The 144,179-nt window shown below is 42.5% G+C and overlaps 4 protein-coding genes across 8 annotated transcripts in view; 1 reads left to right on the forward strand and 3 right to left on the reverse strand.

Moving 5' to 3' along the window:
• The first annotated feature begins 3,028 nt into the window (after positions 1-3,028).
• On the forward strand, positions 3,029-54,330 carry MMP24 (matrix metallopeptidase 24). Of its 2 annotated transcripts, none has more exons than XM_080558813.1 (9): positions 3,029-3,200; positions 5,393-5,541; positions 11,030-11,146; positions 13,185-13,489; positions 30,838-30,999; positions 44,421-44,635; positions 47,165-47,303; positions 49,218-49,484; positions 51,712-54,330. In XM_080558813.1, the coding sequence occupies exons 1-9, from the start codon at positions 3,102-3,104 to the stop codon at positions 52,047-52,049; spliced, it is 1,791 nt and encodes a 596-aa protein (XP_080414939.1). In that variant the 5' UTR covers positions 3,029-3,101; the 3' UTR covers positions 52,050-54,330. The 2 variants fall into 2 exon arrangements, with proteins under 2 accessions (XP_080414939.1, XP_080414940.1); XM_080558814.1 differs by lacking the exon at positions 3,029-3,200 and adding an exon at positions 3,454-4,705.
• A 3,400-nt stretch (positions 54,331-57,730) lies between these two features.
• On the reverse strand, positions 57,731-63,053 carry EIF6 (eukaryotic translation initiation factor 6). The gene is made up of 6 exons (XM_080558819.1): positions 62,870-63,053; positions 62,703-62,788; positions 61,347-61,522; positions 59,868-60,044; positions 59,064-59,245; positions 57,731-57,945 (listed from the first exon to the last, which is right to left on the reverse strand). Exons 1-6 carry the CDS (start codon positions 62,974-62,976, stop codon positions 57,936-57,938), a joined length of 738 nt encoding a protein of 245 aa, XP_080414945.1. The 5' UTR covers positions 62,977-63,053; the 3' UTR covers positions 57,731-57,935.
• A 1,096-nt stretch (positions 63,054-64,149) lies between these two features.
• On the reverse strand, positions 64,150-89,490 carry FAM83C (family with sequence similarity 83 member C). The gene is made up of 4 exons (XM_080558812.1): positions 88,588-89,490; positions 79,583-79,750; positions 75,135-75,259; positions 64,150-65,544 (listed from the first exon to the last, which is right to left on the reverse strand). The coding sequence occupies exons 1-4, from the start codon at positions 89,176-89,178 to the stop codon at positions 64,626-64,628; spliced, it is 1,803 nt and encodes a 600-aa protein (XP_080414938.1). The 5' UTR covers positions 89,179-89,490; the 3' UTR covers positions 64,150-64,625.
• Positions 89,491-96,726: 7,236 nt separating this feature from the next.
• Positions 96,727-144,179, reverse strand: part of UQCC1 (ubiquinol-cytochrome c reductase complex assembly factor 1) — a 55,031-nt gene continuing 7,578 nt past the window's right edge. For all 4 annotated transcript variants that reach the window (XM_080558815.1, XM_080558817.1, XM_080558818.1 and 1 more), the window contains 7 exons: positions 142,383-142,487; positions 139,388-139,460; positions 133,333-133,390; positions 124,530-124,638; positions 103,403-103,480; positions 101,877-101,990; positions 96,727-97,913 (listed from right to left, as the gene is read on the reverse strand). In XM_080558815.1, the coding sequence (XP_080414941.1) occupies positions 97,779-97,913; positions 101,877-101,990; positions 103,403-103,480; positions 124,530-124,638; positions 133,333-133,390; positions 139,388-139,460; positions 142,383-142,487 (672 nt within the window). In that variant the 3' untranslated portion in view covers positions 96,727-97,778. The remainder of the gene's footprint in view (positions 97,914-101,876; positions 101,991-103,402; positions 103,481-124,529; positions 124,639-133,332; positions 133,391-139,387; positions 139,461-142,382; positions 142,488-144,179) is intronic.

Raw genomic sequence — 144,179 nt, forward strand, 5'->3', positions numbered from 1 at the left:
CCTCACTGTGAAGAAGTTCTTTTGCATGTTGGTGCGGAACTTCCTGTGCTCTATCTTGTGGCCATTACCCCTTGTCCTGTCCCCACAAACCACTGAAAAGAGGTTGGCCAAATCCCTCTGTCTCCCACACCTCAGGTATTTATACACTTTGATGAGATCCCCTCTCAGTCTTCTCTTCTCCAGGCTGAACAGACCCAGGTCTCTCAGCCTTTCCTCGTAGGGAAGATGCTCCAGGCCCCGTATCATCTTTGTGGCCCTCCACTGGACTCTTTCCAGGAGATCCCTGTCTTTTTTGTAGCGGGGAGCCCAGAACTGGACACAGTACTCCAGGTGAGGCCTGACCAGGGCAGAGTAGAGGGGGAGGATCACCTCCCATGACCTGCTGGCCACGCTCCTTTTAATGCATGCCAGGATCCCATCGGCCCTCTTGGCCACGAGGGCACACTGCTGGCCCATGGTCAACCTGTCGTCCACTAGGACCCCCAGGTCCTTCTCAGAGCTCCTCTCCAGGAGGTCGTCCCCCAGCCTGTACTGATATGTCTGGTTGTTCCTTCCCAGGTGCAGGACTCTACACTTGCTCTTATTAAACCTCATTTGGTCTCTCCCTGCCCATCTTTGTAGCTTGTCCAGGTCTCGCTGAATGGCAGCACAGCCTTCTGGCGTGTCGGCCACTCCTCCCAGCTTTGTGTCATCGGTGTACTTGCTGAAGGCAGACACTATTCCCTCATCAAAGTCGTCGATGAAGATGTTGAACAAGACTGGACCCAGCACTGACCCCTGGGGAACACCGCTAGTCACAGGTCTCCAGCCGGACTCTGTGCCGCCGATCACCACCCTCTGAGCTCAGCCAGTCAGCCAGTTCTCAACCCACTCCTTACTGTCCACTCCTCTATCCCACACTTTCTCAGCTTTGCTATCAGGATGCCATGAGAGACAGTATTGAAAGCCTTGCTAAAGTCAAGGTAGATGACATCCACTGCTCTCCCCCCATCTACCAGCTGGTGATGCCATCATAGAAGGCAACGAGGTTGGTCGAGCATGACTTCCCCTTGGTGAATCCATGCTGACTACTCCTCATAACATTCTTCTCTTCCAATTGCTTGGAGATGGCATCCAGAACAAACTGTTCCAACACCTTTCCAGGGACAGAGGTGAGACTGACTGGCCTGTAGTTTCCCGGATCCTCCTTCTTGCCCTTCTTGAAGACTGGAGTGACAGTGGCTATCCTCCAGTCTTCAGGCACCTCTCCTGTTCTCCAGGACCTTTCAAAGATGATAGAGAGCAGTTCGGCAATCACCTCTGCCAACTCCCTTAGCACACGTGGATGCATCCCATCGGGACCCATGGATTTGTGTGCGTTGTGCCCACTCAGACGCTCCCGAAGCACTCTCTCGTCAACCAGGGGGGAGCCCTCCATTTCCCAGACCCTTTATCCTCCCGCCAGGGTCGAGGAGTCCTGGGGGGGAGTCCTTGAAGCAAAGACTGAAGCAAAGAAAGCATTCAGTATCTCCACCTTCTCGGCGTCTCCCGTTACCAGGACACCCACCTCGTTCAGCAAAGGACCCACATTATCCCTACTCTTCCTTTTACTGTTTACATACTTAAAAAAAACCTTCTTATTATCTTTTATCTCTTTTGCAAACCTCATCTCTAGGTGGGCTTTAGCCTTCCTTGTCGCGTCAAGTGTTGCAGCTGGGCTAAGGAAGGGGCCGGACCAGGTCTAGGAAGCCTGGTGTTTACCAGGTGTCGAGGACAATGTTGAGACCCTTCTTGCAGGGCTCCTTCTCCTTAGACCAAGCTCCCCCAGAAGGTCTGCCCGTGCCAGTGCTCACACAAAGGCAAGCGGTGGGAGCAGTCCCCCCCTCTCATGGGAATTCTCCACGCAGCCATGGCACGGGCTTGGCCTTTGACACTCTCCCATGGGGGGAGAGTGGGGAGGGACCTGGGAATGTTGATCGATGCTCGGCTGAACATGAGCCGGCAGTGTGCTCAGGTGGCCAAGAAGGCCAACAGCATCCTAGCCTGTAGTAGAAATAGCGTAGCCAGCAGGAGCAGGGAGGTGATCATCCCCCCATACTCAGCTTTGGTGAGGCCGCACCTCGAGTACTGTGTTCAGTTTTGGGCCCCTCAGTACAAGAAGGACATTGAGGCCCTGGATCATGTCCAGAGAAACGCAACAAAACTGGTGAGGTGTCTGTAGCACGAGTCTTATGCGGAGTGGCTGAGGAAGCTTGGATTGTTTGGTCTGGAGAAGAGGAGGCTCAGGGGAGACCTCATTGCACTCTACAACTTCCTGAATTGAGGTTGTGATGAGGAGGGGGTCAGCCTCTTCTTGCAGATGACTAGGGATAGGACTAGAGGGAATGGCCACAAGTTGTGCCTGGGGAGATTTAGTGTAGGTATCAGGAAAATCTTTTTCTCTCAAAGAACAGTCAGGCACTGGAACGGCCTGCCCAGGGAGATGGTTGAGTCACCATCCCATGTGGTGTTCAAGAAGCGCCTGGACAGTTGCTACGAGATACGATTTAGTAGCTTAGTGGGTAGTATTGGTGATAGGAGGACAGTTGCACTAGATGATCTTGTAGGTCCTTTCCAACATTGTGTTTCTATGATTCCTTAGCCTCAGGCTCGCTCTAACTGATGCATGCAGCTGGCCTCCTGCACCTGGGTCTTCTACACCCATCTGCTGAAGGTCTTCAGACTGTGGCCAAAGAAAGGACACAGCAGGCAGCCTTGCCTACCCCACATGTCCCTGGGGAGTCCACCCGCTAGTAGGATCTCTAACAACGGGAAACAAGCCCGTTCGGTGAGAAGTCGGCAGAGAAAGACCTGACTCCTCCTGCAGCAGCTTTGGTGCTGCAGAGGAACACACAGCGGCCCCCGGCTCCTCTGCACCCTCCCCTGTCTGCCGGCAGCGGGACGGGTGCCGAAACCAGGGCGATCGCAGTCGGCCGGTGGCCCAGCGGCAGCCCCGCCGCCTGCCCCGTCCCAGCGGAGGAAGAGGCGTAGCCCCGGCCGCCGCCTTTCAGTTCCGGCCTCCCCGCGCAGCCGCAGCCCGAGCCGCCGGGCCGGAGCGCTGGCCGGAGGCCCGCCGCGCTGCCATGGCGCCGAGGCGGTGCCGGGGCCTGGCTGCGGCGGGCTCCCTGCTGCCGCTGCTCTGCGCCCTGCTCCGCGCCGCCGCCGACACCAGCACGGGCCGAGTGGGTGTCGGGGCGCGGGGGCCGGGGCCGGGCCGGGCCGGGCCGGGCCGGGGTGGGGTGCTGAGGGGAGCGGGGCGGGGCGGAGCGGAACGGGGCGAGGCGGCTCTGGGGCCGGTCGTGCCGCGGCTGGGAGCGGAGCGGCCGGGGGGCGGGCTGGGGAGCGGGGCGGCGGCTGCCCGGCCCCGCTGCGCCCGGCTTCAGCCACGTCGCTGCGCCTGGGCGCTGCTGGCCCGCCCGGAGCATCCCGGTATCTTTTCTAGGCCCTTGTCCGGCTGCTCTCCCAAGTAGCCGCTTTCGGTTGCTGCTGCCGAACCGCACTGAGGCGCGCAGCGTCGGTCCCTGGCAGCTTCTCTGCCTGCGCCCGAGCTCTTCTGCGCGCATTCGGTTCTTTGGGGAGAGCCGGCCCGCGAAGATAGCTGTGCCTCTTTTTCGTGCTCTCGAGCATCGGTCTCCCGGGAGGACCTTCCTGGTGTCCGCGCAGGGGTCGTGTTGTGGCCCTTTCCCTCACCGCCCGCCGTGTTGGAGCCTGGCTGGGAAGGAGAGGGGTCCGCGGGGGTAGCACTGCTCGGGGCTGCTTTGGTTAGCATGGTCCACCCGTGCTGCTCAAGGACAGCTTGCTTTGGTCAGGCTGATGGTCTGTGTGTGCCAGTATGCTGTGTTGGTTAGAGGCCGGCTTTAGAGCTTTAGTTGCCAAGACAGACGTAGTCTGTGCTCCCAGCCGTTTTGCAACTTGGGCTGTTGGTGATGCCTCTGTTGGCTAGTGCTGCCTGTCCGTTTACTTTGCGAGATTTGGCATGGCTAGCCCTGTGCCGTTACTCTTCTTTTCAAGCTTTGGAAGCAAAGCCTTTCTCTCTCCCATGTGGAGTTTGATATCTTCATGCTGCTTCAAAGAAATAGGAATTGTCCTCTCTCTTGTGCTCCTCCTTGCTTTAGCCCCTTTTTCCCACTGCTGCGTTAGGCTAAGGGACAGTGTGCAAGCCTGGTCTGAGCGAGCAGGGTTTTTAGCACTTGCGTGTTGATGGCAGCATCCTGTGGGTGGGATGGATTGTTCTGGTGGCTGGTAAAAGCTTATGGATTATCTGTAGATCTTGTAGTAATCATGGTCTAAGTAGTAAGCATTGAATTGGACAAATGGGTTTTTATAAAGATTTTATAAATTTGTCTTTGGAATATGGAGCACATTGTGCCTGTAGTAGAACACCAAAGCAGTTGGATGTTTTTCTGTTTGATGATAAGTACCCCAGGTTTCTTTACAGTGCTTGGGGAGCTTGTCAGCCGTATTATGTTAATTCCTGTTGGGTACTGGCCAGGAAAAAAAAAAAAAAAAGGCTCAGGGGTAGGTGAATTAAAAGTTACCATGAAAGCAAGTCTACATTCAGGGGTTGGTATTTTTTGGTCTTTGCGCTTAACAGTGAATTAATGTTCCTTTTTTCTCATGGTATTAAAATGACTCAAAAGAGAGTCTTGAATTACTTGGCTGTTTTTGAAAATGCAGTCCTTGGCCTGTAAGTTTGATGGTTTTATCTAAAGCTGTGTTTTGGGGAGGGTGTGGGGAAACAAAGCTCTTTGAGGAGAGCTAGCTGCTTTTCTCATCTGAAAACTTGCTAGATATCTGGTATTAAAGGAAAAGTCCACCTAGCAAGGTTCTATGTAAACTTTGAGTTTGTTTTTGAAAGAAATATTTCTGTGTCTAGTGCAAACGTAAACCTGAACTTTTGTTTCTGGGGAATTACCCAGGCCTGTTAAGCTGTCTGCTTGGAGCGATGGTCCAGAAGCAGCAGTAGGTGGGCAGTGGGTTATTTGGAGTGTATTGCTGTGGGGGCTGAGAAACCTTGTGATGGCCTGGGGATAGGGTGCACAGGAGGAACAAGAGAGGAGCTCAGCCTGCGCAAAGAATGGAGGTTCTTTGGCATTTCTGTTGTACCAAAGACCTATGTCTGCCCCAGTTATATTCAGTGGGGATGCTGGCCATTTTTGATCAGCAGGCCTGTATCATCCAGTTAGGACAGTGGATATTACGCTGGGTCTTCCTGGAGTTCAGCCAGTGTTACCAAACCTAACTGATAAAGAGGTTAATAGGTGGTTAAATTTCATGGGCTAGTTTGTCACCTTTCTTTTGAAGAAATGTTGTGATCTGTGAAGTTGAAAGCTTAATATGGCAGAAACTTACGATCTGTTTCTTTCTTTTTCAGGGTTGGTTAAAAACTTATGGCTACTTGCTTCCATCTGACAGCCAAATGTCCGCCTTGCAGGCGGGAAAAGCTGTGCAGTCTGCAGTGGCCACTATGCAACAATTCTATGGGATCCCAGTAACAGGAGTTTTGGACCAGACAACTCTTGAGTAAGATTATCCTAGACTAATTTTGTCTTTCCATTCTCAAAGCCTTGTCTATTACCTGGGTAGTTATTCTAGGAGCCAGAAGTCCTCAAAAGGGATAGATTTCACTGTCTCAGCCCAGTCAGAGAAGTCTTGATGTTTGTGAAAAGGCATCCCTAATGAACACGTGGACAACTCCATCTCGATCTTATTGTCGACAGTACACTGTTTGCAAGTGTGAGAAGCTCTTGTTAAATGTCATTCCTGTTGCTAGTGCAAAGGTGAAACACGAATACTATGAGTTTCTGAAGGCAGTGAACATCAAGGGTTTTATTTATTGCTGTCTCTGTCTGGACTTAGGTAAAAATCTGACTCCAGAAATGATTTCTGATGTAGTATTTCTTAATTGGAGTTGTGGATCTGCATAGATGCTGCCTGTGGAGAGCTGCAGTTCTGAGTTGAAGGGAGTTGCAGCAGTCTAATGAGGACAGTCAAGACTACTCAGCTGTTGAATAGTTGATATTTGCTGGACATCAGATGTTATCTGCTGTATGTTATTTGTTGCTCATGATCAGTTTCTTAATAGCACAGAAGCATAGGCCTAAAGTGCCTAAGCTGGAGGGAGTCAGTTCCTTGAAGGCTGTTGCCTTTAGCCTGCTGTTCAGTGCACACTGCTAGATGTAGTGCAGAAGTGGTGTTTGTTGCTGTTACCTGAATATCCTGTATTGGCTGAATGTCTGCTGTTAGTCTAGACTAGAAGAGCATCTGTTGACTGTAGCAGACTGCAGATAAGGTCTTAGTAATGTTTTCTGGGGAGGAGAGGCATCTCATGGTGAGCAAAAAAGAATAGAACTTAGGCTCTGTTGGGGGCTTTAGTAAGTAAGAGTATTTTTCTGGTGGGAAAAAAAGGTGGTGCCTCTGTTTTACCATGTGTATGTCCAGGCAGGTTTTGCTCAGTGGATGGAAATCTGATGGTGAAAACGCTAAATGTTCCACCTTCTGAAGCTGAGGTCTACAAATGCTTGAAACCAAATGTGTGTGTGCTTTGCAGGATTTTGCTGTTACTGTACCTCCACCTGTCCTGAATCAATAAGTCCATATGTTGTATGGCCAGGATGAGCAGGAGTACCTGCTTAGGAGTCAGATTAAAAGAAAACAAAGTTGTAATTGCTGCTAGCATTGAGCCTGTATTTTGGGTGGAGGGGAGCATCTACATGGGCCTTGTTGGGCTCTGTCACTTTCTCAGATACTGTGGTGAAAACTCTCCCTCTGTCCTGGAAGCTGAGGAAAGGGAGAAGAAATGGCAAGGCAGACTGGCTCTAAGAGCTCCAAGTTACTCAGGCATTTGCTAAGTTGTTATTTCAGTTCATGTTATGGGTTTGGAGATTCCAACTATGAATTTTCTTGTCACTTCTGTCAGTGTCGTGAACTCCCTGCCTTTAAAGCTTCAATGTGCAATCGGTCTGTGCAAAGTTATTAGTTTCTGTGGCTTCCTTATTAGGCAACAAATTCTACATCTCCTGTTTACACTTAATATAGAAGCTTAGTTTTCTTTATCTCCTTCCCCACACATACCCAAACCATGAGCTCGGGCTTTCCTACAAGTGGTATCCAAGTGTGTGGAAGCTACCATGCAAGCACTGACAGTGGGAGTGTGAAATGGGAAGGAACACCACCATTGCTGTTGTTGCTTACTGGTACCTGTAGGGAAGGTTGGGGTCAGCAGAGGGACAAAGGGGTCTGTCTTGAGAAAACAGGTTGAGGATATGTGATTTCCTGTAAAGAGTAGTAGAGAATACTTAGAACAGCCTCCTCCTACTCCACATTCAACATCACCTCAGCAAACTTTGTGTCTGCCTGCAGTTAGTGGGTTGAATAGTAATTTGACTTAACAGCTAAGCAAAAATATAATCCTGGGAGTGTGAAGGGAGAGAAGGCATGCTAGTGCCTAACAGAAGTGCTCACCGTTATGTTTGTCATAATCGCATAGACCTGAGGAGAACCAGGAAGTAGTCTTGTGTTGGAGGTGTGTGGAGTGATTGCCTAAAGTAACTAGGAAAATTAAACTACTATTCACATTTTAAAGAAAGGTACAGCATTGAAGAGGTTTTCAGGGCAGGGTGCAGCTGCATGCCCTGAGTGTTCCCTAGGCTTTTAACCTTAGATGTTACCACACCAGGGCAACGTGGTGTGCTAACTCTAACAAACAATACGGAGTGTAGAGTGGAGCGGAGACACTGTGGCTAGGCTCTGTGAGAAGAGGGGGACTCAATTGTTCTTGTGCACACCGAAACTGATAAACTGCACGTTTGCCTCTCTTAGCCAACAGCCCGTCATGTTTTTGACAAAATGCTGTACTCTAGTGCACTTTTGCTCATTATAATATCATTATAATACCAAAACACACCTCCATCCCAAAAGCTACCCGCCTCCAAGGTGCGACCACCCCTCACTGAGCATGCGCTCTGAATTTCTCGTAGCCTATACCTTTAAACAAAGGCAAGAAAACTTTTCACCAATCACAATAAAGGTATGCTTGACTACAGTCACTCAAGCTCCACCTTAAGGATAGAAAATAATATAAATTGGCTTAAGAGAGAGGGGACGTTAGGGAAGATACCATCACGAAGGAAGATACCGTCCTGACTTCTGGAGCAGTTGATGGGCTGAGCCTCTCTCCCCCTCCCCCCATTGGGATGCCTTTGGGTGAGACTCGGACACTTGAATAATCTGTAGAGTCTTTGTGCCTTTTAATGCCTTCATAGCCAGGCTGTGTACCTGTGTATTTCATGCATGCTAGCTTGCTTTTGCAGACAATAAATTATCACCAGCAATCCAAAGAACCTGTGTACCTGTTGCTGTAATAAATTGCACTTAATTACATTATTCCTAGCCGTAATAGTTCTCATTGAATGCAACTAGCGTAAGGGCGTGTTAAGTTGTTGGAGAATCCATGACCGTGATAGTTCAGTACCCTGAATCCGACCAGACCCATAACGGTTAATCGGCTACACCCCTTAACACGACAAGGCGCCTTGTGTGTCTTTGCAAAGTCTTGAGCCTGTTGCCCACCTCAGGTTGCAAGACACAGTCTAATTTTGTTTCTTAACTTAGGGATTTTAAAGATACCACTCCTACCAGCTCAATGGTAGGCAACTGAGAGTGATAGCTTCCTCTGTTTAGCAGTCTTGTGGAGGACTTGGAGCCTGACTGGGGGAAGCAGCTGTGTCTGGTCAAGAACTGGATGTCACTGCTGTTGGAAATTACCTATTTTTCTGCGTGCCGAGTGGCTGGAGGAATGCAATAGTCTAATAGCACTAAACAATGCCACACAAACTTTTGAGGGTCCAATGCTATTGGCGCCCCTACTGAAAATAAAACTTTTTTCAGTGGTGATTTATTTATTTGAATCCTGCCTCAAGTAATTGCCTTTTGTTGTTATTTCTGATGTGTTTTTATAAATCCCCTGGAACAAAGAAGGAGCTATCCAAAGTGCTCAGTAGAGTGCAGCTGGCAAAAAGCTGCATGTAAGAAGATCAGTGGTTGCAAGTTACAGCTCTGTGATTATTTTGACATAAATCTGCCCTGCTGAGAAAAGGAGAAGAGATAGCTGGAATTGTACCATAGTTCTTGTGATTAGACTAGGGCCCATGTGTCTGGAAAGGAAGTTGAGCTAGGAAACCAGTCCAGATAAACCTTCTCAGCTTGACATTAGTACAGGCTATTGACGGCCTGGGTATTGCCTAGCTGTAAGCGGGTGTTGTGGTGTAACGTGGTAGGCAGGTAAGCACCACAGAGCCACTCGTATCCCCGTGGGATGGGGAAGAGAGTCAAAAGGGTGAACGTGTTAGACCTGGTGGGCTGAAATAAAGACAGTTTACTAGTTAAAGCAGAAGCTGCACACAAGGAAAGCAAAACAAGGAATTCAGCCACTGCTGGGAAAGCAGGGTTTCTTGGGAATATAAACACCACTCAGAATGTTCCCCTCTCTTCCCCCATTTTCTCCTTAGCTTTTCTTGCTGACTGTGACATTATATGGCACAGAATGTCCTTCGGCTAGTTTGGGTCAGCTGTCCTGGCTATGTCTCCCCCTGCTTCTTGTGCACCCCCAATGTCCTCGCTGGCAGGGCAGCACAAGAAGATGAACTAAAACATTGGTGTGTTATCACCACTATTTTCATTAAAAAAAATCAAAATAAAGCATTATACAGGCCTCTGCGAAGAAAATTAACTCTATCCCAGCCAAAACCAAGATACCAGGTAATCAGGCTTTTTGTACTAGACCTATTTCAGACATTCTGTAGTTGAGGTCTGGAACAAGTATAATGGGTTTGAAAGAGGAATTAGGCAGCTGTGCATATGGAAAGTAGGGACAGCTCAAAAAATGCTGATGCCATGGAAGCTTTGGCTCAAGAAGTCCTTAAAGCCCAGAGTACTGATATTGCAGCCTGTCTCTGTCTTCTAGGTGATACTCGTAAAGATAAAATGGAAGATAATTCATGAGTTCTCATGAAGCTCAGGAGACGCAAACTGCAGTGTGAATTAGGTTTTTCTAAGGTTATGCTAAAAACTCTGTACAATTATCGTATGACTGGAATTAAAAAAACTCAGAAGATACCTAGGAAACTGGAAATATCTAGGTAGAAACAACACAAAAGAGCACAAGTAAAGGATGTTTGGAAAAACAGTGTTTTGAGATTGAGTTAATATGGCTTTTGTAAATGCAAATCTCAAATGTACCACTCTTCTTTGAAGGTGGCAGCAGATGTGTGGGTATACTGTACCAATAAATGTAAGGTAAAGGAAGTGGGGAAGATGAGCGCTAGCTTCATAATACAAAGCTTGGGTTCTTGTCAAGTCCAGTACAATCTGTCCCTGCAGACCTGACTTCCCCAATAACACTGCATGGATCCCTCTGCAAGGGACAGCATCCTTTGCTCTCCCAGTTTACATGGCCATAGAAGCAAGAATGTCCTACATCATGAGTGAGATCAAAAGAGTCAAGGGGTATGGGGAGAATCTGACAGAATTTGGTGACTGTGACTCACAGATTGCAGTTACCTGTTCTGGTGGTTATAGGAAGTCATATCCATTTAGGTTGGAGGGTTGTGTTGCTTTCATTCAATCTTATCTAGTGAATTCTGGCTTGGAAGGTTTTGTTTTGTTTTATTTTGTTTTTACCAGCATAGGAACACTTCAACAAGAGAAAGTGATCAGAAGATTTGATCCCAGAGCATATGTATGTGCAGTTTGGGTCTGTGTCTCTTTTGGCATTATCATCATTAAGCTTTCGTCAAGAATAAGGGCTACCTGGCCCAGTATCTGTGTTTCCAAATGGAAAAAATGAAGCCTTTTTTGTGTGCAGAGGTGCATGGAATGTCAACAGAGGTGGAGCCCTTCTTGGTGTCTGTGTTGGTCATCTCTCATCCCTAGGAGGTCTTCTGATCACTGAGTTATTTTTAATTTCTTTTCTAAACTCATTAGCTTTCTTTTCCACTCTTTTCCTCCCTAGGTGGATGAAGAAGCCTCGATGTGGAGTTCCAGATCATCCGCACCTAGGCCATAGCCGGAGGAAAAAGCGTTATGCGCTAACTGGACAAAAATGGAGGCAGAAGCATATAACCTACAGGTATAGTATACTCCCTAACACTTTTAGTTTTGGGGGGGGGAAATGTTCTGTATTTGTTCAGTATGCAAATTTTTTAGTTAGCTTAAAAAAGTGGGTTTTCCTTATGAAGCCCAGTTAAGGCTTTCAGACTTTAGGATATGGTGGAGCGGTATATTTTCAGTTCCCTGGAGTAACTGAAGAGTATTCATTGGGAAATAACTGGTCAATAAAGAGACCTAAATCCCAACCATCAGTTGTGTAACTTTGGCAGGAAAATCCTACTAAGCCCCTTTCTGTTCCCTGGGAAATCTAAATGCTAATCAAATCTAACCCTTGCAACTAGAACTACAGATGGAGACAGCAGGACTCTAACCCTTAAATCTTGTGTCCTCTTTAACAAATAGTACCCTTAAAGCAGAAGGGACATCATTGTCTAATGGAGTGTTGCTTTGTTCCTCCACTGATTTGCAACACTTTACTGTTTATTTTTGCACAGTTTTTCCTTATAGTGCTGTAGTAAGACACTTGCTTTTATCCTGGCTTAGACCTGCCAAGGCAATACGCTGAAGTGACCTACTAGTGTAAAATGAGTGTTGCATACTGACGATTGTTTTCCCAAGAGGCCTTTGTGTTAGAATCATTTAGGTCCTTAGGTTTTGAAAAGTAACGATGCCAATGAAAGTTTGACACTAAGGGTGTTAATTGAAAATAAATTTAAAAACCCCTCTTGGTGATAGTCTCTGAAGAATAGCCTTCTAAATTTTGGAGAGGAGAAGGGGGCATTGCAGAGGAGTGAAGCTTAGGAATGTAGACAGTAAGGAGAAGATACCGGTAAGTAAGGCTTAGATGGAAAGAAAGAAGTCTGTTATGAAGAGAGAGAAATCTGAGTGACCAACATGGGGAATATGCCCAAGTGTGTGGGGAGAGGTATGGCGTAAAGGGAAGGAGAATTAGGGTGTGGGACACTCCATTACTTCTGCTGAGAGCTCTGAGGGAGCAGTAAGGTAGTACTGAGACTGGTAGGAGGGACTCGTTCTGGGGACTAGTTCAAAGCTTCCACCAATTTACTCCTTTAACTGAGATTACAAAGGCTTACCCTCCATATGTGAAAATGTAAGAGTCAGATCTTGCTTCTGACCTTTTCTGGACCTTAGGGAAAGCTAGTGTATAATCATATGTGTAAAACATAACTTAACGTGTGTACAAAACCACAGCTTATTGGCTTCACTCTTGCCATTGTCAAGCTGTTAGCTGTTTAACTTTCCAATTTCAATATTTGTAGAGTGACTTTCCAGTGATGGATATATCATTTTACCACTAAATATAATACAGGATATTTCATCTCTCATCATTTTATTACATTGAGCTAAGTTTCATTAAAGGCTGAAAGCTGTTTCTATAACATAGATGTTTCATATTCCTCGAGCTAAGTTTAGTAGGTCTTGAGTCTATTATATATCCACCAAAAAAAAAAATCAGTATTCTTTTAACCTAAAGTTTACCATTATGGGAAATTTATGTGTAGTTAAGCTATTTCTCAAAATCCGTCATGGACTGACATGCACGATATTGGCCTATCAATCTGATGAGCTCTTAAATATTCAAGGTCTTCTGAGAATGAAGCTGCTCACCTATGTAAAGTTGTATAATTCACTGAAAAGTTTATTTCTCAAAAATAATTTTAGTAGCCAGGTGTTTTCATACGCTGGATTCCATTTTAGTGTGATATTTTCACACAAAATCTGGAATAATTTACATTCTTTAAACTAACTCTATACATGAGGATTTGGAAGGTCACCAGGCTTTCAGAAAGCGATATGAGATGAACCAAAGTATTGGGATTATTTTACTAATAAATGTACTCTCTGGATCAAGGCTGTTGTTTGTTGGTAGCTTTATTTGTAACAGCAAAACTTTGCATGCACAAAGTAGAGTCTGCAAAAAATAAATACATTTCAGAAATGGAAACTTTGTAGAGGTGGCTATGTATTGGAGTTATAATAAGAAGTCTTGAATGGAATCTGCACCTTTAAACAACCCTTCTCTCTCATTCACACAGTGTACACAACTATACCCCCAAGGTCGGAGAGCTTGATACAAGGAGAGCCATTCGTCAGGCATTTGATGTTTGGCAGAGAGTGACACCGCTTACCTTTGAAGAGGTCCCTTACCATGAAATTAAAAATGACAGGAAGGAGGCAGATATTATGATATTTTTTGCTTCTGGTTTCCATGGAGACAGTTCTCCATTTGATGGAGAAGGTGGATTCCTAGCTCATGCATACTTTCCTGGACCAGGAATAGGAGGAGATACTCACTTCGATTCAGATGAGCCATGGACCCTGGGAAATTCTAATCACGATGGTAAGGGTGCGAATCATTTTTTTAGAATAAGAGTAAGTTGAGTGTAGACACGTTGACAGGCTGTTAACTGGAAAGTGGTTAACAGAGCCTTCCCCTCCCATACAATGGTTCAAATGCTTTCTAAAACATGTATTTTATCTTAAATGGATAAAACATTTCGTTACTAGGTTTGTGACTCTGCATGCCTCTGTGCACATGTGTGAATGCTGGGGAATAAACAGAAGTGTGTATCTAGTGGCCTTATACATATTTTGAGATTTGGACCACTGTTGCTGCAGAAAGCAATGTCTCTAGAGGGTCAAGATGAACAAGAGGGTGTTGAAGCTTAAACTCTGTCTTGTGGAATTATTAGCATGAGTAAATAGAGCCATTTGTAGTGGTGAATAGAAAATTGAACGAGTGAAGGCATTTGTATTTCAAATAGTTTAAATCTGTATTTATTTCCCCGTGAACTGAGTGTGGTCATAATTCTTCCCATCAGAGGATGGGGCTGGCTGATTTCTGAAGGAGGACTGATGATTAGGAGAACTGCTTTTGTGATACTAAGCAATGTAGAGCTTCTATGTCTTTCTGGCTTTGTCTTACTCTCAAATGACAATGAGCACTTTCAGATTTATTTTAAAATCTTTGAGGATAGTGGTGACTTGTAAAAGTTTTAAACTGGAATTCCAAATGTTGGAAAACCAAATTGAATTCCAAATATTGGAAAACCAAATTGAATATTTGGCTGATGAGAGCTCTTATTTAGTCCATATAATTTTGTTAAAAACCAGTATGACTTGAAGGTTTGCTTTTGTTGGTCTACATCTGTCTTTATGTGTTGTGGCATCTGAAGAGTTTCAGTAAATCCATAATTGGATGCAACTGTCTCCCCACAGAAGAACTATTTTGGAGTCTTTGCTAGCAGTGCCAATTGTGTGGATAAAAGTGAAATATTTCATGTGAAGTCTCATCCAGTCAGAAAAAAATGAAGAATGGTTTGAACAGATCCTTTTGGGAAAACAGCCCTCTCTGATTTGTACATGGAGAATGCGATCTATCCTATGGAAGTTTCTGGTTTTGTAAAAACACCCTGTTGGTTGTGACTGTGGTAATAGGGGCACATGCACCAGCACATCTTTTATCTTCTACTGTGAAGAATGATCCTGTATAGGTTTTAAAAGTGAATGCAAAGTTTCCTTTTTAATGAACTTTAATTATAGTTCCACTCATGCATACCGTTCTATTAGCCAGTACTTAGCTTAGTACTTTCAATTAATGATTGCTGGTTTATCTTGTTAATACTACTATGTTCTCTGACAATCCCATAGGCAAGCTATGGAAGTTAATTGTTTAATATCATGATGAGAATTTGTAAAACTAGGTAGGAAATTGAACTCATGGAGCAGTCCTTATTATCTTGGATCAAGGGGTGCAGAATTCGTTTGTTATGTTTTCAGATGAGAGTGTCAATGGGAGCAGCTACAAGCATGAGGGAGAATATTGGAATTCAGAAGGACCAAGGCAAACCAGGGAGGTGATGGGCAGGTGTCCCTCTCCGTGGCAGGGGCGTTGGAACTAGGTGATCTTCAAGGTCCCTTCCAATTCAAACCATTCTGGTGATTCTGCGTTATAGCAAACAGGATGCAACTGAGAGAGAAGGTGTGGTTTTACGTTTGGAGATAAATCAGCTACACAACAACATGATGAGGAGCAATTGGTGTGGTCAAAGTAGGAGGCAATATCTCAGTTTTTTTCCCAGAAAGTGCTTCTGAATAGAAATGAAAGCAGCACTCAGCCCTTAGTCTGTCCCAGACTTGTAGCAGCAAGGGCTGCAGTTTATTAGACTTCAGTCTATGGGCACTTGGAGGCAGTTGAAGCCTTTTGGGATTCACTGTCGTTTAACAGTACATTGTGTATGTTGCTCATGGGCCAGGTGACCCCTGGTGGCTGCTTAGAGCATTTGGTCACTGAGTTACCTGTTCATGAAGGCAGCCTTGGAGTCCCAGTTGCTTGTATTTCCAGAAGGCACATAAAAGGTGACTTTGCTATGCTTCCTGCAAGTCCTGGACCATTTTTTACTTGTAATAAGCTGTAGAAACAGATGAGTATACTTCAAACTACCTGTCTCAAGACTCACAGCTGCTGCCATATGTTGTCCACTGTAGGCAGCAAAGCCTGTGCCCAAAAGAGGGTAAGCAGATTTGGCTATGCTGTCATCTCTCCCTTGGCTGTCTCAGTATCTTACCTAACTTGGATCAAGCGTGCATGGTCCATTAACTGGACTAAATCAAGTATTTCCTAGCCTTTATATTAAACTATTAATAATATGTATGTATGTATATATTTCCAAGAATAGCTTGAAAATATATCCTATCAAGTGTCTGAAAGTAAGTTCTGTCAGTTTAAATATCCACACTAACCATGACTGCTCTTATATCTCTCTAAGAACTCAAACATTTGTTTAATCGAGGTTGATTACAGGAAGTCACTTTTAATCCCCAGATTAACATTATAAATAGCACCATAAATAATCCCTAGCAAATCTTCTTCATGGTCTTTTAAAAGATCATTGCTGTTTGTGCATGTGTCAACACCATACCGCTAAATGTGAGGCATCCGCCAACCTGTTGCAGCTGTTAGCTCTATAGCTATACAGATAAAGCTGTATAGCTGTATACAGCGATTAGATCCTCTGTTTGTAGTGACAAAACTTGCTTTTGTCACCATCACTGTAAATGGCAGTGCCTGTGTTTTGTCAGCTCTGCTAATGGCACCATCTCTGCTGTTGCCACCCGTGAGCAGAGTGAGCATTACTGGGGTCGTCCCATCTGCAGTGGTGATACCGCTGGCAGTTTTTCTGTGCAGTCTGGATTTCATTCCAAAGCTTATATGTACCAAGCACTGTCCTGGTCAGGAAATACTCCGAAGCAGTGGTTGAAGGCTTGAAGTGGAGCAGGGTTGATTTAGGCAAGAAGTTTAGAGAAGCTTTTTAATGCTTAAGCAAGGTAAGTACTGAGTTAATGATGCCCTGCCAGGGATCACCAGAAGTTTTTTCTTTCAGCAAGCCTGGAGTTGAATTATAAGATCCTTCCTATCATCTGCTTGTTGTGTGGCATGCAGGTGGGAATGTGCCCAAGTTCACTCACTTCGGCTTCCTCAGTAAACAACCCCAGCTGACAAGTTATTCCTGGAGCCACTGTGGTGTAACTCAACTTCACATCGCATTTGATCATTTTGCGGTTCACAGGATGCACTTTCAGCATCCTTTCTTCCAGGTATTCTCCCATGCTGTACAGCTTCGCATCTGAATCAAGTTCTCTTTGAAAGGGTAGGATGACCACTGTTTTATATTCAGCGAGACTGGATGTGACCGCTCTCTTAACTATTGGCAGGAAATGCTGGTCTTTGGTAACAGGAAGTAAACAGATTTTGTAATCATTACAATAAACGTGTTCCTATGGATCCCAGTGGGTTCCTCCAGAGGCTTCTTTGGAAAGCTTCCTGTTAAAGCCTTCTGAAGAAAAGCCAGACGAGTGTCAGCGTTTACAAGCCACTGCCAGCACTGATACAAGAGATGAGATTTCCTGGGTCTCATTTGGTGACAAATCAATGTAGGAGCTATTGCAAAAATTCTGGAGGAGAAGGACCTGATCCAGCTCCCAGAAAGGCTTCAGTTAGCAACAGAGGAGAAGTGGACAGACTTTTCCTTGTGTGATTCCACACAAGAACTAGCACTGTTTCAGTAAACAGCTCTTTGGACAGCAGAGCAAAGCACTCCTAAAGCCGCTATCTAGACATCACATTTGTTCAGCAGATTTTTCAGGGTAGCCAAAAGCCATCAAAGCTGGTGGATGTAAATGTTCAGCAAGGATCTCAAGGAACAAGTTCTGGTCAGAGTAGCTAATTTTGGAGGAGAATCTTGCTGATGGATAAGTGAGTATTACAACCTGTAAGGGAGAATTTTGCCTGTTGTTGGGGAGGGGCTGCATAGCTTTGAGTTGGCATTTAATCTGCAATGCCAGTGTGTTCAGAGTACGCTGGCACAGACTGGGAGGCGCATAGCAGGAGGGCAGCTCAGCAGGGGGAGCAGCACCTGGGGGTGCTGGTGACGGCAGCTCACCACGAGCCAGCAGTGAGCCCTGGCAGCCAAGGGGGCAAACTGTATTTTGGGATGCATTAAGCACACTGTAGCTAGCCAGCTGAAAGATGTGATTCTCCCTTTAGCATTGGTGCAGCCTCACCTGGAATATTGTGTGGAGCTCTCGACTCCACAGAATAAAAAGAACATTAAGGTCCTTGAAAGCATCCAGAGGAGGGCAACAAAGCTGGAAAAAGGGCTGGAAGGCCTGTCCTGTGAGGAGAGGCTGAGGGCACCTGGGTTGTCCAGACTGGAGGAAAGGAGGCCAAGAGGCGACCTCGCTGCTCTCTGCGGCTTCCCGAGGAGGTGCCGGTCTCTGCCCCCTGGGACCGATGGCAGGATGTGTGGGAAGGGCACAAAGCTGTGCCAGGGGAGGGTCAGACCGGGCATCGGGAAAATATTCTGGACTGTGTGAGTGGTCAAAGACTGGAAGAGGCTTCCTAGCAAAGTGGTTGAACCCCATGCCTGTCAGTGCTCAAGAGACATTTGGACAATGCCCTCATTACTATGCTTTAACTTCTGGTTAGCCGTGAAGAGGTCAGGCAGTTGAACTCTGATCTTTGCAGGTTCCTTCCAACTGAACTGTTCTTCTCTCCTCTTCTCAAGTGGTGTCTTCCACTGGAATTTTACAGTTTTCTATCTTGGCAATAGGAATATCCCAAACCTTCCAGATTTTTGTGACAATTGTATCCCCTTTCTTAAAGAAGGGATCCTGCCTCTTATCTCCACTTCTCCTGTGGAATTCAGTTGCTCAGAGAAAGACATACAGCCACTCTTTGAGAGACCCAGATTACTCATGGATTCTGTGCTTTGTTTCTTCGTCTTTCTCTGTTGTCACCATTTTCTTCTAGAAAGCTTTTCTTGTTCCTTAGCTAAATATTTTGCAAAGCCAGCTTCCCTTTTGTCAGTACTACATGGTTGAAACCAGTCAAATTTTGAGTTTAACAAAAATGAAGTATGATGTTTGGGGACCCCACTACAAGAAAAGCGTCAGCAAACTGGGAAGAGTCCGGTGCAGGAGCACTGAGGTGAAAAGGGGTTGGAGCACTTGGCACACAAGGAGAAACAAGGGAAACTGGGCTTGTTCAGCCTAGTGAGGAGGAGGACTGGGGAAGGGGGGGGTCTAATAGCAGCCTTCTGCCACCTGTGGAGAGATTATAGAGAAGAAGAACTGCACTTTTCTTGGAGGTGCACAGAAAAATGAACAAGAAGTGATGAGCACAACGTGCAACAAGGAAGATCTGACCTGGGCATAACGGGGACAACTCTTCACCAAGAGAGTGGTGCAACTTTGAGATAGTCCGGAGAGGTTGCGGACGCTCCATCCTGGGAGATTTTCAAAATTTGACTGCATGATACCTTGAGCAGCCTAATACAGTTTTGAGATTAGCCTTGCTTGAAACAGAAAGTTAGGCCTAATGACCTTCAGATGTGCCTTTCAATCTAATTTTTTCCATAATTCTCTATAATTGCTAAGAAGACAGCATTTCAGTACCTGGAAGTTCAGTAAATTGCAGTTACTTCTCACGTCAACTCTGAGCTTCTAACAAGATATTCAGCTCATAAAATTCTGTCAGCAAATCTCTTCTTAAAAACAGGTATTTTTTAATATCAAGATTATCCACAAAGGAGGATTGATGGATATAGGTGCATAAAGGTGGTTGGCAAGTTTTTTTTCCAGGTACTTTAAAAGTACCATGTCTTATTGTTACTTTTTTGAAATGCGAGAATGTAAAAGGTTGCTGTAAGCATTCACCGGATTAATGGTATAAATATATTGGATGTAAGTTAGGATATAAGTTTGCCTAGTATTAAGTGATATGTACAAATAGGTTTGGCTATTTTTTTTCCTAACCTGGTCAGGTAGTTCTTTATTATAAAAGGCATCACTTTGGAAACATCGCCTACTAAACAATCCTTATTGTATTTGATGTCTTCAGTTAAAATAGTAATGTTTTAGGTGGAGAAAGGGGACTAGGAGGAATGAAGAGTATCCAGTTCTTGGTTTTTGTTTTGATTTGCATTGTTATTCACTTTTCTAGGACGACTGTACTGTCTGCTTGCAGCCCAGTTACCTGAATTGTACAGGTACAGTGCATGCTTGCTGAAAAAGAAAATATAGCTTCTGTTAACCCCTGCCCCTTCACCCAGCATAATGCCACAACTTGGTACAATCATTTATCCTTAATTTATTCTGAAATTTAATCCTGTTTCCTCTATGTTTTGCCTTGCTTTCTGTCTATTTCTTTTTCATTTTACTACTATTTTAATATCTGTTTTCTGGGGCAATGCTGAGGACAGCAAAGAAAATCTACAGAGTATCAATGAGCTACGTGACAGCATATGTACTCACAATACAGTACACCCATAATGTTGCTTTTTGGCTGTTAAATACTTTTAAATTTTTCTTTCTCTGATTTCTCAGGTAAAGAACATCTCCACATCTAGAGAATTTTGTTCTAATAAATGGCATTTTGAATCCATCATTATTTTTAGGCTTCTGACGTTGTTGAAAGTAAGCATCAGAATTTTTCAGAGCAAAATTAAGAGCTTTGATACTACTCACCTATCCTCTGTTGCAGAAGACCTGTTATCTGAAAGACTTGAAAATAGATGTTGGAAATTTTGGGGTGTAAAATTGCATTAAAATTTAAACTTACTCTATCAGACTTTTCTGTAGTAGTTCACTGCACCAGATCATGCTGTTGGTCAGTACTTTTCTTCATTGAAGAAAATCAGTTCAGTATTTAGTCTCTAAAACATACCTACTTAATGTTGGTTTCATCCTGTAACTTCTCAGAGAGATCTGTTCCCGTAAGTCAGAGTTCTCTAAAATCATATTTTAATGTTGAACTGAATTTGAGCAAGCATGTAGATGCATGGTTTCAAAACAGCCATCCATGGTAAAAAGACATTAAATTGGCTTGCTTAAGTAAGCAAGAGTTTGAGATTACATCCCTGTCGTGTCAAACCACCAAAACATAGAAGGCCTTAAATAAAGGACCTGAAAAGTATATTTTTTTAAAGTTAATTCCACCAGAGAAGCTGGTCAGTCATCGCAGCCACTCATATGGAACAAATGTTCCATTTAGTGTGTGAATTACAAACGTAAAGTGAAGAGAGAAAGCCCACCAACACACATGGAAGACTTCTGTCTACAGATTCTTCTTCGTACTGGACAGCATCTCTGTAAGTAGTGCTTTCTTTTGTGTTATATGCTGTCATTTATACAAATATAGAAGTGGCGTTATGGTAGTGCTGTGCTAGTGCGGTCTGGATTTTGAAGCTTTGCTATGTTGACAGTGATAGTTGTTGATCACAGCTAAAATTCTTGAATACGGATCACCTGCAAATTCTACTTTCAAAGCAAAGTACTTTTAAATATACCTTATGTTCACAGTGTTCTGTGAAAAGAAAATTAGTATCCGTTGCTTTTGTCAATAGTTGTTGGATAATAGAGTATAAATATAGCTCTGTAGGTATTTGGAATCCTATTGATTTCTTTATAACAAAAGTAAAATATTTTACTTCATTCCACAGAGAATCAGATACTCTGAGATTTGTAGGAAGGAGCCAGTAGGGATCAGAATGATGTCATTCCCATAAAAAGAACAAAAAAAATAAAAGAGGCAGAACATGAGAATCAAGGTGAGATAAAATCTTTGTGTCTTCTGACCCAGTGAAAACAGATGATGTGAAGAAAGCCAAAACACAGCAGTATCTCTAATAAACTTCCTGCATTCCACTGAATGAGGAGATAAATAAAATAATATGCCAGATGTTAACTGGTAATATCAGACAGCTGACACAAGCAGGTCCAGGAGGTTCTTAAAGCACTTTGATGATAACTTCTTGGTGCAGGTTCTAAAGGAGACAACTAGGGAAGGTGCCCTCATAGATCTGTCTCTTGAGAACAGAGAGGGGGTTGTGGCAATTGGTGGCTGTCTTAGTCATTGTAACCATGAAGCGGATGAGTTTAAAATTTTTGGTGACAGAAGGAAAACTGCCACCAAAACTTCAACCCTGGATATGGGGAGAGCAGACTTCAGGCTGCTCAGGAAACTAGTTAGTAAGGTCCCTTGGGAAACTGCGTTTGAAGGCATTGGTGTCCATCAGTGCTGGTCAGTCTTAAAGCAGTGCCTCCTAAAAGCACAGGATCAGGCAATTCCGAAATACCAGAAGTCAAGCAGGCGGGGCAGAAGGCCAGTTTGTCTGACCAGGGATCTTCTTCTGGAGCGTAGGCACATAAAGAAAGTGTATGGCTGTTAGAAGCAGGGTCAGGCAACATGGAAGGACTACAGGGACATTGTTCACCTTTGTAGGGAGAAAATTTGTGTGGCCAAAGCCCAATTAGAGTTGAAGCTGGCCAGGTCTGTGGGAGACAGTAAAAAGGGCTTTTTTTTAAATATGTGAACAAAAAAAGGAAGAACAGAGAAAACATAGGTCCACTACTTGATGGGGATGGTCACCTTACAAATAAGGACATAGGCAAAGCAGAGACATTTAATGCCTTCTTTGCTTCTGTCTTCAGTGCCAATGATGGGCTTCGGGACTCAGGGTGTCCTGAGCTGGAGGACTGTGATGGTGGGAATGATAAACTCCCAGCCAACCCTGAACATGTGCGGGATTTGCTGCTCCACCTGGATCCATACAAGTCCATGGGTCCAGATGAGATTCATCGCAGGGTGCTCAAAGAGATGGCTGACATCATCGTGGGACCTCTCTCAATTATTTTTCAACAGTCTTGGGAATCTGGAGTGGTCCCAGTTGACAGGAAGCTGGCAAATGTTGTGCCAATTTTCAAGAAGGGCAAGAAAGAAGACCCTGGTAACTACAGGCCTGTCAGTCTCACGTCAGTGCCTGGTAAAATTATGGAGAAGATTATCCTGAGTGTTACTGAAATGCACCTGGGGGACAGTGCAGTCATTGGTCCCAGCCAACATGGGTTCATGAGGGGTAGGTCCTGCCTAACAAATTTGATTTCCTTTTATGATAAGATCACCCATCTTGTTGATCAAGGGAAGCCAGTTGATGTGATCTTTTTGGATTTCAGTAAAGCTTTTGATACAGTTTCCCATAGGATCCTACTGGACAAAATGTCCAGCATACAGCTAGGTAAAAACATCATGTGATGGGTGAGCAATTGGCTGACGGATAGGGCTCAAAGGGTTATGGTAAATGGGGTTACATCAGCCTGGCAGCCAGTCACCAGTGGGGTTCCCCAGGGCTCCATTTTACGGCCAGTTCTTTTCAGTGTTTTCATAAACAATTTGGATGTAGGACTGGAGTAAATGGATGTAGGACTTTGAGGAAATTTGATGGGAGGACTAAACTGGGAGGAGTTGTTGACTCTGAGGATGGAAAGGCCTTGTAGAGAGATCTGGACAGACTGGAGAGCTGGGTGATCACCAACCGTATAAAGTTTAACAAGAGCAAGTGACGGGTTCTGCACTTGGGAAGGGGCAACCCTGGCTGTACGTACAGACTGGGCGACGAGACGCTGGAGAGCAGCCCCGCAGAGAGGGATCTGGGGGTTGTGGTTGACAGCAAGTTGAATATGAGCCAGCAGTGTGCCCTGGCAGCCAGGAGGGCCAACCGTGTCCTGGGGTGCATCAAGCACAGCATTGCTGGGTGGTCGAGGGAAGTGATTGTCCTGCTCTACTCTGCGCTGGTGCGGCCTCACCTCAAGTACTGTGTGGATATTTGGGCACCACAGTACAAAAAGGATGTGAAACTGTTGGAGAGTGTCCAGAGAAGGGCTATAAAGATGGTGAAGGGCCTAGAGGGGAAGACATACGAGGACCAGCTGAGGTTACTTGGCGTGTTCGGCCTGGAAAAGAGGAGGCTGAGGGGAGACCTCATCGCAGGCTACAGCTTCCTCATGGGGGGGAGTGGAGGGGCATGTGCTGATCTGTTTTCTGTGGTGACCTGTGATAGGACCTGAGGGAATGGAGTCAAGCTGTGACAGGGGAGGTTCAGCTTGGATATCAGGAAAAGGTTCTTCGCCAAGAGGGTGGTTGTGCACTGGGACAGGCTCCCCAGGGACATAGTCATGGCACCAAGGGTGTCAGAGTTTAAGAAGTGTTTGGACTATGCTCTTAGTCATATGGTCTGAATTTTTGGCTAGACATGTGTCTACCCTTTTGGGTCCCTTCCAACTCAGGATATTCTATGAATAGGCATTCAGGGAGACAATAAAGGAAAAAGAGGCGACTTGAAAAAAAATCTAGTTGCAGTCAGAGGTGGATTTCATCAGCATTGAAGTGACACCTGATACTCCAGATCTTGACATCACAACCAAGCAGCAAAGTTGGCAGTTGTTCTTTTTTTTTTTAAACATTTCTCTTCCTCCTGTTTCTGAAGAAGAGCACAAGATTTCAAAGACAGTTGAACCAGTATAGCCTTCTCCACCAAAATCTACCGAAAATACCACTTTGAGGGGGAATGTCTCTTGCAACCCAGTTGTTTTATTTCTCAGTCCCACTCAGTCTTTACAGCTCCATCATGAACCTTCTGTGCCAGGGGAGGACAAAGACAATAAGAGGTTTCATGTCCTAAGTAGAGAAACATCTTCTTTGTGGCAAAGAGCTCCTTTCATAACTCCCAGAACAGCATCGGCAGCAGGAGTTAAAATCATTTCAGGATGGGCTGGTTGGCAATAAGAATCCCAAGTAGTGTAGGCTGGTTTGTATCTATACTGCCTATGCCAGGTCTGTTTGGAGCACACTGGGCCAGCCTTCTGACTATTTCAGAGTTCTCGTTGTTCCCAGCTGCGTTAACTGTCTCTAGATCTTACCGTTTGCAGTAAGGTAGACTTCGCATCCCTTGGACTTCCACTTTCTATCTTCATCAGCCACAACTGTGTAAACAATATAGCTTGACTCTTTTGTTTTATTATTTTACACATACTTAGCTTTTAGTATTTCCTTTTTCCTTGAAAAATGGAAAAATAAATAAAGTTCTGTTACTCATTACAATTTTTTCATTTTTTTTAAATAAAAGCAGCATAGCATCTTCTCAGTACTGATGGAGTGAAAGTTCTATGTACATTTTCTGTGTTCTTATGAGTAATGAGTATTTTCCTTTTCTTTACCATATGTTCTACCAGATTAGCCAATGCTATGCTAATAAAATTTCTATAAAATGGAATAGGTCTTTTTTAAAAAAAAAAAAAAAAAGGTAAAAACCTGAAAGTTTTGTGTTCCATACCATTTACAAATTCTGAGTGAAAAAGATAAAATGTCTACTGCTGACTGACTTCTAATGAGTAACAGAGGTCATTTGTGTTCAGAGTAGACAAAAAATCCTTTCTCATGAGTTACAAAGATGTGGGGGCCGGGAAAGAATTAATTTACAGATCTGTATGATACAAAAGGCAAATATGGGCTTTCACTTTGGGGTCAATCATTTTTCAGTAACAGTTTATTTAATTATAAGCTATGCATAAATCTGCACTTGTGGAAGATATGGGAAGAATTTTTTTAAGCAGAACATTCTTTCTTCTTCCCATGTCTGTCTACTGAGCCAGCTGAAAGCAGTTACTGCTTCCCCTCTCCCTGGGTGTCCACTCTTGCCTTCATATCCTTTGGTCAGTTACGGTGTTACCACTCCAGAAAAATATTTTATATTTTTCCTGTGAATTTCTACAGGAGAGTGTTCTCATCTGTACTAAGTCAGATAAAGCACAGCTTGCAGCATTAATTAGGTCTGTAACACCACTAACAAACATAGTTTGCACACTCCCTTTTGGAGCCAATAAGGCAAACTGCCTCTCTTTTGTGCTGATTTTTGTGCTGAGAGCATCTCAGATCTTGTATGAGTTAATACTGCAGTTGCTCAATGCGTTTACACTGCAGACAAGAAAAGTTAAGAGTCAAATTGTCCTTATTATAGGGGACATCTCTTTTAGCAATCTGAATTAGTTAAGTTTGTTAGATAACTGTTGTGCAATTTCTTTCAAGATTGTATATCACTCTCTATTCTTTCTCCAATGAAGCTGTCTTAAAAGTTTTCATTAAATCCCTAAGATGTATCATATTCATTGCTAAATTTACAACTGTAACAGTTTATTAATAAAATGAAGCTTATTTTTCTTTTTAAAGTGTATTTTTTCCTTTCCAGATTGAAGAGCTGTTTTTCACATCCCTCGCCTGATACAATCAAATGGTAGAGCAATATCATCACTTCTTCAGGGTCTTTATGTGCAAGACTGAAAGCTTTTCTCGAGCAGAGCATGTTGTGGAGGTGAATGGAGGAGCACAAGACAAATTGCATGTTCTTCTGTTTGACAGTTCAGACCTAACAGCTCAGGTCTGTAGATGAAAGTACCAAAGCATAGCTTAGAGTAGCCCTAAAGCTTCTTTAAGTTGTGCTTGGAAAACAGTTGTTGGACTTGATATGTGTTTTAAAAGCATGTTAAGTTAATGCCATCTTTTCTGTAATTATGGTATGCATGGTATTGTCACAACCAATGGTTTGACTTCTTCAGTATTGTTTCTACTTTAATAAAATCCCAAAATATAACCTTCGTATGTCTATTAATTGTCTGAGTAAACTGCAAAAAGTAGATCAGGGTTAGCATGATGATGCAGTTGATAAAATATAAAACTGACAAGATAAAGATCAGAGATACACAGTTGCTCTGGTATTCTTAACCAGATGTACAGTATTATTAAATAGTACTGCTGCTGTCTTACAAGCTCTGGATTTACACTTCATTGTGCTAGGTGCTCTACAGAGTCTACCTATGCTCATTACAGCTATATGTACAGCTATCATGTTCAGTGGTAAATACTGATAGTAATATAACTATTTGCATAATAGTAGCCCTGGGAACTGTTATTGTAAACTGATAGGCATTTAAATAAATGGTTTTTGCTGACCTACAGAACTTGAACACCCTAATATGCAATGCATTTCGTAGGCAAATGTTTTTATATGAATGTTGGTAGTTAAAATGAATAAAACTATAAAAGAAGGCACGTGCTAGCAGTTTAATGAAGACCTTTCCCAGGATGTCTCTTACCTGATTTAATAGCCATTTCTCCAGCTGAAGATGCAAATAAAAGAAGCATGAGTGGTGGAGTACACGTCTAGAAGGAAGATCATTCATAAATCATTCACAAATCTGTTTGTGTCTGTAGTGTTTTTTGTGTTGTTGCAATAAAACCATGGGTTTCTTATCTCTTTAGGAAAGGGCGGTATCTTATAAACAACTGGAGATTGCTTAACCAGAGAACTGGTTTTGATATGTGTCTATATTGCAATTTATCTTAAATCAGTCAGTTAAGAGGGGGTTATTCTGAACATATATTTAGATATCTTCTAGTTATGAAAATTCAACTTAAATTTACTTCTAAAGTTGTGTGTATTCTTTTTCTGGTGTATGCATGGAGAGTAATAGAATTGTTAAACCAAATGTATAATACTCAATTTCTTAACCTCTTTTGGCATGATGATAATGAGCAATGCTTTTATATTGTTGCAGGTGGGCGGTGAGATATAACTTTATCTGGTGATAGCATGGTTTTTGTAAGGAACACGCACCAACTTTAAAGCTACTTTAACTGTGTTTATTTATGTTTTAGCCTAGCAAATCAAACTATTTCACTCAGTGAGCCAACTTACAAAACTGCCCCCAGTCTTGGGGGTTTATCCTCTATCTGGTAATTTTTAGTGAACTTTGGGATGCCTCCTGAGAATCAGGAAGGAGACACTTCAGGCAGGTCTCTGACCAAGCAGATTTTATGGTACAAATTAGCAAAAAAAGTTTTATTTCTCTGGAAAGCTCTCACTGCAAATACAAATTAAGGGTAGCCAGTTCCTTCTTCACCCTGCTTTATGACACAGGTGGCTGGTGTATACTGAATACAAGTTTAGTTTGTTCTTGTTGGTTTGGGGAGACAGGGACTGAACAGGAAATTAAGGAGCTTTATCTGATTGCCTGATCTTTCTGTATGACCAGAAGAGTATCAAGCTAGACTAATGGTCCTCCGTCCTGAGTTTTGCTCCAAAAAGATGGACATTAATAAAAGAGTACTATTCAGACAAAAGCTGTGCAGAACATAGCCAGAGACCTTACTGTGTATTCAAGAACTGACAGAAACAATCTGAGAGGTCCAGGCTTCTTTGAAGGCTGCTGCAGATCAGCTAAATTTCCACACAGTAATGGGTAACAGTGCACAACGAGACATTGCAAGTCCAACCTAAGGGTGGAGATAGGACCACCATCAGGCAACAATTTCAAAACTTGATGCTTTCTTTTTAAAGTAGATCATAGCCCACCTTTTGAAAAGGAAAATGAGCAATATGTTCTCTTTCATGTTGTGAAATTCCCTACCTTTTACAATGATAAAGAGGACTTCTGCAAGTTTGCAGATGATGTACAGTTTTGAGGGGTGGTTGATACACCAAATGGTGATGCTGTCATTCAGAAGAACCTCAACAGGCTGGAGAAATAGGCTGGCCAGAGCTTCATGAAATTTTCCTCAAAGAGGAAAGCAAAGTTCTGCACCCAGGGAGGAATAACCCCAGGTACCCCATACATGTATGAGAAAGTAGCTTTGCAGAGAAGGGTGTGGGGGTCGTGGTGGACACCAAGTTGAACATGAGTCAGCACTGTGCCCCTGCAGCACAGGCCAACAGCATCCAGGGCTCCATTAGGAAAAACATTGCCAGCAAGTCAAGGAAGGTGATCCTCTCTTCTCAACAGTGGTGGAGGCGTTGTGATGCATTGTGTCCATCTGGTGTGTTGTGTCCAGTTCTGGGCTTCGCAGTACGAGAAACTCAAAATTCAAAACCCAACTGGATACAGTCCTGGACAACCTTCTTTACTTGACCCTGCTTGAGTTGGGGGGTTTGGACTAGACAATCTTCAGGGGTTCCTTCCAACCTTGACCATTCTATGAGTCTGTGCAATTCTGTTTTCCAATTGTAGAGCGGGCTGGTATTTGTTTTGGGCAGAAACGAGTAATTGAAGGCTATTAAAACTGAATTTAAATGAAGATAGTATCAGATATTATGCTCCTGATAATGCTTAGTGCAGTCTATGTAGAGGCAAGGGACTTACACAGATTTGTATGCAGACTTACAGAGAGGTAAGTTCTAGACATGCTGTCACTACAAAGACTCTTTAGATACTTCAACAAGGGATAGAATGCCACCAGTTTGGTGAGGAGAGTGTCCAAGCACGTAGCATGGGCACAGCCCTCTTCTCATTAAAGTCAGCTCTCTGCTGAGTGGCCTTTAGTTGGAATCCCATGTGTGAATAGTTGTGGCAATGAAAATTATGTTTTCACAAGCATTTAAGTGATACAGGTAACTAAGTCCTTTTAATTGTCAATAGGACCTTGAGTCTTTTAATCACTTTTGAACATTGGGCGCATTTTCTAAGCTTGAATATTTTTGAAAACTCATGAAGAATGATCGGTCCTCCAAACTTTACTATGAAACTACTTAATGAATTTTATAACTAAGATGTTGAACATTTTATTGACTTGTTCTGCACACATCAAATTTTCCAGCTATGGATGAAAAAATACAAAAAGTAAGTCCCCATTTGGATTTCTAGAATACAGAAAGTCTGCTATTTTAAATACATATATGGCTAGATTTTAGCCCACCTATTTCTTTGGATGTTTGTATTTGAACAAATGTATTTGAACATTTATTTGAAATGTGTATTTTAACATGGCAAGTGCATATTCCTTCCAACTCAAATGTTCTGATGATTTAACCATTTTGGTGTGGTATGTATAACCAGATAAACATTATTTGCTATTTACTTTTGGTAAGATGTCTTGAGATGCTGGCAAAGTACCCTGCTCTGAAGATTTGCAGGCCCCTGATTCTATGTTATCACATTTTCTTGGATTACATGAAGCAAAAAGCATTTAAAAAGTGGAGATAGTTCTACACTAATCACTGTTCTACACTCTTTTCTGGGGAAACTGGGAAAGCTCCTGTCTCAGGGACACCTCAGCCATGAACACAAATCTGAAGATTGTTGCCTCTCTAAGATAGGTGTGGTTTGAAGATGCATGAAATGGAGATGTGCAGTTTGGAGATGCTGCAAAGCATCCACTGAGCTGCCACCACCAACCGTGTTTTCCTGTGTCTGATTGCCAATGCTCTTGGTCTGTGCCTTGCAAAAACAAACAAACAAAAAAAAAAAACAGAGAAGGCCAATTCAACAATTCAAGCAGGGGGAAGGGCTCAAGCATTTTATTGACAGGGAAGCTCTTCATTGTCGGCTGTGTCTTCACCACCTCACACAGACATTGCTTGTGTCACATCCCATGTCAAGATGCCCTCAGGACATCCAGGGACCACTCTAGATCAAGGAGATGGGGGGCCCAGATCCATGGGGCTGAAGAGGAGTATATGTCTGTAACAGAGAGCTTAAGGTACCCCAAATTCACCCTTCTAGCAGATAGGGCTCCTCAACCCTTTCTTTTCCTGTCAGGAACATGTTCCTTCTCTTCTCCATCCTTCTCTCTCCTGCCTTTGAGATTCAGCCGAGTGTCACCAGCCTTTTCCTGTGTGGCTCTGCCAGTGCTCACCTTCTCCTGCTGACATGGCAGTGCCAGGAGTCTAGCAAAGCAAAGCACACTGAGAGAAGCCTGTGCTAGAGGAGATGGGGCTGTCCCTTGTACCACAAGTATGTGGTGGTGAGTGTTAGCTCTAGTCTTCTGTGTCCCGCCTCCTCCCTTCATCAGCCTGGCTGGTGCATTACAGATGTCCCTTAGGATTTGGTGGTCCAGATCAGATCAGAGGACAGCACGGGAGCAGCCAGAAGGGGTACCAGGTTCCCTTCCTGCCATATGCCTTTGCTGATTAGCAGACTGGCAGCGCTCTCACCTTTCCTGGCAGCACTGGGATAAGGAAGCCATAGTATCTGAGCTGCCTATTTTATTGGCCATTTTCTGTAAACTCTACAGAAGCGTCTACAGCCAGTACCCATACACTCCAGGCAGCTGCCTGTTTTAACTGCTCTGAAGGTGCTCCATGTGGCCATTGGTTAGGAGTCTCCCGCCCATTCTGTGATGATGACTGTTAAAGCCACACAGACTTCCAGGACGAAAGCCATCTCCAGGAGTTGACACTGACACTGTGACTTGCTGTGCAGTAGGATAGAAAAGCAGTTGCTTCTTACGTGATGAGCAAGCAGGGCTTGGGATTGTGTTGAGCTATGGCTGCATACTAAACCAGCTGTGCCTTCCTTCCACAGGGAACGATCTCTTCCTGGTCGCAGTCCATGAGCTGGGACATGCACTGGGTCTGGAACACTCCAATGATCCCAGCGCTATCATGGCTCCTTTCTACCAGTACATGGAAACACACAACTTCAAACTGCCCCAGGATGACCTCCAAGGAATTCAGAAAATCTATGGTGAGCAACACTATCCACTCATCTATTTACACTGAGCCTGAGTGTAGCAAGTAGTTTACAGATGCAAACAGGCAGCACTCAAAATTTTTCCAGTCAGGATGGATTTCCTGCTGTGGCTTAATGAGACCTGTTTAAAACCCTTAATCCACAGACAAATATCAGATGATTGTTCCAGTGGCAATATCTTTGCACAGGTCAGGATAACCAATGATCTCACTGCTGCTTCATCCCTCACTCTGTCTGTAGTATCAAGGACCAGTAAAAAGGGAAATAATGCCAATTGCTGTACCCAAGGGTTGTCTGTTAGGAACAGCCAGCACAAATAGAGGGGAAGAATGTGAAGAGCCTGGAATATCAAGGAAAGTAAAAAGTATTTATGCCACCTTTTTTTTTCTCCATATACAGAAGGTAGGGAAAAGTAGTTTGGATCCACTCAGGGAACACTTCTTTTAGTCTCCTGCTGAAATAAAAGAACATCGTTGTACAACATGCCACAAAGTTGTGGGTCAAGGAAATGAGAGAGAAAAGAGATGGAGGGATTATGGGAAAAAGCCAAGGGGTTGGGGATGATATGGCACCATGTGATAGGATCATGGATATCAAGGTATGAGGACAGGGATTTCAGAGCGGGTTGGCTGGAGGAAACTGGGAACAGGGGGAGATGCAGGTTTGAGGAGCCTCTGTTGAGGGCAGGCTGAGCTAGAAGATGCTCGCTGTGAGGCTGTGAGGCGCTGAATCTTATGTAGTCCATGGTAGTTTGTGGACAATGCTTTGTCAAACATGCCTGATTTCTTTCCTTGAGGAAAGTACAAGTTTATCCTTACATTTACCCTATGTAGCTATGCAATATTCACAGCTGTATAACAGCTGAGTAAAATACTAGCTCCCAGTACCATTAGAGCAGATATTATATGAATTAGACATAGGAAAAAGAAAAAAAAAAAAAAGAAAACTTGTTAGATGGTTGTCAGTGGGAAATCATCACAGAAAGCTGGTGTTTCTAAGGGATTGCTGCTGGGGTCAGCAGCAGACCCAATACTAGTCAGCCTTTACATGAATAATCTGCTGATGAATTTTAAATTGCTGCTAATAGAATTTGTGCCAAGACCTGTAAGACTCTAAAGAAGTACAGAGAGACTTCAGAGATCTAAACTGTATGTCAATTGTTTTAGTTTGTTTTTTTGTTTGTTTTGTTGTGTTTTTTTTTTTGGTGACTGGAATGAGATTCATTTATCCAAACGTAGACATATGGCCATGTCTCTGTCTGGACTAGTTTCCCTGACTCCTGTCTAGGCAGTGGGAAAAAACAAGCATTTGTATGAGTGCAGTTCATCCTCTCTGTAAGGCAGATATTCAAGTAAAATCCAACATTTAAAATAAGATGGCTTGAAGTACACCCAGGGGGAGCTGGCTCTTTCCATTGGTGCAACTGAAGATTTCTCTTCAATGTTCATTAACAGGATGAGGTTGTATGGCAATTGTCGAGTGGTGTCATTTAATTATGCATACTTAACACACACTAGGTACACAGATATTCTGGATGACAGAGACTCTGCATGGGTTTGAAATAAAGTGCTGGGGTAGCAGGCATTAAAGCTTCATTAAATATTATACCTAAGCTTTCATTTCTGAAAGCTGCTATAATGTCACTACACTGTTTCTATTTTGAAATACTGATTTACTTCCTGTGAATTAGAAAGGGGGAAAAAAACTTAATATCTGACAATGAAAGTGCAATCAAGAAAATATGACTGGTTTCTCTATTTTCAGATACCTTTTTGGAAAGGAAACAGATGAGGAATTGACAGCCGTATTTCTTCCACATTTGTGGTTCAAGCCAATATCAGTACAGCTCAGGCAGGGCCCCAGTGCCCAGGGCTGGGCTGCAATGGGGGTCCTGAACCCATGGATGGGGTGGGCCTGGAGATCATGGATGAGGCTGGTCAAGGCCAGTAAGGCCTATTAGTGTCCTTTGGGGGCCGACAGTTTGTGAGAGCACTGCATGGCCTCTTGTGCATAGCTGTAATGGAGCAAAGAGCTCAGCACTGTACTCCCTATGGCTTAACGCCACCACTAGACTTCAAATTAGTTTTCACTTACCTAGTGACTTTAAACCTTAGCCAACAACTAAGTTTAAGATTCTCCTTATGCAATATAATATGCTTAAAATTCAAACTCATGTTGAAAAAAACACTATGAATGAATTACTATCTGGTGCAAGTAGTAATCAGGAATGAGTTTGTTGACTATCATGAAATCATGAAAGGCTTATCTCTGAGGTCTGTGAACTGAAGTGCATTGGGGTTGGTGTTGCTAGTTGTAGAGATACCCAGCCCTGCAGGGAGAAGAAGGAGCAGCTTCTGCTTTAGGATCTTTGCTTCTCCAGCAAGAGATTTCATCCCTTAGCACAGAGTTCTGGTCTGGAAACTACAGATTAGTTTAAGTCTAGGTCTTACTCTTATGGGTCACAAAGAAAAGATGGAAGATGCAGGTTTATGTTTCTCCCTGGAACAGGAGATATGAGAACAAATCCTTTCATCGGAGTGCCTTAGAACTGAGAAGGGCCTGCTGAAATATCTTTCTTTGTAGCTTTAGCAGGAACATTCAACTAATGTGCTTTATTTCCACAATGCCAATCTGCCTCATCTTGCCTTGAGGATGCCAAAAACTTGCCTATCAAGCACCTATCCAAAAAACAAAATGTCCTGCTTTGACACTTGACAATGTGATGCTTTGACATTTTCTACAGAGCAGCAGCATGTGCTCAATACATATTATGTAGGAGCATGCTATGCAAAAGTCATAAGTCATAAGTCAAAATTCAATATCATAGAGCTAATGCATTGCATGTAGCATCCTTTTTTTAAAACATAAATTCAACTAAAATCTCCCAATTTGTCATTCTACTGAATTTGCTAGAACAAAGACCAAGGCTCTACTGAAATTTAAGTTCACTTTGTCTTCTTTTGACAATGATGCACTTCAAATGTGTTTTTATGTTGTATCTCTATTTTCTATCCATTAGAAAAGTATTATGTCTAAGTCTCTCATACAATGATCTGTTGCATGATTAAGTTATTTTCTGATGGATTTATTTCAAAACTCACCTGGAGAGACAGCAGGTGATAGGAAATCTGATTTGTGCTTTGCTCTGGTTGGTATAAGGTCAATGTTTAAAATGTTATTTCCATTTATGAGCTAATGATGAAAGGGGCAGCAGCTCACCATGCGTGACAGAGTGGGCTGTAAAACAAGTCAGCAGGATTTCCATCTTCTAACAGGTGCTTTTTGAAGCTTGTGCCTTGACAAAAAAAGGGAAATGCCATGACTGTTGTTTGTATGTCTTTTTCAGAAAGATATCTCCCACTGTACTTTTGTGCCTGTGTTATGAGTGGCATGGCCAGGAAGGAATTAAACTGGAAATAATACTAGTATGTAGGTCCTTTGGATATTCAGTTAAGTTGACTGCCTCTTTTACTTGTTCTAGTGTTGAAGTCAGGGCTGCATGCAGATACCACGCGGATGGAGAGAGGAGGCATACTCAGCCATAGCATTGTCACATAACCTGAACTGATCATCTTTCAACACTGTTTCTTCTGTTCTTCATGTCCTGCTTTAAGCACCGTTTTGCAGTGGGCTGTGAAGCAGCCTCTCATATTAGGAGTGACCCTCCTAACACCATGCCTGGGGTACAGAGAGGTCAACTTGAGGTGCAGAAAAAACTCGTATCTATATGGATACTTGAAGCTGGTAAACCAGGCCATTACCTTCAAGGGCTTTTTGAAGCCTAAGGTCACAAAGGAAAGGTCTGCTGTCCACTCAAAGACAGACCGAATCATTAAGCCTGGAGACAGCCTCAAGGATCTCAATGCTCCCAAGTCCTGCTGAGGACGTTAGCCTCACACATTTTTTCCACAGCCCAAGAGAAGATCTCCTAGTCAGTGCATGTGCTGCATCCCATGAGGGCTGAAGTCTAGGGTGGTAGTGAAAACCCTGCCAGTGGCTGTCCAAGGAACAGATTAATCACCACTGGACAGTGCCACCTCTGACATCCAGGTATAGATGATCAGCAGATCCTGAGCAAGTAGCACCTTCTTCTGGTCCCTTTACTCCTGTGCAGCAAGCATAGGTTTCACAACTTAACTCACCTTTTTCCCAATGGCTTCCCATAGAGCAATCCTAGATCCATATAACCTACATTTATGTGTGAGATGGCTTGTGATGAAACAGCAGAAAGACCTGTTGCAAAAGGCTCTAAGCTCCATGCGGCCATACTGCATTGTGAGCAGGACCATCAGAGCAAGCTTTGCTGTCATGCAGGATCTAGAAACATTCGTATTAGGACCATTTTCTGATAATGGCCTCTGCAGGTGGTAAGAGTATGGAGTAACACCGAAGACCCCTATGTATAGAAGATGATTTTAGTGATTGTGAGACAGAGAAGCATGTTGTGCGTGATGGATTTGCATGCCTATAGTGTATCTCCCCATGCCAAATGATCAGTAATGACAGTCCTCTGCAGCACTGTGATGGATGTTCATCTCCTGAAGGACAAGTACCAGAAGACAGAATTTGAAAGGGTAATTTTCACATGCAGAAATGAAGTACCTACTCTGAGAGATCCCAGCTCTTGAGGACAGAGTGATTCTCCCTGTGACTGCTCATTCCATCTAGAGCTTCTGCTTTGCAGGGGCAAAGAAGGTGAGTTTCTGTGCTTGGTGAGCAGGTGGATGAGCAGTGGCAGGGACAAAGGTGGTAAGGTCCAGGTGAGTTGGAAGCAGACTGCATGCTACCTTACAGGTGAGCCCAAGGTCACACAGTTCTCAAAATCCAAATGCACTGCGAGCCCTAGAGTCCCAGCAGTGTGGGCTTCAGAAACATCAAAGGCCACACAGATGCTGCCACTGAGATCAACTGTTGTGAGATGTTCTGCTTATACTAAGGTATTAGTCCTCAAGACAGTAGTACAGAGGTTTCCAAAAATGTTCATCTCAGTATTCCTTTGAAAACCTGTTACCATCTCTCCACTTCATTGGCAAACTGACAATACTATTTTCTTTCAAAGCAAAGAAGATGAACAGTTTTTTTTCACTGTGTCATAAAAGAACTAAGGCATGCAGCTGATCAGCTGGTAGTATTATCTCTCCCTGTGTTATCTGTGCTGGAAGACTGACTGGTAATGGTAGAAATAATAGTGCTGCTTTTATTTTCTCTCTCTTTTTTTTTTTTTGATGGTATGATTAATCCTGTCTCCTTGCACTCTTGCACTCTGTTGAGTGCAGAGAATAGAAACAAACTGTATCCTCATTCCCAGTGACCCTCTATCCCGTGTACTTATGCAGCAGCAGCACCCAGAAAAGCAATTGAAATGAGCATCTCTTTGAGGACTTAGGGGTTTCCTATACTATCATCAGCCTTTCTACAGCCCCACTTGTGTTCTTCTAGCATCCCTGAAACAACACAAAGTGCTAGAGGATGCTCCCAGATCTGGGACTTTTAGATCCGTGCTCCACAGAGGGCAGGAGAAGGACAGCATTTGTCAATAAGAGAACTGAAAAGATCTGCCATGGTTACACATCTCTGGCATGCTACAGAAATACCAAATTCTTTCTCTCTTTTGCTTCCCTTTATGTTCACCTTTCCTTCTTTCTAGCGACTCTGTTGGATCCGGAACAAAACATCGGATTCCACCTCTGGTGCATCCACTGAGTCTCACCTGCTATACACCAGCTCTCCATTCCCATTCTTCCAAAATGCAGGCAGGGAGTAACCGCCTGGTCCCCTGTGGTATCCCTGAGGCCCACATGACCCATGGAGGTCTCAGCCATGATGCAGGGACTCACCCGCAATCACGCTGGCCCTGGAGCTGCACACCTTGGGCTTGAGAGGAGGGAGCTGGCCCACACTGACTAGCTGTCCCCTGGCAAAGCGGGGAGCACCCTTCTTAGGAGCTTTCTCAGCTAAAGGAGGAGCACTGCTTTATGGTATGGCTGGGCAGGAAAAACTTCTTTCATCCTACAGATTTTTCTGAGTACAAAAAAATGCTTTGTTTTGAAGTGGAGTGAATGTCAGGCTTCTTAATGTTTGTTTTTTTTCCAGAGGGAAACTGGGCTGCAGGCACCACATCTGGAGCATCTTGCAGAGCCCTAAACTCTCATCCTTCTTCTGCCTAAGGTCAGCCCAGGAATTTTGGACCCACTTTTATTGACCCCAAAGCAGAGAACTCGAATGCAAGGTGAATCACCTTGTTACACAGACCAGGAAAGCATTTCTTTTTGTTTAGAGCAAGGATTTCAGCCATGGACTCCTGTCTTCCAGGCAAGTGCTCTGTCACCTACCTGGGTATCAGTCGGTCATTCAAAGGACGTCTGTAGAAAGGGCGTGAGGAACCCTTCCTGCCACCTAGTGATGCTCACAAGGACCCAGCTGCCCAGCTGCTGGGTACACTGTGAGTGCTGGGGCTTGTTCTGCAGACTGTAGTGCACTTTACCAAAGACATCCAAACTAGCTGAAATTATCCAGTTCCCTTTAACTGCTGAAATTTAACTTCAGAAGAGCAAAGTGCTCTATGGACAGGATTACTAGGAGAGCAAGGGAAGTGAGTCCTTCCTGAGTGCTGAGCTGTTGTGGGTGGACCATCTCTCCTCCCTGAGATAGCTCGTCGGCAACTAGCTCATTTAATATGACCAGGGACCTCTCTCCACTGCTGTGGGGTCTGCAGAGCATCCCAGTGTGTTTCTCTCACTCTCCCAGGCTCCTTTGGATCATACATTTTGATTTTCACCTGAAGAGCCTTTCCTTTGTACCTGCATAGATGGCTAAGTCCTGAAAAAACATGTACCTCACTGTTTTACAACCCTAACTTCCCTGTATTTTATTCAAAAGCCTAACTTCCTGGCTGTAGTCCTGTTGGTAGTCTTATTCCTGGAGTGAATATTAAGAGAATAAAGAAATACCTTTGTTTGCAGGTGGATTGTTCTCTCCCCTGACCTGAAATAAAGGATGTCCTCTGCACTGGCAGGCTTGGAGAGCCGCTTGGCTCACGCAGAGCTGGCCCTGATGGATGCCAAGCCGTGCAGGATGCCTCCAGGCGGGTGTTGTGCAGTTGAGGGAACACTCTGTCAATAGCCGGGAGGACAGTACGATTATATTTTGTCCTCAACTATCGACACAGTGGCTCCTAAATGCCTCCTCTCTCTGTGTTATCTTCACAGGTCACCTTGGTATTCAGATGGTCTGCGACAGAGGAAGCATGAAGGGAGGAGGCTAAGTGCCAGTGGCGGAAGTCACACTCCGAAGGTGATCTGCTGTGACCCAAAAGCTTTCTGACTTTTTTTTTGCCTTGGTTGTGATAGAGAGGAAGAAAGTCTTCTTCTCCACACAGTGTCTGTAAACTCCCAGCAAGGTGCCTCCCTGCAGAGCAGAGTTTCTGGCTCCAGGGGGTTTCTTGCCTGCTTCTTGTGTGGGAGTGGCCGTAGGGTCAGCCCCAGGGGAGGGTTTGGCCCTGGTGCTGGAATCACACACAATAACTAGGTGCAGACCCGATGACCGGGTTCAGGCTCAATTGCAGACCCAAGCAACAGCCTCTCACTTAATTTTCTCTCAATGAGATTTGCTCTGACTGATTCTCTGAAGTTGCTTGGAAATGTAGTGATAGAGGCTGTGATTTGTGTGCAATACTGCCTAGTTAGTCATATCAAGGGTGGGCATAATCAGTTTCCACAATAAATACCAACGTGCCAGCATCTGTTAAGTAACTCTTTGTTCACGGTCATCTCTGCTGCTCATAAAGCTGTTATATCCTGCCCTTAGCCATCTATTTTGAAGGCAGGTTACAGTCATGACACTAATGTAATAGCAATGATTGGCAAACTATATAGGGTCTATTCATTCTGCTTTTGTGCCAGGTTGGGCTCCAAAAGTGGCTCATATCTTACAAGAGAGCATCTTTCTTCAGCAGTGCGCAGGCTGTGCTGCTGCTTTCCATCCCTCTAACTGTAGACCAAATTTCAGTCACATCTTAGAATTTAATTAAAGCCTTTAAGAGTTGCAGGTGCTATTTTAACTTTCTTCTTCACTACAGAAGACTGTGACTTTCGGCACATAAGCGTTAGAGAGTTGAATGTGACTGCTGTCCTGCAGCACGGGTAGGGTAGGCTGTAGCCTGGTGTACGAGTGGTCCTTGCTTGTGAATCTGAGCCCTTGGTGTAAAAGAAAAAGCACCCCATGTAAACCTTCATCCCCATGGGAAGGCCCTCAAGCCATCCTTTTGCCCAGCCACATTCTGTACTCCAGAGACCTGCCTTTAAAGCATCTAAGTGGGGCATCTCACTCATCTTGTCCCTTGTTTAGGGAGAAGAAAACCGAAGCCCAGGGATGCCACCCCTGGGCCCGGCACCTTGAAGTTAGGTGTGGCAGCAGTCAGTGCTGACATCTGTGTATTTGATTGTGGATCAAGGCCAAGCACCTGCTCAGAAAACCAAACTACAAGAATGGCCTCTCGCGTTGGGAAAGTGGGAAAGATGAACCAATTCAAGTTCTCCAAACCCCAGCTGTAAATGAAAGGCAGTACTTTTAATTCCTGGGGTACCTTTTGGGTGGAACAGTTTTACTAAAAATTGCAGTGAGCTTTTCATTTCTGTCTTTCTCTCTTTTTAATATTAAATATGCTTAAAAACTAGCATAGTTTGAACAGGAATGAAGTATGGATACATGCTACACAGTAGATGACACAAGATGGTTTCTTAGTCCTTCCTGATGCTGTAAATCTGTGAAACAAGAAAGAGATTGTTTTTACTAGCTGCAGTCACAAATATAGCTACCGGGTGTCCAGCAGCAGGTATACCCTGCAAATCTTTGAAACTGCTGAAGCTGGAGTCCACAGCTTCTCTCTGCACTGCACATCCCCTTGTCCCCTCTCATTGTGCACATTGCTATTTCGTTCTTACATAGCTCTCTTTACTCTAGGAAATGAAGCAGTTTTATTTCCTCTGTTACACTTCTGGTCTTTTTCATAGTGGTATAGAAAGCATTTGGGCTGGAAGGGTTCTCCTGTGTCTCTAGTTGGAGCTCCCACCTGTAGCAGACTTTTGCCAACACTACTTGACTCCATTCATGGCTTTCTCTAGTGAACCCTGAAAGCCTTCAGGCTGGAGAGTCCACCAACATCTTTGGGCAATTTTTCCCAGTGCTGCTCCACCATCCTGTCTTGCTGCCTTTCTGCCTGTCACAGTACCTATCGCTAGTCTGAATGCTGAACCAGAATATCCCATTCCCAAATTGTCTGATTTTGCAGTGTTGCCTGTACTCCTATAGTTCTAATCCATTTCATTAATGCTCTGTTTTGTTATGGTTTTGATTCATTCCATGACAATTCAACTGTTCTGACAATTTAGAGATACTCATCTAAAAACAGACTGTTTTGTTGTGTTTTTTTTTAATTATCTCTGTAAACAGGATTTACATGCCGTAAAAAAACCAAACAACTGTATCTTTAATTCATTGAATCTTGAATACCTCCAATGATTGATGAGACATTAAATTTATAGTATATGATTACAACACTGTAGTCCCTATTCCGCACCATATATCAGCTTATGTGTCTTTTTGACCTGTCAGACACATTTAACATTAGTGTTTTTAGATACTATTCCTGTCTCAGCCTTTTTTGCTTTGAAAGAGAGTTTTAAAATATTTTCATCTCTTCATCTTATTACAGTCATCTCTATAAAACTGTATTCTTGCTCTCTTCTCTCAAAGTGTGGATTTTTTGGCTTATTATTTCTGGAAATCCAGAATGGCTGTTGATTTCAGCATTTCTGTCCATTTGCTGTGTCTGAGAAGCAGAACAGCCCAGACTTGGCATTCGCTCCCTTTCTCGCTATGGGTCTTTCCATCAAGCAGTTTGAATACAGCACACACATACATAACACAGTGATTTCTTGGGTCCCTCCCAGACAATTCCCTCTGGCAGCAGGTGTTCCTCTCTGCATTGCAGACTGCTGCCCATCTCACCCTGTTTAAAGGCAACAGTACTCCTTGGAGCCCTCCCTACAGTCATGCTGTGGATTTACTTCTAGCTGCTCCTTAAAATACAGGGATCTTTCCAGGTGTAGACTTTGTGCTGAAACAGTCGGTGGTCCTCCACAAACTACCGAATAGGTGTCTTAAGAAAATACTCCACCATATCAATTAAACTGGCAACCAGAGAAACTTTTGTGATCCATCCATGGCAATAGAAATGCATCTTTGATTTGGTCAGCACGTTAGCCTCTTGCAGAGTGAGGAACAAATAACTACACCTCTGTTGCGCTATTGTAGCAACATGCTGCAATCTCGTTTAGAAAGGTGAACTTTGCAGCAGTCTGCTGGCACAGGAATCCAAACAAGATTTTGCAACATATTTGGGCAGACAAAACAGGCCTCCAGTTTCCTGGCCCATTTAATTTGTCAAAGCAAGAGCTGAAGACCGTGTTCCCATGTCACAGCTGAACAGACCAGAACTCTGGCCTTCAGTGTATGAGATCAGCCTGGGACCTTTCCGCATTCCCATCCCTTCCTCTGGCAGCATGTCCCACTGTACCAACTCAGTCCTACTTCCATGAGCTTTCCAGCCTAAATCAGAAGTGCCACCTAGTGTGTAGCTCATTGCCGGAGTTGCTTTTGCACATACTTCACATGACAATACGTTGCCTATGGCTGTATTAGCAAACAACATCTATGGCTGTTAGCAAGAAAAGTACTATCACATCTGTAGATGCAGCAGTTATTTAGGGATGGTGTTATAGAGTGCTGAGGACTTGACACTTACACTGTAAGCACTGGGGGGAATGGGGTTACTGCGGATTATCTCTAGCCTTTCCCTGTGATGCCCATTTGCAGCTGCAGTATCCTAGATGTGCTCCTGAAATGCATTTTTCAAATTTAGCTTCATCCAAAAATAATTTATTTAATGTGTTTTGATGTGAACCAAGGCACAGATATTGAAAATGATTGAGAAATTCTCTTCAAAAGTACACACCTGAGCTCATTGGAAACACTAGTGTAGATGCACCCATACTGACCCATCCAACAAGAGGGGGGGCACTAATCCTGTTGGCTCCTATGACAGGCAGTACCTGGAAATCTTTGCTGCATACCAGTTGGGGAAAAATTCACAGATCATCAGCAATAGCAGTATCACAGTTTGGGAACTTGATTTAAGAGAAATTTATGGCCTGCTAAGATACTGGGCACTGACCAGCTAAGAATGGAGGAGAATGAGAAATATAAGGTAACAGTGTAATATTTTTATTCATTTAATGTAGGCAAATTATCTCATAGCTTTCCAAGAATAATTTTACACAGAGAATCCTCATCTAAAGAGTTTCCATGAGCAATATTCAATGTCTTTTATCACAGTTCTGGAGTGAAAGTAAATAAAAACAATTGTTATTAAAAATTAGATATGGCACAAAATACCACATGGTAAGGACAAGTCATCTTACAGAAATACAGTTATCCATTTGCAACACTTTATAAAACAGCTGTAAGACTTAAGTTTCAAGATCTCAAAACCAAAAGACATTGTAGCAACAGATGGAATCGGTCCATTCAGCTCATTAAGGGAACTTTAAAGTTCATCCTTATCAAGATCTATAAACACTTAAATGTTGAGAGACTAGAGATAGAAAAGGAAAAAAAATACCGAATCTAAACCTGCACAAATTCAGACAGTAGGTCAGACAGATTTCAGAAGTGACAGGGCTTAATGACTGGAACAATTTGTGCGTTACATATTTTATGTAATGTCTTGAAGTTTGTAAAGTTTGAAGACTTGAAGCCCAAATGAGATGTCTCTTCCTGGAAAATATGCTGTATCTGCACCAAAAACACTAGACTTGTCACGGGATTCACAGCTGGAGGTTTCTGGCCTAATTCTGCAGGAAGTTGGGCTATAGTATCTGAGTGGCACTTTCCGAACACAACATCCATGAAACCTATGGACATAATTCTTGTTAGAACCTTAATAACAATTAAATGTGATGACTTTCTCTGATGACTTCTTTGTCACTATCTGTGATGATTTTCACTGACCCAGTCACCCTTCTAGGACATGTTAAGCACTCGTTCATTATAGGAACCCTTTGAAAACGTAACATTTAAGATCTAAGTTGATATGTGAGCTTGGAGACCCAACTATGATTTTAGGCACCATAGTTCAGAATGTTCATCTGCAAAACTGTTCTGATCCCACAGGTGCGTAGCCTCCATGAGTATCTAAATCCTTACTAGTAGATTCCTTCTCTGGGTTTGGGCAAGATGCTCATACACAACAGGATAGCTCCTCTTGCAGTGGCCTGTGAGGACAAGCCTCACCCAGTACAATAATATGGCTGATGTGAAGCACATCAGTGCTTGAACCCCCTAAGACAGTGAGACTGATAGCAGTCAGACCCAGTTCTGCCTGGTGATGGAAGTTTTTTTCCTGCAATCTCTTTACATAGCTGCTTAAAAATCACTTTTCAGAAAGAGATGGAAACCATAATCCATGTCAATAAACAATCAAATCAAATCCTATTTGATTACATCAAATGTAAAACTTGCCAAATCTCTTGCTTCTTGTAGCCTTTTGTTTATTGTCATGCTAACTTGGTGCTATCTCTGAGAAGCAACATGAAATCTTACCATGATTTTCTTAATTAGGTATGGACCAGATTCTATCACTGTTAATGAAATTTTCCTGTGGGACAATCATTTCAAAAGCAGACCTTAGCTCCAAGTCTCAGCTGCTTATATTTATTATAGTTCTTTACATTCTTGCAGCCCTCTAAGATCCCCAGAATAATCTGGGTAAGGATCAAAGGGAAGAGCTGTGCTTGTAGGTGGGGCGGGCATCATCTGAATGACAGAATGAGAGGAAAGGCCCTTATCACAGTTGTTCGTTGGAGTTCCTATGGTGTTCTGAAGAGGAAGATTAGTGACTAATCTGCAATAAAGTAATTGCCTTCTAATTTCTAAATTCTTCTGCAGTTTCCCTTAGTTTGCAGCAGTATCTTCAGTATAACTTTGTTCTGGTTGTTGTTGTTGTTATGGACTAATAAACATTTCTGTTCAACGGCTATTACCTTTAATTTCATTTGGGAATGTGATTGGTGTGCATCCTCCTTTTATCTACAGCCTCCTTGGAAAGACCTACAAAAACATACTGTCTCTTCTTCAGTTCTTATCCCTTGTTTGTTTTGAGACCTCTTTCATGTGTATATACATCTTGTTCTGCTTCCCATTTCTAGGGAATGATCTCTTATGTGTATATAGTTCATAAAGAATATATACGTTCCTCACAACACACTTCATCCAGCCTGTTGCCTTTTAAAACCTGAGGAAAGCACAGAAAATCCAAAACTGCCCACTTCACTAAACATTTTTCTTTTCAATTCTAGGTCCTCCTGTTGAGCCCTTGGAGCCAACCAGGCCTTTACCAACTCTTCCTGTTCGCAGAATTCACTCCACTTCGGAAAGAAAACATGAGAGACAGCCACGACCTCCTAGTCCTCCTCTAGGTGACAGGCCATCTCCTCCTGGCATGAAACCGAACATCTGTGATGGCAACTTTAACACTGTGGCTCTCTTTAGAGGAGAAATGTTTGTTTTCAAGGTACTAAAAATTCTTGCTTATCTCATGGATGGCTTTCTTTAGTTTCATTACTGGAAAAGATGAATAAAAGTATAAGGTAGTTACCATTACATTTGAAATGTCTCTAAAGGTAGCTCTGTTCCTCTGAGGCTGATAAATGAGAAACATTAGAGGGAACTGTAAGCAGACTGGCTTTGTAATATTTTGAAACGATGCCTAATGGGATTTACAGACTAAACAGAATTTTGGTGTCTGTGCACCAAAAAGTGAACTCATCAGTCCCATGTCAGTGCCTGGTAAAATTATGGAGAAGTTGATCCTTGAAGTTCCTGAAGCGCACCTGGGGGACAATGCAGTCATTGGTCCCAGCCAACATGGGTTCACGAGGGGTAGGTCCTCAAACAAAAAAACAAATTTGATTTCCTTTTATGATAAGATCACCCATCTAGTTGATCAAGGGAAACCAGTCGATCAAGGGAAACCAGCTGATGTGATCCTTTTGGATTTCAGTAAAGCTTGTGACACAGTTTCCCATAGGATCCTACTGGACAAAATGTCCAGCATACAGCTAAACAAAAACATCATGTGATGGGTGAGCAATTGCCTGACGGATAGGGCTCAAAGGGTTGTGGTAAATGGGGCCACATCTGGCTGGTGGATGGTCACCAGTGGGGTCCCCCAAGGCTCCATTTTAAGGCCAGTCCTCTTCAATGTTTTTATAAACGATTCAGATGTAGGACTAGAAGGTGTTCTGAGCAAATTTGCCAATGACACTGAACAGAGTTGTGGACTCTGTTCAGGGTGGAAAGGCCTTGCAGAGAGATCTGGACAGATTGGAGAGCTGAGCGATCACCAACAGTGTAAAGTTTAATAAGAGCAAGTGCCAGGTCCTGCACCTGGGACGGGGCAACCCTGGCTGTATGTACAGACTGGGCGACGAGACACTGGAGAGCAGCCCCGCAGAGAGGGATCTGGGGGTTGTGGTTGACACCAAGTTGAATATGAGCCAGCAGTGTGCCCTGGCAGCCAGGAGGGCCAACCGTATCCTGGGGTGCATCAAGCACAGCATTGCTAGGTGGTCAAGGGAAGTGGTTGTCCCGCTCTGCTCTGTGCTGGTGCGGCCTCACCTCGAGTACTGTGTGGATATTTGGGCACCACAGTACAAAAAGGGCGTGAAACTGTTGGAGAGTGTCCAGAGAAGGGCTATAAAGATGGTGAAGAGCCTAGAGGGGAAGACATACGAGGACCAGCTGAGGTCACTTGGCCTGTTCAGCCTGGAAAAGAGGAGGCTGAGGGGAGACCTCATCATGGTCTACAGCTTCCTCATGAGGGCGATTGGAGGGGAAGGCACTGATCTATTCTCTTTAGTGACTAGTGATAGGACCCGCGGGAATGGTGTCAAGCTGAGGCAGGGGAGGTTTACGCTAGACATCAGGAAGAGGTTCTTCACTGAGAGGGTTGTCGCACACTGGAACATGCTCCCCAGGGAAGGAGTCACTGCACCAAGCCTGTTGGAGTTTAAGAAGCGTTTGGACTGTGCACTTATTCACATGGTCTGAATTTTTGGGTAGACCTGTGCGGTGCCGGGGTTGGACTCGATGATCCTTATGGGTCCCTTCCAACTTGAGATATTCTATGATTCTATGATTCTATGAACTGGACACATCGGCAGAAAATTCGGAGACCATTAATCTGAGAGAGAAGCCACCCTTAAAGACAGAAAGCAATGCTAGTAACAGACAGGGATTAAGCCTCGTGGCCTCCAGAGATAGCATACACCAAACCCTGGGCTTCAGGGAATACTCAGCATACTTGCAGCTCTTGGGGATTTTGAGTCAACCTTGCTCATAAAGTGCAGCCAGGGAAGAAGAGGCTTTGCTCAAAGACCTACGTTAGATCACCTTGCATCTGGAAAACCATGGTCCTGCTCCCAAAATACCCAGAGCTTTCACTCTGCCCACTGGGTATGAATGTGAAGTGGGAAATATGGAAGGTTATTAAATGCACAAAACACATCAGCCACAGAAAATGTCTGAATTGAAAATTGTTGAAGGCCGGGATGGTATTTGGAGAAGTATCACAGACTGTCCTCCTCTTACTCTTCCCTGAGCATCCACTATGGCTTTAACTAATGATCTTATATCTACAGGGATATTTAATAACTCCTTTGTGCCTATGGATGTTGTGTGTTTCACACAGTCACCGAGTGGCATACACTGTATGGCTGTCCTAAGGTCAGATAGTTGAGCAACAGCTCTCCTGGGAGGTCATTACACTTAAAACTGTAAACTTGCTTCCCCCTGCTTCTTTTTCTTCTCCTTCTGTCCACCCTTTTTCACAGTACCAATAATCATCTTGTTACCCTTTTGGCTGCCATCTCCCTCATGAAGTGCTTCCCTCACTGGAATTGGTGTTGGGCAGCATTGGAGCTCTCATCCAAACCAGGACTTCTACCTTTAATGGCTACAGGCTTAGGCATGGATTAGTAGTGCTTGATGCCAGATCGCAAGATGACAGTACTCAGTCTGAAGAGCTTTCTGATTTTCTCAGGATCGCTGGTTCTGGCGTCTGCGCAACAACCGGGTGCAGGAAGGATATCCCATGCAAATTGAGCAGTTCTGGAAAGGCCTTCCCGCAAAGATTGATGCAGCCTACGAGAGGTCTGATGGAAAATTTGTTTTCTTCAAAGGTACAGTATATTTCAGTATGAGCCTGCTACACCTGCTTCGCATCACACAATTAAAGCATTAAGATGGTGAAAATGGGTTCACTGAATCCCTGTCCTTTTCCAAGGGGGCACTTCCAGCAACCAAAGTTTCCTGTTCCACTAACGAACTTATCAGCTTTGATTTCAAATCAAAGAGGCAGAAAAGATGTGTCATTGCACAGCAGAACTAGCACCTCTCCTTGCTCATTTGCCAAGTGCAGACTGCTGCAGAACAGTGCAGATCACTGGTGCTGCGCGGCCTCCTGAGGCTTTACTGCTAGCCTATATACCATCGTATTCAGGGACAGATCTGCTCTCCTGGGTCACAGTCTGCTACAAAGGGAGTTCAGTGAGTCAGTCAGTTGCAACTTGGGTTGAAAGTTCAGCTACAGGACCTCCTGCAGCCTTGAAAAAATCTCTATCCACATGCAGAAGTGCTTGGGTGACTATTTGCCATGCGGCTGAGGCACACAGGGCTCATTTTCTCCACCCTAGAGGCACTAGCAAAGATAGTTGCTGTGACAACACCCCTAAAACATTTTAGTCCAGTAAGCAAGGTGGGCTGTACAAGAATAAATGGAATAGGGAGGCTGTTAGCACAGACCTGTCTTTTTCTTACATATTCTTGCTGCATTTTTACTAATGGTTGTTAGTCCTTCTAACAACTGAGCCGTACATAAAAGTCCTCCTTTGATTTTCACCTTCCAGTGTGATAGCCAATCCTTAACATATTCCTTAGTGTGGGTTGGCCTTGCCAGGACAATCTCTGTATAAAGCTAATATAGTTCAGTAGATATTGGCTTCCATCAGGTAACGAGAAATAGTTCCTGTTTCTCAGGGAATGTGAGGCTCCTGGCTGTCTCCTTGAACATACTGTGGCATGGTGTTGGAGCTTCTCCAGATACAGGGCAACCCCAAACCACACTTCTAGACAAGTATGAAGGTTTTGACACCTTGATCAGAAGAGTCTGGGGAAATATTAGGAAGAATGTAGTCAGTATCCTTGAGGAAGACCTTTAATTGTGGCCACTGCCCTTTAATCAAAGGCTTCCATTAAACATCTGTAACAAGAGGTTGTTCATAATGAGATCAGTGAGGCATCAATATGGCTAGTTGACTTAAAGCATGTTGGTGGCTTTTATGGAAGGTAGATGGCACTTGATTTATAGTCCTGGTCCTTGTTCTAGTCTAAGAGGGGCACACTGCTGTTTCCTACACATTGTTTCCTGTCAGTGCAATGTGAGCTTCTGTGTCATGATCTGCTCACATCTTTTCGAGGTGCTGGAAAAATGTGTTACGGGTGCTTTCTCTAAAGAGTCCATATGGCCATCTTTATGTGAGGCCCATATCAGCTCCTTGCGCTGTGACAGTTCCTGAACATGATCAAATTGTAAGCAAGGAAGAGTAGCTGGAAAGCATCACCGTGCCCCTGTACAGAGGCAAAGTACATGTGGTCTTCTAATATACTGCATGCAGCTTCAGTCCCTAAGCTCAGTAAAATGTATTAAAACTAGAGAAGGCTCTAAGAAAGGCAATGGAAATTAGCAAAAAGTATGGACTGGCCTTCTACAAGGAACAATTAAATATCCTAGAACTCCTCAGCCTGAATGAGAGCTGACAAAGGCAGGATGTGAGAGAAGCCTTTTAAATCAAGACTGGCCTAGAGAATGTGAATGGGAAAGCATTGTTTAACATTCCCAAAACAAGAGGTAGAGAGTGTCAAATGAAATCAAGAGGTTTCAGGCTTAAAATGCCAAGGAGGAACTTTTCACATTATACAGTTAAGCCCAGAAGTCATCACCATGCTGTGGTTCAGTGTAGGTGTTTTGCATTTGTATCACTTTAACTACTAATTAGGCATACTCATTTGTTGCTTGTGTCCCTGTTCATCTCCAGGAGATAAATACTGGGTTTTTAAAGAAGTGACAGCAGAGCCAGGATACCCACACAGTTTGGTGGAGCTGGGTAACTGCCTGCCCCGGGAAGGCATCGACACGGCTTTGCGCTGGGAGCCTGTAGGCAAAACCTACTTCTTCAAAGGAGACAGATATTGGAGATACAACGAGGACAAGAGAGCAACGGACCCAGGATACCCAAAGCCCATCACTGTGTGGAGAGGAATCCCTCAGGCGCCACAGGGAGCTTTTATCAGCAAAGAAGGCTGTATGTATCTGTAATCATTATACAAGTTAGGTCAATAATATCTTGTCTAGCTTAGGAGTTGGGTTGTTGCGTTTGGGGCATTTCAAATTTTTCCACTGAGGTAGGACTCACATCTCAGGCTGTCCAAGGCCACAATGACACCTGCAAGCACAGGCAGTCTGCAATTCTTCCTGACCCTCATCCCAGTCCAGGTACCTCCAAGCCACTAAACCACATTACTCTAATACTAGCAATTTGGGTTGAGAAAAGGACTTTTCTAGTTTTGCTTCCACAACAGTCCCTAACCAAGCATTCCTAGGCTGTGACTGTGAGGCTGCCATACCTTATTTTTTTTTTTTCCTCCTGTTCTCTTAGCTGTAGCTAGCTCAGTTGCTCTCTCCCTATTACAGGCTCCAACCTTCTGGATGTACTTTGAAGTTAGACATGCCCTGAGCATGGGTTTGGGTTTCCAGAGGCTCCTTCCAGTGCATTTCTTTCTCTGGCTTGAAGATTTCTTCCTCTTCCTCCAACTGGGGAAGAACTAACAGAAGGGGTTTGTCCATTGAGCCCTTGTTTAACTTGAGGGCTGTGGTGTGAGACAAGGACTTTAGGGTTGGGCTTTCCAGTACATCTGGAATACTGCAGTGACAGCCAGCTAAGCAGGAGGCTAGATAAAGGAGAGCCACCACTTTCACCGCTGTTCCTTTCCCTTTCCTTCCCACCCCTAGTCACTTAAGAGTGATTAAAAAAGAAATCTTGGAGTTCTCTGTAGAGATGAGGGATACTTCAGACAACATGTAGCATAAACCATCTGCCTGTTATTAGCAGCAGGACAAGACTGTTTCTTAACTAAGTCCAACTCTTTCAGATTCTGTCATCAAAAGGACTCGTTTTATTCAGTATTTGCTCTCAGGTGGGGTAAAGAGAAACACTTGTGTATCCATCCAAATACTATCCCACCCAGGCAAACACTGTCATTCTTCAGACTGTTAACGGCTTGGTAATGATGAGTAAATATTACAGATGCTTTAGTAAAAAGAAAATCACTGCAGAACACTTACATTAAAATTTAGGTGGAGAGAAGTGAGGTCAGTATTTTTGTTATTCACGGCTTAAATCCTGTCATCAGCATGTCTTGGCCAAGGGGAGTGGTGTTGTATGAGCAACATAGCCCCCACAAGCCAAACAAGAAGTTAGGGCTTCTCAAATCATAGAATTGTAGATAAAATCAGGATTGTTTGGGTTGAAACTGGTCCTTAAGGATCTTTTAGTTCCAACCCCCTGCCATGGGCAGGGACCCCTCCCACCAGCCCAAGCTGCACAAAGCCCCATCCAGCCTGGCCTTGGGCACTGCCAGGGATGGGGTATCCACAGCTTCTCTGGGCAGCCTGGGCCAGGGTCTCACTGTCCTTAAAGAACTTCTTCCTTACATCTAATCTAAATCTACCCTTTTTTAGTTTAAAGCCATTACCCCCTGTCCCCTCACTACACTCCCTGACAGAGTCCTTCCCCAGCTTTCCTGTAGGCCCCCTAAAGGTATTGGAAGGCCGCTGTGAGGTCTCCCCAGAACCATCTCTTCTCCAGGCTGAACAACCCCAACTCTCTCAGCCTGTCTCCATAGGACAGGTGCTCCAGCCCTCTGATGATCCTCACAGCCCTCCTCTGGATGCACTCCAACAGGTCCATGTCCTCTTTGTGTGGGGGGACCCAGAGCTAAACACAGCACTCCATGTGGGGTCTCGCAAGAGCAGAGCTGAAGTGGGCAATCCCCTCCTTCGCCCTACTGGCCCCACTTCTTTTGATGCAGCCCAGGATATGGTTGGCTTTCTGGGATGCAAGCACACATGTTGAGCATCCCATCAACCAACACCCCCAGGTTCCTCTCCTCAGAGCTGCTCTCAATCCATTCTTCACTCAGCCTGTATTTGTGCTTGGGATTGCCCCAGCCCAGGCGCACAACCTTGCACTTGGCCTGCTTGAGCCTCATGAGGTTTGCACAGGCCCACATCTCAAGCCTTTCCAGGTCCATCTGGATGACATCTCTTCCCTCCAGTGTGTTTCTCCTTTTAATCAAGCTCTAAAAATGTCATCTTATTTCCATGGCTTTGGAACGCCCTAGATGAATGCACTATTGACCCAGAGAGCTACCACCCTCAAGCCTTTCAGGCTCTCTGTACACCCTCACATGTGCACAATTTAACCTGTTGGAAATGGTGTGATGAGAAATATTCTCTGTTTTGTCTCCTAGTTTATACCTACTTCTACAAAGGGAAGGAGTATTGGAAATTTGATAACCAGAGGCTGAGTGTGGAGCCAGGCTATCCCCGGTCAATCCTTAAAGACTGGATGGGCTGTAACCAGAAGGATGTTGAAAGAAGCAAAGACAGGCGCCTCCCTCACGATGATGTGGATATTATGGTGACAATAAACGATGTGCCTAGCACTGTAAATGCAATTGCAGTTGTGATCCCTTGCATTTTGTCTCTGTGTATCCTTGTCTTGGTGTACACAATCTTCCAGTTTAAAAACAAAGAGGTGCAGCAAAATGTTGTGTATTACAAAAGACCTGTCCAGGAATGGGTATGACACAGTCAGCTGCACATTTCAACTCATTAATCTGATGAGGATATGGACAAAAAAAAAAAAATCATTAAAAAGCCTACCAAACAAAACTACTTCAGTGACTTACAACTTTTGGACATCCTGGGACTGAAAGAAGCAGAAAAACTGGAAAAAATGCAGGCAGCCTTGCAATGTGGAGCCTGATTCCTTCTAACTGCCTCAGTCGTGTCAGTCTTGGCGTGCCATTCTCCACAGGCTCACTCTGCAAACATCAGAGACTTGAGACTTCAAGACAGATTTTCTTCAAACGTTTCAACTGACCTGGGAAACTTCCTTCAGTTCCCTGCATCAGTGCTCCCTGTTAAACCCAGCATTCTCCAGTGTAGCTAAACCACCTCTGAACAGAACCATTTTTTTAATAGCTGTCTCATAAATGAATTAAGATCATGGAATCTATGAACAGGAACAATTCAGTACTGTAAGAAGACATTCTGATGCTGAGCCATTCTAAAAGATCTTCTTTGTTTATTACAAAAAACAGGGAATTACCTGGAAACAATTTTCCAATACCTGCTGGTCAGATGTTTTGTACATTCATAACTAATCGATGCTGCCACTCAGCACAGTGCATGAGGAACCATTAAGTACTCCAAGAGGTAAATGAGTGCAGAGCAGAAGCTCAAGAAGCACCAAAACAGACACCGTAATGTTACTTGGTGATATCAAGTCCTAGATTGGGACAATCTAAAGACAAAAAGTAATTGAGTCTAAAAAAAAAAGGGGGGGAATATGCTTTTGTTTTGGGAGCCATTAATGAAATATTTAGATGTCATATGATGCTGTTTTAACCTCCCATCAGCCAGAAACAATGAACCAATAGTTACCAGTATAAAGAAAAATGTACAGACGTAGACTGCACTCTGCCCCTGTTAAGATGCTGGGAAAAGATGAATTGTTGTTATGTGGCATGTGTAACTGGACTGTGGAATTTGTATGTTGGGTTTCAGGAAAATGGAAATGTTTTTTTTTTGGAGTGAGGTCGTCAGTATATTTTGCTGAAATAGTCAAGATACAGTAAGAATTAGGCCTGTTTATAAAACTAAATCCAATCCCTGTAGATGTTACAAACATCGTATGCCTTTGAAATTTGTTGTTTGTTTTTGCTCACTTCTTCACGTGCAAGTATTTGGCAAGGACCAAAGGAAGCATGCTACACAGTAGAATGAGTTCGTCACTAGCCACATTTGACAGAGCCATAAAAATCAGGTAAAGACTAAATAAAAACCTGAACTTTCAGTTAGTAATTTTTCACAACTCTCTTCCCACAACAGTAGCTTCTGCTTATTCCTGTTACAACTGTAAATGGTTTCGGATTTTGTGTCCTAACCACAAACTTAGTCCATTTTCTTATTGATGCTGATACTCCTACCATGTTAAATAAGAGCAGAAGAGTCTCTTACAATGCAATCTAATGGTGAAGTCCTGCCCAGTACAAAAGTGCCATTCATGTAAGCATATGAACTGCTTTGCACGCTCACTATAGGGAATAGGTGATTAGTGTAAGCCCTCTGCCTGTAACTGAATTTTATTCAGTGCAATGGAAGTTCAATGCACAGAATGTCCAAGTAGTATAGAAAAGTACAGCTCCATGTCAGCTATGGAAAAAAATTCAAGGATTTTTATTTTCTTGACAAACATGCTATAAATATTTGTAATTACAATGATGAGGAATGAAGAAGCAGAAAGATTGTAAGCATTCTGAATTTCTAACTAGGATTCAACTATTGCTATGATGAAGCCAGATAGACAAATAGATACTTCTTAGTGAAGCCCGCTAGGACTACATAACATGTGGTCCCAAACTGTATTTTGTCTTTCATAATTAATTTCCATAGCCACGCTGTTTATTGTGTTTAAAAAGTATTACAAACATATTATGAAATAAGTGAGAAGCTAGTAGGTGCAAAACTGAATTTTAGTGAAAAAATGTGGTTATGTCTCATGATGGATGAAGGAGTGCAAAGGACCAAATGAAATCAGAGCTACTAATTAGACACTCCCCCCCACATGCTACTCTGTATGTTGCTATGTGTACTATATATGTGGTAGAATGCACACTATGAATGCCACAGCCACATGGCACATCAAACTCATCTGTACGCTGCCATCTCTTCTGGGACTGTGACAGCCCAAACCTTTGAGCAACTTCCAACAGCCATCATTAAAAAAAAAAAAAAAAAAAAAAACTAGAGAAATGTCTGTTTTTGGGGGTGTGGGGGAGGGATGTTTGTTTTTTTTTTTTTTTCCCTACTGCCCAACTATAGATATTTTTCTTCAAAAATCTTATACTTAGTGCCAAGTTGTACAAGTAGCGTGTGCATGATGCTGGTATGAAGCAAGCTCAACTGTTTCCTCAGACAGCTACATATTGCCCTGTAAAATCAGGCACCCTGCTGCAATAAGGTAAGCCTTCTGCCGTATAGTGCCAGAGTCCAGTGTTCCATGAAGAACTGATGCTTTAAAGAACTGGAGAAATAGTCTGGTGCCTTTTATAACCACCTCGTAACTGGCTGCTGATGCACACTGAACGGCTTGTTCAGTGCACCCTCTGGGTGCAGGTAAATGTTATATATTTGTCCGTGATTTCCAGGGGCATAAGATGTTTCTGTAAGCATTTTAGTTGCTGAGAAACAGCCCTCAACAGCTGCAAGCGTTGGCACTTGGGAGGGCTGAGGCAGGTAGCTGAGCAGTTGGCCCACTTACTCTGCATGTACAGCCCAGTTCACTCCATTGTCATCTCACTTTTAGTTAGATTAACACCTGCGCAATCCTGGAGTGACCTGGATCCAGACACAAATGTTAATATTCATGTAGGGAACAGTTCCTTATATTCCCATGTCTGAGCTTTTTGCTGAGATCCTGTCCAATGCAAAACAAGCACATCACGTGAGTACTGACTCAGCATGCCTTCCATCAGCACCTCCAGGGACAGGTGGCCATGTTCCAGTTCTTGTCCGGACACACAGCACCAGGACACATTGCCACCACAGGGGAGCAGGGAACATCAGTGCTTACTCAACTGATACACACTGCCCTGCAGTATGGGTCATTTGTACAGAAGAGAGTCCTGGCATGCTTACCTTGAGCACAGCAGTTTCAGCTCCTCCGAGGAGCAGCCCATTTTTTTGCACTCAATTTTTTTTTTCCTCCACATTTTGACTGTGAATAATTTGATCACCAGTAAAAGTACATTCATTTTTCCAGATAAATATGCAGGGAAATATAATCAGCAATTAATCACTACAGTTATACAATTGCTACAGTCAGGACAGAGGTGGACCTCCACTCTAAGAGGGATCAGCTTCTGCCTTGTAATTAGTCATTAAACCTCAAGGGAAACTCCCATCTCACACCTTTCCATCACCACATCAGTCAGTCCTCATCCCTATTGGTCAGAATGAGTCATTTTGAGTAAACTTCGCTCCACTAATCCACTGCCTGTCCTAAACAGGACACAATAAGCTGAACATCATGGCTTCCAGCTGAGCTCCCTATAAAAATCCAAAAAGTGAAAAATTCAGCCTTTTGCTCTTTTTCCCCCATCCTCTAACACACAAAAGGGCCTCCCTCTCATTCCATAGGATTATCCAGGGTCTTTAAAAGCCTTTGGCACAAAACCTTGCAAATACCTTTTGGAAGTTCAGATAGATTACGAAGAAACTTCATCTTTAAATAACTCCATTGGCTTTGTGGGACTTGGCATTAAAGCACCAAGTTTATGCTCTCGCATGCTATCATGTATCCATGTTTCTACTACTTTCACTCTTTAATACAGTTTCTGATAGTTTTCTTTGTACACAGGTCCACCTTACTAGTTCAGAATTCCCACAAACCCTTTGTTTAGAAGTGATAACATGTTTGCCACCTTCCAGTTCCCAGGTTTCAATGCAATATTCATAGGTCATACATCACAGTTAGCAATACCCTATTCTTCTGTCTGTCTCTTACTCTTTGGCATATTTCTATCACCAACACTGTCCCAGTATCTTTCTTATTTAAGGATTTTGATTTCACAGAAACTGGATTATTTCTTGCTTACCTCTAAGCAATTTTAAACACATATCAAGTCCACTAACACAAACTAGGATTTCCGCATAATGACTGTAATTAAAAAAAAAAAAAGTAGAGACAAAAACTTCAGTCTTACTCATTTCACACTTGATGAATATATGCTAACACCCACAGCGATGGTCAGACTTTACCATTTATTCCTAATCAGAGCCCTATGAGGTGACCAAAGAAAACCAGTTCCTGACTCTAAATACTGAGATTTGCTAAGAGGAAAAGACCTGGAGTCAGTGACAAAAAAGGTTGTCCACTGCATTAAAGGGGCCATACACACCAGAAATTGTTAGCCGAATTATACGAAGAGCTATAACCTGCTTACAGGCTTCCCCAGTGGCAGAGAGCAGGTGAGCTGTCTGGAAATGGCAGCCCCTGCCTGTCACCATTCTAGACAAGCTAGATAACAGGGCTTGCTATGATCAGAGACAATCCTATGCCAATCCTCACTTAAAAGTCTGAGAACAACCTTTAATCAACCCAAAACTTATAAATCGTTCCCTAAACATCCAGATAGTCCAACATATGTGGAGGTTTATTTAATGTTCTACAGAGTCTGAAAAACCAGGGCCAAAAAAAAAAAAGAGTTCTGCCCAAACTGCCTTCAGGACTGCACTCCTCAAGAGAATCCAGCTGAGAATAATACAGCTATATGGAAGCAAGCAGGCAGCTTCCACATACCCTTTGGAGAGGATGTAGAGGCATTTGTATGCCTTCAGCATACCTGTAACAAGCAAGCACAAGAAAAGCAACTGAAACGCGAGATCAAGGAGCAACAGCTGTGTTTAGAAGTAAACGACTATCTTCTACCTGAAAGCAGCATTTACATCACCGTCACTGCTAGACAAAGGCAGAACTCTTCAATAGCAAGCTCCCAAGCCCAAAACATATTACTGAATGCAATAACTGTTTAGAACTGCGTTACTTAACCTTTGTCTCCAAGGTAACTCAAGATGACGTTCTTCAACCCTTTTTGATGTGCTGACTTCTAAGAGTTTTCCAGTGTAGGTGGCCAACTCCTGTACAGCGCATTTAAGCCTACTGGCAACTGCACATTTTTCAAGGCTCTTTTGCAGATGCCTCTGAAGTAGCGTATATGTCACCAGACATCTGCAGACAACAGATCAAATACCACTGCTTTGGAAGCAGTCACACTTGGCTGTTAAGTCCCTGTATTGACTTCTTAGAGAAACTCCATTTCTAATCTGAGCTAATCACTTCAGAATCACCAGCCCTGTGAGAATAGCTGCAAGTCAGGTCACAAGAGCAGGTGATGCTTTCTGAATTCTTTTTTGGCAAGTAAACTACTATGTTTTCGGTATAGAAAACGCATGGGGCTCTTAAGTTCACTTACAGCAGAAATATCACTCTTTAGCAAGACTGTGAAAAGAGAAGGCAGTGCCATATACGTGCTTAAACAGCCTGCTGTGCAGCAGAACACCGATCTGCTATTTAAGGCAAAACAATCTCTAGTGATCATTATCCAAAAGACAAAAGTAAATATTGTGGGCTAAATTGAGGGCCTCGGTCAGCATCACAAACAAAGAAAGCACAGCTGAAGAAAAACTGGAGAACATTAGCAAAGGGTTAGAAAGCATTCCATATTTGTAACTTAGATATGTTATTTGTCACGTTTTGCAACAATACTTAGTTTACAAAACACTACAATTTTTTTTGGTAGCCTCTTCCTGGTGCTGGGCCTGCAGAAACAACAGAAGATCTAGATGTCTGTAATCCAAAGTGCTGCTTGACACTTCACTTCTTAGGAGCTTCCTGAACCAACACTGCTCATGTCAAGCTAAAAAGACAAAACAGAAATGAGATTTAGCAAATGAGTGCCAGAGTGCAGAAAACATTTCCAAACACCAGTATAGTCAGTTCTCAACCTCCAGTTACAAAGGACCAGTAGCAATTTGCCCTTCCTAGAACATGTGAGTTTGTGAAAAGAGTGAAGGAGACCTGGTGACTGCTAACAGCTAGCTCTAAGAACACATCTTTCAAGTTGGCAAAGGCAACAAAATCAGTCTTGTCTAAGCAGTTATTAAAAGCTTAGCAGAAGTTTAATTATGGTTTTACGCTGTGCTCAGAAGCACCAGGCCTTTACACAGGAACTGTGAAGGTACGAATAATTACTCTTTCAAACAGTTCTTCATTGAAGGAATTCCTTATTCTTTCTCTATGCCATAAACCATTTTTTTATGAGAACTGAGAACTCTGTAACTAAATTACAGTGGCCTAAGTAGCTCAAGAGCACACCTCTAGCATTACAGCAATGATAAGAGTTACAATCAGCTGAAAGTCCAAATAAAGTTCGCATTGGACATTCACCTATAGGAATGCCTAAACCCTGTAAAATTTTTTGCATACATCAACAAATGGGGAAGGTCCTCTATCACTACCAGTCCAGGCAGAAAAAAAAAAAAAAAAACGAAAACCTGCATTCCACTAAGCAATAACTTAGACAAAACCTTTGACATAAAGGCTTAAAAAAAAACAAAAAAAAGCCAAGATGTCAAGCGAAGTTACTGGCATTTTAACTTTAAAAACAAGATTTGTTTTCCATTAATAAATAACTAAATATACAAAATTCATAGGTGTCATAAGCTTAGCACTGGCATTTAGAACAAAAGTATCTGGAAGTTGAAGTGGCTACTTTTATGTTTCCTCAGAAAAAAAATTCTTGCAATTCTAACTGCAACAAGAACTGTTATGCTTTCCGTGCATGACCAAGAATGCTTATCAACTACATAAAACAAACCTTTCTGCAATGAGGTAATTCTCGTCAATAACCCAATAAAAGCAAAGAGGAAGCGAAGAGATAAATCAACTTTGAAAAACAGCTAGTTTTATAGCTTCCTTATGGTAAAATCTTGCCTGTTTTGACTACGATTATAGACGAAGCTGTATCCTCCTTACCTGTCAATCAAGGAATCTCTCATATTGGTAGCAATGGTACTTGGCTGAGCTTCGTTCAACCTGAAGATACTCTCAATGACGGAGAGCTCTGTGCTGGTTGTGTCCAGTCCACAGAAGGCACACCAGTCATTTACAACCATTCCTGCTGCAATGACCTCACTGCCACGATTCACTGTTCCAGCCTAGGAAAAAAAAAAAAATCAGCAGGAGTTTGCAGAGCACACTGACATAACCACATTTTGTTATGCTTCCTTATTACTAGGTCTTAAGCAGAGGGCCTCAACTCACACCCCTGAAAAGATTAAAGCTTCTGCCATCAACAAAGATTTTACTTAAACACTTAAAAGTCAACAGATAGCCTGCAGTATCTGGAAAGAACATTTTGTGACATTCAGTTAAAAGTAACAAATCTAACAAACAAGCAAAAAGGCATAGCAATCCTGAAATTAATGAATCCAACTGAGTCAGCACAGGATTTTATTACTAGATTTTTTTGAAAGGTGCCTTTAGCCAAACCAGACAATTTCATATTCCATATGAATGAATCAGCAAATCTTGCATAATCTCAGCAGAGCAATGTTTCAGAAGCAAACTAAAGGCTCCTTGCAGCTTATTCAAACTCAGAAAAGGTGGAGAAAACGTCTCAGAAGACTGGCCTCCTTCAGGACTTCTTCTCATCTCCCTTTTGGAACAGCCTTGCAGTGAAAACAGTACCTAGGAGCCCAGGAGACTGCAGAATCTTTGAAACCAAAAAATGAGATGGAAGGGAGCAGCACGAAAAAACACACCCCACAAATGCCTTACCACAAGTGGAACCTGGAGCAATGAAGACAGTTCATCCTGATCATCAATTGAAGTTTTGGGGTGCACAATTCCTCCTTGGTTACTAAAAACACAGTAACTTCCTACCAGCACCTGATCTGCTACAGTCTGCCTGAATACTTCAACCTTTAGTACATCTGCCAAGATCTCTTCAGTTTCCTGCGAACAGAGAAAGAGAACAAAATCCTCTGTAAAATGGTATGGTAGAATTTGAAGTCAAGCTATTCTTGCAAAAAACAACTAGCTGCGATCCTCCCTTTGAAGGCTTGCTCACAGTATCACCACCCATTGCAATCAAATCATCATAAAATGCTCTTACTCTTCTCGATCCAACTTCCGTACTCCAGAGGTGTTTCCACTTACCTGTGCACACTTCAGCTGGAAGCCAGGCTACTATAACTAAACACACCACCACTGAGAAATGCTCTTCCTCCCCTTTTTCTGAAGGATGTTGGCAGTACACGAACTGTGTCAACACCTGTTGTGTAGGTATTCCCCTGTGAATCAGTCCTTTTTTGTCCCAGACCTGAGTACTGTCTTAACCTTCTGCATAACTCTAAGAACTTCTTTCCCTTCCAGATAAAGCTCAGCAGGTTTTCATTGTAACTGGTTTTGATTTCTCCCTTTCTGGCCATCTTACCATAGTTGTTACATTTACTTAAAACATAGTATGCTGCAAAGACTATTGTCTGCAAAGGCTTTTACCTTGACCTTTTTTGTTTTCTTTGCACTCCTTACACCATTTCTGTCACCTTTAGCATAAACTGAAAGAAAACATCAGGACCTTCAGTACCTGTAGCCACACAACTCACCTCTCCAGTGCTATTAAAGTATCAGCTCTCAAACATAAATTGGCAGCAACTTCATCTTCCCTGCCCTTTCTTTTTAACTTTCATACAGGAGCTTCCATTTTTCTTTTACCTTACTGTAAACACACGCTGCATCATCTACGGTCTCTTCCAACTATTAGAAATTTCAACTTGATCAGCAGCATTTTGTAACTACTGCTATAGTGCTGATAAAATTTGTTATGCTCTTTATTTATTACACACATAGATGCTCTTTTTTTCAGTCAATTTTACATATGCATAGCAAACTGCACTGGACAATTAACTTCCATATCCCACGGCTTCCTACCATTAACTACAGTATGCCAAACAAGAGCACACACTAAATTCACAGCAGGCTCCACATTCACAAATAAGGAAAACTATAGGAGAAGAGGGAGATCAACTGAAACAGAGTCAGAAGTCCCAAATCCAATTCTGTGATTTCTCTCCCAAGAAGAAAGGAAACGTGAGGCAGCACAGCTTCCTACACGATGTTAGCTCAACTGTTAGCATAACTCTTCTGAAATTCATACTACTTATAGTATGCCTCAATAGCTACAAACTTCAATTGCAGCTTCAGAATAATTTCAGATGCATCCATAAGGAATGTAAAAGCATAAGAGCCGTATACCCTGTCAAGATCTGGATGAACAAGAGCTACGTAGTCATTGCAGGTAGTGACGTTGCCTAGTGCCGAGAGACGCTCTTCTACTCGCTGAATTCGTACAGAATCTGGAAGGCTATTGCGGATATGTTGAAGCTCTTGGTCTGTTGTACTGCTTGGGACCAACAGCCCGTGCCTGTTCCCTAAAATGACCAAAAAAAGGAAAGTAACGTATAAAAAAGAAAAACAATTCCACATTAAAGTAATTTTAAAAGCAACTATTTCCATTGTGCTTACTACTTTACTGCAGCTCAGAAAAAGGCTGGAACTGCCCTGCCCCATCTGTTCATTTCAAGCCCACAAATCAGCCCAAACAAAATAACATGACCACTTGAAAATAACACAGCACCACAGGTGAGGGAAAGCCAGGATGAAGCACAAACTTAAAGAATATAAATGGGTAAATGAAAATACTTTGATTCACTATTCTTTTTTAAGAGAACTAAAGGAAACACAAGGTTCTCAACGAAACACTTTGTTATGAAATTTCCCCCAGTAGATGCTGGTTGTCCTCACAAAGCCTACAGATTCCACTTGATTTTGTTACTCTCCTTTAACAAAGTGGTAACATTTGGTAATGTTACCATGGTAACATGGTAACAAAGACATTCTTTTTTTTTTTTTCCAGGAAAAAAAAAAAAGCACAAAGCATGCTTTTCTGAATAGTATACCACTGGCTGGAGACAGGTGAAAGAATTTTCTTTGACCTTCACATCTGTAATGCCTCCCTTGCCCTCACCCCTCCAGTACTGGCCCTGAACCATTAACCTTCAGAAAAAAAATGGAATGGCTTCTCCCAGTTTACCAGAAAGCAGATTTATGTGCATCCATAACCTGTTTTCAGGCCTTGAAAAGCAGACGCTCTTTATTACCCTGGCTGGTTTTTTTTGTTTGTTTGCTTTTTAGCAGAGGAGGAGGAAATTCTTCACTGTAAGGGTGGTGAGGCACTGGCACAGGTTGCCCAGGGAAGCTGTGGATGCCCCATCCCTGGAGGTGTTCAAGGCCAGGCTGGATGGGGCCTTGGCCAGCCTGATCTAGCGGGTGGCGTCCCTGCCTATGGCAGGGGGGTTGAAACTAGGTGATCTTTAAGCTCCCTTCCAACCCAAGCCGTTCTATGATTTTTAATTGGGTGAGCTTCACTTCCTACAGCTTTGCTCCTTCTCTTCACACAGCGTAACCCTGGATGAGGGGTGCCGCTCGTTGGCCTCCCCAGCCCAGCCCAGCCCGGGGCGTTTCCCAGCACCAGCAGCACGCGACTTTTTCCGACCCCCAGCCGAGCACGCCCACCTGCGGGCCCCGGGGCCGGGGACCCCCGCCACCTACCCACACACATCCTGCCGATGATGCGGCAGCCGGCGATGGAGGCGTGCACCACCGGGATGGTCCCGAAGAGCTCCCCCTCGAAGACGCTGGAAGGAGAAGGAGCCGTTAGGGGTCAGCCGCGGGGCCGGGCCGGGCCGGGCCGGGCCGGGCCCTCGCGGCTCCCTCACCTGTAGAAGTTCTCGGAGCCGCCGATAGCCACGAGGCAGTAGGCGTTGGTGAGCTTGGCGAAGCAGCCCAGCTCGTTGTTGTTCTCGAAGCTGGCGCGGACGGCCATCGCTGCGGACGGGAGCACGGCGCGGCCCCACGCGGCACCGCCGCTTCCGACCCCGGCGGCGGGCGGAAGGCAGCGGGCGGGGCGGCCCCGGCAGCGCCCGGCGGAACAGCGCCGCCGCCCGCCGGGAGGAGCGGCCGCTCTCCGCGCCACGAAGGGGGCCCGGCCCGGCCCCGGCCCCGGCCCCGGCCCCGGCCCGTCGCGATTTTTCGGGTCCGTGTGGCAGCGCCGCTGGGCTCCGCAGCCAGCGCGGAGCTCCGACCTTGCGCTGCGGGAGCAACACAGCGCCGCGGGCCTGGCCGCGGCACCGCGGGCCCCACCGTGGCGCGGTGTGCCCAGACACGCCAGCACAGGCTGACAGCGCTCGGGCCCTCGCAGGCCGCCTTGTACACAAAGATGCCACTGTGGGCCCAGGCACACCACTGCGGGCTCAGACGCATCGTTGCCATCCACGTACTTGGACGCTGCACTGTCCCTGTGCCTGGACCTGTCACCTCATGCCGTCACCATCTGTGTTCTCACACGCTGCTGTGCGCTGGCACTGCCTGCGTGCCCAGGCACACCACCTTGTGTCATCGCTCTCCATGGGCCCAGACGTACACTGTGGACTCAAATGTGCCACTGTGTGCCATCACTGTCTGCGTGCCTGGACACACCACCATGGTCTGGACCGCCACCGTGGGCCAACACTGCCCATGTGCTGGAAAAAAACGTGTCCAGATGCCACCCATGTGCAGGCATACCTTCCCCATCCAGGCATGACTGAATACCACCTTTGTTCTGCCACCACCGGTGTCCCAACAGCACAATGAGCAGACGTGTCACCTGTGTGCAAGCATACACCCAGGGATTCAGACACCGTCCGTGTGCCTGGGCATGCCACCCATGTCCAGGCACAACCCATGTCAGCTGCCATCTGTGTTCAGATACAATCTGTGTGCAAATACTACCCATGTGCTGGCATCGCCCACATGCAGACACCACTTACCTGCCATCACCACACATGCGCAGGTGCCACCCATGTCCCCAGACATGCCACCCGTGTGCAGCCACCACCCGTATCTTCCTGGCACGGCACAGATCAGCACTGCTGGGTCCTGGCCCCAGGACAGGGTGGCAAGAGGCCCTGGCCAAGCTCAGGATGCTCACCACCCTAGGAGGGACCCAACGCAGCTCTTTCCAGTAGAACAGTGCCTTTATTTTTAACATCACCCTGCATTTGACCATTTCATTTTCAGGAAATGGCTACAGGGAGAGGAATTGCTCAGTACAAAGAAAACCTGGGTTCACCCTGAAAACCTCAGTAGCCAAACAGTTTCCAGTTATAGCAGTGGTTTTCCTGTAAGTTTGGGGGGAAATAGTTCTTTTCCAAATGAGTAAAAAATATATAGAAGTGTGCGTTATGTTTATGTCATTTTCTCTCCTTTGCTATCAACTCGTAATTGAAAAATTGAATTGTACTTACTAATATCATCTTAATCAGTCATCTACATATATTAGAAATTGCAGCATAGCACAAACACCTTTTGATAGGAACAAGACTAATTTGCCACCTGTACTTTGATTTCAAGCCCCAGATACGTTGATTGGTAGGGAAAAGCAACCACTTGAAAATAAGACCAAAGGACACACCGAGGCCCGGGAGAACCAGGTCAGAGTTCAAAACGACTGTGTATGTGTTTAGATTTTAACTTGTTGTATTTGGTGATCAGATCCAGCTTACTGTGTCCAAGAGTCATTCTTTTCTCAGCCCCGTATGCGCTGCTCTTTTCCATCAACATGTCCTCAGTAAGTTTATCATAGGAAGGAACTGCAGGCTTTTTTGTGCGTTTGAGCTGGTTGTACGGTAATAACAGGTCCAATTTTCCTTGTCCAAGACCCTGTCTTTTTTCTGTCCCATAAAAGTTATCATTTTCTGCTGTTGGTTCCCTGGAGGTAGCAGCAGGCTCTTTCTGCTTTGTGCTTGTCACAGTGCAATTGGCACCCTCTGAAAGGAACTGTGGTGTCTGCTCCTGTGTCACTGGGGAGCAGTGACCGCTGTTTGCCTTGTCATCCCCTTGATAATTAGGTTTGTTGGAGCCGACGACAGGGGATGGCTCCAGCTGCAAAAATGTCCTTGCTGTCGTGAGATTTGATTTGTGATACAAGTTGGACTTATTTGAAGGACTGTTAGGTGAGTCTGGTGGTTCCCCTTGCTGCACAGGGCAAGTGGGCTTCAGAGATGTGTCTTCCTTCCCCATCTTATCACCAGAATCAGGGCTCAAATCATGCTTCTCCTGGTGAACACTGCAGCTGGGGTTTTTCATAAAGGGAGACATTTTTATGCTTCTGATGCTTACATTGGAGAGGCTGCTGGAGGCACTCAGGGTTTCAGCATCATTCTGGATGGGCTTCAAAAGGGATTCAGTACTTTTTGAGGTGTTCTGAGACAAGGGATCCGACACAGAGAAGCTGGTCACTGCTTTGGACTCTGCATACAAGTACCGAAATTCCTTGTCAAATTCTGCAACTATTTGACCACGGAAGTGGGTCACCAGGCTGGTGTGGACTTGGCTGCAAAGCCAGGTGAAACTGCAAAAAAGGAAGAAAAAAAAAAATCACGTGTAACTTTTGTTCACAGAGTACTGAGACACCTGGCATTACATGTGAGTGATTTATCACTACCCAATTTATGTTATTAAATTAACACTTCCTCTGAAGTATGTAAATTGATATTACTTGTAGTAATGGCTGTACTCATTACATATTTATTTTTTTTAATGGTCATTTAATTTTGGCTTGGTGATGTAATGAGCTGTATGAAAATATAAACAACAGACAAGAATTACACTATACGGTCAGTGTAGAAACCATTAATACAGTAACACCAGGTTTTCTTAGCCTTATGAGAAGTGCAGAACAGCAAATGGTTCCTGTGCTAAAAAGCACAGCACTGTGTTTCAGGCCTTTTCTTCTCCAGCTTCTTACTGCCACCACTCTCTGCCCACAGACAAGGAAGCATCGTTTCCAACTCCCATTTGAGTGTTGGAGAGTACTAGCCTAACATCTGTCGGCAGGTTTGTCAGTCTGCCCAGGGGCACTGCAGCATGCATGGGTTGTCTGAAGATGGAGAAGCTATGGGTCATTGCAAGTGCAAGTGGCTTCCATAGAATATTCTGAACTGGAAGGGACCCGCAAAGATCATTGAGTCCAACTTCTGGCTCCACACATGACCACCCAAAAATCAAACCACGTGTCTAAGAGCTTGTCCAAACACTTCTTGAACTCAGTATTGAAAGGCTCTTTCTGCCCAACTTGCGTGGCAGATCTCCTAGCACAGCATTTGGCCACTACAGGACACTGCAACATCACCTTTCATAGAGGACAAGGAGATTGTTTTGGGGGGATATCAAGGCATGCCTGGACTTCTCCTCTCATCCCTTGTATTGGCAGGTCCTTTGTTCTCCATAAGAGCTGCAGCATGGTGGACTCAAGGGAGCTACATAGACATGCAGTAGGGTGAGGTATGGAGATTTCAGGCACTATCTTGAGGAGCAGAAGAGGTATCTAGAGCTCCACATGGATACCACAGGACAGGAAGCACAATGATGTTTTCCATAAGTATTGCTGTGAGATTCCCCAGACTCTGTATGCACTATGTTTTGGGACCTCATCAATGTTTATGTCACAAGACGGGTATTTGGGAACTCAGAACAGGAAAAGCAGCTTTTGGCTTAGTCCTCAGCAGTACACAGTTGTTATGGTTCATAATGTTGTTTTGAAGAAAGTAGTATAGTTACATTCAGCACACACACTACCCAAAGAGTATGAAGGTTATTCAAAAATACTATACTGGAGGCTGAAAGCAAATGCATACACTACAGGAGGAGGGGAGGGGAGGGGAGGGGAGGGGAAAAAGAAAATATCTGGGATGGCTAAATAACAGAAGAGAAGCTATTAAAAGCAGAAAAGGCATCCTTCAAAAAGGTTGGGTCACACACTGCAAAAGCTGGAAGAAATAATACTCATCTCTCTGTGGGGCTAATGCATGGTCCACGTGCAATAGGCTTGTTCAGAGAATTCCTTTGGATTGGTGTTTAACCGTGAAGGAGCTTGGAATGGTCCCTGCCCTGAACACACCTTTATACAGAACATGAGAGGATCAGTCTCATATTGAAACCTTCGTAGAAGAGATTAGAAAATGTATCAACAAAACAGAGAGTAACAAATTGGCAGGACCACTTAACATTAGTTCAAGATTGTCAAAGGAATGCAAGGATGAAGTATTTTAACAACTTGGTGGTCAGGTGCTGGAACGGCCTGCCCAGGGAGGTGGTGGAGTCACTGTCCCTCGCGGTGTTCAAGAAGCACCCAGACAAGGTGCTACGAGATATGATTTAGTAGCTTAGTAGGTAGTATTGGTTATAGGAGGATGGTTGGACTAGATGATCTTGTCGGTCCTTTCCAATCTTGTGTTTCTATGATTCTATGAGCTAACTAGGATGTATAATCTCTCACTTGAAAGTGTCTTCTTTATCAGAAGAGTGGAAGGTTGCTAAGGAGATATAGTTTTTTTAATGTTCCAGACCATTAAGCCTTGTAACTGCACAGTACAAATTAGTAGAAACTCTTCTAAAGAATACAATTAATGGCCATATAGGTAAATATGATATAATAGGAAAGGTGGCTTTTGCAAAGGAAAGTCGTCTCTCACAAAGCTATACAAGTTCTTTAAAGAAATCTGAGAGCCCAGACAGTGGAGATTTCATGTATCTCATGTCTATATCCTCAAAGGAGTCTATCCTGGGGCACTGCCTGGCTCCCAGGGATGCTGGTGTTCCCATTTGCTTACAGCTATTACCCTTCTCCACAAGAGTGCTATGTCCACACCACACAGTGCTTAGATGTATCGCCAACCCAGGGCTGACACTGCAGCTTTTTGCACCCCTCTGTAGCATGATACAGACACTATTTGGAGTCAAGTACTCAGCAGTCTATCAGCTGCTGCCTATGTGCTCTGACCACAGGCCACGAGGATGGTTCAGCACAGCCACAGGATGCTCACACAAACATTTGTGCTCACTTGAACTCCTCAGAACCTCAAGTGTACTTATGGGCTGAGCACCCACTTCTCTGGAGGGGCAGGCTTGCATGTCTCTCAGCGTGAGCATCATCCCATGAATTTGGAGAGGACCCAGCCAGCTCTCTGGCTGGATAAATCCTGCCATCCCTGTTCATCTAGCCTGGAACTGCTGTTGTCAGCAGAGCTGGAAACAGAGCTGGACAAGAGGCCACGTCTGCCCACTTTGTTCTAGCTAGGAGGTTTCATGTCTCATAGTCTCACATGGTCCAGCAAGAATATCACAACAGATACCCATCAGGGACTCTGGCCTCACCTTAGCAACAGGCAAACAGCAGGTCTTGCTTAGGTTTTCCTTCCCTCCATGGACCCAGTGGCTTCCACCTTCTGCTTCTGTCTTCTCAAGCACCCTCTGGCCCAGGTTCTGCCTCCCTTGATACACCCAGCTTTCTGCTCTCGACCATATGAACTTGCCTTTCCCCCATAAAGAGAGCAACCTCAGATCCAGCGATGAGCTCCCCTGGCCTTATGACTGTCCCCACCACTGATGCCTCTTGTGGCTCTTCCCCCAGTCCAGCTGGGGTGCTGCAATTTCCCATGCTGTCCCAACGGGACCCTGCCCAGTCCACGTCACAACAGGACCTAGAAGGAGGCATCCAAGTACCCAAGACATGATGTAGCAGCTCTGGATTTGTGCTGAGCACAGCTCCCCTCCTAGCCATGATACAGGTTTCCATGGCAAGATGACATGGCCTTGTCAGCCATGGATGTGCCACCATTACAGCTTCCTCCCAGCCCTGTGCCAAAAAACATGTTCTTCGGGCTCTGGTGGGATGTGAGCTGAGCTCTAGTGTCTCCATATGAAATAGGAACACTGGGAATATGACAGCCATTGACAATACCTGGCCAGACACTGCCCTGCTACCCAAAGCCATCCTCCTAGAGACGACTGCATGCCAAGGACACATGGAGGAAATAGCTAGGGAATGATCATTCCTGGTCTCTTCTGGTATAAAAATGAGGCACTGAATGAAGTTAATGGGTTACAAGTTCAGTACAGACAAGAAGAGGCACTTCCCCATGCAACACAACACACAGGCAAGCTCAGGAGCTCTTCGCTGCAGGGCACTGTGGATGCTAAAAGTTCATGTGGGTTCAAAAACCATAGGATTGTCCTTCCGTTTTTTCCATAAGGGACTGTTGCATACAGAGATGCCATCTCCAGTTTCTTATCCCTCTGAGGCACAAATTGCAGGAGTCTGTGTAAGGCTCTCTGTAGGATAGGAGCTTCCCTTCCCTTCCCTTCCCTTCCCTTCCCTTCCCTTCCCTTCCCTTCCCTTCCCTTCCCTTCCCTTCCCTTCCCTTCCCTTCCCTTCCCTTCCCTTCCCTTCCCTTCCCTTCCCTTCCCTTCCCTTCCCTTCCCTTCCCTTCCCTTCCCTTCCCTTCCCTTCCCTTCCCTTCCCTTCCCTTCCCTTCCCTTCCCTTCCCTTCCCTTCCCTTCCCTTCCCTTCCCTTCCCTTCCCTTCCCTTCCCTTCCCTTCCCTTCCCTTCCCCCCGCAGCAGGAGCCCCTCGGCCGCCCGTGCAGCTCCGCCCTTGCCCAGGAGGTGGCGGTGCAGCACCAGCCCTCTGGAGGCCTGCGGCAACGCCGGCCTGGCCTGGGCCGAGCAGTGACGGGAGCACCCCGAGGTGCTGGGGACTGGGTCTCAGTGTGCCCCTCCGCAAAAGGGCTCAGATATTTTCATGGCTGCATGGTGCAGGTGGCTTGCAGTTCCTCACACTCAGCTTCTCTGCTTCAGCTGTCTCCAGCTGATGACATGCCAGTTTGCAGCAGATTTTTTTTTCCCTCAGTAATTTCTGTTACTCGTTTTTGTTGTTTTATTGCTTGACTCTGGCTGTCAAGGCATTCTGATCTGTCTGTGATCCAAAGCAAACCTCTGTGTATCACTTTACTCATTGTTAAATGTAGATATTACATAGAATGCAGTACTAGACTGTTAATTTCATGTTACATTTTCTAATATCTGAGACGATAATCTGATTTTATTGTAGTAAGCTCTTTAAGCTTGCTTCCAGTGCGTTTGTAGTAATTTCCATTCCTCTTTTTTCATCTTGTTTTTCATTACAAACAGTGCGATGCATTCAGTTAATTTGGGCATGCCATCTCAGTTATCACTTATTTCCTATTTATCCTTACAGCAGTATGCCTTGTCTCTTCCTTCTGGATTCAGTTTTTATTTATACACCTGAGAACTTCCTCCTCTTTGATTTGGTGTGCTCTGCAAAGTTTTATATAACTTATTGTCTGGCAGTGCTCACTTTATTGCTATACATTTCAGCCTGGGATTTCCTGGCTGATACAGTGGTCTTTCCTTTCCTTGTATGTTCACTTTCTGCTTCATTATAATTTCTTTCTTAAGGTAACTGTTCATTGGGTTAGATCTGGAAATCCCTCTTAGAAGCTCTTTTTCTTGCGTGGGGCATGGATACCTGAAAGTATGAGTGTTTTCTTCTGAAGAAACCCAAAGCTTTCTCCAGCTTCCCTCCCCTCCTCCCCCCAGCTTTACCTGTCCTTTGCCACTTTTGTACTTAGTTTCTGCCTTTGTGCTGAAGCCAGATGTAGAGTTTTTGTGACCATCTCTTAGCTTTCTCCCCTCATTCTTCAGTTTCATTTGTCATGTCAGCTTTAACACCAAATACTGAGTTCCTTTCAGTACAATGCAGCAAACAATGAGCTCCTTCCTCTCTGTGCCAGTGGCAGGACGTATATCTGTGCTTTGACTGCCTCCCTTTTTGAGCTGAGAAAACTTGCTCCGAGGCAACTCAAATGTACAAAAAATGCCCTTCAGGCTGGCAGTAACACACCTTTTTTCTGCTCCTAGCCTGGCAAACATTTAGTCAAGTTTTCCTATTCAAGATCCTGTTTAGCTCTAGTCCCATTTGCCCTTAGGTTCCTCTCTCATCTGCATTAGTAAATGTCTTCATACCCTTCACTCTGTTATTTTAATATACTCAGGGAAACACATTAATTCTTCTGGTGCTCAGAATAATACTAAGCAACTAGATTTTCTAAACTAAAGAAACAGATGTTGTGGAATACCTGAGCTGAAATGATGGCTAACATAGGAGGCACCTCAGACACTTACTGGGTAGAAGAAAAATCAGGAACAATTGCAAGGGCAGAAACTATACAGGAAGAATAAATAAGGGATATGTTGCTGGGACAATTGCACAACACATTAAAGAAAAATAAGTCAATGTAAATGATATATCATCAAATGAAATATATTCCTGTTGGATTAAAATTCCACTTCCAAATACGGAAACCATAATACTGGGACTTGCCTGTGAACTTTCTGAGGAGAGTGCTGATGGTAAATATAGCATGCTAAGGGGCTATGAAGGCAGAAAGCAGAGGAATAAAGAGACACTCAGTTATATCCATGTTGAATAGGGGCCATGACTAGGAGAGTTGCAGAAATGGCATTTTGCACACTATAAATGACGGCTTTGGGGAAGAAACTAACCAGAAAACCAAAAAAAAGGAGAAATAACATTACAGTTCAGAAAGTTCCTTTGGAAAGGCCAGTCGGCAAAAATAACGATGATGTACAAGTATCAAATATTCCTTCGGGAGCAAAATAATCCACAACAGTAACATTCAATTTATAAGAGAAAGTGAGGGATGCTATTAAAAAGAAATTTAAAAGAGTAACCGAAAAGGTTAAATGCTTGAGGCAGCACAAAGATTGTTTGAAGATGCTATATTAGAGGCTCAGAGCAAACATACCTAACAAAATAAAGACATTTAAAAACATCCCCAAAGTCACCATAGTTAAAAGGCACAGTAAAGGAAAATATTAAAATAAAGAGCCTTCAAAAAGTGGAAGTCAGCAATTTTCCAATTATTAACCAATGAATACCCTATAATTTAAAATTCAACATGGTAGCAGAGGAATGGAAATTAGTAAATGTGAACCTTTTAAAGAGCTCCTGGAAAATACCAACCAGCCACTCTTATTTCCATACTGAACAAACTGGTAGAAGCAAATAGAGAATAAAATGATTAGATGCATAAAGAACTTTACTCATAATGCTGAAGACTCAGCATATTTTTGTGGAAGGAAGCCATGCCTCAAAAGCCTGTTGCAGTTCTTTGAAGGAGGCAGCAAGCACACAGTTGCATACAATCTGCTTGATGTAAGATGCTTGGATTTACAAAGAGATTTTGACAGAGTCATTCACCAAGGACTCTTAGCTTAAGTGATGAGTATAAAAGAAAGTCTTCCCAAAGAGCAACAGTTGATTAAAGATGGGGAAAAAATGCTAGCAATAGTTTTAATTTACCCACTGGAATCCCACAGATTTTGTGCTGGGATATGTGCAGTTCAACACATTCAGAAAAGTTCTGAAAAATAGTGGAAAAAGTCATGTCAGGGCTCATACAAAACAAAATTGTCCTGAGTGGTCAAAGGAAAACTGGATAATAAGAAACGATGAGAGTATTTTATGGTACAGGGTGAATAAGTGACAAAATGATAGACAAAATCCAGCATCAATAAATGCAAACTGTTGTAAAAATCCTGATGATCTCTGAATATTTACGAGCTCTTAGATATTAACACTTAGGAAGGAGGTCAGAGTTCCCTTGAATAGTTCAAAACAAGAGTCATGTCAGTATTTAGCACTAGTCAAAAGAGCAAATGGCAGACTAGGAACTGCCAGAATGGAGAAAAAGGAAAAGACAGAAGTCACACCACTATGCTGAAGTATATAGTGAGTGGGGATATGTTGACCACTTCATGCAGTTCTAGTTAATTCATATCACAAGAGATAGACATTATGGCTAAAGGTCTGGAAGTTCTGCATGAGAAATGACTGAACAACTGAGGATACTTCAGTTGAGAAGAGCTTGTACTAGATTGGACTAGATGATCTTTCAAGGTCCCTTCCAATCCCTAATATTCTGTGATTCTGAGAAGAGATGATTCACATGAGGGATTATAATGGAGGAGGATAAAATCATGGAAGCAGTCAAGAAAATAAATAGGGAACCGTGATTTACTGTTCCCAGGTTATGGAAATTTGGGGGCATCAAATATAACTGTACAGCAGTAGGCTTAATGTAAATAAATTGGATCACTTCACACAAATCATAAATTAAACTGCATAACCCATTGCCAGAAGGTATCGTGGAAGCCAAAGACAGAACAACCAAGGTGGGAAAAATTCTCCTATGGGAAACCAAATGCGAAGAAACACACAACATACAACCCCAGAGGTCCTGAAACCTCTGATTCTTACACACAAGGCTGCTGAACTATGTAAGAACGCTCTCACCCACTTCTCTGTATCATCCCAAGATACAGGCATATATGGACCTTTGGCTTTACTCAGTAATTATACCCTTCTTTTCAATCTAGCTTTCCCAACTGCAGGGAGAGTAATCTAAATATCTGCTATACTACGTAGAGTACCAGGCTGCAGTATACCTGACTTTCTCCTGTGGAATTTTTTCTGTTCACTGTTAAACAAATTCCATAGAGAGAAACTGGTTCTTGTAGTCCAGAACATCGCATGGTTAGTGGGACAGCAGAGAACCAGATATAAGGCCCTATTCAACTGAATAATTATCTTCCAGAACTTGAGAAATTACAGCTACAGATATCTGGAGAGAGCAAGCATATCACAGACCCTAATCCCTGCTCCAAAACAGCAGAGGGAAGAACTGACGCAGAGAACTGAATCTGTGTTTCAAGCAGTAACCTGACTCAGGGCTATTCCTGACCCTCTGATCCGAACAGTGATGGTGATCAGACAATGATGTTAAGTGAGATTACAGAAACTGCAAAATTAGGAGAGGTAGTAATAGTGAGAGAATCCTTCATCCAGTCATATACAGAGAAGGTTAGTGCTTCACTGGAATGAGCAGTGGAGAAAAACTTATTGGAAGCAATAAATTATTACTTTCCAGAATTAACTAGTCTGAATTTTTTGACCCACAAGAAAAGGTGCTATTCAGGATGTGGTCTGGAATGATGCATGAGACTCAGTTCAAGAGGCAGCAGTGGAAGAGCCATTTTGTAATAATGCTCACAACACAATTTTAACCCTGTAGTGGGAGAGAGCATCTAAATAAATGTGGCACGTGGATATTCAATGTCAGGAAAGGTAACTATTTAAACTGTCCAATGTGCAATAGCAGCAAAAAAAATCAATGAATGCTAGTCACTGTCAGCAAGGCTACAAAGCATCATTTTGACAGTCTGTAACACCTTGGTGCCCTGCCTTGGGGGCTGCGTGCAGTTGAGGTCTCTCCATCTCAAGAAGGACATAGTGATGTTTGAGAGGGTGTGGAGAAAGACTACTAAAATTACCAAGAGATTGTGCATCTGCCTTAAAAGGAGAGACTGAAAAGGCCAAGGTCTTCAATTTGGACAGGAGAAGGGGTGGGGAAGGGGCTAAGATGAAGGCTTGGAAAGCTGTGAACACAGTGACTTCGCTGAAGGTAGGACAGCAATTTTATCAATGTACAGCACTAGAACTAGGGGTACTCATGAAATTAGTAAGAGATTGGTTTAAAATAGACAATGAGTTTCGGCACATTCATGTACAGTAGGTCCAAAACAGATACAGAAGGGAAGAAGTAGAGAAGTACTCTCTTAACATCCCTTATTGTCTGTGCTGTGGGAGGACAAGGGGGATGCACCACAGATAGCAGTTTGGGTTGCTCTCCCTAAAAAGCATCTGCTACTGCTGGGGACAAAATCTAGCCTAGGTGGAGCATCATCTGACCTGGTAGGGCATTTTTTACATTTTCAAGAAATTAAGTGATACTCGTAGACAGATGTGTCCAGGAAGCGTCAGTGTTGGCAGACAGGCAGTTAATGCTATCTGAATGTCGAACAGCAAAGTAAAGGCAAGAGGATGGGGTGGAAGGTAAACCACTAAAATCAAAACGGCTGTTTATAAGGGTGAGATGAAGAGGAACAGCAGTGCATCTTTATCGTGCAGAAAATAAAATCGGAGTTACTCAGTATTTTGGAAATGCGTGTTTTTGCAGTGTCACCAATCTTTGTATTGGTAGTCACTGTTTTTTCTCACCTGTATGTACCAGCTAGAACTTGGTCGCAATCTATCAGGATAAACTTCTCCAGAACCTGGCCTGCAAATTTCTTGCCTGCTTTGCTGTAATATGTGTCTCCACTCAGACATCTTATGCGCATGTTCTGAAACCAAAGAAAGTAGAGATGGTAAGGGGACGTGTGTTGAACAAAACTGAAATATTTCCCTATGCATCAATGACTAGACTGTCTCAAGCAGAAGCTCTGGTCCTAGAGGTAGAATGCAGCAAGGCATAACACTATTTTCTGACTTCTACATATTAAGTATTTTGGAATAATGCCTGTTTATATAAAATAAAAATTCCGGCAAATATTAAAAAAGCTGCACTTAGGTACAAATGCTGTTTCAAAAAAAAAAAAAAAAAGAATTCTATGATCCTACAGACCTACAGATCATTTCTGAAGTATGTAAGACTATACAGTTTCTTCCAGGTTATTGCTAATATTTTTAATCAAATTAAATATGCTCTTCTGTTTTTATACAGTGACAGACTTCTTAAAGCCAAAGTACTGCTCAATATAAAAGACTTACAGAACAGTACACCTACGTTTTAAGAATGACCTTTTACCAGTATTTTTTCAAATAGTATTCTTTCTGCTGCTGTACTCAGGTGAAACCAACCTGATCCTCACCTCTTTTAAAGACTGCAAAGAACTTCTCTGATCCAACTTCAGCCTGTAGAACCGATTGCCCAGTTCAAAATAGGAAACAAGGCTCCTGGTGTCCAACAGGAGCCTCTTTCATAAGGTGAAATTTTTGCCCATAATAAAAGTAATTTGCACCTCAGCTGGGGCAAGCAGAAGAGGAGAACAGTCACTGGAAACAGTTACTGGGCTGGTCTATATAATGCAGTGCCAACAAAACATCTCGAGTGTAAAGAAAGATCCCCAAGACTGCACCTACAGGGGCCTGCCAGATCATCCCTTCTGCCCTTCCATGCCAGCTCATGGCCACCTGTAGTGGCCTTGGCACACCAGGAGCTGTCACAAACTGTCCCCACCTGCATTTGAACAGGTGGATTCCTTCATGGGCAGCTCATCCCTGCTTGGCATCAGTATCCCAAAAGGTGAAGACCCATGGCAGCAGAGGTAGGTATGGGTGTCACAAGCTGATGGGGCTCTTTTGCCCCTCCACAGAGGTGGGTACCTTCCTCCACCATGCTGTGGATTTCAGTCTGGCCAAACACAGCAGTTTTTAACAGCCACTGCCAGACTGAAACAAAGGACACAAATAGTTTCCATTTGCCTGCAGACGTTCTTCACAGATCACAGACCCATGTCCTTTCTCTGTTGCTCCCCAGGAGCTGCTCATGAAAACGGCTGTGCTCCCTTCTCCTCCCCCTCTTCCCTAGTAGGATGACCATGAATGGGCTCATGGGGTTGCCTCTACACAGCCAGGGACTGGCTTGCCCAGCTTCTGGCCTCACGTGTAGCTCACGGCACAGAAGTTGTGCCTCAGGGATGAGGAGCTGGAGGCAACCACCCTGCGGGAGGCCCAGCTCAGCTCTGCTCCTGCCAGCCTTCCTCTTCCATCAGAGCCCCTGGAGGCAGGAGGTTAGCTTCACAGAAACATCTTCTGGGGAGCTCAGTGCAGCAGGTCAGGAAAGGCTCGACTCACACATCATGCTGAGGAAGTCTCACCGCCCATGCAATGTCCACCATTGCCTTCAGGGCTCCTCTAGGCAGGTGTCCATCTAACCCAACACTATCTCTTGCTGTAGGCCATGGCAACTCTGGCAATCATTTATGACACTGCCCCCTAATATTGCTGAAGCCTCTGTTTTCTGCTAAGGGAAATTCTTGAGCCTCTTGTGGCTTGTCTCAGTGGGCACCCCACCTGGCCCTGTTCTCTTCTCCACACATTTGTCGAGTCTTCTCTTGAGCTCATTGAAAATTTTAGCAGGGACAGAGCTGAAGTTTCACAGTCTTTGCACTTTGCACTTGGCTCTCATTCGTTACCTTCTTGCAACCCAGAACATGTTCTGATTTGTCACCCATTAGAAGGGATGAAATCTTTCCCCATGAGGACAGTTAGACATTAGAACAAGTTAACTGGGCAGGTTGTGCTGTCTCCATGCCTGGAAATTTTCAAGACCAGACCAGATAAGGCCCTGAGCAACTCAATCTGACCTCCCAGGTGACCCTGCTTTGAGCAGGAGGTTGGACTTAATGACTTCCTGAGGTTTCTTCCAACATGAATTATTCTATGATACTATGAAATGCCACCACAAATTGCTGAAATAGAGGAAGATACACTGGATGCTTGAGGAGGTGTTCACCTAATCCTGTTGCCATTCAACATCCTGTTGCCATTCAACACAGGTATTTTTTTCTTCCAATGCTGAGGTTCTAGTAATAATAATTCTCAATGGGAAGAGCCTACTCTCCCCCTGTGGAAGTTAAAACCACTCCAAGTAAGGGTTATCCTGTAGATTTATTTCCATAGCATATCTTTACTCCTTCTCTCCTTTCCAAGGCTGGGTGAGTTTCTGATACCTGGCTCATTTTTTCCATCCTCTTCTTCCTCATGACAATCCAGGCCCTGAATTGCCCAGGCACGATGAGAATCCTGCAGTCTTGCAGGAAAGCCAGAACAATGTGTCTCACTCAGCTTAGTAGTTTTAGGTTTAATAGAAGGTCATTTGAAAAAAAAAAATATCCAAAAATCTTCTGCTGTGACCACTGGCAATTCTTGATGAACTACTGCAGGATTTGTTGACGCTCAGCAGTAAGATTTGACACAATTAAGCTCACAGAATGTTCTAAGAAGTAAGAAGCTACAGGAGAAATTGTCCCATAATCCTCATTAAACTCCATATCGTCACCAGTTTTTTACAAATGGAGATTTACCATCATATCCGGTCTCAACTCAGAACCAGGAATAAAATATGTACATTCATTCCATTTAGATGTGAATATCAATCATGTATGTTAATGTACTGCTTAAGATGCAGAAGCCTAAGAGGGACTTGACATAGAAACCTGCAGATGAGTCACTGAATGGGTGAGGCAAGTGTTAATTAGCCATTAAAGCACAAGACGTGACATCAGGTCTAACAAAGAGACGTAGACATCTCCGTGGTTGTAAACCAATGTTAATATTAAAAACAATGGCCATACTTTTGGATAAGAAGCAAACAAAATAAATTTTGGAGAGGTGGAGTTTACCTGGATCCACTAGGTGACTTCAGTGATGCTGTTGAAATGTTTATGAAACCAAACATGCTCCAGCATGAAGCAGTTTTCTCTAACACTTGCCATCTCAACAGGCAGGATGAAATGGGGTTGGCTTGTGATTAGCAAGAAAGGACAGTGCATCACCAACATGAGGAGGAAAGGATGCATGTCTAAGTTAATCTTTGTGTAGACAGGTTAAACATTATAAGAAATTAAGACATTTGCAACTGTATCTATTTTGAATGCTGTAAAACGTTATTTTTGCATTTTCCCTAGATGAGGGGAAAATCTATGAAATGGATGGCTGGAGGTCTATCAGCCCCATCATTCTAGGGAAGGCACCCAATGCAGAGCATAGCCCCTAGGTGTTGGCCTTGCAGAACTAACAAATGATATCAAAAATCATCCTCCATTGGTAGGTGTTAACCAGAAAAGTTATATGGGGGACAGCATGCCACTGGGGTAAATTTCTGAGTCTGGGAGTTCCTAAGAGAGCTTGTCACACTGCCACATTAATTTTTAGTGTTTGCCTGCTCGGGGTACTTCACAGCATTGAAGATGGACACCACAATGAGTGGGGAATCAGGCTCGTCACAAATCCCTCATGAACCCAGGTGCCAAACTGAATCACAAGCATAAAAGTAAATCCTGATATGACATTTTTAACATCTGGTTTTATACTGAGTCAGTGCCATAGGGCTAGGAGAAAATTATATATTCCGCGTCAAGACATCCCAAGGGACTTGCTATTTTCCTTCCCCACGCAGCTGAAGTGCAACATACTACAGCAGCTCTGGCCAGAACCTAAAGCTGAGCTGAGGGGTCTGAACTGAGAGAAATTTAAATCTTGCAACTCAGTGTCCTGGGGAAGGAACTAAGAGGGCATAAGGAGAGGAGGTGATAGAGGTCCATGTGAGCAGAATTTTTCTGGTCTACCTCTCTCATCCTACATGCACCAGTGCAGCAAAGCTTCCAGTAATGCGTTGCATCTTACTGGCCTTGACTTCACACCTCTTGTGTGTAAATCTGAAATGAGGACCACAAGTCATCAAGACATGGGACTAGAAGGGCTTTTCCACTCTAACCCCTGTGTTTCCATAAATATCTCAATTTACCAGACTGCAGTCCCTTAGCCTGGGGTAGTGGGAAAACAGGTCCTAGAGTCCAGTCAGAGAGAACAGAACAAAGAGTTCATGTTTTTATCAATTCCAAGACTCAGTTGTTACATTCAGAGTGTGATTAAAAACTTACTGGGAAGCTGTCCTGAGTAAGAGCCATTTTATTGCACATTTCCACAAAATGCTTCAAGTACTCTTCATCCAGGATCAGGTAAACGGGGACATGCCGTCTGCTTGAGGCCTCCAGCAGGTCACACAGTATTTCCATGTCTGTAAACAGATCCATCACAATTGCTATCACCTAGCCAGGAGAAGGGGGGGGGGGGGGGGGGGGTAAGAGAGAGAGGAGGAGAAAAAAAAAAAAAGAAGACAAGTGTTGAAACTTCATGCCCAAGTGAATTGTACTTCAAACCATGAATTAAGTACTCAAACTTCCAGACTTACAGAGTATCAATGGCCACATGAGTGGAGATAGCTTCTGGACCTTTGTGTTTAATAGTCCTTACCCCACCATGGCAGATAAAATCACTCTTAATGACTATGAAGACATTCCCTGTCCTGCTACCTCCTGCCTCATCCATATGTCATTCACAGAAAGAAATAGCTGAAAGGGTAATGTATGTGCACAAACTATCAATGTCATTGGTGCAACAATTATGTGTTGCCTTAAGCAAATGCGTCAGAAACATAGCATACAAACAGGAAGAACTAAGACTGACCAAAATCATGATTCAGTTCAAAGAGTGATTCCATAGATGACTAGCATATTAATCTCAAGAAGTATCATTTCTTCATGAAGTACACGCTGACAGGTAAGGGAGAAGGTATGTTGCTCAAGTATGTATATGTCCTTGTTTAAAGATCACATCCTATGGGCAACTAGACAGAATCATAGAATAATGTGTAGGAAGAATCCTTCCCCTTCCCTGCTGGTGGCAGTCCTGCTAACACAGCCCAGGATGCAGTCAGCTTTCTTTGGCACAAGGCACATTGGTGACCTCTTCCCAGGACCCCAGGGCTTTCTTCCAGAAAGCTGCTTTCTAGGCTGTTGTCCCCAGTGCGTCCTGCTGTATGTAGTTATTCCCTCTTACATGCAGGACTGGGCATTTGTCTTTCTTTTCTGCAGTTTCCATCAGCCAAATTCTCTAGACTGCTAACATCCCTCTGAACAGAAACCCCACCTTCCAGCACATTAACTGCTCTTAATTTGGTATTGCTTGCAAGCCTCCTCAGGTTGCACTCTATCCCATCATTCAGATCGTTAATAAAGAGGTTAAGCAGCACTGGCTCCAGTATTGGCCCCCCCCCCCCCCCCCCCGGGCCATTAGCATTGGACCACCTGAGTGCAGTGATAAAGCCATTTTTTTTCACCTATCTTGTGGTCCAACTATCGAAACCGTGTCTCACCAGTTTGGCTATAAGTAGACTATGGGACACCACGTTAAAGCCTTTGCTAAAGTTAAGGTACTCAGTGTCCACTGCTCCTCCCTCATCTACACGGCCTATCATTGAGTCACAGAAGGGAATCAGGTTGGACAGGCACACTATGGCTTTCATATTCATATTTTATTCTTCATTTACCTGGATTTACCTTCCAGGAGGACTTGCTCCACACTTTTTTCCTAGGGAGTAGGGTGAGGCTAACAGACCTGTAATTCCCTGGACTTTCCTTCTTGCACTTTTTGAAGATGGATGTGATGTTTGCCCTTTTCCAGTCATGAAAAACTACTCCCAAATGCAATGACATTTCAAAGATGTTCAGAGAGTGGCCTTAATTATGACATCAACAGGCTGAAAGAATCTGTCTCATAAATAATGTGGAAAAGAACATACACATCATTATACCAGGGATTGCCCTCACTGGGTCAGAAAGATCAAGTGGATAGTCTTTTTACAGGCAATTGGCAGTTGCCCAGATCTCAGGCTTTTGTGACAAAGATAAATCATTAACTGCCCAGTCATTTTTTGGCAAAGAAACATAGCAGGGCAGATATTGTCTATGAAGCCCTTGGAATGCACTACTGATGTGTTTTCATAGAAAATGAAAAATTTCTATTTCAACACATAGAAAACTGACCAATTGGAGAGCTCTTCTGAATTTGACCTGCCTATAAGCAGATTTTAAAGCGTGTTAGTAAGAGTGACCATAAAGAGACAGTTGAGAATACTAAGGGTAGAAAGAAGGTATAACACTAAAATTAAACAAAAAAAAAACAAAACAGATTTTTAAAAAAGATTTGTAAGGGAGGGGGTTTTAAAATGGAAAAAAAAAAAGAAAAAAAAAGAGAGAGAATAAAGAATACAATGACAACCCATCCCATGGATGAATGCATTCTTGAAAAAAATAGAAGGAAACCACAGAAAATAGAAGGTACGTCTTTACAAGAACCTAGTACAAGTGAGTTGTCCCAGAACTAGAAAATTCATATTACAGTATGACCTGCAACAAGGACAATGGATCAAGGGAAATCAACCATAAGTAGACTAAAATGTAATTGGAGAAGCTGTTCCACTCTTCCTCAGAATTACATTGCCTGCAGACAACATCAAGTAGGCTATTATTTGGATCAGGAAGGGACTGCTGGGATCCATCCATTGGCCATCACTATAGGGTGACATCTTGGAGATAAAAGGAACCATCAGGATAGCACTTGCTGAGCTGAATGATTAGCGCCAGGCCTGATGCACTTCACCCAAGAGTGCTTGCAGAGCTATCTCATGACCTAGACCAGTAACAGTTAACACTGAGAACTCAGGGAAGTTGACATCACACTGAAGAAAGTAAAGTAGTGAAACATATACAGACAGGCCAGCTTCATTTCAAAAGCTGAAAAAATACTGGAATTAGTGATCAATAACTTTAGTTTTGGTCCTTACCATACCTTAGCACTAAATAAGATAACTGTTACTTGTAAGTTGCATGCTTAAGTAGAATTTTGAGTTTCTCCACCTACTAGAGAATCACAGAATGGCTGAGGTTGGAAGGGACCTCTGAAGATCATCTATTCCAACCACCCTGCCAGTCAGGATCACCCAGAGCACATTGCACAGGATGGCATCCAGGCGGGGTTTGAGTATCTCCAGAGAAGGAGACTCCACAACCTCTCTGGGCAACCTGTCCCAGTGCTCTCTCACCCTCCCAGTAAAGAAGTGCCTCCTCATATTGAGCCAGAACCTCCTGTGCTTTGGTTTGTGCCCGTTGCCTCTTGATCTGTCGCTGGGCACAACTGAAAAGAGACTGGCTCCATCCTCTCGACACCCTCCCCTCAGATATTTATATGCATTAGTGAGGTCTCCCCTCAGTCTTCTCTTTTCCAAACTAAATAGGCCCGGTTTTCTCAGCCTGTCCTTGCACAACAGGTGCTCCAGTCCTCTGATTATAAGGATGCCCGAATATAGACACCCCAAAAGCTCTGAGTTTTGGAGAGACTCTCCAATGGCCTTCTTTTCCCTGCTACTCAATGTTTGTGCCCTGCACTACACTTAGCACACAAAATCCACAACATAGCATGTTCCTGATGCTAATCATGCACCCTGGGAGAGTGGGAAGCTTGTTTCCAAACACTTCTTCTGCCTCTGTTAGAGCATGGCCATGAATACTATTCTCTATAGCCCAAACCACCCTATGGAGCAGACCATGTAGGCTGAGCTTCCCTCTGCTGCTTCTGCTCAGCTGCTCCTCTTTATTTAAAGAGTTAAACGCAGAGGACAGCAGTGAGGCTGACTTTCATGTGTGCAGTGGTTCAAACTTTAAAATAGGAGCAGGCTGAATCACTTTCACAGGTTAGACACAGAAAAGAGTTGAGGAGCTCTATTGCTACCCTTGGATGTGAGGACATGCCCATGTCTCTGCTTCATAGACTCATAGAATGGTCAAGGTTGGAAGGAACCTCTGAAGATTGTCTAGTCCAACCCCCTACCCAAGCAGGGTCAAGTAAAGATGGTTGTCCAAGACTGTATCCAGCTGGGTTTTGAATTTTGAGTTTCTTGTACTGTGAAGCCCAGAACAGGCAAACTGTCCCAGATTGCCTGCTGCCCAGTAGCTCTCCTGTGTGTTTTCATGAACAAACGGCCTCTTTCCAAGCCCACACTCATGGTCCAGGTGCTGATAGGAAGCAGCTGCCATAGACAGAACAGGGTCTCACTGGCCTCCCCATGCCCTCATGCCCAGTATTTAGTTTGTCAGGCTGGTTCCTCTCAGCCCTGCTGTGTCCTTACAAGCCATTGGAGAGACCGTCTGCACCAGGACTGCAGCAGAGGTGGGCAGCAATGCCAAAAGGTTGCTGTCTGAGTTCTTGGGGATTTAGCCCTTTTGTGGATGGACAAGGTTTCTGGCTCTATCTGAATTGTCCCCAAAGACCATCTTGGTGACATACCTCACAATGACGTTGGTCCTCTCTGTCTTGCAGGAGACCTCAGGCCCAGCCCACCACAGAACAATTTGGGGGAGCACCTTCCTGGAGGGTGTGATCCCAGGCATCCACGTGGGACACGAGACAGCTGTCAGAAAGTGACAAGTGCTTTCAACAAGCTCCTCAACACGCACTAAAAACCATTCCTACTGCCCAGGCCAAAATCATGTCTCCTCCACCCTCTCGCCCTGGCAGTTATGGGCTTCAGAGCCTGACTCCAAAAGGTACTTTTCATGGCCTTTGTTGCTATTGTCTTCTTAGAAGCCTTATAATGCTCTGGCAATCTATTCTCCCTTCCTGAAATCCCATCATCCAGCAGAGTCAGTCCTGGGAGCACCCTGAATTTAGCAAGAAGCATTTTCAACTTTCCAAATCAAAACTACTGCTGGGTTGTCAGCATTAGGTACTGCTGAGACCTACACAAAAGAGCAGGACTTCACCCTGTTTTTCCACAGTAGCCTTCAGCCAAAGACCAAGGGTTACAAGACCAGGCAATTTAGCCAAATGACTTTGATAGGCCACTCATTCTTTAATGAGGAAGAACCAGGAAAAAAAAATCTATAGCCCAAACCTTGTGTAGAGCCCCAGGCAAGTCCCTCTCAGCCACACTTGCATCTTGATAGCCCGGCTCATCTCAGGCATAGTTCCTGGGGCAGGCTTCTCTCTGGAGACAATCTAAACATGCCTTGAAAAGTCAATATGATGGAGTCAAGAGAGACTGATGCTCCTTTGGCTCCAGACCCTCCAAGCTCAGAGGCACCACATGCACCTGAAGGGCACAGAAGGCCACACCAGTTTGCATTTCTCTACCAGTGCTCACAGGCTTTGGCAGAGCTTGGGGTTGTTGCCTGCCCCAAACCAGCACAGCCAGTCTGTAGTACTCATTGTAAGAGGGATATAGCTGAGCAGGTGCTATTACAGCTTTGTATGGCAGCATGGGGACACCGTGGCACCCAGTGCTCTGGGCTGGGGCGCAGCCAGCTGCCAAGCAGATCTGCATCTCCTGGCAGCGTTGTGGCAGGGCTCTGGTGTAGTTGTGGGAGCAGGCACCCCAGGCAGTGGGACATCAGCTTGTGCAAGCTGGGTGGAGCCCCATGTGATAGTCAGACTCATGTTTTCTGACGTGGGGCTTCACTTGGCATCAGGAGGTAGAATGGGCGCTGGCCCTGTTCATGGCCTCCTCCCACGCAGTCCCTTCACTGGAGGGATTTGGGTAGAGTTGTTCCTGGTGGTGCTGGTGTGCCCCCACAGCCAATGTCAGGGGAGAAATCTGGCAGCCCCTCACGCACTGTGCATTGCACTGGGGAGAGAGGGGAGGTTGTGCCCTACTACAGCCTCATGCAGTGGAGGAGAAGGTACCTGTGGAGGGGCTGCTTGTAGCAAGTGTGGGTGCCACAGGACAACTGTAAGGGCCACTCAGATTGACGTATCCTCCTGATAAACAAAACAGGCAGCTTTAATAATAACATCAGCTAAAACCCAAAGACAATATGTCTTGGGGGGTGAAGACACTGGAAGTCTTCCCCTTGAAACATCCCAAGAACGTATTGTCACAAAAGTGAGGTCTAAACCCTCAAAGATAATTTCCAGCAGCTCTCTGCAGCAGTGGAAGTTAGGTACCTAAATACCATCTCCAGTTCACGCTCCTGACAACTCATATCTCAAGTTTAAAAGCATTTAAGCCACTCTGGGCTTACAGTGGACCCTGCATGTCCAGGGCCCAGCCCCTTGGCCTCAGTGGTTGGAGCTACGAAGCTGGGGCTGGCTCAGAACCTCCCTGTTCCTCATCAAAACACCACAAAGACACAGCTGTACTACAAGCTCTAGAAAATTCACACCTTGCCATTGTAGGGTTAAAGCAAGATGTTTCTGGATCTGCTTCTGGAAACTCACAATTCAACAATTACTGCAGTCATCACTTCGGGAATTACAGCACTTAACAGCACCCCACTGGGGTTGCCATCTGTCTGGTTTCTAACCAGCACAGCTGGTTTTACTGGTATTTGCCAATAGCAGTGTGGTTTTGGTTATTACTATAGTGTTGCCATTTGCAGCAATACATTGCTTCTCTGGGGGACCATCAAGGACCCTTCTACCATCACTTGCAAATGCAAACACACAGCCAGTGTCAGAGTTGTACAAGAGGGGCAACAGAAGTATGGACCCTACCCCTATAGTTGGATAGCTTGGAGCTCATCCAACTAAAGTATAATTATAATAGTATTATCAAGTGAAGGCTAAGGTGTGGCTGCACTGCATCTTCTTATGTCTGCAAAGGGAAAAGCTCAAATCTGAAAATACATCTTCAAAGACAGCTGGTTAAATACAGTAAAGTAGAAAAACAAACCACACCAGGAAAAGGTACCAATAAAACAAATGCCCATTTTGATAATTTGTCAGTACAAATATGCAGTTGCAAAATATCTCAGCTGATGTTGTTCACTATGACTGTACAGGAGAAAACAGCAAATAACATTTCAACACATGCTTTCCGGTCTACAGGACCCATGAAAAGCATTCAGAGATCTCAGCATCTTTCCTACATCTCACCGGCACTGTTCCCCTCTTTCATGCTATCTGTAAGCACATAGGAGAACAAACACTCTGAAGGAGGAATATGAGGAGCATTTAAGTCTAGTGGAGAAAATATTTGCTAACTACTGCAAAATAGGAAGCTGTTCTCTGTGCAGTTGCTACTGGCATTTCAGGCAAAAGATGTTTCTTACCTTTGGTTGCTCTTTTGATATTAAAAAACATACAAGTAACATCATTTTGGATGTTTTGAAGGGCAAAATGACTGGTTTGAAGAGCAAAATGACTCAGTAACTACTTAAAGATGTGTAACTGGGGTTGTGGATGAGCTGGAACTGCTGTCAATCACAGAGTTAATCATGGGAAGCACTGGCCAGAGCTGCTAACACAGAAGCCAGTAAAACACCATTAGGGAACCAATAAGATGATTGAAAACTCATTATCACATTTCACACAAAAGTCAAAAACACTATGTGAAAATCCCCAGTTTGAAAATAAAGGGCTGAATATCATCAGTGCTTTTTCAAGCCAAGCAAAAATAAAAAGCTCAAAAAGTACTTAGAGCACAATAAAGCACCTGATATCCAAGCAGCCTCTCTGCAGCAACAAGGAAGTTCCTCTGAACCGAAAAAGCAGCAGGAATATTTTTCACGTGGTTTAAAGGATCAAAATATCAGAGATCCGGGACATGCTAAGAAACAAGGGGACATTTCTCGGTAGTCATTTACTTTGTGCATTCTGCCATGACTGTCTTAATCCCCACTGCTGAAAAAGTGTGACAGGATTTATCAGATCATTCAAAATGTTATAAGCTGGCTGTCTGCAAGGACAAACAAAGCTTTTTGTTCGTTACTTCCTGGAAAAAACTTCCCATATTTGCCTACAAGGCCCAATAGAAATTCAGGTATTAAGCAACAGCTGCTTACAACTGAGCTTACAACTGAGCCAAAATGGCCTACTATTGGATAAAAATTGAAGATGTTCATTTTCCTCATGTCATGCCTGAATTTCAATTATATGTGGTTGTTCAACAATGTTACAAAGCTACACAGCAATTTGAGCTGCTGCATGGCCCCAGTTTCATCTGCTGAGGACAACATAACTATGTTTGCTCAGTTCTATGGATGGTGGTATAAGACAACACTTTCCTTCAGTCTGCCTGGAAATAACTCGTGTTGACAAAGCTAAAGTCCAGGCCTACCAATTCTTTAGTTCCTACTTTATGTACTAGGCAGTGATGGATTTAAGGAGTGACTATCAAGAGCGATAAGAGAAACTACCTACGAGCTGACCGATTAAAACTGAACTTTGCACTGAAAGTTAACTCAATATCCCTTCACTATTAGAGCGAAATTGCATGAAAAAAAAAATGATGTGGAAAAATTGAAAAGAACCACGAAGAGGACAAAGCTAATAAAAGCTGAAAATGTGTCTGAGTTGCTGGTTTAGTACACAGTATAATGGCAAAGTAAAAAGAAGCAACAAGTGAGAAGCATACGTCAGCATATCCACGCCAGGATTATGCTTCATACACCAGTATGGTAGTTGTCCCGTCATGATTACATCCACGGGCTGGCAATCACCACTCAGCAGGAGCTGTGTGATGGGGCAAAGCGGGCTGATCTTACTCATTCTCAGAGAGACACAGACATCAAGTCTAGAAGACATGACGATGTATTCTAAACTATTTCAAACCACAGGCAGGGATTTTCAGTCCCACAAGTTTACTCAGGTCCTATGTTCTCCCACAGCAACTCACCAGTGCCATCGTCTTGCTCTGCCTGACATGATATCCAAGGGTCAAGGCCAGCCCTGGCCATGCGGACTCCCTGGTGCAGGGCAGAAGGGCCAGCGGGTGCACGACTGCTGCTTGAGGACAGCTAAGCTTTAACACTGTACGCCCTGCCACTTGCTCCAGGCTTTGGTACCGCGCTCTGCATACCCACAAATACAGACGTAGAATGCCTTAAAGCATATTGCCTGGATGACACGAAATCTGAGGTGGAAAGAAATTACAGGAAAGGAAAGGAGTAGAACAGTTACAGATGTGCTAGAGAAAGAGCAACCACATCATGCCAGACATCTAGACAGCAGCACCAGCTTGGAGCATGTGCTGTACAGCTGTAGGACCAGCCACCAGGACTTGGGGGCTGGAGCAGAAGACCCCGCTGGGGGGACACAGCTCTATACATACCGTCCGTGCCCGGCTGATCAGAGACCGGAACAAATCCTTAATGCTGTTAGCTTTGTTTCTTTGGAAAATCACAGTGGCTTGAGTCTGGCCAGACACTGTGAGGAGTGGGATTCCTGGCCACCCCAGCTCCAGCTCAGGAGGGTGCACATCAGACATGAGTGGGAAGTAGGTGCCAGACGTTAGTTCGGAGCAGAGGGAGGACCTGTCTCCAGTATCTGCATCACCAGGGTCACCCTCTTTGTCTTTCATTGCATTGAGTTCTGGATAGCTTAGGTTTCTCTGGTGGCTCATATATTCCATGTCCAGGGTGGAAAGAAAAGGCAGCTCCCGTTCCTCGGCGATGGCACTCAGGTAGCCGCGTTCCCCCTGCTCAAGAAAGGCATCAACGGCAAGCCTGGCTGTTTCACTGTGCTGGAGCACCAGGGGGGTGGGCTCCCTCCACCACGGCTTCTTCAGCTGCTCCAGGCGGTTCCTTAGTGGCCCAGACACCCCTTGCTCCAGGCGGTTCCTTAGTGGCCCAGACACCCCTTGCTGGCTCCCATAGTTACGGTGGAACTGGGGTCTCACCTCTACTGCCAGGTAGTTGAACATGACCAGAGCTATTGATGCTAAGAAGAGCCTCTCCAGCCGTGTTAGTCCTCTGGCTGATTCCAGGTATTTTCTGTCCCTTTCCTGCACTCCTGAGTTCCTCCCAACAGGTTCCTTCAGGACTCAGCATGAGCTCCACTCCTCTGGTTGGAAGTTAATCACGAGGTACAGCCTCCCACCCTAGGGGAGGAGCAGGCTCTCAGCTCCCTCTCGCAGCTCCGCCAGCTGCACACCTGATAACTGGGACTTAGAGTATCCCTTTTGCAAGGGGAGGAAGATCATCTCTTCAAGCTGCTCCTTCCCTTTTCCTGTAACTGATTCATGCACTGCCCTCCCTTTCTCTCCTGACAGGTCCCCACCCTTGGCCAAGCATGCTCTAACCTGTTTTGTCTCTCATTGTGCTCTCAGTAGAAATGCAGATGTTGAAACTTGTTCCTGCTTGAATTTTGTTCCAAATCAAACATGCTTCTCAGTGGCAGTTATAATGAAATACGTATATCCCAAGTGGGTAATGAGACTTGGCCAAGAAACTAATTCATCCTTGAAACATAGCTCCTGTTTAGCATTTCCTGGGAGCCTGGGCTCTGCTACACTGGCACCCAGCAGGGAATCCAAACCACCATCTTTTTGTTATCACAAGGCCATGGTATTTGTCTGAAACACAGCAGGAATCTTAGCACAGTTCACGTCATTAGATACCACAAGAGCAATAGCTCATATGGTCTTTTAGCATCTCCCTGTAAATTCCTCAACGAAGGGACAGTGCAAACCAAGTCTGAGTCTGGTGCAGTGTGAACAAAGATATTGTCCACATGCCGTGTAGTTGGGGAGTAGTCAATTCCAGTTTTCCCAGAAGTACCATTAAGTTATTTTTGGAAAAAAACAATACAAACATTAATATGGGATTTAAAACACTGTGTTAGAAACGCACCCAGACCACCAGAAAAATCGTCCACAGGAGGAGCACAGAAGTCCCCAGACTACAGGCCAGACCTCCCCCACCCCACTCATCCCACTTACCCTGGAGCTACTGAACTCCACAGAGGCTAACCAGAGAATGATATTAAAGCACAGCATGAAGAACTGGCTGCATAGCTGATCTAATCAGCTTGCCTTTTATCTACAAGTCACAAAAACCCTGCAGATTAAATTTATCCAGGCTAAATTAAGTCATCAAAACGCTAAATGTCCACTCTCAAATAATCAGCAGGCTATAGTCAATGGAGATAGACAGCCGTGCCTAAGTGTGAACCAGCACATTAAGACACTGGGTTCTAAGTCATCTGGGATGAATCACGTCCCAAAGGACTATCACTCCCTATCGACTGCAGCTAGAGTGGGATGACTAGTTTGGATGAGCTGTCTGGTCCTTACACTGCTGAAATCAGAACAAACTCCTACTGGGACTGCGCAAACTGCAACAACAGAAGCAAAGACACATTTGATTAGAAAATTTGAGTTGCCTGTCAGAGCTGTGCTGCAATGTAGCCAGCAGCAAGCAGGTGCAGAGTTTGCTGCTGCGGATAATAGATCTAGGACAAAATTGTAACAAAGCTGCTGGAAGGAAGTTTTATAAGTGTGAATAAGTGTTAGAGCAGCTTAAAGAATGACATTAACTTAAAATGGTGAGGTGAACAGTCAAATTAAATGTAAGGAAATTTAGGGGGAAAAGGAAGGAAGTAAAGAAGGAAGGAAGGAAGGAAAACATTTGATGGTTCTTTTTCTCAAGGTGCTCTGTCAGGGTGATAACGTTGCCCTAGTGATAACATAAAAAAGGGCAAAATCACCCTTCTTTTTGCCTTTCTAAAGAGCTAAAAAGAGCATAAACTTTTAAAAGAATCACAGAATGGCTGAGGTTGGAAGGGACCTCTGAAGATCGTTTAGTCCAATCCCCCTGCTGAGCAGGATCACCAGAGCACACTGTGCAGGATGGCATCCACATGGGTTTTGAATATCTCCAGAGAAGGAGGTTCCACAACAGGGAGGGTTGCTCCCTCTCTGGGCAACCTGTCCCAGTGCTCTCTCACCCTCCCAGTAAAGAAGTGCCCCCTCATATTCAGCTGGAACCTCCTGTGCTTTGGTTTGTGCCCCTTGCCTCTTGTCCTGTCACTGTGCACAACTGAAAATAGGCTGACTCCATGCTCACAACACCCTCCCCTCTGATATTTATATACATTAAAAGGTCATGAGATGTGTGTTTTCTGCTAGATAAGCAACTGCTTCTGGTTCTGGAAAGGGATTTCCACTGTCTCCAGCTAGTGTTTGGTTGTGACATGCTCTCCCTCCAGTAATTTCTCATGGACCTCAGCACATGAAAGTACCTATGATGTAAACCTCTCCATCCAAGCTTGTCAGCTTGGGCTTCTTCAGTGTTGGTCAGTGGAAAGAGGCAGAGCTTTCCTGGGAGTCAGCTCACTCTGCAGCAGACATCTGAAGCACTTAAGATGAAATGTACCATGAAGGTGCTTCTCTCTCTCTGATGAAGAGGAGAGCTCAGGTTGTCAAAGTAAGTGACAGAGGTTTACCATGCAGACATCTAAAATTAGATGAGATATATCCTGTTCCTGTCTGGGAAACAGATGTCTATAATTGGTACTCCTCAGTCTGATCAGCCAACACAGGATGTGGGAATCACATCAGATAATTTCTGCCGGCTAAAAGGATCTTATCTGGAAGTGTTGTCTACACACTTTCTGCAATCAGAGAGAAAGGGGAAAACTCCCCTCTGGCTAAACATGCATACAGAATCCCACTTCCAAGTTAATGTCTCTAGACAGCTGTACCTTGGCTGATACCTGGGCTCAGTCAGGATCCGAGCATTAGGCAATACCTCATGCTCTACTACAGATGTTCTTGGAGCTCACCAAACTTAAACACCTTGCCAGGACTTTCCACAAAATGTACCTGCCGCGTCCTCTTCAAGCGCAAGTGGAAGGGAGCCTTCCTCCTCGCTCCCTAATAGCACAGGTCTTGGAGACCACGCACCCAGGAACACAGGAAGTCCAACATCCTTCTTTCACCTCTATTTCAGCACTGAAATTCACATCCTCCACCACAAAACATCATGGTGTTCAAACACATTTATCTATAGGCATTTCTGGAAATTCATAAAACCCAGAAATGTTCCACTGAGGAGGATTCAGTGGCCAGATATAGTACAGCTAGATGGGAAAAGTCTGAGTTTTGGTCACTGCTGCTCTGTGCTGAACACGGCAAAAAACATGTTCAGATGTCTCTTCCTTCTGTCCTTCCAAAGGAAATACATAGAAATGGAATTGGGCACTGTAATGTCAGTGGGTCTAGTTATCAGCAGGAAGAGGATATGAAGGGAAGGATGTGAGACAATGACCAAATCCACACAGGATGCCCCACTTTGACAGGATGTGGAGCAGTCCAGGATACAGGCAGGTGGGATGAGGTATGAATATGAGCCCAGCTCACTCCTTTTGTCAGTGACGTAACCATTAATGAAAGCTTTCCATTTGCAAGATTCCTTCCTTCCTAAATATGCATGGAGGTGGCTCTTACCTCCTTGAAGAGCTGCAGCAGCATGCCAACACCAACAGGATCCAGCCTCAGCAACATGTTGCAGGGTCCTCTTACATGAAACACCTGCACAGGAACAGGGCTGTAGGTATTTCTATTGTTTACACCAGTCCGTCCCAGGTCCCTCAAGCAGGTCTGTCGCCACATCCCCTAAACATCCCGGGTGCAGCCACTGAAATGCACTAGAAAAACATGGGATCATGCCCATGTGAGCTCCTGCTCTGCATTCCCAGTGGAAAGATGAGGCCCAAACTTCTCTTCTGCCCCACAAATGAGCAGAGCAAGCTGCTGAGCAGGTTTAATGACTGTAAGCAAAACAAGTACTCCCTCAACATGTTCAGCAACTTCAAGAACATATGTAGGATGTGCAGGACGGTTAAAAACACCTGAAGAAGGGAAGCAGGAAAGAAAATCTCACCAGAGGAGTCTGGGAAGGATTGTCATGCCACTGGCCCGACACAGCACAGAAGGCCCACCAGCACCAGTGGGCAAAACTCCTTTACAGGCACAGAACAGAGGTGGTGACTTCACAAGCACAGCACAATTTTCTAAAGCAGTAGAGCCTAGCACTCTCATGTTGTGTCAGGGTATCTCCTATGTCCTTGCCAATTTTCTCAGGCTCCTGTGCAAGCTTCTGACCTCTCCTCAGCCTCTCGGACCTTCATGAAAAGACAGACAGTGCTGAAGCCAGGCTGTGCAGACGCAATATGCCCAAAGGTGGAGATATTGCTCCCCAAGGCATGCCACAGTGCTGGTACTGTCATCCCAACTGCTAGAAGAGTTGTTAACTCTGTCCTTAGATCACCAAAGGCCCAGTCAAGCCTGACACAGCACTGTTCAGCAGCTGAGAAATAAAGACAGAAGTTTTGTCGAAGTTCGTTGTATGAGAGACTATAAGAGAGATGAAACAAAGAGCGGCAAATGTGAAGAGGCAGATGGGGAGGTCAGAAGTCTATACATTTGTGGCACAACTGTATTAAGAAGAAGAGTTAGAAACACACTCGGTAATTTCTAGGTATTATTATAAACATTTACCACTCCCAACATTGTTATTTTCACCTTCCTGGAAGAAGCCACACACAGTTCAGTTTCAGAGCTCAAGATGGGTGATGAATTGCTCAGCATACCTGTGCAGTGGATCAGTAAACTTCTCCACTCACAGCAGTACTTCAGCACATCTCTGGGATGCACAGAACCTGTTACATGCTCAGGATTAAACTTGTCCCAGAGAATGCTACAAGTAAACTGCACCAGGTCTATGCTGATAAGAATTTCTGAATGAAGACCTCCTTTGTAAGGCTTTGGAGATAGGAAAGTATCAAAGAATATGGGTGTGGGTCACCAGGGTAAGTCTGTACTGGCATGGCTCCCGCTGCTTCTCAAAGTGGTGTCATGCAGAGGCTTATACCTCAGGGACCACACTTACAGAACCAGTCACCATCCTCTCCCAGCTGATGGTTTTCCTCCCATGGCTATTCTTCATCTACTCTACATTCACCCAATATAAAACTCTAGTGGAAAAATTTGCTCTTTGTCTCCACTTTCTGCTTACCTTATTTGCCAAACCAAAGGCAGTATAAATGAGACAGGTCAGTGGTTAAGTCCCACTGCTATGTCAGGAGCCACAGTTCTGCCCTGAGGGTTTGGTGTGGCAGGAACATGACTAAAAACTACGCTTTGTGGAAGGTGAGGACAGGTCTCAGAAATCTGGGAAGTGGTAACTACATTTCAGCAGGGCTGAGACACCTGGACATCATCAAGGATGTTTGTGCTCTTAGTGCTTTAGCTGTATTGAGAAGCAAGAGAAAACTATTAGATATGAATACAAAAAAAGGGGTGTGAACGCAGAAACAGAGGTAATGATATGAGCTGCAGAAAAATATGTAACCACCAAAAATACAAATTAGGCATTCAAGGGTATCAGATGATTGCTCTGCACCCCAGAATGTCTCCAAACATCACTCTGGAGTAAGAGACTTCCAAAGTTTGACCCTGCAGGCAAAACCATGAACTTACATTACTATTGGTGCACAGGAGCAGAGAGGGAAAAGAGGACACCAAGGGTTGGCCTTTGTTTTCTGCTCGCAGAAACAAGGAAGCCACAATAACCTACCTGAAATAATGAGTGCTTCTGAGAGTTTGTGTCTCAGGATATTTAGCCACAGTTGGGAGAGCAATTCCTTTGGAATAACCAGCAACATCCAAATTCCGTATATGATTCAGGATATCACAGGTGGGATGATAAAATGCTCAACATAGCTCCTTTCAGAGGAAGCAGATTTCCACATATATAAACTTTAAGTTCAGTAAGTGCCCCCATGCTGAAGCAAAAAAGAATGGTCCATAAGCAAAATACCATTGATTATTCCCTTTGCAAAACCCTGAAAACTGGAAAAGATGGCCTTTGCAATATTTGTTTAAAAGAACTGTGTTTTGCTGCACTTGGAGCAGTTGTGTACACAGGAATCACTTAACTGCTACCCACTGCTGCTGTAATGCTTGCAAGGTGCAGATTTTGCTACTGGAAATGTACACTCTCTCAAGGACTCTCAAGTCTGGTTGTAAAGATGTCATAAGATGTAGGCAACGGCATATTTCTAGCCTACTGGCATGCATCAAGAGTAAGAGGAGTCATTTTACATCCAAATGCTGTCTCCAGGTAATTAATGTCTGGGAAGCAAAGTCCTGTGTAGTCTTCCACGTATTTTTCCTCTCTAACAGAGATCACTCATTTCATACAGTTTCTATCTTCTAGGTCTGTAACAATCTTCTAATGTCTTAATGTGCCCCACGTGGTTCTGTCCAAAACACACCGTGACTGCTGGCTCAGCTCTGTAACAGAGGGGTGGTTGAAGGTATTTTCGGAAGCAAGCAAAGAACTATGATCATAGGTCTTTCTATTCTCATATTAATAAGCACAAAAACAGATGCCAACAACCACAGTCTGGCACCATATTTCTGAAGCCTCCTGCCCATAAACTTAGGAAAGCTTTAGTTTTGACCATTTGGCTGTTCCATATCCATGCTCCTAACGGCACTGCCATCCACATACTAGCAGTCCCATGAATGCTACTGACTTGCTGGCTCCGCAGCATCACTGCCACAGACACCGCACGATCTCTGACCTGCATGCAGCACCATGTCCTTTGGGTTGGGTGGTGTACACCCAGTCCTGTGTTCCCATGGCATGAATAACATGAGTCCAGGTTTAAATTACATAGCAGGAAAGGGGTTAAAGTTTAAATGACTGTTTTGTATATGAATTAATGTATGTAGCTTTGAGCCAAAATATCTACCATTAATTTTTCCACCTATTTCAGGAGCAGTAAGATACACAAAGTAAAGTTTATTTTGGTACTTGGTATACTTCACTCCCATTAAAAATAAATTAATCAGCAAATTCCTACACAGCTCAGCCTTCTTTTATGTAAATACAACCCAGCTGTAATGAATTACAAGGTGTTATTATCTCACATACACTGTATAATACTTCACACATAAGAGGTTTCTCTGCTTAGCTCAGCTTTCAACAAAAGCATCTTAAATAAACTGCAAGCAAGTTGTTTGGTCTGTAATGTTTTCACAGAGAAGGGATACACCTCACACATAGAGGGTTTCTTTACATGACTCATTTTATAACAAGTTAAACTGAGGAAGTTCGGCTTGGAAAAAAAATAACAAAATGCCTTTTTTGTATAGAGAAGGTTCCTTAAGTGAAGGCTAAAAAAATGCAGGCCAGTGTTTGGGAGCCTATATTCTGCATCCCACTGCTCTTCACACAGAGGAGGGATGTCAAATATTCAACAAAACATACAATATGAAGAAAACAAAGTCATAAAGAACAGTCACAGCCAGGCACAGTCACACTTTCAACAGAAATAACATTTCATCAACTAAGAATCATCCTCCTCCACTTTTGCTTAATAGTGTTATTAGGAATACACCCTAATATCATAGGGCTTATTCTTATCAGTCACGTATGGCCCAGAAAACACATACACATCATTTTTACCCAGACTGGCATTTATTACAGACTACAATTTTAGACATGAGAGAAATGAAAACTGTTTTTGTCACTGACCTGGAAACAGCCTGGTGAACCATCCACCTACGCAGTACACCTCAGCCTCTGCTGATTTAATCAGTGGAGCTATTGCTCCCGTAATTACTGTGTTGGGGTAATTTGCTTGCACAGCCATATAAACTTTTAATTGGGGTTGACAGCTCTTGTTGAAAAACCCTGGACCACTGCATTGGGGGTGGGGGGCAGCACAGTCCTATCCCGTTAAGAGCCATGGACAGAAATATAGATGTTATTTTCATGAATAAATTCTTAGACCACAGCTCTCAAAAGAATATGGAAATATCAGCATGGCAGAGCTCCTCTGAAATACCAAGTACTCTGAGGTAGCTTTTAGCAACAGCCCAGCCATGTTTCAGACTTTTTTTCCTCATTAAGATGGCTAGAGTTAGAGGATTACTGGGGACCATGCATTATTCTTTGCATCTTCCTATTCCTGTGCAAAGAGTTCCTAAAAAGGATTTTCATGGAAAATCCTTCAGAACCTGATAAAGCAATTCTTAACTCTATTAAAGCAAAAATGGACGATGCCATCTTGATATCAGGCTTTTAGAATATATTAACATCTAATATGCAAAGCTCAGATTTGTATTAACAACCATTCAGTAAGCAAAGGAACACCATACAGTCTGTATGTAGCTGCTCTCTAAAGGAGGCAAAGGACAGAAATGGCTTCTGGAGATAATTATAAGTCATGGTAAAACATCTGTTTTCCCAAAGATGGAAGGCAGGTCTTGCAATTTGTCTGCAAGGACCAGGCATGGCCATAAAAAGAACACAGGTTCCCAAACCAACTAGCTTTATTCACAGGTGAATATTCAGAAGAGTAAGGCTGTCCAATTTGCTATTCAGCTACCACAGATAAGACATCTATTTAAATATGCTCTTTTTCAACAGCAGTTTTCACTTCCTGACCTCACAGCCTCTGCCTAGTTCAATTTCAGGCATGTTTCCCAAGCTGGTTTGAGAGATGCTCTCACAGTCCTTCGTCATTGTAAACAGGGGAAAGGGGCTTGAGGATGCTGCGGGCGTTGTACTCCACAAGAGGCCTCCAGCTCACCTCACCCGTCAACAGCAGGTCCTCCCCACTCAGCGCATCCAGGTGCTGCACCTGCAAGAGACAGGGTGTTAGTGCAAGGCATCCTGACACTCCTTAAAGGCCCTCAAGAGCTACGCAAACACGCTACTTTCTGGTATACTTTGCCATTTGTGAGAGGTAGACTGAAAAAGATTTATGACTGCTTAAGCGTTACAGACAGGCTAGGAGATAAGTATCTGCAGATCAACCGGAGTTAACTGCGCAAGGTTGTCTAATTTCTTAGCTAATGCTTCCTCTGGAAGTTTGGCAAGAGGACAAAGAAGAGCCACGCAAAGTAACACGATTCATTTCATCTTCCAAGCAGTTAATTCCAATGACACACTGCTAGTACCATTATCTGCAAGGAGTGCTCTCATAAAAGTGGTTTCACATAGACCAGGGCTTTTCCCTGTAGGAAAAAACCTGACCAGCAGGGAACTTTTGAGACTTACAAAAACGCTGAGGCTGATGAAGGAGATGAACAGGGAATGAACACTCGTTCTTACGCTACAAGAAATAATTGGCATCAAATGAAATTTTAAGGTGCAACGCAAACAAAACATTTAAGCAAAGTACTGTTGTCACATAACATAGCGTTAACACATTGTAAATGCCATGCTTGCTGCCACAAGACACTGCAAGCACTGGGGTGAGGGAAAGGAACTAAAAAGCCCATCAAGAGGCATTAAAAATTAAAAACACCACCACTGGCTCAGGAAGCCTGAGCATAGATTGCTAAGAATCAACCAGGGAAGCAGCACACACACTTGCCCTGTTGTTATATTCTTCTCTGGGCATCCAATAATAGCCACTGTTAAAGACAGGATCAGCAAGAACACATGTGAAAGACATCTCACACAAGGGATTTCCAATGTTTACTAGCAACAAAAGATAATCTGCCAAGGAGTTTCTCAACAGAGGAAATACATCAATGGCAACAAGGATCAGACTGAAGAGCCACCTAAGCACAGCATCCTGTTTCTGACAGACCATAGCAGATTCCCCAGCAGGAGCTGAATACAATGCATGAATGTAATGTTATTTTCCTTATTTTCCCCCCCTCACAAAATTTGTTAGTACAGAGATTTTGAGCTTCACGTTGTTGCTCTACATTTAATAACCCTAGACAAACTTCTCTTCAATAAGACTTGCCAGTGACATTAAAGCCCATGTACAATTTCAGCATCCCGAGCAACCTGTGGCAACCTGCATTCAGCCCTTCCTTGCTCTATTGGGCTTATGTAGCAAGGTTTTGATAATGGGGGGGCTGCATGGGCAGTCCCTGTGAGGAGAGCCCAGGAGCTGCCTCATATTAGAAAAGAGCCAGCACCAGCCGGGGGACCCAAAAGGGCCCACTGGTGGCCAAAGTGAGCAATGCTGTTTACGCCTCTGGAGAGCACAATGATGAAGGAAAAAAAAAACAAAAAAACAAAAAAACCTGCTGCACAGCAGCAGCTGTGAGAGAGCTGCGAGGAAATGCAGAGAGAACCAGCCCTGTAGCCACCAAGGTCAGTGCAGAAGGAGGGCAGGAGGTGCTCCAGGTATGGAGCTGAAGCTCGCCTGTGGAGAGGCCCATGGTGGAGCAGGCTGTACCCCTGCAGCCCATGGGTATGACAGCAGAGCAAATCTCCATGCTGCAGCCCATGGAGGAGCCCCACACAGGAGCAGGGGATCTGGGGTGAGCTGCTATCCGAGGGGGACCCATATTGGAGCAGTTTGCTCCTGACACATGGACCCCGTGGTACGGAGCCTTGTGGGAGCAGTTCTTGAAGAGCTGCTCCCTGTGGGAAGCCCACGCAGGATCAGTTCGGGAAGGACAGCATCCCGTGGGAGGGATCCCATGCTGGAGCAGGGGCAGGGAGTGACCATGTAGGAGCATTGGAGACCATGCATTAGGGACTGACCACAGCCCCCATTCCCAGTTCCCCTGTGCCATTCAGGGGAGGTGAATGGAGGAGAGGTGTTTCTAGTTTGCTTTTAGTTCTCACTGCTCTAGTCTGTTAGTTGCAGGCAATAAATTACATTAATTTCCCTACTCTGAGTCTGTTTTTACCCCTGATGAAAATTGGCAAGTGGTCTCCCTGTCCTTATCTCAACCTGTGAGCTTTTCTTCTATCATATTTTCTCCCCTTGTTCTTTTGAGGAGGGAGAGTGAGAGAGCAGCATGGCAGAGTTTAGGTATGTGTTGGCGTGAAACCACCACACTCACTCACCTTCCATACGCCTTCCAGATTTCACAAATCTATTCTTTCACTCTATTTTTCAGGCAAGTGATTATAGTCATTGCTAATACAGAAGCTGCTTCCTATCATCTTCATTGCTCTTCTCTGAACCTTCTTCGCTCATTTTTTCTTTTCTTTATGTTTCGTGATGGTTGGGAGTCAAACCCATTATAGGTTATTCAAGTGACTTTACAACACCAAATTTTATTTCCTATTCCTTCCTTGGTAGACCTGAGCATTTGTTTTACTTTTTTTAAACACTACTGAGCATCGAGTTGACATTTACATAATAAAACTATAGTCTCAAGGACTCATTCCTGTGTGGTCTTTTGACATGCTAGATCTCTTCACTATAGACATAAAGCTGGATTTGTTTTTCTCCTTAAGTGCACCACTTTACAGTTGTCTGAACTCAACCGTATTTGCCATTTCTTCATGCATTCACTGTCACAAATTCTTTCTGCAGTCAACCCTTTCCTGCATTAAACCTTGAGGTTTTATTTATTGACCCCTAATATCTATATTTCACAGTTGCTTGTCTATGGGAGTACCTTCACTCTTCCCCTGCGACTGCTCAATTTCTTTTAAAAATAATAATTAGTGAGATGCTTTATTGGAAGTTTCCTAAAAATCTGTAAAGACTACATAAATCAAATATTCACTGTCTACAGCGTCAATGACATTTTCAAGCCACAGATTGGTGAGGCATGACCTGTCTTCACAGAAGCTGTGCTGACTTTTCTCTTATGTTCCACTTTTATCTGTATGGTCACTGTTTCCTATTTGACTGCTGACAGTTTCTCTCCTATCCTCTGTGCTACGAAGTCTACACAGTTGCTACAAATTCCCTACCTGGCAATACTTTCCCAAATTACATATTTTTATGCTTGTTTACTTCTTGATAATCTTAAGTTTTAAACGTTCCTACAGCTTCACTGATGTTAAGCATCAACAACCCTAAGCATTAAGTCTGTCCCTCCTGAGAATCCTGCTAGCTATCCAGAAGCAACCTCAGTCCCTGACAAATTTGAGTCCTTCACTTCCCATGCTGTTTTCTCAGAGTCACAATGAATACACCTCCAAATCTCTACCTGGTCCTGAATGCAGCACTGGAACCATTACAGAGAATGGTGCTGTGGAGGTACTAGACTTCAATTTTCTGTCCCACAGTTATACTTTTCCTCCAGTCCTCTTCACCCTTTTTCTGTCTTCGGTACCCACCTGGACCATATCTACGAGGTCCTACCCAACATTTCCTAAAAATCTGGTTCAGAAACTTCCTAAGAGTTGAGAGGACAAACACTGTTTAATATATTTTCCTCCAAGTAATAACTAAAAGAATCTGGAAAACAAAACCTTTTACATATTTACGTACAAAAATCATCAGAAGAATTTTAATCACTGCATGCTAGCTACTTCATTATCAAGGATTCCAACTCCACAGCATCAAGTATAATTCTACAGCAAACTGCAGCCCATTTCTGATGTATTTTGTTCAGTCCCAGAAGTTCAGTATCAGAAGATAACGTGGGTCCAGAAAAAGAAATACAGGTTTGCTTTCAATCCTCTGTGAATTTCTCTGTAGTTATTTTTCATCAAACCACAATGAATATCAGTCAGTTTTTATGGTTTTACTTTTTCTCTTAAAAATAATCAACATTAAAAAAGTGATATTGATAAGGAAAAATGAGCTACATAGTATGCAAGCAAAAATAAACATTCAATATACCAACCAAGAGAATGAAGAGAATTCACGCTATGAGCTGTAGCGTACCTGTTTACGCACATACTCTACAAGTAACTCCAGATGCCGAGGGTCCTCACAGTTCCTGTTAAAAAGGTTTCTCCAAAGAGCTGCTGCCAGAACATGATCATCAGACAAAATTCCCTAAAGTACAGAGGTGGGTTAAAAATTACTTGCCAACTGACAATATTAGATGCCTCAAAGCCCACAGCAACTACAGACAGCACATATGAAAAGGCATCAACATCACTCTTTTTACAGAATGGAAAACAAGCCTAGCCTTAAATTAAGTAATTTACAGAGCAGTCTGTAACAAATATTCTAGCAAGTTAATCTGGAAAAAAAAGCTAGGTTAGGATATTCCTAAATGCAGGAGCTAATCACTGCACTTAGGAAAACTTTACCATGAAGGTTTTGGCTTTACAAAGAAGACAACATCACTTTACAAAATTTTGTGAAGACCATGACAATTGGAGGACGTATAATTCTCCAATTATGTACTGGAGGAAAAGGATGCATAATATGATGTTGCAAAGAAGTAATGAGGACTTTGCTATTTTGCTTTGCTTTTACGTTTTTCATTCTAGATGAGAAAAAGAGAACTCTTCATCAAGAACTATCTAGATATCCAGTTAAATCTAATATTAAATTTGGCTTATAGAAGAATCACATCCATGAACACCTTTTCTATAAATTCTCTCCAACTTTTGTTGTCTTTTCAGATTACATGGTGTTATCACCATAGTCTCATAATTCCTGTCTCTGCTGACAACATTTGCCAAAGGAAAGAGTGGATTTTAAAATATTCTGTTAAAAATAAAAGAGGTCAACATTTGTCTTTAATTTGACATCTTGTTTGCAAAAAGACTGTCAACAAAAAGAGAAAAGAAAAAAAAAACCAGACAGACACAGACACACATCATGGCAACACTTAAAACTAGATTAAAGACTCACATTCGTAACACTGTCCAAAATTCTATGAAGTTTAAATTTAAGAGACATTAATAATGTATTAATAATGCAAAATAACCACGTGAATGCAAATATTACCCCGTGAATAAGAGCATATGAAGAACAATATCCACTAGAGGAAAAAAAATAACTACTAAAAGAGCTAACGCAATTGTATTTTCTCCTTGGAAATCCCATAGATGCTTGCGCACAGTGATACTTTTGCCTCCCCATATTGATCAGATACTTCCTATAAATACTTCCTCATTTACACGTTCTTTATAAATGCTCTATTTGCTCTCAAAGTATAGCTGAGTACAATGGGACTCAGAGGAAGAAAATTATTTATTGACAGCAGGGACAGTGAAACAGAACAAAGAATATTCCTTCTTCTATGTCCAATGGTTTAAATCAGTATGTCAGGTGCTTTCTTTTTTCTTAAAAGTACTGTAATTCAAAGCATAAGACGATCACTAAGAAGTCTGCTTACAGTGTAACATTTCTCCAACAATACATACAGCAAATGCTTTACGCATCTGCAACATTCTGTGTTCAGTGACTTAGTTGGGTCTATTTGTTCTTGCACATTTCTCTGAAAATCTTACCTCATCATATCCAAATAGAGCTGCATAGAAATTTTCTACCATACGTCTCAAATCTTCCTTTAGAACAACAGAATTAATCTGAAAAATAAAGCAGAAAACCTTCTGTATGGGTTCTAAAGAAGAGGTGATGAAAAAAATATTATCAGTAGGAAAAGAAGAAAAAGAGCCTTGGCCAATATAAGTTAGGATTTGGCTGTAAGTAATGATGTTCGTATAGTTAAAGATTTTAGAATAATGTGCAATGCAGCTCAGTTAAGTCTGTACACAAAAGAAAGACAAAGTCAAGGTTATGGCTATAAAGTTAAGGAATGGCAGAAAAATCCTCAGCCACCAGCGCTGGCACAGAGTTACATGAACAGAGGAAAAGATACAACTGGGTGAAGAGTGAAGGCAAGGCTGTTCCCTTTCAGTAGCAGTATAGAATAAGATAATGAAGACTCCTCTGCATTTTAACTATTAAGCTGCTTTTGCAGATCTTGGATTCATTTGTACAGGATTTTTAGAAACTGAGTTTTTTTCAACTCTTTTTTTTTTTTTCCTAAAGCATGGACCTCAAAGCTGGGCATTCTGCCACAGTAGAAACACCATAATACTAAAGACAGTATCCCTACCACTTCTTAATATTACTTCTCAATATTGACTTGTACATTCGGGAATCACATGAATTCTGTTCCTAAAGCATCTCAGTAGAAACTCAGATGCACTAGTCACTCACTATGACTGAGTTTCTTTCAGTTTGTGATGACACAGATAGTTCCCCTTCTGCTGTGTGACTCAGTCTAAGTTCCACACTGACTTTTAACTAAATTTAACAATTGCTTAAATATTTGCTGGTATAGCCTAAGCCACTCGTTGGCTTGCAGAACTAACCCCTATATGAGCTTAAGACAGAACGAAAGGAGATCAGCAGAGAGAGGGCTGAAATAACTCACGTGCACCTCCCTCAGGCAAACCATCTACTTCTTTTGCCTGTATTTTTTTATTTCTATCAACAGAACGGTTTAATAAGCAGTTCTTCTCCTGAGGGTTGAGCTATGTTTCCATTGGTTTTTATTTGTTTGTTTGTTCTTGTTTTAAACAGACCTCACACACAAAGATAATTATCTTCATACCTGCATACTAGCAGAATACTCATCTATGAGACTGCATCTTGGAGGCAGGTTTTATAAAAAAACTGTCAACAAGAATACAGGGTAGAAAGTCAGTTCTACAATGGACTGAGCATTACTGCTTTTTGATGTACAGCTTATCACAAGGCTAAAGAAAAGCTGTGAAAACCTTGCATATTTAGTATCTTAATACTTACGAAAGTATGAGCCATGTCCTAAATTCTGAGCATCCTTAAGGGTACTCAACTTGGTGCTTATGCAACAGCTTTTCTATCAAAATGTGAATTAGTTTTTGCCACACTAGCAAATCTCCAGTTAAATATTCTTCCATTAAACCACTATCTTTTTTCATCAGTTGATTTTTATAGAAATGCATATAGTGCAAACACAAGGAAAATTCCTTTTATGTCAGTTACTCACATTTTCCCATTAATATAAGCTATTAAAATTCATGCAGATATTTTATAGGCTATCAAGATTTGGTGACTGGTTATTATTGAATGTTTAAAAAAAAAGAACTAACCATAAGAAATCAGAGGGTTAAATGATGACTGCAACTTCTGTAATGACTTAATTAAATTTTTATTGAGTACATAAACTATGATGTCATTTCTACCCAACCATGCTCAAACTTTCTGTGTATGTCAGAGATCGTGGTTTTTCTCAATAGAACATACTTCTAAATAAGCTGCACTTCTACAGCTCTAATAAGGGGGAGCAGGTCTCATGTAACACACTCAATAAATTATCCTTCCATTTTTAAACAAACAAATTCCATGAGTTATTATATATTTGCCACGCACTTTTTATGACATAATAAAAATGTTACCTCAAGGATTACTTAACACATACTACAAATGTTACAGCAGGCAACTGCAAGGGGCAAAGAAAACAAATAGTCCCATTACAGAGACAAGTCCTGGACTATACTTCCCCAGGGAAGCAGCCCTCTATACTGAAAACAAAGAGCAGCAGCTTTAAGTTAGCAAGAAACAGACTGATGAAGGAGATAACCAAGTTAAACAAACATGGCAATAAATACATCTTAAAAGACAAACAGTTTAAAATATAAAATGTGACTTTGGGGATGGAGCAGTATCTTAGCAATAAAATTATGTTTAAAGGAATACTGCAGCTTCTGAAGAATACAACAGCAGAGGTTAAGTACAAACACTGTAGGAAAAAAACCTTATTTATAAAGTACGAAAAATGAGCAAATCTAAATCAGGATTTGTTGGAAATGCTTCCTCTTTTCAAACTTCTACATGTTCTTACCACTACCAAGTTTCATGATCTGGCTGGTCATGATTCTGCTGACTCTTCCACAGTTCATTATTAAGAACAAAAACTGCTAGACAACTCCAAGCGAGTAATTGCTAATAACATGAAAGAAAATCCATAACATCTGGAGCTCTTCTAGGGACTCAGCCCCTTTGTCTTCTTTGCAACAACCCATTGTAGAACTGTCACCAGAATAAATTAATGTACCATCACCTAAATTAACATACAGAACTACTTTAGTTCATATATATTTTATATATATATTTTTGTACATCTTCCTACTATATCGCAACTTTTCATTAAAGCACTCCATGATCCCACATTCTGCCTGCCAGACTACAGCGTGCACACTGCATTTTCGTTACTATATTGCAGTGAAAAATCTTATCTTCAGCCTCAAGTTCAATATGCATCGTTTAACAGCCAGATGCTGAGTCTTACTGCTACATCAGGCAATTTACTACATCAAGTCCCAGTTAAGGGTTTGTATTCTAACAAAATTTCTAGGAAAGTAAGAGCACACTGCTTTATTGTATACGCTACACATGTATGGAACTATCATACATATAGGTGTAGAGTTAAAAAGAAAGGTGCTTTAGGATAAGTCTATACTAATCTCTCTGGTTGGACGGAGAATGTTCTTTCATAATCAATCTCCTCTCCATCCCTACCTACCAGCTTTGGTTTACACTGCAAAGAAGTCTGCCTCAGAGAGCACAAGCTGGAAAATGTGCTGGGATGTGCTCTGCCTGCTAAGAGATATCCAGGTCATGGGATCAGCCCAACACCAGCACCACATAAGGATTCAGCCCATGTATCAGGGATGCTGGATCAATAACTGTTTCTCTCAACATGCATGTTCCCGCTGGGCCACAGTACACACTAGTGTGGACATAGCTGCCATCTCCACAGGCTATGCTACTTGAAAGCATTTTAACAGGAGTATCTTTCTGTTATGGTTTTTGCCAGCTTGTATTGTGACCTTAAGCTACTTTAACACATTAATCCAACCATAGACTATAAAGTCAGAAGGGACACTTCTAACTCACCTTGTGCAAGCACTAGTCATTGAATTTCATGCAGCAATTCCTCTCTTTAGGCCATAAGTTATGGTTGAACTAGATTTTTTTATGAAGAGATTTCAGCCAGAAGAAATGATTAGATCATAGAACCTGACCTTCTGCATATCACAGGCCATTACATTTCACTGAGTTCCCTCTGTACTAAGCTCAGTAAGTTGTGTTTGGCTAAAGCATATCACCCTCACAGCTGAACATGTGTATCTCATTTCATATTTGAATTTTCTGGCTTTAGCTTCCACCTCCTCATTCTCATTATACCATTCCTTCTAGAATAAAATGTTTCTCCTGTAGAATGCATTTTTTCTTGTGCGTGTACACAGTAAATGTGTCACCACAGTTCTCTTTTCAAATTAAGACAAGGTTGTTAAGGTAATGTTTACACGAGGTACACTGATGTACTGCATCATCAGAGCACTCCCAGAGTAGTCAAAGTTGTAGCAGCAAAGAAGTGTTTTATGCTGATACAGTAAAATTAGTCCATCTCTTGCACAAAACTAGTCACACAGCTCTGAGTACCCTTCTGTTGTTATGAAGGAGTCTACTCTGAGGACTTCTATGAATTCTGTGATTCTATGACTTCTGTTAGCCATGCCGCCACAAACATGAATCACTTCTATTTACACTTCTGATTACTAGAGCAGTCAGTGTCGGGAGGAGTTCCTAAAGGACATAAAGACAAATCATTCACAATTATTTTTTGTCAATCCTCAAACATTCAGACTTTTTTTTTCCTCAGACCTTCTCCAAATCTGCATTTGGAAAGAATGACTTATTATATGTGTTTACATTAGTTATAAATAATATAACCACATACAGTTATATACGGGCTTTTAAGTTTTTGTTGACCTTTTAATAAATGCACACGGCATAAAATGGAAAAGACTGCATATAACCCTTTTACTTCTTCTAATAACATAACTATTACTTGTAGGACAGCAGTTTTGAAAGGGACTGAGACTGCAGCTAAGATCAAAAAGATTAAACTAATAAAACAGATTAAAAATACCTCCATAGCAAGGGGACGAAAATGCTAGCTCCTTCAGGCAATCTCGCATAGTTGTGAAATGACAGATATTACAGAAAGTATTTTCCAATCTTTATTTTTTGAGTCTTTTATTAACCATCCTGTTTCTTTGTCTGCAAACAAGGTCAAGCTTACTGGCTTGTAATTAGCTGCAGCTGTGATTCCCTATACACTTTAAAATAGTAACTTTTAAAAATAATCTAATTTTCTAATTAAGAGACATTAATTTTGTAATGTACCACAGAAGATAATTAACTTCAGAGAACAGTCTTTAAAGCCATCTTAAATGTTCAACATTGTATTAACCTAAAAAAAAAAGCTAAACTTATTTTAGATTGTATCAGAACCAGTTCCTGTCAAAACCTTCAATCTATAAAAACATGTTAATGGAAAAAGACTTTTGCATGCTCTGCTACCTTCATAACAACTGTACAATCATCAATAACACACCTTAGAGCATATCTGTTTTTCAAGCAGACATAGAAAAGCAAGTTATACTACATTATCTACAGATTTCAGAAAAACCTGACAGCCACCCCTACTAGACGGCTAGTATTAAGAAAATGAGGTATGTTTCTATATTGCAGTCTATTAATTTGGAAACTTTGCCATGGTAACAAGTAAAAATGCAGAGTAGGTCACAATACAATCCTAATTATATTAAATATATGGGGGCTTATTCTGAATTCTTCTTTTCTCTGTAGTATGTGGCTGGCAGAGCTCATTGACAACCTTTCAAGAGAAAGATCATGGAAGAGAGGTCAAATTGCTGTGCTCTCTGTCTAGTTGCGCTGATTCTCTGTAAGGGTGAGCAGCTGTAGAGAGTTTTTGCTGTAATGCCTCTTTTAAAAGACCTGCTTGCTAAAAGCCTAAAACCGATCATTAAAATGTTTCTGAATGAACCAGAAGCAAGAATTCTGTCTGAGAAACTGAAAGGAAGCTACACAAAGAAGCTTAAAAGAGGCACTTTGAGAAGACAGTAGTAAAGCTAAATAAATTATTAGGGTAGGTATTCAACATGAGCAGGTAACAGAGATCCTGTAAAAGTTGGCCTCATTACTGAGACAAACTTGAATAACTACGAGGAAGTCACACACACTCTTTAGTAGGAAAAAAAATGTAGTGGATCAGACCAAGGGTCCACCCAACGCACAACAGTAGCCAGATACACCAAGAGAAGTAAAGAGTGCAAGATTATATGTGCTTCCTCAAAGCATTCTCCCAACCACTTTCAGCTCAGGGCATTTCTCTGCCCTTGAGATCTGTTTATATACTAATCTTCAGAAGGTCTTTATTTCAAGCAACTTATCCAGTGAACTTTCTGCATCTACAAGATGCTTCACCAAGAAGTTCCCTTGTCTACTACCCGTGAGGAGAACCACCATCTCCTGCTTGTTTCTCTTTAAACTAACACCTACTAGTTTCATCTGATGGCCAAGATGTTTCACTGGATGAGGCAGTGAATAAACAAAGCTCTGTCACCACCTCACTACCACCCAGCATTCTGAGAGTCCCTCATATTCCATGCGGTACAATCTGCCCATAGAAAAAGATTTAAAAGAACTTGACAAAAATATAGAGCAACAAAATCCCTGTGCTCCTCAAGTTCTAAACTACATGAAAAATATTAGGTAGCTTTTAATATGATTGCAGAGCCACAAAAGGTAGAGTCAACTGTGAGTATTATTTCAGGAGATCCAAGGAAGTACAGACTGATAAATCCTGACTTTCATTAGTACAAAGTAGTAGAAAAACACAATAATAAATTGATTAACAATTGCAGATAATTATGAATAATTTTCAGTGCTGATAAAGGTACTAGTAGTAGACGTTAAGAAAAAGCAATCATTTACAGAAATTTACACAACAACGTACCCTTGCTTAACAGCTACAATTCAAGAAATTAAAGAGTTTTTAATGGAGATACCTCCAAAATTTTACCTCAACATTCAATAGTGGAGAAAGACGAGCAAGTTTCATGAATTATTATGAACGTAATACAATATCATGAATGTAGTACAAGAGGAACCTCTTCCACCCCAAATCCATAGTGTGCCCATACATAAAACGCTGCACATAATACTTCTTCATCTCAGAAAAGATATAAAAAAATAAAAAACACAAAATACCGAGAGGATTAGACATATGAGAGGACACGGTAGTATTCATGAAAGAATGAGAAAGAAGATGGAGAAGGTAAAACCATGAGTGGTATAGAGCAGGTAAACAAGGAATTACTCCTCTCATAAAACAAGATGTAGAAAGAAGCTGATGAAATGTCCAAACAATATGTTAAAAACAAACAGGAGTATTTTCTCATGTAGAGAAAAAATTCTCGTTAATTTGTAGAAGTCATTGTCACAATACATTAATACTCAAAAAATATGAAAGGGGTCAAAAAAGGACTACATGTTCATAGAGGACTGCTCTGCTAGTAGATACTAAATATGACAGTCCTTATGCAACTTTCATATTACACATCAGTGAATGCTGAGAGGACATACCAAAAGTCATGCTACACATTTGTTCTCTTTCTCATACTTTTTTCCAAATATCTCTGGTCACTGTTAGAAGTCGTATACTGGATCTTCACCTGACATTAGAAGATGACTACTTAACATGTTCCATTTCATTCATTTCTTACTGATATTTGCAGAGAGATTGGCATCTCTTCTGTGTATCTGTTCGTGTCCTAACTTGCAGCAAGACAGCCACAGCCCATTAGATGATCCTGGATTCCAATCATCAGGTCACTTTGCTGACTTCATAGGAATTCATCTGAAATAAGCTAGCGTGATTAGAAAAAAAAATGCTATCTTTAGCATAGCTTTTAGTAATCTTACTGGAAGAGGCTACATTTTATGCACAAATACAAGATACCAATACCAAGATACCAATACCAAATAGCATGTTTTCCTTAATTATTTTCTTCCCCAGGGGAAAATAATCTTTCTCCAAGAAGTTTCCAAGTTTCTGTTGAGTAGGAACAAGCATGACCCCCAAAGCAGTTGCCATCTCCTCTCCAAGAAAACCCTCCACACACAAAAAAGAGTTCATTTTATTTCATTTCAAAATTGAGGAATAATTGCTAGATTCCATGCAATTCGTACGCCTAATCCTTGATGCTAACACCTAGTAGTGCTACAACCTTTATCCAGTGGCTGAGGTCAGGACAAATGCAAACACTCACTCTCACTATCTAACTTTGAAATTCATTTCTGTAGTGTCCAGCAGCCTGGCTTATTTGTGTTTGCTCCATCAGACTTCCCACTATTTCCTATCACAGCCCTGGTCATACGTGACCTGCCTGGCATTCTCCCATCAGTTCTACATTCGAGTAAAATTGAAATTTGAAGTCACAATACTCTCACCTTCTACCAATATTCTGCACCTTCTGGTTTCAATCATAAGCTGAGAAAAACCCAATTTCCCCAAGCACTCCTCCTCCCCAGGGCTTCAAACACACGCATGCCACAGAATAGTTAACAGTTAAATATTTTCTTGCCAATATTTTAAGAGTGCAGAAGGTTCCAAATTGCTGGTAAAATAAACAATGCCAGACTTGTGAAAACTCCTGCCTGCCATATACTCTGATGTTAACAAGAGTTTCTTTATTACTGTAACCTTTCAGAAGCGAACAAAAATTATTTCTCTACCCTAGTTCTGCCCTCAAGTAAAAGGCAAAGGAGAAAAGTGAACCATGAAAAAGCCGCATGGTAAGATACTGTGAGTTTTCTCTCTTCTGTATTTCATTCAGACTTGATGCTACCGTGGATAAATAAACTTCCAGAAGATCCTAAAGGAGTGATCAAGGATTTTAAAAAGGCAAAAATTTCCTTTTGCAGTTTCCCAAATAACACAGATGAAACCTAGATATGCACTATCTTCTCCCCTGCAAGTACAGAATTAAACAGGAAACACAAAAGAGGAAATTTAGGATACTCTCAGACTTTATTTTCAAGCTTCTTGTACACAGCTCTGTCCTCCTGGGCTAGCACCACAAACTTCCATCAACTAAATGTGTCTCTACAATTTCCTCAGTTTCAAAAACCAAAGTCTTCATTTAACAGCTACAAATAGAAGAAAACGTTAGTACCTTTAGCATGAACTAGACAAGTGAATATATAGTTCAGGTGATATTCCCAGAACAACTGGTCATTCACAGGAATGCTGCTTTCTGTTACTCTCCACATACATTTGGAGTTATGGCATCAATGCCCAAGCCATCCAAAACTGAACTCAGATCAGTGATGCTCATTTTACATATACCAAGACTTTAGTGACACGTCTTCCATCCACATTACTCCATACCACGAGCTGAATCTCCCTTTTTATGTTCAGTCATTCTTGTGGCCACAAGGCCATCTGATTAATTTGAAAATCAACATGATGCTAGCAACATAGATCTCTTTGTAAGATGCTGGTATATGTAGAATGTAGAATGCTGGTATTTTGGTGAAATTGTTTTAATCTTTTGCATTATTTCCTACCCTTTGAATATGGAGACAAAAACATTCAAGTTCTAACTGAAGTGTAACAATAATTATCTAGTTAACACCAATAGAGAAAGAGCAAGTGCTGTGCGTGATCTGAAACAGAAGAAGAAGATAAAACAACTGAGGACAAACAAGGGAATAGAAAGAATTGAATCTACTGAGATTCCCAAAACAGCATGGAAAACAGAAAAGTTTGCTTAGATGTGTACAAAAACATTGCTTATATTAAAGGAGTAAAAGACAGCAAAGGAAAAAGCATGAAAGACAGCACTGCAATTACTGAATGCATTGTATTTGCACCATTTATTTTACTGTGGGAGTTGTTAGCAAAAGCAGTCAAAAATAAGGACTTCATAGAACTGGCAGTTTTATGAACAGATAAAACGGGCTGGAGAAGTCAGAAAATGAAGTAACAAAATAAACTGAGCTCTAAGAAAAACATAAACATTTGCAATCCACTTACCCAGCCAGACTACTAGGCACTGCAGTAGGTACATTATAAACATGAAGACATTGCTTCTGCAGCAGAATTTAAGACCGTACTTTGAAGATCTGTACAACTGAAGTGGCACAGAGCTGCATTCAGGAGAAGAGAGTGTACCCTCAATAAGACTGAGGACAAAACCAAGTTAGATGGAACTGCAAATCTGCATGAGGGTAGGAGGGCTCTGCAGAGGGACCTGGGCAGGCTGGGTCGATGGGCCAAGGCCAACTGCATGACATTCAACAGGACCAAGTGCCGGGCCCTGAACCTGGGGCACAACAACCCCAGGCAGCAGTGTAGGCCTGGGGAAGAGTGGCTGGAAAGCTGCCTAGAGGAAAGAGACCGGGGGGTGCTGGTCAATAGCCAGCTGCACAGGAGCCAGCAGTGTGCCTAAGTGGCCAAGAAGGCCAAGGGCCTTCTGGCCTGCATCAGAAATAGCGTGGCCAGCAGGACCAGGTGGATGTCAGTCTCTTTTCTCAGGTGACAAGGGACAGAACACAAGCAAATGGTCTCAAGTTGCACCAGGGGAGATTTAGATTGGATATTAGGAAGAATTTCTTCACAGAGGTGGTGGTGAAGCATTGAACTAGCTGCTCATGGAAGTGGTAGAGTGCCTGTCCCTGGAGGTATTTAGGAGGTGTGTGGATGTGGCAGTGAGGGACATGCTTTAGTGATAGGACCTGGTAGGTCAGGTTGATGGTAGTACTTGGTGATCTTAAAGGTCTTTCCCAATCAAGATGACTCTTTGATTCTAAGACTGCTACCAGCCATCTCCCTCCATAAACCACTAGAGGCAACTGAAACACAAAAACTAGGGGAGATGGTCAGGAGATCTAACACCATAGTGAGCGACAAGCAAATATGATCATAGCAGTAGTCTTCAGAAGACACATGAATCAAGTCTAGGTCAGAGAAAGAAAAAGATGAGGCACAAGGACAGAAATGGAAGAAAATGCTGAAGATGGCAAATATGCAGCTAGTATTTAGCATGGGAAAGCACGTGTTCAGATAAAAAAAAAGGAACTAAAAGAAAGATCTGGGGTTGAAAGAATCAAAGTCATGAAGATGCTTCAACTTTCAAGAGTAGGTTTAAAACAAGCAGAGAAGAAGACAGATCCTGAGCTTTAATTGTGGACCTTTGCAATATGAGGCTGCTGGAAGAGTATGACAAACAGAGGCAGCGCATGCCTGTGTAATCAGTGAAGCAGCATGGCAGGGATGGAGAGCAGGCGCAGCTGGCACCAATGACTAAAAGGATTAGTTGATCATCAAAGAAAACACGAGAATAGAGAGAGGTGGTGGTGCCAGTCTGACATACAGAAAGGAATTTTGCAAGGAAACAAAGAATTAACAGAAGACAGGTAAAAGGAACAGGTAGAGAAATAGACTAATTCTCTAAAAGATAGTTAGGAAGTTAGGAAGGGAGAAGTATGAGACATACTGACACAGCAATTGTGAAAGCAGGTGAAAAACCTAAAAAGGGAAAAAAGATACAAGCTCAAGTGAATTCAGGCATCAGGGCAATCCAAAAGTTACCAAGAACAAGGAGAGGAAGGAAAGAAAAACATGCAGAATGGGTGAGATGAGTTAAGACCTTAAGTAATTACCTACGTACTGCAAGTAAATGCCAAAATGAGGCATATCAGAAAACAGTAATATGGCCAATGCATCATTACGAAAAGTCATCAATGCAGAAGTAAACTAACAAAACCAAAGAGTCAAGCAAAAAAGGCAATGAAAAGAGCAGCACCCTGTTCTTGTAACAGGAGAGAGTGGTATAGGCCAATCACCACAATTGCACAAATATTGTGGAAGGATGACAAAGATCCTATTAGAGTGATTGTATTGGCTGACACAGAGTCTTGCAGTGCCTCTGCACAGTGCCCCTTCTTCCATATACACAGCACCATACTAGCTACTAGGAGGAAAATTAACTCTATCCTAGCTGAAACCAGGACATCCTGTAAACAGAGTAGTCTGCAAAGCTGCACACACATTTTCCCTCAGACACAAAGGAACAAAACATAGTTGCTAATTATTCCTCAAAATAAAGACAAGAGAAGAGATCCCCAAACCACTTCATCTGTGCCCTGTGGAGACAAGGCCAGAATTTGTGCCAAATGTAGGACTTCAATCCCTCCTTAGTTTGGACAGAATTAGCATTTGGAAACATTCAATGGAAGCTGAACGTATACAGAAAACAATTGGCATGATGTACTCCCATAAAGCCATCAAGCTGTTATATTTCATAAGAGTTACCACGTTTCTTTTGGGGTCAAATGCTCACGCCCAGATAATACTATCTGACATGGCATTATTCACAGATAGACGTGCCATGATAGGGTGGCCTAACAGCATCTGCAGAAGAACCAGAGCAGGATTTTCAGCCCTTTCATGTCAGCCCCTCTGCAGCATCCCTGCACCATACTGGAACCTTAACTAATGCTTATGTTACTGTCTTTCAAGACAGGCATGTACCACAAACATAAAGAAAGCTTAAGTTATACAGATTTTGAAGAGGAAACAGAAGATACCAGTGACATTCGACTGGAAGTGAAATGCACAAGCAACAATATGATCAAAGTATATGGGGAACCTCTCAATGGTTTCATTTAGAAGAGACATTGGTCTGAGTATTTTTCTATATTGGAAAGGGAGATTAAAAGTGTATATATATTTTCACTGCAACAGTTTGGTGTTAATAAAGAACTACATCCACATGAGATACCTTTCTTCGAAGAGACTCCAAAGACTTAGCCAAGCTGATCAGTTAATCACAGTTGTGGAATTTTGGGACAAACTCCAAAAGAATAGAAAGCTGATAACAATTTCCAAAACACCTAGCGTAACACATTATTCCACCCTGTATTGACCACAGGCAAAGCGTAAGATGAAATAACTGATACACAGAGCAATGACAGGAACCAGGAACACTGAAAACCTAACTGCTAACAGTTCTGCTGAGCCTGGAAATTGAAACAGGTTTGGTATAGATCACTTCGCTGTTTCTGCTGTCATCTCTACACTGTGAAAATAAAGATAGTGCAGTTGTGGTGAGAAGCAATTCCATTGCTCAACATTTGAATTCTGGGAATTACATTACATTCTGGAGAATTTGAGGAACAGGAGGCAGCAGTTAACACCTACAACCACAGCACGGTAAAATCAATTTTGGCATGTGAGTCACACAGGTATATGTGGGGAACAATGAAAAAGGTATTTCTAGAAAAGGCACATGGCAGCTTCCAGTGTAGTTTTTGCGGGCACCAGAGGAAGGCACAAAATAGATGAAGAACACTACCTTAGGGCAACAGAATCCAATACATCTGGGAAATTTAAATGGATTTTTTTTTTATGCCAGACTTTAGAGCAAACTGGGGCAGGTCATCTGCAAAGAACCCAAGCATGTATTATACCTTGATTTCAACACCAGGCATCCCTGGCAAATCTAGAACAACTACAATAAAGAGTTAACACGAGAAAGACCCCATTAAGCTCTCATCACCATGCTTACTATTTGTTCCAGACCTCCTCATGGTCCAGGTATTTTCAAGGTAATATTGCACACACATGCATCTTCCTGCACACTTAAGTTAATAAGATTTCCATAATCAAATTATACTAAATTTACTCTGAAAGCTGTACCTGGTGCTCTTTTGCATTTATGAAGTGACAGACTACTGGAAACTCACTGAGAACTTTGGAGCTCTTTGAGAAAGGATCAAGAGTTGATGCTTCTATTCTTTTTTTGCTTGTATTTCTGTTTCTATTATGTGGAGATAGACTTCATACAATAAGAATTAGATTCTAATTTTGAATATGGTGTTCTGAAACCACTTCTTGGTGACATTCAGAAGGTGAATTTAGGCAAATCAATCAAAATTCACATCCTACTGATGAAGGAAAAGCAATGCTTCAACCACATACAAAGCTTCTAAGAACAAGACAAAGCTACCTTTAAAACCAGTTTCTTAATTTCCATCATATTGAACTTGACTCTAAACACGCATTTCTGGCTTACCTATTAAACCTTCAATGACACTAGCTAATATATTGGCATTTTCAGGCCACTATATTCAAGACATCAGAGTACATCTAGGTGGAAAATATCTCCAAAAGGTTGTTTTTTTTTTTAAATAATCTACTCTGCTGCATAGATGATAATCATTCTGAAATTTTATCCGCGCACACTCAACACGCAACAAATAAAATATGTTTCATTCTCCCCTCTGAATCACACAGCTCCTAGGATATGGTGTGATTCCATCATGCTTTCCTACTCAAAATATAGTATTGATAGCTAGACGTAAATTTTTTTACCAAAAACTTTATAGGCTGTTAAACATCCTCCCTGGAGTATATTTGACCACAAGGTAGACAGAAGTTAAGTGTCTGGTTTAAACTAGTCAGGTTGGGTTCCTCTCAAGGCAACGGAGAGGAACCTGCAGCTCCCAAAGGACAACCCACCCTGTCCTCAGGTGCAGGTTTGATGGGCCCCTCTCTCTTTCCATGCTCACAGCATTGCTTCAGCTCCAAGACCCTTAATGGACTGCTTTATCTTGCTAAAACAGCAACAACAATCCCATTTTCTACAGGACTTGTTTTCTGTCTATTATGTTAATCTCAAAGCCCTACTCTCATACTGCTAAAGAAACAGACCCTGCAACTGTGATTTCAAAAACACTTTAACCACCCAAAGGGAATATTTTTAATTCACTGTGTATGACCAAAAGTAACAATTTTCCTTTGTGCCCAGGAACATATATCCTTGGCACAAAGGATCTTCAGGTCCACAGTATTTTACTTTCTAAACACAAGTGTGTTATACATACATGGCTTCTCTACCTAGAGAATCAGTATTGAGCTTAAGCTTCTACATGTGGATTAGTTTCTTAATAGAGAGAAGAACCATCATCGTCTTAAATGGGATTGAAGAACTGTCAATAAGTGTATAATCCATGATTTTAATCCTGACGAACAGGGGATGGAGAACCCTTGTAACAAAGAAAATCAAGTGAACGTAGGCATTATTGGACCCACAAGTGGTGCACAGAACTGATGCAGCTTGGCTTTCATGCTCTGAGAAAAAGATCATGTGGGTTTTTTTTTAATTAGCAAACACTGAGGAAGTAGAATAGTGATATTGCTTTGATTTTAAAGAGCTGTATTGGACCTAATCTCACAAGGCCTTTGCATCTACAGCCCAGTTAATCTTCAGATTAGATTAACTACCTCTGGATAATTCAAACATAATTTTTTATGATGTTCTTAATACATTAAATTTAATTAAAACATGTCATACAGGGCTTGTTATCCTATTGAACAAAAAAGCACAAAAATGTATACGGCGATTTTGAATCTCAATACTTTGAGAAGGTTTTTTTTCTTCTTAAAATAATCATCAATATCTTAACATTTTTCTCCGTAAAATGTCATAGTGAAGTTACACATTTTAAAATATACATACCATTTGAAACTAAAACCTTTCCTCTTTAGCCTTAGATTTTTATTTTAACTTTTTCAACTGTACTAAAAGCTCTCCTCTACCTTCTATCTCAGAGTTTTTCTGAAAAAAAAAAATACTAGCTTCTCTACATCTTTTGCTTCAGTATACTTCCCTCATCTCAACTACCGCATCTGCTATGCTGCCAGAATACTACACACACTTTCCTTCTGCCCCAGATCTCCCCTGTTCTCCCATGATAATGTCGTTTCTGTTCTGTGCATCCCAAATTGACTCCATGACTTTCCACGAGATTTTAAAGACAAGCCTGAAAGGGACCCCCCTGAGTCTTTAAGTGTAGTAGCTTCCCACTGTAGGTCAATCAACTGCAGTACTTCAATTCATACAGACTGCATTCAATCTTGAAATTTTTATCAATTTTACACCATGTCCTCTCATCTCTGAAAGCCATTCTAGAACTAGAACCTTACTGGTCTCACTCTGACTGTGATTTCTGAGTCCTTAGGTAAGCGTCAGACTTAATTCTCCACAAAAATAACAACTTTAATTGAACTGTATCAAGTTTAGGAAAGTCCAATAATGTAGGATGTAAACCTAAGTTCTGGCTCTGCTTTTCTTTTCTTTTTTTTCTTTTTTTTTTGCTAGTGTACGGCAAAATGGTATTTTAATCTTCTAAATTCTTTTAATTGTACAAAGAGTATTAAGCCAAAATTGTGTTCAAATTTACAGAGCTAAATTCTGCTCTCAGCTACATTGATGTGAACCATGTTATTGATTCTGATGGTGTTACTTAAGATGTACACTAATGTAACTGAGAACAAATTATGGTCACTGTATATAAACAGCTCTAGCTAAAAGTACAACAAAGACTGTATTGTGCTATGAGCAGCAGAGCCAATAAATGAATTCAAAAGACACCTAGATGTGTTCCTGGAAAAAAAAGCGGGGGGGGTTGGGGAGGCAGGGGTCTGAGTGGTCTTGTGGGAAAACAGGAAAGTGGGATTAAGATAAATTAAAACATGTTTGGGCATGCTGGGCTTGACAGCCTCTCCTATTCTCATCTCTTTTGCAGCTTTTAGAACACATACAGTTAAAAAATGAATTGTTCTTCTGCACTGAAAAAAAACTTATTTCAGAAGCACAATGCTACCACAACACACAAGACTATCACTGCTAAAACGAGCTTACAACAGTATATATGCATTTGAGTGAAGAGCGATGCCTCTTTCTAAAACTGCATGCAATCTGCATCCAGAAGTACTACGGGGGGTTGCCTTTTGTTGTGTTTGTTGTTCTGGTTTTTGTTTTAAGAATCACATCTCTATTGTCAGATTACCGTCTGAAATTTCATTCCGGGGAACTCCAGCATCCACAAATCCTTCTGATAAGGTCTGCAGCTTCATCTAAGCATATTAAAATACATTCAAACTTGCAACAACTGCTTTTATACACACTCAGTTAGTGAAACAATACTCAGATCAGTAAGGTTAATATTCAGGTTGCTGAAGAACTCTGATTCGAAGACAAATAGCAGCAATTTCTAGTAAATTTCTGATTGAATTACCCTTATAAAACGATTAAGCAGCTGCCAGTTTGGACAGTATAAGTCTATTCACTGCAAGCCACAAGGTGGAGATCTCTGGCAAAGCAGGATCGAAAGAAGTCTTTTACCCAGCCTAACGTTACTATTAACACTTTGAGCCATTGCATCAAGCCAATTTTTCTGTTTGTTTTTAAAGTTTGATAGAAATGTCACTAGTGGAAAAATTAAGTAAAGAGCACTGGTTAGCCACAGAACTGGACACACCTGGCTGCAAATCCACCAAAAGAAACTGACTTCATTAGTACAAGGGACAGCAGACTAAAATTTATATCTGAAATATGCCTGCACCAGTAGAATTTGCTGAGGCCACAGGCTCTCTGTGTGTTTTTACAGCTGTGTCAAGTTTTGGTTTCTGACTCTTGCCGACATTCAGGAGTGCTGAAGGAGCTCAGGCTAACAGGTCCCAAAACTTTGTAGCTGAGATTTAGATTTCAGCAATTTTAACAACCAGTTTTTGAAATAATACAAACTCCATTTGGAGTTGGAGCTGATGTAAATTAGCAGTTAAAATGCCTTGCATTCTATCACTTTCAGCTCCAATGAACTTATATACTTAAGAGCAGATGGTGTATTTCAATAAACTATCCATATCAATTCAGGAATATAATATCAATTTTCTGCATCAAATGTTGTAATTCTTGCTAGATATGAAAACAAGCTGAAGAACTGCAGCTTTGTCTGTCACCAAGTCAATCTAACTGCATCCAACCTGCAAATTTCATACAGGTCCTCTGTCTCTTGTACCGCAGTACAGGAATGTACCAATTGGGGGTTAATACTGACCACTGATACCCTGCATGACAGAAAAGCAGGGCATAGAATTTCCATTGCTCCTTTTGGGAGCTCTGCAGATATCTTAGTGCCCTAAAAGAATTCAGGAAAAGTTTTTTTTCATTTGACTTACTTCTGAGAAAGGCTCAGATTATGAAATCTGAAAGCACCAGCAGTGAAACGCTAATGTCATAATCTTTTCCCTTTATCTACTATTCTTCTCTTGACGTATTTAACTATCTTCTTTTGAAGGTTGAATATATACTGACTGCAGGACTAAACTGCTTTAAAATAAATAGCTTTTATACATATTTCTCAATTGGCTCACAAATGCTTTGTCAGATTGTAAGAGAGAAGGTAAAGAATTACCTCAACTTCGTTTAAGATGAAAGGCTAGAGATACATACATCAAGATTAATAATTAGAACCTAACATCCAGTGTAAGTGTCCTTTACTTATCACTTACCACTCCTAAAGCTGAGATGTGAGTTCAGTGAGCGTACATGAATGTGAAGTGGAAAAAAGTGAGGAAGGATGAGAAAGCATGGGTGAAAGGAGAATTACCTGTGCAGAGGGATGGGCAAAATGGGACAGTAGGCTAAGATCGCTAGCACAGAGGAAAAAAAAAAGTGAGGATAAGGAGAAAGGGAACAGCTAACCTCTACAAACATCAATGCATAAACTTTTTATCTAACAGACAATAAATACTACCAGAAGAGTAGAAACTACTAAATACTAAAGAGAAAAACTTGACAAACTAATGACTGAAAGATTAGGAATAACTAAAGGATGAAAGAAAAAACGCTGAACAATTATGAAAGCTGTGTTCCTTCACAAATAGGATGGGGCAGAGCACTGTCCTGTTTTCCAAGTCTACAACCTAGTACAGCTCACTATGCTTTCTTAGTGCCTATTCTAGTTAGCTGTTACCTCAAGAGTCCACCTTCTCTCACTAGGAGTCTCATTAAAATCAATGGGCTTCTGTGCAGCTAAATTGTACTAAATATACACACAGATGTAGCTGTTTGTGGGATCAAACCTTCAAATGTGTACATGCTTTCTTTAAGCATCAGCTATTGCTACATAAAAGCTATGTTAAGACTAGGTTACAGCCAAAAGCATATCTTGATAATGTAAAACATATTGTAGGAATCTTATTATTACAGTCTAAGCATATTTATTATTACATTGCATGATCATCATTACAAAGATTGTGAAATTTTAATTCAAGTACAAACTGAAAAGATGCCTAGCTTGCCAAAGCAAGGAATGAATGGCATTTAAACAACATACGATCTCTTTATAGTTGCATCATACAGCAAACATACAATTAAAATAAGCATATATTAACATCTGAGGCTCCAGATTAGATAAAAACATATAAGGAAGCTTTCAATTTTCAACATCTGGGGGGAATTTTGAGAGCAGAGGAATAATTCAGTTTGCAGAAATGGAAGCCCTGTGCTTCCCTTCACAAAGAAGGGACAGTAAGCCCTATCTTTTTTTTTTTTTCCTCAAAGACTACTTAAAAGCCTTGATACAGCTCTAACTTACACCATGCTTCGCTTTTGCATTCTACATACTTGTAAGGGTAGCAAACAGCTTTGCTTCTCTTTGCTGTTTGCTGCTGCTTCAAATCACAGAATCACACAGAATCACAGAATTGTAGGGGTTGGAAGGGACCTCAAGGGATCATCGGGTCCAACTCCCAAATCATATAAGGAAAACTAAAAGATGACATTTGAGTTTAGTTCATATAAATAAAAACAGCATTGTCAAAAAGGAACAGAGAAATAGCTTTCTGTCCAAAAGTAGTATTCTCTCTGTGCCCTGATGGGAGTTCAAAGAACCCTGAAGAGATGAGAGGAGGAGAGGGGGGGCAGCTGAGGAGGGGTAATGTGGTTTTGTTTGTTTGTTTTTAAGGAGGAGCAACCTTAAATTTACACCTAGGACAAGGATCTGAACCATCTCCAGTTCCTAAAGAAACATGAAACAGCTGCTATGACATGGCAGGCATGGGAATAGGCCAAAAATGTATAAGCTATTTCATTCAGTCTTTTTCTCTGGTGCTTTTCTTAGACAAGACTATGATAAACAGGAAGTCAAGGCTGAAAGCACAGGACAATGAAAAACTGAAAACACAATACTTGAGAAATACAATCAAATACAGAGAGTTTAGAATTGCTTGTTAATAATCTGCAATGTTTGAAATAAGTAGAGATTTTAGAACAGCTACTTAATAATGTGAGATGTTTGCTATCTGGCCTTCAAAACTTTTCCGTAATGGCATTCAGTTCCTCTTTTCAGCGAAGTGCTCATGCCCAATCTGCACTGCACAAAAGCAACAGTCTGAAACCTGTTATGTCAATATTTACATCATTCTCTGTCTCCTAGAATGAAAAAACACTGGAAGATCTCGAGAACAAACTCTACATTAAGAATACCCTGTACTAGTTATCATCTGATTTGCCCAGGCTCACTCACACTACTTCATGGCATCTGACCATGACATTAGAGATTCCTGTATTGGAGGTTTTGTTTTGCCCATTAATGTAGCAAAAAATCCAAGACGCCTAAATTTAGACCTGTCTTAAAAAGCAACCCGTAACATAGTAAAGATAAGAAGTTCCCAATAAATAGAAAAAAATTGCCAATAGAATAACCAAAATCAACACTTTCCAAGACCACATGCAAAATAAAGGATCATCAGAAAGAAACTTCTTGAATTACTGTTGGGGTCTCATACCAAATCCTAACTCACTGGTTAAGTCGCTTGCGTGTCATAAAGAGGTACACTCTTCCTGTCTCTCCCTTGGGTATTTGGCTGAGAACTAAACTTGACAATATGACATTATTGCTATATGAAAACTGTCACTTTTTGAACAGTTTATTTTCATCACAGACAAAACTGTATTTATTTATTTAACCATTCTTTACTTCTTTTTCCACACCACAGAAGATCTTTCCTAGTCCTGTTCTCTCACTAGAAGCACCCTGAAGATAGGCATCCTCAACACCCTCAGGTCTACTGTCACCACTGTCAAATTGGGGTTGAGAGTTGTCCTATGTCCACTGCTTCTGCAGTGCCTTGTCTGAAGACTGTCACTGACACAAGGATGAAGAAAAGCACTTTAAGGCCAGAAATGACCATTACAACTAGCATAACTTTGCTCGTGGCACAGGCAAAAAGACCCAACCCTGTTCTTCCTTCAAACTTAGAAATCAACTATCATTAGAACTACACTTAAAATGTTTCTTTTGTGTTGAAGACTAGATACACTAAGAATTCAGAATGAAAAGTAAACTAATGACTATTTAATAGTCATGTACAGTTAACAAAACCCTTGTCCTTTAGCCTTCCTTTTACTCACCATCCTGGATACAGAGAAAACTCAAAGCTCTTCTGGAATGACTTATAGCTGCAACTTAAGTTTGGCATCAGTCAGGTTTCTCCCTACCCCAGCTGCTTAATTCCTATCCACAAATGCTCATCCTATTACAGCAGCATCCCTGTTTCTGCAATCAGGTAGCAAACCATGTGGAAAATTAATTATTTACAGACAAATCAGAATCTTCATTCAGGCCATGATATGGTTTCAAAAATAAAGTCAGGGGCTCAATACAATAGCCAGTGCAGCTGCAGGAATGAGTGACCAAGATTAAGGCTACATGTAATAGCTTAAGCTAATAAAGAACTACATATGTAGCTACAAATTTATTCTTAAAAATTCTTTCAAGACGTGAAGTTACAAAAGCATTGGAAGAGATGAATCATCAAAATAATCAAGATTATCAACACCACAGATAACTTACCCCCATCACCTTACCACGCTGTTGAACATCCTCCCACATGCAATGAACTATATAGCGACACATGTATTTTCCGGCACGACCCTCTTGCTTCATTCGTACCAGACACATCCTGCAAGAACACAAACATCATATTCATAGCTTCCAGTTTTTCTTCAAATTTAAAGAATAAATTAAATCTATTTCAGCTTATTTAAGATTCTCCTTAGAGTATGTGCTTTTGTGACCAGGAACAAAGTTTTATTTTTAAATATCCTAAACTTGTCTATTCTGTTCTCAAGAGCTGTATCTGCTGGATTTTGGCCAATCCAGCTATGGAAGAGTGACAGCAGACTCTACTTTGGCTGACAGTACTGTAATCTAGTTAAACAGTACTGCAACCTAAATTCCACAGCCTTAAGAACATATCACTCTTTGGAGTAGGAACAAATGTCTTGTCTAATCCTAGGCTACAAGCCAGCTGTTAATTTGGCCTGGTATACTAAAATGCTGGAAGAGTCTGTCCTAGCCAAGCTGCAAAAGCTTAAGCAAGTTACAGACTTCACCCAAACTCACTTTAGCAATGTCCTAAATTATTTCAACTACAGGGATCTTAGGATACACATCCAACCACTTCGTAAAACCCCTACATGCAGTACATGCTAGAAGAAATCACAAGTTTGTGTGTTGTAGGATCTTGAGTGCCATCACGCGGCACTTGCAGGGCAACCAGGCGATCAGGCCCAGTCGGCATGGGTTTATGAAGGGCAGGTCCTGCTTGGCGAACCTGATCTCCTTCTATGACCAAGTGACACACTTGGTGGATGAGGGGAAGGCTGTGGATGTGGTCTACCTTGACTTCAGTAAGGCTTTTGATACCGTTTCCCACAGCATTCTCCTCAAGAAACCGGCTGCTCATGGCTTGGACTGGCGTACGCTTCATTGGGTTAAAAACTGGCTGGATAGCCGGGCCCAAAGAGTTGTGGTGAATGGAGCCAAATCCAGTTGAATTCCGGTCACTAGTGGAGTCCCCCAGGGCTCAGTACTGGGGCCAGTCCTCTTTAATAGCTTTATCGATGATCTGGATGAGGGGACCGAGCGCACCCTCAGTAAGTTTGCAGATGACACCAAGTTAGGTGCGTGTGTCGATGTGCTCGAGGGAAGGAAGGCTCTGCAGGAGGATCTGGATAGGCTGGACCGATGGGCTGAGGCCAACTGTATGAAGTTCAACAAGGCCAACTGCGGGGTCCTGCACCTGGGGCACAACAACCCCAAGCAGCGCTACAGGCTGGGAGATGAGTGGTTGGAAAGCTGCCTGGCCGAGAAGGACCTGGGAGTACTGGTTGATAGGCAGCTGAGTATGAGCCAGCAATGTGCTCAGGTAGCCAAGAAGGCCAACAGCATCCTGGCTGTGGTGGCCAGCAGGACTCGGGAAGTGATTGTCCCCCTGTACTCGGCTCTGGTGAAGCCACACCTCGAGTACTGTGTTCAGTTTTGGGCCCCTCACTACAAGAAGGGCATGGAGGTGCTCGAGCGAGTCCAGAGAAGGGCAACAAAGCCGGTGGGGAACAAGTCTAATGAGTAGCAGCTGAGGGAGCTGGGGTTGTTTAGCCTGGAGAAGAGGAGGCTCAGGGGAGACCTTATCGTACTCTACAGGTACCTTAAAGGCGGCTGTAGCGAGGTGGCGGTTGGTCTATTCTCCCATGTGCCCGGTGACAGGACGAGGGGGAATGGGCTAAAGTTGCACCAGGGGAGGTTTAGGTTGGATATTAGGAAAAACTTCTTTACAGAAAGGGTGGTTAGGCATTGGAATGGGCTGCCCAGGGAAGTGGCTGAGTCACCATCCCTGGAGGTCTTTAAAAGACGTTTAGATGTAGAGCTTAGTGATATGGTTTAGTGGAGGACTTGTTAGTGTTAGGTCAGAGGTTGGACTAGGTGATCTTGGAGGCCTCTTCCAACCTAGATGATGTGAATACGAGGTTGGGTTGTTTCACTTTTTTTTTTTTTTAAAGTTATAACAAGCATTAAAGCCATTTGAACTTCATTGCTGATATTCAATCTAAAAAATAAACCACCACCACAACAGATTTATTTCCTTTTATTTCCGCCTACATTTGTAAACAGCATGAACTGAAATACAGGCTATTCCTTCACTAACCTAAGAGACAAGTCCCATCACCAGCCCCACATTCTCCACTTTACCAGTCAGCTCGGCTCCTGTTTTGCAGATTAGAAGAGCCTGTTTGGGTTGACTGAGTTACTGTGGATGTTAGCTCAAACACTGAAGCTAAAATAAGTCACCGCTTTTCACAGAGCCATGCTACAGCTTAGGAACTGCTCACATAAAAGCTTTTTCTCACAACTTTTGTAAAAGCAACAGAGCAGAGCTACTGCAGGCCACTTTGAAGCAGCCACATATTACCAATAGTGAAGGTACCACAAGAGTTAAGAGGTAAAAAATGATTTATGCATCTGTTCATTTCTTCAGTGGAGATAAGATCTGGGCTTCCCTTCAGGCATTAGAAGTATTTGGTGCTCTGTGAATGCCAGCTCAGAGAAAATCATAAACATTTGAAACTTGTCTGTTGGGCTGACCTGTAAAAGGGCAGATGCCAATCTTTATGATGGATTCTATGTGATGTGCTGATTAGTAAAGAAAACTTTGTTTTAACCTGCAAAGATAGAAAAATTTATTGCCAGAGATGAGTCACAGAGTCAAAGCAAACTGAAAGCACCAAAACCTACATTGCTTCTCTACTCTTTTTTTCTGAATAGAACCATACATATAAGTCCCATACAAGGGTCATTCAACTGACACACCAACAATAAAAGAATAGCCTTTGTGTCAGAATCTGATTCCTAGATGAAGGCTTTTGAAAATGACAGCAACCATGAGAGGCTCCATGGGTCTGGCTTCAACATAACACAATCCTAACAGAATGAGGTCAGAAGACCAGAGAGAGAGACTGAGGCATGTCACATAGACCTGTGATCAAAAGGTGGAGTGACTGTAGTGGGTTTACATGGCAAAGTTTTGGTAGCAGGGGGCTATAGGGGTGGCTTCTGTGAGAAGAATCTAGAAGCTGCCGCATGCTAGACAAGGGTCCCGCTGCTGACCAGAGACAAGCCAACAAGCAATGTTGTTTGCGCCTCTGTGAGAGCATATTTAAGAAAGGGGAAAAAAAAAAAAAAACCACAACACTGCTACACAGCAGCTGGGAGAGAGAGAGGAGGCACCAAGGTCAGTGAAGAAGGAGGGGGAGAGGTGCTCCAGGCGCCAGAGCAGAAGTCCCCTGCAGCCTGTGGTGAGGACCATGGTGAAGCAGGCTGCCCCCTGCAGCCCATGGAGTACCACGGTAGAGCAGGTGGACCTGCACTGACAGAGGCTGCCGCCTGTGGTGGACCCCCAGTGGAACTGATTCCAGGCCGGAGATGCAGCCCATGGAGAGGGGACCACGCAGGAGCTGCTGCCCATGGGGGACCAAGGTTGGAGCAGTTTGCTCCTGACCGATGGACCCTGTGGTATGGGCCCATATCTGGAGCAGTTCTTGAAGAGCTGCTGCCTGTGGGAAGCCCACACCGGATCAGTTCGGGGAAGATGGCATCCCGTGGGAGGGACCACACGGCACAGGGGAAGAGAGTGACCAAGAAGGAGCGGTGGAGACAAAGCGCTGTAGACTGACCACAACCCCCATTCACTCGCACCACTTGGGGGAAGGAGGTGGAAGAGAGTGGATGGGGGGAAGGCATTTTTGGTTTCCTTCCTTTGTTCCTCACTTCTCTAGCTTGTTAGTAATGGCGATAAATCTTGCTATCTCCCTACTCTGAGTCTGTTTTGCCCATCACAATAATTGTTAAGCAATCTCCCCGTCCTTATCTCAACCCTTGAGCCCTTGCATCGTATTTTCTCCCCCTTTCCCTTTGAGGAGAGGGAATGAGAGAGCAGCCGTGGTAGAACTCGGCTGCCCACCCAAGTAAAACCACCACAGTGACAGAGAACCTGGGTAGAGGGTGGGTAGAAAAGGGAACAGGCAACACTGAAGGGAACACTGGGATGAGTGGCAATTCCCGTTTCAGGAAACAGAGCCATGTAAGGATTCCCAAGGTTTATATTGTGGCAGTGACAACCCCATTTCAGTCTAATAGCACCACTGTCCCAGCAACTAAATGCATTTAAGATGGTAGCAAAAAGTGAATCTGTCAGCATCCTGTCCTCAGAAAAATGGCAACGCTTTCTGCTAAACCAATGGTCCAGACCTCAGGACAACTGTCTATCCTGTCGCAAGTCAAACACACAGCAAGCTTAAAACTTCTTTCTTACTTTCACCAGTTTCAAAACCTTTGTTCCTCTTGTGTATTTATATAATTGACTTGTATGAAAATGTTAATTAGTTATTGTATCCAAAATTTTTTGCTCACTCTTAAGTTAAAGAGTTAAAGACTAAGTTTAGAAGTCTAACTGGGTTAAGAAAAGTATTTTTATGCTTCTCTCACTCAATACACAAGCATAGCAAAAAAAAAAAAAAAGAGTGGCTTGGCAAGAATCCCCGCAGGCATAAACACTGGTTCCCATCCAGTCTGCCTTAGCAGTGGCAAACCAAGAGGAGAGAGTAGTTCACAGACTAGCAGTTAACAACTGGTCACTGATGAACAGGAATGGAGTAGTGTTCTGAGTTAAAACCAGCTACCCTCGAAGCCTAAAAGGTTTCTCTGTGTTTGGATGCACAGTGCTGTCATAGAGCTGTTCTGCAGCACCACAAGTGAGATCATGGAAATCTGCAGTTTATTTGAAAATTTGGTAGTTTGTTACTACACCTGCTGTCTGAGGTTTAAAAAAGACACACACTCTTTACAGACTACAAACCTTCTAACTGGATCAACACAGTGTGAAACATTTTATCGTTTCACTACTGAATCTGCTCTGCAGTTTACTCAAATACTGACTCATCTTCGTCAAAGCACGAAAGCAGGATTATTCCAAACTGTCTTTAGAAATCTATCTACCTAACATTTGCTGGATAATTTATGCATGCAGAGAGGTTATGTTAGAAGAAAAATATATGAAAGGATGCCTGAAAAGGAAGAGAAGCACCTTCACCTCTATCCATCTTAGGCAAGAAGTAGCAGTTTCCCACAAGAGCCTCAGCTATGACTGTTTCCATCGGTATTCCCGTAGAGCCCACTGACTGGCTTAAACACCAGAAGCAGCAATTGTCATCACCCCATTCAACTGTTGTGATGTGGCTCAGTACTACGCAATCAAGGTGTGATGATACGCTTTCACGGTTAAAGCCCACTCAGAGCTTCATACTATCCCCTGCATAGCCAGTCATTCTGGCTTCCTCAGTTGTTCCAGAACAACAATTTCTAGGGTTGTGTTACACTAGATCAGAGAAATTACTCTGGCTTAACAACAGAAGTATCAACAAGAATTTTGGAAAGCTGTTTTTTTATTCTGTTTAACCCAGATCATTCGTGAATGGCCAGCAACTTGGATACTGGAGAAGGAAGCTCCTGAATAGACTTCAGCTATATGTCATGATATACTTTATGACCAATGGTAGCTTAGAATAATGGTAAGAAGCAGAATTCTGAACTCTTGCTCATTATTCTTTAGCATGTTTGCATGTCATCCTTTGCTTCAGCCTATCAAGTTCACTAACTACTGTATTTACAGCCATGTATAGCTTTTTTGATAGGACAAAAGCTAACAGATCTGAGTGTGGCTGCATAGTCATCTTCCCTCCTCATGCCTCTGCGTAGGTCATTTAGCCCATTCCCTCACGGTAAGACAGGATCAACTAAATGCCTAAGACATTCCAGATAAACTTGTTCTTAAAATGTCTTTCAAGAAAGACTCTCGGTGCAATTTTAAGTCCCTTTCTTCCTGTTCTCCTAGGATGAACCATAGACAGATTATTCCCTTTCTTCTGAAGCAGCAAATCTCAAAATAGTACAGTAACCTCACTCCTTTCTATGCAAATCTGATAATTATTTCCCTGCAAGAACAGTTTTCTACAAACTTGATGGTTCTTGTTCTCCTCTGGAGACTCTCAAACTGATCAACACTTTCACAAGTGCAGTTTTCCTTATGGAACGCAATACTCAGATGAAGTCTTGCAACAGACCTTGGAGTCTTTCAGAAAAGGAGTTGTAGCACCACTCTATCTTGATCCTAAATGTTTCAGGGATGGCACCATACTTGGATAAAACATGAAGGGAGTTCTAGGTTATGCAGGATGTATCATGTAGATGAGGTATTTCTTATCAAAGTCATCACTTCAGAAGTTTAGAAACAGCTTTGGACACAGCCAATACTCCATTTAGACTGCCACTGAATGGGAAAAGATAAATGTAGTAGTAATGAAAAGAATGAGATTTCCTAAAAGGTCTGGGCTTCTGAGCATAAAGAAAGTCCTCCTGACATCAAAGGTGTAAAGTAACTGAAATAGCCTATAAAGCCATGACACTCAGAAAAGAATAGTATTAGGTTGATTTTCTGAAGTATAGTTTTAGCACTGCATTGGAAGGAACCAGAGTGTATCTAAAGGAATATTAGTTTTAAATAAGCTAGTAAAAGCAGAAGCTAAACATAAGGGCCTGAATTTCTCCCTCCTTTCTGGCCACAGGTAAGTAGGAAAACTTTGTTCACAGACAAGAGGAGGAAATAAGAGCCAGAGATTCAAACAGTAAACTCACCTGAAACTGTAATGCAAGGAGGTATGCTCTAACAAGCACCTTAAGTTTATAAAAGGTGGGATCCAAAAAACCACAGAACAGTTAACTGGAACACGATGGGCAACAACAGCACAAATTGAGTGGTTTTTTTTGTTTGTTTGTTTGTTTTTACCAAACTGGGAAAAAAAAATCTCATCTTCTCCAGCTCCAGAAGACACACTAAATCAGATGGAAGTAAATCTCTGAAGGTGAAGAGGGAAGAAATGAGTAATCTAGACTACTTTACAAGAGGGAACAGGAACATTTCAACAAATGATCAGAATCTACAGAGTCGGGTTATTGGCCACCATGTCAGGGTGATTTCCAGCCTCTGAGACAAAAGGTCCAGCAGGAAAGGCAGAGGTGTTAGAGTCTCCTGACAGAGGGAGGACACCGTTAAACATTTAAGAGTTAGCAGAATCCCCGATGTTCTGCTGCCTCTTTACTGAGGTCAAAATGATTTAAAAAAGGACAATCTTGCCATATCATGGCAGGATCCTGGTCACTGAGCTAGCCACAAGCAAAACCTGCAGCCTTTTCCGATAGCTCAGGTAGTCAGCAGGCCTATCATGGGCTTCTCTGCATCTTGGAACATCAAATGAGATCTCCCATTTGCAGCACAGAATGACAGTATTCATTAGGTCAAGCTGCCAGAAACAGGGAGAAGCCAGGCATAAAAATCTTGGAAACATGAACCTCTTATTAAAACTTAGCCCAATACTATCCTCCAGATTCACATTTTCATTGTTGTCAAATGAAGCAGAGATTTAGTTTCTTCCTAGTTGTGTAGTACCTTGCTGTCAACATGTCGACCATACCTTAAGCATAAAAGACCTTCAATTTCCCTCATTAGCTGTCTCCTTAGCACCACAAGCTCAAATTCTTGGCTTTCTCTTATGTAGCTGTGATTTTAGAAGTTCTCTATCCAGTATTAGTTCCTTCTCTATCATAGTTCCCTACCATAGTTGCCTTATTTATTTTCACACCTGTCAGTCATGAGAGAAGATTATACATCTTGACCATGATGCTGGCACAAGGTACATTTTCCTGTCAATGCAAAATCAAGATGTTGTGGAAAAAAAAAAAAAGAGTTCTTTGCAGATTCATGTTACCCCTCTTCGTTTTTCCCCAGGTATTTACAAATGGTTTGATTTTGAAATTTATTGCAGTAGTTTTCCGAATATCAAAACACGATTGCCTTATTGATTCAATTATTAATGACCCTTTCACAGGAAACTGTAAGAAATAAACTGCAAGTTTCAAGGGTAATCCATTAATTGATTCCACTGATTTCATTAACTGATTCAATGGTTCTGCTAATTTACTCGTTGCTTGGTGAAATGTGCTGCCCCATCTTTCAATATACTGAGGAGACAGGAAATTAAAAAGAGGGAAGGGGAAAAAAAAGAGGCAAGGAAATAAGGGGCCTGTGCGCAAGGCAACTATTTCAGTACAAACTTCCTTTCAGCCTTTGGATAGCTGAGTGTAAGTCTACGTACTTCGGTAATTTTTGTTAAGTGCCAGGTCTTTCATGAAACTGTACTCCCTTGTGCACCTCTGACCTTTATGAGTAGGTAATATTAGATGAAGAACTGATTTTTTTTGGCTATTTTCACAAATGAAAAAGGCGGCAAAACACTTAACGTGTAAGGTGTTAAATATTTTTACATACAGCCAAGCTGGCATTCACCAACCTGTATGCACATTTCAGAGGTGCAAGAATAAATGCCAGCGCTATAATTTGTTAAATGCTTCTGACAAGCAGCAACTTCAACCACCACAAATTCTCACAGTTTAAAACACTTCTACATAAATTTAAACTTTTCCTAAAACACCCAAATAAGATTTTTCCACACGGGCTAGGCAAGGCTTTTAGAAAACCCATGGCACAGATCATTCTACTACCCAGGAATTCAGAGATTTAAAAGATGTTAGCTTCTCCATGGGTCTTTTTGCTCTTTAGGAGAAAACTACTAGAATTCAGTATTTAGTAAATTGAATATAAACATTGTTATCAACAACCATATATCCTACTTTTTTTTCCCCCCAGTAAGGTACATATCATTCTATTTCCTAAGAATAGTTATATTACTATTTAAGTTCCACTTACCAGACATGAAGCTGTGCTACAAGGAACCAGGAATTCAAAGTATCAGGCATCTGGCACCCTTGATGGAAACAAAACTAAATATTAATATGAATTTCATCTTTTTTTTTCCCCCCATCTAACACAAATTCACTCCACCAAAAGCCAAATACATTTTAGTAATTTAATTTCTAGCTCTACATAGTAAATACATATTGGAAGCAAACACCATTTACTGTCAAACATGTGCTTAAAATTTAGAAAATGCAGTCATGGGACGCTGCAGATTCCAAAAGATTTCATATGTGTATAACTCAGATAAAATTTACATTAGAAAAAAAAATCCATAATGGAGAGTTAAGAAGAAAAATATGTGGCTTCTAAAGTCCCAAAGCAGTAGAGAATAACAAGGTAGTAACAATGGATGCTTTGCTCAGTTCTTACACTCTGCCTTTATCAAGTGCTGTTGCCTCCTACTGGAGGCAGGACACCATGCTAGCTCTGACTCAGCTGTCATGTCTTGCTACATGGCTGCAGAACCCACTACACTCTGGGGCATACCTTGCTTCTAGCCATTAGGATTATTAAAAACAACCAATCACGGAAACAACTTCCATACTCAGTTCTTCTACAACAGCCACTGGGCTATAGAGGTTTCCATTGGCATGTTCACACTCTGAATTTGTACAATGTCATGAGGCTGTGGGGCCAGAAATGTAGTCTATAGGCCACAACATACTCCTCTTCCTCGTGTTTGAAAACCATGGACCTATGGGTTATGTGCACATTAAGTCCTTCAGCTCCTCTCAATCTTAAAGCTTCCTTGTGGGAAACTATTTCTACATCTGTCTCCTGAAGAAGTTTTTAAACAGCAGTACCTCATGAGAAGGATTCAACACAGCCGCCTTCGCCTACCAAGCACTTCACCTTGTCTTCTGAACTATTCAAATCTAGTTTTAAGAAGGCCAGAGTATTCAAAAACAGACTCTCCTGTCAGATATGCCCCAAGGAAGCCAGCCTTATCTTTTTCTGTACTGGAATGTATTCTTTCCCAACTCCTATACTTCCTGGCTCCCAAGCACTACCAAGGAGGCTCACCTGGATGAAGCAATATTTTTACAGCCTCTTTCTTTTTACATACCAACCACGGTCAGGCATCCACCACAACAAACAATCACTATTGCTCCCTCCTCAAAGAGATAACTCCACCAGGGCATAGGAGGTGCCAAACTTCAGCATCAATGCCCATTTATCACCCATACCACCTCTAAGAGGGTATACAGACACTAGCAGTCTACGTTTGGAGATTAAACAGAGGTTTTCCTCACCCTTCTCCCTTTCTAGCTGTCTCATTCCTCTTAGGAATAATTCAAGAGCCTAGAAATGACTACTTTGATGTAAAGACATGCTAAGGCATCTCTAATCAGAGAGAGTACACAACACTTGCATTAATCAAACCATTTCATTAAATGAGGGTTCCACAGGTAAGACACAGAGTGAAACACTTAGTTCAAAAGAGAGGTTTCTGAAATCAATTTCCACGTATCAGTCTCCTACCACAAAAATTAACTCTTCATTGGAAAGCAAAGCTCACACCTCCACTACTGGAAATACTGAGAGTTTGTAAACACCTATTCAATAACCAGGAGGGAAGAACTTTTTCCACTAGCTTTCCAAGTGTTGCACTTCTATTTTCATAATTCATTTTTTTAACTTCAATATTAAGACTGACTGCATCCTAAACTTAAAGGAGGGATGGTTTCGTTAAAGCAACAAGCTTCCCCTTAGTTATCAGCTTTTTTAAAAGAAGGTACTTATAAAATTTGGGGTTTTGAAAGACCTCATTCCAGGAAACTAACATGGCAGAAATATGCATCCTATAATTCAACAGAAAATTATTCCCTTCAGAATATAGTTAGATACAGAAAAAAAATATCAAAGTGTAATTACCTATGAAATTACTGTGATAGTATCAGCTAGGGAATAAATCTATTCTGCCTACAGAATACCTCCTGTTCACACCTGTGCACATAAGAGACATGAATGCCTATGATTATGAGGACATACCTCTTTCTCCAGTCATATTCTGCACTTAAAATTCATCAGGTAGGGGAAGCAAACTTGAATGTAGAATTTTTCATGATAGATCATCTTTGCAACTATCACAATTTTAGGAGGAACACAATTGGATAGCATCCCCACACCCTGAAAAAAAAAATAGGTGCACTACATCAGCGTTCCACTCAGAGCATGACTGAGACCGCAGCAGGTGCCAATAGGATGCCTGATGGGCTTCGGAAGCCAGAAGAATCCAAAGCACTGTAGGTAAACTCCATCTCTTTTGTGCTTCTTGGTAGACCCCACTAAGAACTATCTGAAATAGGGCCAGCTCTTTGTTACTGCAGCGGCGTAACAACGGGGCAATTAACACTATTAACAGATGAAGATAAACTCAAGGTAACCCTACACTCCATGCTCATCAGACAAACTCCAACTCAGCTCTCAGTATCACCTATCTGATACTAAAAGCTCTCCTGGTCTTTCAAATATAAGGGTAAGCATGAGGTGTTCTCCTCACAAATAGCGACTTCCTACATTTTGTCAGAACGACACAAACTCTACAAGCTTTATGCACACAAAGTTTTGCACCAGTAATCTTACTATTCTCTCTACTACTTCTCTGTTCTCCTTTATACAAAGGACAGCCGAAATCCTAAAACAGCCTCACTTTCCATATAAGCAACACAGTGCAGCAGATATTTGGGATGTCAGCCCTAAAGCAGCGTTCCCAGAATTTTACTTTATAATCATCCATGGGCAAAGTGAGAGCAGAATGGCACACATACTAAAGTTAACTTCAGTATAATACTGGAGACCCTCAGTTAGAACACCTCCTTTATATGCTACAGAAGCTTCATGTACCTTGTATCCGTAAGTGTTTTGGGAACTGCTGTTCCACAGCATAATGGAGAGAAGGGCAGTAGACGCTGCTCATAGTGCATTAGAGAAACTCTCCAAAAAATGCACAGGGTATCAGCAGAAATGCACCGAGACAGCAAGATAGCCTATAAGACATGCATTTTATGTCATTGCTCTAGTCCTTGACACTACGAAATTCAGCCAACCTAAGTCACCTGTCAGAGAACCACCTCACAAAATCTACATAGCAGCATGAGTTCCACAAGGTCACACCACAGTTGTTATTCAAGCCATGAGGTAACCACATCACAAAAGCAGGTCCAGAAACACTGAAGACAACTCTGTGATAAACCAGTTCTGATCACACAGGGTTAATCAGCCCGCAAATGGTTTTACACATGCATGGGTGTACTGTTTTCAAGGCCAGCTCAGTAGGTTAACAGCTTTCACAAACTACAGAGAAAAAGCTAATAAGATCTCCAGAGACCTGAGCTGACTGTTCAGTTCACTTGGATATCTCAACCATGCAACTACAGCCAGAAGTGCTGGGGGCAGCAAAACATAACCACACCACTAGGTCTGCACGCAGTCAGCTTTGGTGCAGACAGACCTGATCTGAGTCCCACGCAGCAGCATTACCATTCATAGGGGTCTTGAGCAGTGCAGTTCATCATGTGGGTGTGCAGCACCCACATCAGCATGGTCTCAGGCACACCTGTGTTTGCTACATCACCAAGAGACAGAGCTAAGAGGTAGCTGCTTCCTGTTCCTACTAGTCCCCCAGACTGCTCTTTTGAGAATAAGCCGTAGTTCTGGCTTAGGTGTTGCCCCCTTTACTTGAAAAAGGACCATCTCAAAAAGGAAAAACCTGTTCCTGACTGATATAGTTTGATTAAAACAGGACGACCTGAACTAAGTTGGATATCTTGTATGCCATGTTCTCATCTCTGAATCACATACTCCTCACCACCTATTTTATGCCACAGCCTCTGGCCATCAGTCCCTTCCGTGTGTCACTAATTCACTAACACAGCAAAACAGGAAGGCAGCAAAAAAACAGGCTAGTTCCTTTCAATGACCTGAACACTACATCAGAGGACATGGTAATTGAACAGACTAGAACACAGGCAGAAAGCCCGTGCAGAGCAGAGGAAGGAAGATGGAGAAGTGAGCCTTTTCCTTTTGGCCACTCTTTCAACTCATCTGCCCGTGGAACTACAACCTAAAGCTCTTCATTGGTTAAAAAATAAACATTGTAAAAGGTTCCTGTCCACCATCCAGTCTATCTTTTAGTGGAATTAATTTCTAAACACAGATCACATGCCTATTAGGTTTTAGAGCCAATTCCGCAAACAGCTGCAGGAGATAGAAGTAACAGAAACCTCTTACGTGTGTCTATACTAGAACAATGGTTTCTTTGGGACAACCACCATAGACACCAACATCACAGGCATTCTTACCTCAACAGGTACATCATACAGTCAGTGTCAACAAAACTATTTCCCTACATTAAAAAGGTCTCATATGAATGCAAGCAGAGATTTCCCTGGGTGTAAATTTAGAACTTGACTGGCTACAACTTGTACTGTAGAGCAAAAAGACAAAATGAACAACTATGACATTCTGGAGAAAAAGGAGGGAAAGACCACCTGCTGTTTGTGATACGCTTGAAGAGAGGAGGAGCTCTGGGAATTTTTCTCTTTAAAACGGTAAGACAGTACCAAGAATACAATTGAAGTCATTTTGCCCAGTACTGAGACAGAAAATCTGTAGCAAACAAAAAACACAGTATCTCTTTCCTACACCAGTTTTGAAAATCCTTTAATCTAGGGCAACATTTATAAATCTTTTTACAATTAATCTGTTAAACAGAGATAGTGAAACAACAGCTAAAAATAGCAAAACTTATATCTGAGAGGTACGTATGACAAGACTATTTAGCTGAGAAAGTCTGAGAGGACACACAGCTGGGGAGAGGTGTGTGCAGAAAAGATGAGGTTCTAATTTTTTGATCATCAGTGATGAATCCTACTGCTTACAGAGTTCTCCCTACAACCACTGAAACCACATCACAGTTTTGGAAAACCTTTTGAAAACCACTGGAAAATCTTGCAGCAGCAATACCATGTGCCAAACCACCCTCAGTAAGCTCTGCACTAGATGAAAACACAAAGATGCACCTTCAGCTGATCTCTTGAGGAAGCAGCAGCAGCTCCCACCTATGCCAGTGCCTTAAGAAAGCATTTGGTAGATCAGGAAGCCAGCTAACATGTCAGGTCTAGGCAGCAAGTTTAGTATCGTGTGAATCATAGAATCATTAAGATTGGAAAAGACCTCTAAGGTCACCTAGTACAACCATAATCGCACTGACATAGGAAATAATTCATATAAGAATAAAATAATTATTTGAAATTTACTTAAATGAATCATAGATCTCCCCATTCACCAATCTGTATTTGATACTAACAAAAGCAGCAACAGATTTTTTCACTGATAGCTAAAAAAAAACCAAAACTGTGCAACAAGGAAGAGTCATCACAATTCAAGCTAAAATTCTTATATACTTAAAGGAGGGACTTGCATGTCTTGGTTCTAGTCACACCAGCTAGTCAGGAGATGTGTCCTGACTTAACCAGATACAAGGAAGAGAGACAAGTAGGACCCTGAAATCTAACTGATCCTGTATCATTAAAAAAAGCTGTGCATCAGTGGAGGGGGATGGTTCTCTCCTACCTGTATCCTGGTTACACTGGACTTTCTCACTAGTCACGGGACTGGGTAAGACAGAGACCATCAGACCATGGTAAAAAAGACACATCTGGATTCTTAGCTTATCCCACCCTTTGTAATAGAAAAGGCAACGTCCTTCAAATTCCAGGATATTCTGGTTTTACCTATCCCACCATGTTCTTATTCTCCATTGCAGGGGACAAAATGTAACAATTCCAGAAGCCAGAGCATGCCCTTGAACCTTTGCCCCTTCAGAGCTTAAAGTAATAACATAGCATAGTCAGCTTCCAGCTGGCTGTGCACTGTTAGCATATGGCAAGTCTTACTGTTGTCTTATTTACAGATATAAATATATCTAATTACTTTTCATCAGAAGTTCTCTCTCCAGGGTTATACTCTAAATTCTAGTATCTTCAAATACACAACTTACTGTTAAAGAATTCCTCATAGTCAGTTTTCTCCACACAGCATGTGTACATGCGCAAAGCTGCTACCTTAATTTTCTAAAGAAAAAGAAAAGACAATACTTGATTACATGATGAATACAAGCATTCATCATAAGAACACTACTGTTTTTGTTAAATACATATGCTGTATTCTTCTGAAAAGACTTCTTTTGAGAATCACAATCAGCTGAGATTTTCAAGAGCACAACAAATTATTATCTCCCAGGAATTACACAACTATAATTCATCTTGTCTCGAGGCAAAAAAATGGTTAAATGGCTGCTTGAATACCCTTCCAAATCTAGCTTAGTATAAAACTAGCATTGCAGAAAAATACATGAAATAGCTTTCCCTACAGAAGCTCCAAAGATCCCAATGCACAACTCCTAGATTCATCCAGTATTTTTACCTGTTGATGTATACATGAGTGTTCTGTATGTTTTATTTTTTAAGTAGTGATATACCAAATGTACTAAAAATATCTCGTTTTTCCCCACAAAAATGAGAATTGACCAACAAAGCTTCAAAAGCAAGAAAGCAATCCCGTGTGATGAATGATGTGAGGTATATTTCAGGTGCTTCAGAACTTTTAATTTTGTTCATGGCTTGCTATTCCACCACAAAAATTGTCAGTGCATCAACTATAACCAAGACAAGACGTGCTGAAGCTTCAAAAAGCACAATAACAGACAACAAAGTTCTGAAAGAGAATAACTGCCAGCTATTCCTGTCTACCAACATCATGGGAGGAGAAAAAAAAAATAAAAAAACTTGAAAATTGCAGAGCCTACTCCCATACTTGCCTAAGCCAGGGATCAGCATTGTGTTTTTTTTTTTTCTTTTTATTGGTATCTACTAGGGATTGTCTTGGTGATCAGTATATTATAGATGAGCACTCTATGCCTATCAACTGACACTTCAAACTACTGAAGTATTATTTCTTTTGGCTCCTCCACCCAAAGGAAAGATAGGAAAGTTACAATTGATCTGCTGTGGAAACACAGAGGCCATTAATTTTTTATTCAGTAATCACAGGGTTCTGTCAAAAACAAAGGATTAGAAGCTTTCTCAACAATGGAGTATATGTCTAAAATTCTTGCAGTAAAATAATTTACACCATTTACCGGAGTTCTGAAGGTTTCCATTTTAAAAGAAACACTGCCTGGCCTGGGAGTAGAGATCTCCCCTGTGAAAGTCACTGCTCCAGACTAAGCGTTATTAGACATTAAAAACATACTGTAAAGAACAGTTCCTGCAATCCAGCCCTTAAATAAGGCAAGTAACACAGGAGAAACTGGTGAAATTTAATCATGGAGGTTTTGGTGTGCAGAAGAGGTAAGGGGGAAGGGAGAAGAAAGAAAAAAACAGAAATATTAAGAAAACTTCCCTAAGATCTCATAGAGAGCACTGGCAAGGCCAAAAATGAACTCAGGTCTCCTGGGCCCTAACCACAAAATAACTCTCTCCAAACCCAAGTTCCCTAGCCAAAAGCAGGCAGTAAAGAGTAGCAATTAAGGAGAGCTCTGAATCAACACTTGCAGCTAACAAGAATCTTTATTACAACAATATGTACACAAACACATGGGAGAGAAACTACCCTCTCATGATGTTTATCACCATGTGATATAAGCAACAGGTTTTCAAGCAAAATACCTCACCCCCTTAACTGCCAGTTATCTTTTCTTTATATTTTCTTTCTGAGGGGCAAGATGCAATAAGCAACAGTTGCAGATCAGTCTCAGAGGAAGTCCACTCTGCCTTGCAGATATTCAAAGCACCTTATAAGTTTTTAACATCTGCACAGTTGGACTCAGCCCTTCCCAGTCATGTCACCTTTTCCTGTGTCCCGGTTCACAGCAAAATTCAGAATTGCATCCGTCTTTTTCCATTGTGCAGAAGGAACTGAAGGTCTCCTACGGAACTGCTCTCATTTAGTCACTGTTAACAACTGCTTTATAAAAGGACTATTTTACAAACACCAAAGAGAAGGACCTATTTGTGACTCTGCCTTAGGCAGCTACTACTGAAACAGCAGTAACATCTCACTACTGTCCATTACAGAGACTCGCCTGTCACAGAAACACAGAACAAGCGAAGATGCAAAGAAGGCCAATGAAAATCAAGACATGAAACTTGTTTCAATAACAGAAAGAGAAAGGTCAAGAGAAAGGTCTCTTCAGTTCAGCAAAAAGTTCAGCTAATATGGCATATAGACGATAATAAAGCCACAAGTGAAAGGGAAAAATTTAACATACACCCCAAGGAAAGAATAATCACCTTTTTTTTTTTTTAAAAAAATGACAAAATTAAAAAACATCAATTGAAAACAACTGTACCTCTTCCCACAGCAGATACTTAAGCTATGGAAATCCTTGATACAGAATGCTGTGGATGTTATAAGCTTACAATAGCTCAAAGTGCAACTGCATAGATTTATGGAATAAAAATTCATCAATAGATACTACAGAAAAATGCCTACTCTCGTTCACGAAATCCTGAAACAGGCAATTGCTGTAAGCTGGAGAAGTACATGAGAAAAGTATCATTATATGCTTTTACTGTAATTAAATTCTTTCTAGATAACTGGTACTGGTCATTACCAGAGACAAGATGCTGGTCTGTGCAGATGTTGGACTGACTTTTAAGGTGGTAAGGTGGTTATTGTGTTCTTTGGTGCACAAACAAAGAGGAAAATAGGCTATCTGAAGAAATTCAAGAAGGTTTAAAGACTCTACAAAGCAAATGCAATGTTCCTACTTAGGTCAAAGATGACAACACAGACCGAAGCAGGTTCCAGCTTATATTATTATATCCCCCACATTACAAAACAATGATATACTTGGGTAATAATTAGAATTGTTCCATATAAATATTGTTCCTATTGCAAGAAAAAACAGTTGTCAGTTTTTCTGCTTTTCTTTGGTTTTGCTTTTTAAGAAAGCTGAAAGTATTAACCAAGATACTAAATAAATGCTTTACCCATCTGCTATACTTCAGAGGTCCTGTGAAACCCATTGCTTCTATTATCCTTGTGAAAGGACCCACTTTCTCTTCTGTCTGCAAGGAATCTTTTGCAGAAAGATGCTGTAAAATAGAAAGATTACCATATACATCAGTCTCAGCAACTGGATCTGACTATTTTAGTTTGACAAGCTAGAAGTTTAACAGAGAACTTCAGATTTTCTGTTTACTTTCTCTGCTCAACAAAACAAATACATTTTTAGGTTTTATCTGCAAAACGGTATACTGTCTCCTTCTTGACATTCTTCTGTATATAAATGCAAGCTTTACATGTCTGTTCCAATAAGAGCATCCCACTGGGAGCTCAGGCTCAGACTGTACAGAAGTCTGCTTTCTGAAATATTGCTCTTACTCTAAATTACCATATTCTTCCTGGATGACTGTCCTTTACTCAGGCAGATAAAATAAGCAAACAAATCACAAACACATAGTAAATAACAAATAGTAAATTGACAGTAAATGGATAGTAAACAGATAGTAAACAAACAGTTTGCCCTTTCACATCCTGTCTTACTCTCACTGTCATATTGCATTCTAGAGTAATTAGGTATGATAAAAAGCAATCAGCTCCATCTTAAAATTAATGAAGGTACACAAAGCCACTGAAAAGCTTACAGAAATCTTACTAGAAAGCTCCTCCAAATTCTTATTCCCATTGCAGTTTTTCTCAATTTTACTTGTGGAAAATCTACATCAGAGGAGTAATTTATTCTTCACTGATTTGCAGTGTTTGCAAGCATGAAGATAAATGTTTTCCTCCAGATTAACTATACAGCACTAGGCTGATAAGAAATCTTTGTGGCATTCTGGCTAAAACATCCTAGCAATACTAACCAGCCAACAGGAATTATCATTTGTACTCCAGCAAATAATTTCTAATCAATGAAGTATGCAGTATAAATATTATGTTATAAATAAATTACTTTTAACCATTCTAACCAAAATCTACTGCAAATGTATCTCGTACATACACTTGAGGAATGCAGCTGAGAGCCAGTATCATCTGAGAAACTTCCATGACCAAGGAAACGTTAAATTGCTTTAACTCACTGGAATTTCACTTTAAGCACTTCCTCCTAAGATATGAACATACTAAGAAAAGAATTTTCTTAGTAGGGAAGCAATTTAGCCACATAAGAACCGCCATACGTGGCCAGACCACTCACAGAAGTACCCCATCTCCAACAAGGACCAACTGCAGATGCTTGGAAGAGACACTTAAAAGGGCAGAGAAAGAGTCACATACACTGCATGTTCCTGTGGTATATCTGCCCAGCTTTTAATGATCACTCCTGTTCTAGAAAACATATGCACACATTCATTCTTGGCAGCTACAAATTCAGCACTCCAAAAGAGTTTTTAAAACCATCTAACCTCCATAATACCTAGAACTGTGGTACATGACTTTCACAGCTTCGTTATGTAAAATCAATTCCCTTGAGCCTCTTTTAAACCCAACCTTGGGATTTCATTGGAAGCCTCCGATTTAACTACAAGAAGCCACAAACAGCCATTTCCTATGCCCTTTCTCAGTACCTTTCATGAATTTTACAGACCAGTATTATGTATAGGTCCATCAGTTATCAGACCATGATTTAGATGAGTCCTAAAACAGCCTCTTCTCATATTGAAGGCTTTTCGGATTTCTCATTATTCTTTTTGTATTCTCTATAGCTTTCCTAGCACAACTGATTTTTGAAATGGCATGAATGATAATCAAATATTAAAATACTGACACATATCCAGCACAAGTTG

Source organism: Anser brachyrhynchus, assembly GCF_964034855.1.
Source record: "Anser brachyrhynchus genome assembly, chromosome: 16".
In the NCBI taxonomy this organism is placed as follows: domain Eukaryota; kingdom Metazoa; phylum Chordata; class Aves; order Anseriformes; family Anatidae; genus Anser; species Anser brachyrhynchus.

Bases quoted from the DNA above. Each gene is read 5' to 3' on its own strand.
- MMP24 (XM_080558813.1), top strand. From the start codon at position 3,102: ATGGCGCCGAGGCGGTGCCGGGGCCTGGCTGCGGCGGGCTCCCTGCTG. The intron at 5,542-11,029 runs GTAAGATTATCC...TTTCCTCCCTAG, and splicing joins TTGGACCAGACAACTCTTGA to GTGGATGAAGAAGCCTCGAT. The intron at 44,636-47,164 runs GTACTAAAAATT...TGATTTTCTCAG, and splicing joins GAGAAATGTTTGTTTTCAAG to GATCGCTGGTTCTGGCGTCT.
- EIF6 (XM_080558819.1), bottom strand. From the start codon at position 62,976: ATGGCCGTCCGCGCCAGCTTCGAGAACAACAACGAGCTGGGCTGCTTC. The intron at 62,789-62,869 runs GTGAGGGAGCCG...TTCTCCTTCCAG, and splicing joins GGCTCCGAGAACTTCTACAG to CGTCTTCGAGGGGGAGCTCT. The intron at 60,045-61,346 runs GTATACGGCTCT...CTCTGTTCGCAG, and splicing joins TTCATCCAGATCTTGACAGG to GAAACTGAAGAGATCTTGGC.
- FAM83C (XM_080558812.1), bottom strand. From the start codon at position 89,178: ATGTTCAACTACCTGGCAGTAGAGGTGAGACCCCAGTTCCACCGTAAC. The intron at 75,260-79,582 runs GTAAGTTTTTAA...CTTTGGTTTCAG, and splicing joins TTACTCAGGACAGCTTCCCA to AACATGCGCATAAGATGTCT. The intron at 65,545-75,134 runs GTGAGAAAAAAC...CCTTTTTTGCAG, and splicing joins GTTCTAGCTGGTACATACAG to TTTCACCTGGCTTTGCAGCC.